Below are 108,328 nucleotides of genomic sequence, written 5' to 3' on the forward strand. Positions count from 1 at the left end.
AGGGTAACTAATTTAGATGGAATTTATGTCATGTCAGTTATAAACATTGCCAGCTTTATAATTTTTTTATCACTAAAAAGGTTGGTTAGTTTGAGTGCTAATATACAGACCTTAGAAAAACCTAATAAAACATATCACAGAAATATTCAAATCCACACAGAGAAATTTAATGGAGAACCAATTTCAGCATTGCAGTATAAGAATAGAGAGGAACAGCCTAAGGTTTTCAAACAAACAACCTTAATATACTCAGTAACCTGACAGGAATTGCCAAATTCTAGAGGCTCTGTAAGAGCTGAATGGACTCCTATGCCAACACTAGATTTAAGAAGATTCAAGGAAGTAATAGTCTCATATGTCACGCATTCACCTTTTGTGAAACAAATGTTAAACTTGTGGTAAGTTTGTAATTGAATTATCCCTAAAGACTGAATAGAGTTCGTTAAAGCTGTTTTAGAGCCTGGTCCACAATTATAATAGAGTACCTGGTTCAGAGAAGAGACTAAGACTATTAAACAATGGAGGAAAGCTAGAGGTATGGAAACAGATCTCTGTGAGTTCGAGACCAGCCTGGGCAGGACAGGCTCCAAAGCTACAGAGAAACCCCATCTCGAAAAACTAAAAAACAAAAATAAACTAATAAGTGCTTTTCATTTTATAAGATATAACTTGTCAAAAGAGAATCTCCCCAAAATTATGGTTGGGAAAGTGTTTTGTTTTTGTCTTTTCAGAGAATAAAGGTATTCAGTTAAGAAATCTACAGATCACTGGGCAAATAAGACATATGAAGAAAAAGGACAAATTATCCAGAAAAAAAAAAGTCTCAAGAAAAAGTGTTAACTAGCATGTTGGTATATAACATTTTTAACAGGATAAAAATTTGTAAATCTTCCCAAATGTTTGTTTCTGATATTCTCTACAGACATATAATACAAATGGTCTTTCTGTAGTCCCAGTCCAGTTAAAAATGAAAGCTGGCTTTGGAATTGGAGTGTGGCCCTTTCCTTCTCTAAAGTCAAGCATGCTTATTAAAGTGAAATCCAAAATCTCTGTCTCATGTCAGAAGAGTCACCTACTATGGGACAGAAGAAAAATATTTAAGAACTATTTTATTACCATTAATCTCATAATCCTTTGGTTTTATATTGACTCTTTAACAGCTTTCCTTAAAGTATAAATTTTATAAGATTAATACATACATACATACATACATATATTCTAAACTTTTTGTCATGATTTATTGGTGATATAGAGTACTAACTAATTCTAGAAAGTGGTTTCATCTATCTTCCTGTATATGACTTTGGGCTTAAGTTCTCTATCAGTTTTCTGCAGTGAACCATGAGCATGCCTAACAGCAAATTTGAAATCTCCAAAGGCAGATGGGGCCCCACAAAGACAATTCCTCCAGGACTATGATAACACCATTAAAACTGAAAATCACCATCTAAAGGTCAGTTTTGGACTACAAACTGCTCAAAACAATTTTGAGGTGGCTAACTGAGATGATCCAGTCTAACGGACTACTCTAGCCAGGACTTAAGACAAGCCCTGCACTTTCCCATTACACAGAGACCAGACAATAAACGATACAGCCACCTCTTCCAAGACTTGACAATTAATCCAAATGTTTCTTTTCAGGATCCCCTAAAGATACTGTTGCCCCCAGACAGCAGGATGTAAATTTAAAAATATGATGCCCACATTCCCAAGAGGTGGGGTGGGTGATTTTTGGTCTTTCAATGGGTTATGGATATTTGTCATTGTTTAGAGGGGTTAGTACAAGTTGTTATTGGCAATGGTTAGGATTAGCTAAACAAAGGAATGGTTAGCTAAACAAAGGAAATTAGATTCAAGGCTCTTGTTTTGAAAAGAAAGAAGGGGGAGGGGGCTGGAGAGATGGCTCAGAGGTTAAGAGCACTGCCTGCTCTTCCAAAGGTCCTGAGTTCAATTCCCAGCAACCACATGGTGGCTCACAACCATCTGTAATGAGGTCTGGTGCCCTCTTCTGGCCTGCAGGCATACACACAGACAGAATATTGTATACATAATAAATAAATTTAAAAAAAAAAAAAAAAAATTTAAAAAAAAAAAAAAAAAAAAAAAAAAAAAAAAAAGAAAGAAGGGGGATATAGACATGATAGGATAAAAGGATAGATTATTAAATCTACTCTGAAAAGAAAAAGGGAAGATATAGATATGATAAGATAAAAAGGTAGATTAGTAAATCTACTTTTAAAAAGCAACTATCAGTTTTAAATGTTTTATATTGGATTTTTGTATATTTTATGTAAATTTTGTATATTGATACAAATTTGAGATTAATTTTGTTAGAAAATACTGTACATATATTTCTATTCTTGTTCAAGGTATTGTATTTATACAACTCTTTTAACAATGTAATGCAAATTAATAGTTCTTGCAAATTATTAATATTAACTATTTAGGATAATAAGTAAATGCAGGTGAGTAGTTAATCACTTTTTATAATTGAACTTGTAGTCACATTAAGTATGTTTTCAAGGTCAAACAAAGATATATTTTAGATCGATCATCTTCAAACACTTCAGAGGTCAACAAAATGTGGCATTAACATGTTTTAATAACATAGGCCCTTTTATTTATACCAATGAGACATGTCTGCTCCTGGCATCACCAATCTACTTCAGAGAAGATAATGGACATCAAAGAAACTCCACATGGAATTTACTTTCTTTGTGGAAAAAGTAAGCCCTTGGGCAAGAAAATGTCCTTGCCTTGACTGCTGACAGTATGCTGTCCTAATGGGACGAGCAGGACACAAAAGAGAGTGAATGTCAAACCTTATGAAGACAAGGCAGGACACTCTTTCAAAAACCCTGCTTCATAGAAAAGTCTGTCTGTAGTGATGAGGCGAGGAGGCCTGCTTTTCATCCCACCTGGCTCCCACATGGCTAGCTTAGCCCCGGAAATAATAACACAGAAACTGTATTCATTTAAACACTGCCTGGCCCATTATATCTAGCCTCTTCTTGGCTAACTCTCACATCTTGTTTTAACCCATATCTAGTAATCTGTGTATCACCATGGGGTCATGGATTACCGGGAAGATTCTAACCTACATCCATCTGGGGCTGGAGCTTCATGGCGTCTGCCTGACTCTGCTTTCTTCCTCCCAGCATTCTGTTCTGTCTACTCCACCCACCTAAGGGCTGGCCTATCAAAAGGCCAAGGCAGTTTCTTTATTTGACCAATGAAAGTAACAAATAGACAGATGACCCTCTTACATCATCTGTCAAATATTCTAGGCCTGTAGGCTGAAGATGTATGCCCCAATGTTGTAGAGGAACTTGGGGTGACTATCCAGGCAGCCAGCTGTTTCTATCAATTCTCACATATTTTTGAAATTTGCTTACTTGCACTTCTTGCTTACTCAGTTAATATTATTTCCTTCTTGGGTCTCTGAGGGAGTTGAAGACTAGATAGCTATAATTTTCTTGTTTACTAGATGCAGAAAGCAAGTTATGATAGAAAATAAATTAGGTAGACAATTTTAGGCTCACTAAAATAGGATAGATAATGGAATATTTCCTCTGAATTTGTCAAATTCAAATGGACTAAATATTGTTTATGTGTTTATTCCCTATATATTATATATAGTTATTATACTTATTGTATATAGTTTTTATTATATTAGTTATAGCTTTCTTTTTATTTTAGAAAAAAGGGAAATATAGTGGTATATTATTTGTCTTTTAATAAAAAAAAAGCTTGCTTGAAGATCAGAGGACAAAGTAGCCATACTAGTCAGCCATACAAGCTAGAGAGTGGTGGCACACACCTTTAATTCCAGTACTCAGGTGACAGAGCTGGGTGTATCTCTGTGTGTTCAAGGTCACCCTGGGCCACACAAGATTGAATCTGCCTACAAGAGAAACAGAACTCACACAAAGGTGATCCCAGCACTTGGGATCACATGCCTTTAATCCCCATACTAGGGAAGTGGAAACAGGAATGATATGGCTGGGCAGAAGAGAGGAATATAAAGGGGAAGAGACAGGAACTCAGTGGAGTATGGTGTCTAAGGTTGGAATATATTGCAAGATTGCCCCTTTCTTTGTCTGAGTCTTGGTAGAGGTAAGATCTTTCTAGTGGCTTGGCTGCTTTGCTTTTCTGATCTTCAATTTGAACCTCAATATCTGTTTCTGGGTTTTTATTATTCGTGCTACAGGGCCCAGTGAACGAACTCAAGTTACCAGGCTTGGTGGCAAGCTCCTTTACTGTGAGTCATCTTGCCAGCCCCCAAGAAGATTTTAAAAATATCTTCTTCCTAGACTTGGCACTCTTAAGGTTTGTCAATCTAGTAGTATATTCCACAGCCTACTTTCGCTATGTTTGGATGATCTTGGTGACAAATAGGATACTTTCCTAAATATTTCTGCTAGAGATGTGGACATCTATAGTAAATGATGGAATTGGCCAAATTTCTATAGGGACTGAAATCAGGCTTGGCCAAGAAATATGGTATTAGGTAATGAAGTTAAACAATAAGTTCTTTGTTCTATGAAAAGAGAAGCACTTCATTTCACTACCTAGCACCCTAACAAATACGTAACAAACATGAACTTGAACTTTATGAAATAATATTCGCAGCTACCTTAAAATATTATTTTTCTATTCTGAAAATACCCTGAGGTGGCTAAGTGAAACTAGTGTGCTTACTTGAACTCCCGTTGAGACCTTTAGACACCATTGAAATAGCTCATTAAACCTCTCTCCCCCCACAAGAAAGAATCCTCAAGAGGTTTCTTTGCAATACCTTCATTTTACAAATTATGTTATTGCTTTTTGTGTATTTGTCTGCCCTTTGCTGTCCTGGGCTCTTCTTATTCTGTTTATATTTGGGTTTTTTGCTTGTTCTCGTTAAAATTTGGATTGTTGTATTTAGTATGGTTATTTTATTCGTGTATGTGTAAGTGCAGGTGGGCATGTGCCACACATGGTATTCAGAGGACAACTTTTAGAAGTCAGTTCAGTCATTCCATCATGCTGTTGTTTTGTTTTGTTTTAAAGGCAAACATCTCTCACAAGTCAGGGTGGTCTTGAACTTGAGATATAGAAAAAGATGACCTTGAACTCTTGATCCTCCTGACTCTACTTCCCTCCAACCCCCAGTGCTAAGATTACAGATAGGCACCATTATGCCTGGAGTGAGGACTCCTTATTCTCAATCAAGGCATAACCAGTGCCCACTAATGAGAGGTGTAGGCCGCCTCGACGGGTTACTCTGTCTAGGGTTTGTAACCCGCCTGGCTGGCCAGTTATTCCAGGGTCACGGAGAGGCACCACCTGAAAGGCAAGGGCTGATGAGAGGCAGGAGGCTAAGCTTATTTTGTCAAAGCCTCCGTTTATTAGGGTCATGGTTACAGCTTATATAGCCCCTGAATAGCTTGGGGGGCTGGGGCACGGGATCTTGCCACGTGGTCCACAGGGTCTGAGAGGTTACGATGGGTCGGGTCACGATTCCTTGGTCGGGCAGTCACAAGGTGACACACCTAGTTGCCTAGATAGTTTGGAATGTGAGGCAGGTTCCGCTAGCAGATAACTCTATTAACAGTTAATTTGGGTGTGGGATAGGCTTGGTCAATAAGACTATTCTCAATACAATTGAGAAGTAGAGCTCTCTGCAAAAACTCCTCACGGAGGTGCTTCCTGTAAATTTTGGGGGGACACGGCTCCTGACAGAGAGGTGCTCAGTGAATGTTCAATTGAATGAAAATTCAGTGCTGCTACCAACTCTATCCTAGACCTATGACTGCCTAAGATACATCACTGCCAGAAAGAATCCAAGAAGTCACAAGAAAAGGTTATCCTTAGGGAACTGATGTCTGGCCTTCATATGAACAGATTTAGAAAACACAATATCAGTGAATTGTACTTACCCAAGGGATCTTGATCTTCTCTCTCTCTCTCTCTCTCTCTCTCTCTCTCTCTCTCTCTCTCCCTTCCATCCCTCCTTCATATGTGTGAGGGTGTATACAAGTATACATACATGTATATATGCGTTTATAGACCAGAAGGCAACCTTGGGGTGCCATTCCTCCTCAGGCACCATCATCTTGTATTTTGAGTCAGGGTCTCTCATTAGAAGCTGGGAGTCCACTGATAAGGCTAAGGCTAGACTAGGCTGTCTGGCCAGCAAGCTCCAAGGATTCGCCAGTCTCTTTGTCCTATCACTGGGTTTGCAGATGTGCTGTAAAGCCTGGCTTTATTTATTTAGATTTAATTTACATGTGTGAGTGTTTTGCCCTCATGTATGTATGTGTACTATATGAGTGCCTGGTGTCCTTGAAGATCAAAAGAGAGTATCAGATCTCCTGGAACTGAAGTTATGGATGGTTGTGAGCTGGCAACCCAACCCAAGTCCTCTGCAACAACAGGACATGGAGAATAGAGAAGCCTGGCTGTTCATATGGACGCTGGGGATCAAACTCAGGTCCTTGTGCTTGTGTGTTTGTGTGTTTGCACAGCAAGCACTTTCCCAACTGAGCTATATCTCTTCAGTTCCTCCTCCCTCCCTCTCTTCCTCTTCCTCCTCATTTTTTGAGACAGGGTCTTACTGTGAAAACCATACTGCCCTCAATCTTAGAGCAATGCTCTTACTTCTGCATCCAGAGTGCTAGGACTAAAAGTATGAATCATCATACCTGGGTACAAGGGATCCCCCCCTGGTGTGGGACAATTCTATATTCTGTCAATTATATATATATTTTTTTGGTTTTTCGATATTTTAAATAAATGCTGATTGGCTGGGAGCCAGGCAGGAAGTATAGGCAGAAAACCAGACAGGAAATAGAGGCAGGGCAAAGGGTCAGGAGTATTCTGGGAAGGAGGAAGCCCATTCTGCCTGCCCGAGTCCTTCCCAGATCACTAAAGAAGCAGGATGTGACCTGACCCGCTGAAAAAGGTACTGAGCCATGTGGCTAACATAGGTAAGAATAATGGGTTAATATAAGATATAAGGGTTAATAAGAAGCCTGAGCTAATAGGCCAATCAGTTTATAAATTATGTAGACCTCTGTGTAATTTCTTTAGGGGTTACTGGCTGTGGGAACTGGGCAGGACAGAAACCCCAACAAGCAGGCCCTTGTGTTACACCCCCCTCTTCTTTCCACAGCAAGTATGAGCACTTTCTCTGTGCTTGGCATTTGTGGACATTGAGGGCACATGCATCCCATGGCCCATCCTTGCCCTCACTACCACAGGAAGTCCAGAATTCATAACAGGAGCACTTGTGACACTCTGCCTGGGGCTGGTGCTTCCTGGAAGGGAAATTCAAGTTACTCCTTTTCTCTAGGCAGATACACATTACCCAAACACTCATGTCAGACATAAAAAGTGAAAAAAAAAAAAGAAAGAAAAAAACCCCCACAGTTTCTTATTAGCCACAGAATAGAACTATATCAGCCTACACAGCTAGCCTGATGCAATTTGATGAGAAGTTCAAAAGGAGGTAGGTAGGGTGGTGCATGGCTTTAACACCAGCGCATGGGAGGCTGAGACAAATTGATCTCTACAAGTTTGAGGCCACCTTGATCTACATATCTAGTTCCAGGACAGACAACCAGGACTGTACAGTGAAATCCTGTCTTTAAAAAAAGAAAAGACAAAGCCAAATGATAAGTGTACTTTTTATGTGTGTGTGTCTGTGTCTGTTTGTTAGTATGACCCTTGGAGGTCAAAAGAGGGTGTCTAATGCCCTGGAGCTGCACTCACAGGTAACTGTGAGCTGCAGGGGTCGGGTGGGGTGGTTTCTAGAAACCTAACCAGTCCTCTACAAGAGCAGCAAGCGCTCTTAACTACTGAGCCATCTCTCCAGCTCCGACCCCCAAAGAAAAACAAAACAAAGTCTTCAGAAAAAATGGAGCCACATAAAGGTCATAGCTGCAGTCCTCAGTAAGCCTAGAGAGACCCTGTAATTCCGAGGAGCCATTGGCTCCTGTGGCCTTGGCCCTATTGTCAAGCAAATTTACAGACTTGGTGCTTAAAAAGAAATACTTCCTGTTTAGCGAAGGTGAAAACAATGTAGACAATGTGGGTGGAGGAGTACCCCTTAAAGCTGGGTGTGGTGGCACACACCTTTAATTTCACTAGCACTCAGTAGGCAAAGGTAGGCAGATCCCTGTGAGTTTGAGGCCTGTGTGGTCTGCAACGGGAGTTCCAAGACAGAGCTACGTAGAGAAAACCTGTCTCAAAACAAACAAACGATTTAAAAATAAAGACCTGAAGCAATATTTTAGGCCTGTAATTTGAGCTGTCAGTAGACTAGATTTGCTTGCAGTCCAAAGCCAGCCTTAGCCACATAAGTGAAAAAAACAGAGGCCATGAATTTGAAGGAGAGTGAATGACAAGGAATATATGGGAGGGTTTGGAAGGAGGAAAGACAAGAGAGAAATGTAATTAAATTATAATCTCAATGGGATGGACAGATGGTTCAGCAGTTCAGAGCAGTGGTCGCTCTTCCAGAGGACCAGGGTTCAATTCCCAACACCCACATGCCACATCACAACTGTCTGTTACTCCAATTCCAAAGGATCTGCAAAACACCACTGCACATGAAATAAAAAAATCATAATCTCAAAAATAAAAAAGGAGGAGCTGGGTGGCGAACACTTTTAATCCCAGCATTTAGAAGGCAGAAGCAGGTGGATGTCTGTGAGTTTGCGGTCAGCTTAGTCTACAGAGTAAGTTACAGGACAGCTAGGGCAACATAGAGAAACCTTGACTCAAAAAAAAAAAAAAAAAACAAAAAACAAAAAACCAACAAACAACAAATCAAGTCAAGTGGGAGGTGAACCTGACAGAAGCTATATTTCCCTGAAGCTTTAAAGGTTGCATATTTATTTCTGCTACAGTATATTCTCTTTTTTTTTTTTTGCCAGGTCTCGAGAAGTTACTTTATAATATAATTTTTGCTACAGTATAATTCTTTTTTTTTTTTTTTTTTGATTTTTCGAGACAGGGTTTCTCTGTGGTTTTGGTTCCTGTCCTGGAACTAGCTCTTGTAGACCAGGCTGGCCTCGAACTCACAGAGATCCGCCTGCCTCTGCCTCCCGAGTGCTGGAATTAAAGGCGTGCGCCACCACCGCCTGGCTACAGTGTAATTCTTTGTTCAGTGTGTGTGTGTGTGTGTGTGTGTGTGTTTGTGGTTCTCTCTCTCTCTCTCTCTCTCTCTCTCTCTCTCTCTCTCTATGTATGTATGTGTTTGAGACGGGGTCTCACTGTTGTAGACCTAGTTGGCCTGGAATTTGCTATGTAGCTATCCATTAGACCAGGCTAGCCTTTAATGCACCACCATGCTTGGCCCGGAAGTAACTAGGTAGCCAAGGATGAGCCTAAATCTGATTCTACCTTTGCCTCCTAAATGCTGGGATTACAGGCATTTGTCATCATGCCTAGTTGACACACTCAATACCTAAAATAAGAAATAAAAATATTATTAAATCTCACCACTCAGGAAAAAATATTAACATATCGAGGAGTAACTTTCTTTTCTTTTTTTTCTGTTTGTGTTTTTTGTTTTTTGAGACAGGGTCTCTCTATGTAGTCCTGTCTGTTCTGAAGCTCACTATGTATACCAGGCTGCCCTAGAACTCACAGAGATCTGCCTATTCCTCCTGGCTCGCTGGGATTAAAGTTGTGTGTCACCACGTCAGGCTTATTTTTTGTTTGTTTATTTATTTATTTGGTTTTTCAAGACAAGGTTTTGTAATAGCTCTGTGTAATAGCTCTGGCTGTCCTGGAACTTGCTCTGTAACCAGGCTGACCTTGAACTCACAGAGACTGCCTTTGCCTCTCAAAGGCGTGCCCAATCACTGCTCAACCATTTCTTTTGCTTCTCAAGACAGGGTCCAACTATGCAGTCCTGGCTGGCCTGGAACTCACTATGTAGGCCAGACTAGTCTCGAACTCACAGAGATGCACCTGCCTCTGTTTCCTGAGTGCTGGTCCTAAAGGCTTGCACCACCATGCCAGGCTGTGTATTTTTCTGACATCTGTTATAAATAAATTAAAATGCTGTTCTGTATTAATGAGATCTTTTTTTCCTAAGTCAAAACATGTTTGTAATTTAATAGTTATTGATTACTGGTTATTCTATTATACTATATTTTAATTATTATACTATAACTTATCTACAGTGCATTTTGTCACTCAAAGCTATGGAGTACTACTAATCTATTCTAAGTCTTGCTCAGACAGTTTTCCTTGTAGAAGATGAGAGATGGTATATAGAGTCTGGCTGTCAGTTCTTGTCATTCACCATCTGTGTCTTGAACAATGCTTTTGTTTCGAAATCTAAAACGTGGACTAAGGTATCTGAATAATGGTACTTCCCCAAATTAAAAATAATAACTAAGCCGGGCGGTGGTGGCGCAGGCCTTTAATCCCAGCACTCGGGAGGCAGAGGCAGGCGGATCTCTGGGAGTTCGAGGCCAGCCTGGGCTACAAAGGGAGTTCCAGGACAGGCTCCAAAGCTAGAGAAACCCTGTCTCGAAACCCCCCCCAAAAAATTAACATTAAGAATTTTCTCAATCGAACTGAGTTGTACTGTTGTTCAGAGGTTGGTTAAGTGCTAGTGCAGAATACATGAGACCCTTGGTTTGATCACAAGTACCATAAAACAAACAAACAAAAAAAGAAAAAGCAATGGAAACCCCTAAACAAACATCAATAACAAATCCATCACTGCTTTGCCCTAAGAATTTGCTAAACTGAAGTTTCCTAAGTTATTAAATCTTGGCTCCTGCTATCATTGTTTTGTGTTCAATTGTAGGAAAAGTATATTTGCACAGATTTTTATAAAGAATTATTTTTTAAAGCATTTGGATTTCACGATGGTCTGTGACTTCTAGATGCTAGGCTACTGAAGGTCTGGTTCTATCAGATAAGAACAGGGACTATTTCTGTGGGAGGACCTTCTCCATCATGTCAAGGAAAATAAGGGTTTCAGTAAACCAAGTTCACTGACATTTTTAACTAGTAAAATGTATGGTGGAGAAAGCAAGAAACATTCCACACGAATTAATCTTGGACTCAGTGTGGAGAACTGTGCTGGAAGTCAGAGCAGTTCAGCCAAGGTGAACAGGCCTCCAGCCCAAAGGAACTCTGGACAGTTAACCCGTGGTGAGAACTCTGGTAGAAAAACTGTACTTTGGGCAAGTGTCCAATGTCTCAAATTCTGAGATTACACGTCCCACCTCGAAAACAGCAAAGTTAGAGTCCTTTATTCACAAATCATTTCTAAAGAAGAGCAACAAAAGCAGAAACACAAAAAAATGTCTCTGGTTCTATTCTTTCTCAAACTCTGGAGTATTTTAAAACTTTTCTTGTAGGTTAATAGTGACTACCTTCCGGTACCGCGACATTGTCCCTCAAAAACTACAAGCCCCAGTAGGCTGTACACGCGGAGCAGCGGGTACTTTTCCCCAGGACGCCCCTATCCAGATCCCTGGCTGAACGCTGTTGCCGCATAGCCTTCTGGATCTTGTAGTCTACTCCCTTTTCCTGTCCGCGCAGACTCGAGCGGCCTCTGTCTGCCCTTCGGCCCTAACCGAAGCCCAGCCCAGAATTCGACGTTCCCCACCCCCATCAAGTTGCCTTCTCTCTGGAGCCAACCTCCTCCGGTCACGTGGAGAACTCTCACTATGCGATTGGCTGGGGTGTGAAGGGGGCGGGGCCGAAGCCCCTGCGAGGTTCCGTGCCCCTGGTCCAGCCGCTTGTTTGGCTGCTGCCGTCACCTCATGGCGACTCCGGTTGAGGAGGCAGCGCGGGGAAGAGACGGCGGTACTGAGGAGGCTGTTGAGGGCGAACGGGAAGAGCGGCCACGCAGTCCCAGGCAGAAGGTCAGTGGAGGGGATGCCTTAGTTGGGGTTGGGTCGCGGGAATGATTGGGTTAGCTTTTTCGGGGTTTACCTCTTCACTTACCCCCCTTTACCTTTAGCCGCGGGACGAACATCCGGCCCCTTTCCCTCAGAGGGGTGACGATAGTTGGGAGCAGGTGCGGGTGTGAGACTAAAATGGATCGGGTGGGAAAGGACTACAGTTGGGACTTGGGGGCACTCGGCGGTAGGGGATTGAGGGAGGGCAGGATAGACCCGGGGCAAGGAGGGCGAAGGGGTGCTAGGCTGGGGCGCTTCAGGTATGACAGCCACGTGCGGCCGGTGCTGCCCCGGAGCGTCAGGTGTTCTCTCAGCCCGTGTGGTCACTGTGCGCTGGGACTCCCCTGCCCATGGAGGCGGTGGGGTGGGGTGGGGGAGGCTCCCCGGGGTCCAGGATTGCCCTCTCGGCCACCAGCAGGTGCGTAGGGCGCGCTGCGGGGTGCTCCCCGGCCTCGGAGCTGAGGCTGTTGCGCAGTAAGATAACAGCGCGGGAGCTGGGGCTGCGCTTCGCCCCTTCCCCCCTCCCCCCCCAACTTTACCTCCCCCCGCCAGTGCGCGGGCGGCTACGCAGGGGACGCTGCGGGGCTCCCAAGACCCACAGCCGGGGCTTGGTCTCTGGGCATCACCGACTTGCCTTGCGTGTGAGGCTGAGGATGAGAAGGTGATGCTGGGGAAAGAGCATCATCGTCTGGTAGCAGTCTCCTCATTCCTGCTACTACCCTCTCTTTCTTTTCTTTCTTTTTAATTTGCTAAGTGGAAACTTGAGTGCCTCCTGGGCTTGGGTTTTGGTCTTTTCTTAATCTAGGAGAAGAGCTGGACCGTTTGTTCCCCCTTGCCTTACTTGACTCGTGTCAAGGAGTTTTCAGTGTCTCCCTGGATACAGGAAAATCGAGATCTCTTTCAGAATGGGAGAATTCCACTTGTTCTGGAGCTCAGTGGGTGGAGTTTTGACAACGATTGCACAACGAATAGGGTACAGGGCTTTCGGGCCCCAGGAACTGAGAACTGGGGTGTATGGTACTGGAAAGGTGGAAATCCCATCCTTTTTCTTTGCAGGAGAACATACCGAAACCGCTCAACTTGTTGGACACCCTGCTTGACCACTGAGGGCTATTTAATATTACTTAATTATGTATTTGACTAATCTTAAAAACCACTCCTGTATGAAGTTACGAAATAATATTTTTCTAATGCGATTCATGAACTTCAAAAGGGAGAACAAAGGTCTGGTTTACATTTGAGCAATGTCAAGAATTGGCTTTTGGGGGCATGTCCTTTTCTCCCTCACTTTTTTGGTTAAAATGGATTCTCACCCTGTAGCAGGCTGACCCCAATTGACTATGTACCCCAGGCTTGTCTTGGACTTGAGACAATCCTCTTCTCTTGCCTCGGTTTCCTGAGTGCTGAGATTACAGCTGTGAGCCACCACTCTGGCCTTTGGTGCTTTTCTCTCTAAGTTCAAGTATTTTCATGCTATTCTGCCTCTCATAAAAAAAGGATCTGCTGCTTGAAGGACTGGAAAAGAAGCTGTGGCCCAACATTTCTTTTGGGATTCAACACTGTCACTTTGGACATTTATTCCCTGAGGGTGGGGAGCCAATCTCAGTGTTTGATTTCATAGGTTCCCCAGGGGAGAGCTCTGATAAAAAGCCACTGCAATTGAGGACATAAGTTCCCTTTTATGCCACTGGAATAAGGACAAAAAGTCATTGAATTAGGAAGTAAGGTTTAATCAACTAGTATTTTCAACTATGAGGATAAGAGGTAATGACTCTCTGAATCCAGAACGCTGGTTAATAGCTGATATATGAATGGTCTTATATGTTTATTGTCTTATTTTTACTTTGTATATCTTTGCTCATGCTTTTCTGGGAATCTTTCTTTTGTTTTCTTTTCTTTTTTTGGGGGGGGGGGGTTTCGAGACAGGGTTTCTCTGTGGTTTTGGAGCCTGTCCTGGAACTAGCTCTTGTAGACCAGGCTGGTCTCGAACTCACAGAGATCCGCCTGCCTCTTTTCTTTTGTTTTCTATCTGACTATAAAATGGAATAGAAATTAACATTATTTTTGAATTTTCAGTTCAAAATTGGATGAACATCTTGTGTCTGTAAAATTAATTTTTAGTTGCTCACTTATGATCTTCAATTTATTGATTCTAGGTTAGTAACCTGAGAAAAACTCCTTTTTTCTAACTTACCCTCTATACTTTTGTTTTTCAGGAATCAGAAATAATATTACACAAATTCAGTTGTTTTTAAAATACTGGAGGAATTGAAAAACATGACTTGTTATCATTTGGTTATATTATAGGACCTGAAATGAAGAAAACTGGAGATGGGCTCTGTTGGTTCCTGGTTCAAATCATCTGCGTAGTCACTGATTTTTCTTTTTTCTTTTTTTTTTTTTTTTTTTGGTTTTTCAAGACAGGGTTTCTCTGTGGCTTTGGAGCCTGTCCTGGAACTAGCTCTTGTAGACCAGGCTGGTCTCGAACTCACAGAGATCCGCCTGCCTCTGCCTCCCAAGTGCTGGGATTAAAGGCGTGCGCCACCACCGCCCGGCAGTCACTGATTTTTCTGAGGCAGTGGCTGACCTCTCAAGTACTATACAAGTGGCATTACTACACCCACTTTTAAAAAAGAGACAGAATCTTGCCACGTTCATCTGGGTGGCCTTGAACTCTTGGACTCAAGTGCCTAGTCACTCTTAACCTGCTCAGTTAATTATAACATGGTTTCATAACTATATTCCTTTGAGTGGGCTCTTGGGGTGACTTATTCTAAAGGTAACATTGCAGTATATGTCTACGTGTCATTTAAGGAATTGTCTTAAAACTGCTGGTATTATAGACACTAACCATGTTACTATCTTATTTTTTTAATACTAGGGATTGAGTAGTGGAGATTACAGTCTGTACCACTGGGACCAACTACAATTTGTTAAAGTTAAATAAAGTTTTAAATTTCTCTTTTTCAGTTATACTAGCCAGATTTCAAGTATTCCAGTAAAAGTATTTCAGTAATTAATATGGCTATGGTGCAGTTTCCGGGTTTTTTGTTTGTTTTATTACTTTTTTTCTTTTGGTTCCCTCTCTTCCCCCCAACAAGGTTTCACTGTAGCTTTGGAGCCTGTCCTGGAACTAGCTCTTGCAGACCAGGCTGGTCTTGAACTCACAGAGATCCACCTTTCTCTCCCTCCTGAATGCTGGGATTAAAGGCGTGCGCCACCACCACCCGGCTGTTTTCTTAGTTTTTTAAAGCCAGAGTTTTACTGTATATCCTATGTTAACCTGGAACTCATTATGTAGCCCATGGTAGCCTCAAATTTGCAGTTGTCCTTTTGCCTCAATTTTACTAGTACTGGAATTACAGGTGTGAGCCACTACACCTGGCTCCAAGATATTGTCATCATTGTGTAAAGTTCTGTTATACATCATTGATCTAAGAAACTAGGTATACATTATTAAATATTACAGGCATTTCTTAAGTTTACTCATATTCCTATTTCATAAAGTTGATCATAAAAAATATCAAGACACTTAAGCGGTTTATAAACTTACAGAAAAATTGAGCAGAAAGTAGAGTTCTCCTATTTCTGCTCACACATATCCCATCCCCTTATTTAGATGTTGCAGCAATGTGTTACAATTTGTTACAATTGTTCAAGCAACATAGATACATTATTACTGACTAAGCCCATAGTTTACATGGTTCAATGATGTTCTACAATGTATAAATTTTGACAAGTATATAATAACATATATCCAGAGTAGCCTGTGCTTCACCTAGTCATTCTTCCCAGCTGATTTTTTTTCTTTTAGTTGGATGATATTTATTTAGGTGTGTGTGTCAGTCATATTATATGTGTGGTGGTCAGAAGACATTTACCACAGGGATGCCTAGGAATCAAACTTGGGTTGGCAGCAAGTGCCTTATCCACTAAACTATTTTGCCAGTTTCTGGTGTGTTGTTTTTTGAGATAGTATTTCATTGTGAAGCCCAGGCTGCCCTCAAATATACTGATCCTCCTACCTTAGCCTTCTGAATGCTGAGATTACAGGCATGTGCCACCATGCTATGTCAACTTGTCACTGTATGTGTGTATTTATTGCAAGACAGGGACTCACTGTGTAGCCTAGAGTGTGCTACCAAACTGGTCAATTAACTGTCTCCATAGTTTCGTCTTTTCTGAATGTTTCAGTGTTTTTGTTTTTATCAGAAGTTTTGCCTTTGGGAATGTTAAAAGATGATTTGACTTGGGACAAGAGAGATGCTTCAGCCATTAAGAGCACAACTGCTTTTGTTAGAGAGAGGACCAGAGTTTAATTCCTAGCACCCATATCGGGTGGTTTACAACTGCTGATAACTCCAGTTTCAGGAAACTAATGCCTCGGGCCTCCATGGACACCTGCACATACCCACACACATACACATAAACCCTGTCTCGAAAAATCAAAAAAATAAAAAAGTAAAAATAAAAATATTTACAATTTTTAACTATTACTAAACTTGTTTTTAGATCTGTAAATCCTTTTAAAGACAAAAAGTATATGATACTTGGATTCACCTTACCAAAACCTTACATTTATGTAGTGTCGTGTCATTTTATAGCACGTTTGCAAATACATTAACTCAGATGCTGTAGAGAAGGTTGGGCAGCTACCATTGCTCTCATTTACTGATGACACACTGCTAGGTAAGGTCAGGTGATTTGCCCAAGGGATAAAGCTAAGTTTGGAACCCAGTGCCCTTTCATCTATACTATGGTAATAAGTAGTATAGTAGTGGGTAAATAGTATAGGTTCTAGAGTCAAGACTCTTGGCTCTCTGCCACTTAATAACCTTGTAACCCTGGGCACATTTCTCAGGCTACAAGCCTCAGTTGCATCGCCCGGAAAGTGGGAATGCTGCTGTGCACACCATATTAGGATTATTGTGAGGAATGACTTGATGTGACAGTGGACGTAGTGTAGGGCATATAAAATTTTATATGATTTAGAAGGAATAATATATGGAAGATCAGATTCTCTTGCTTTTAGGGTGCTATTAATTTTGTAATCCACCTTCTAGGCTTTGTATTTTCTTCCCTTCCCAGAATCTCTGTGGTAAAGCAGTGAGAGTTGGGCATGAGTATATATAGTTCAGGAAGGAATCATTTTTATTAATTTTGATTTTTTTTCTCCATTTGTGAAGTTGAACTTCACTTTTCTGGCAAAGATATTAATAAGTAAAGTGATCTAGTTACATTATTTTAGCTATTGCTAAGGTTTCATTAAAAACATTATTAATTGTATGCATGTGTGTAGGTATGTGCATGAGAATGTGGGGGCTAGTAGAGGGCATTGAATTCTCTGGAGCTGGAGTTACAGGCAGTTGTGAGAATCCTGACATGGTGCTGAGATCGGAACACAGATTTTTCTGCAAGAGCAGCAAGTTCTCATAGCTGTTGAACCATTTCTCTGACCCCTAAGCTTTCATGTTTTTAATGGGAGACCTATTAAAAAACCTAGGTCTACAGGAGAAGCTACAATGGGAACATATAGATAAAGGCAGTACTTCCTTTTAGTAATCTTCACATTTTCATATTATAATGAATGCAATATTCATTTGTGTTTCTTTCTTCCCTTTTTTTTCGCTTTGAGACAAGGTCCCACTGTGTATTCCCTCCAGGTTGCTCTCAAACTTGTGATCCCCCAATCTTAGCTGCCAGAATACTGGGATTGCAGTTGTACACTACCATACCTGACTGGAAGGTAGCTTATATGTCATTTTGTGTATCATTTATTAGCCTTGACTGGAGAAATTTTATGTAGGAAACATAAAATCTACGTGAAATAGAATATATATATATTTGCTTTTGTATGGTCACCTTTTTCCATTTCTAGGGATAGAACACAGGGTCTTTGCATACTAGTTAAATGCTCTACCACTGGACCCATATCTCTCAGCCCCTTTTGGATTCTTTACAAGATTCATTAAAATAGATTTTTTTCAAGTAGGTAGTACTCAAATTTTATATATTTTTTTAATTTTTTTTTTGATTTTTCAAGACAGGGGTTTCTCTGTTTAGCTCTGGCTGTCCTGGAACTAGCTCTTTTAGATCAGGTTGGCCTCAGACTCACAGAGATCCACCTCCCTCTGCCTTCTGAGTTCTGGGATTAAAGGCTTGCGCCACCACCACCTGTTTTCAAATTTTATATTTAAAAAAACCGAATTTTATATTTTTCAGAGAGTTAAATTTCAAAGGAAAGAATTTGATCAAAATTTACTGATTTCATATACTATTAGATATATTGAATGTTCATACATTTTAATATCTGAGCTCTGCAAAGTAGGTGGTATCACTTTTTAAAAAAAATCTCTTTATTTGATATATAATCTTTAATATTAGCAATTCATATTCTCATTTATATTTTGTCTTAACTGAATTTTGTTCAAATATTTTTCCTTTCATTTTATTTTTAAATTTTTATATATTTCATCATTAAAAAATCTTGCAAGTGAAAAAAATCAATAACTAAAATGACCAAATCCAAGTGAACTTCTTTTTTTTTATATTTATTTATTTATTTATTATATATGCAATATTCTGTCTGTGTATATGCCTGAAGGCCAGAAGAGGGCACCAGACCCCATTACAGATGGTTGTGAGCCACCAATGTGGTTGCTGGGAATTGAACTCGGGACCTTTGGAAGAGCAGGCAATGCTCTTAACCTCTGAGCTATCACTCCAGCCCTCCAAGTGAACTTCTATACAATCAGAATAGGCATTTGGAACAGAAGCTGTGGAGCTTCATGCTAAATTGTGTACTTATCCACCACCAAAACCAAAAAGCCCCCAACAGAATTAGAACTAGAAAAACAATTAGCTTTATAGCCTCTTTCTTAACTCATGTCCATTACCTGCATTCAGTCCATTTTTATATTTAGCCTTTCTTGTTTTTGTTTCTTCATGTACATTTATTTACGTATGATTGGCTACATTCTTCATATGAGAGAACATACGTTTTTTTTTTCTTTCTGAGAGTGTGCGAACTTAATGTACTTTTTAAATTAATTTATTTTCATGATTTCTGTTCTGATATTTGTTTTTCAAAATAAAGTTTCTATATAGCTTTAGCTGTCCTGGAACTTGCTATGAATACTTGACCTGACCTCTGGCTGACCTTGAACTCAGAGAGACCCATGTGCTTTCTGTAAATTTTTTAACTTCATTTTTCTTTAGAGCTAGGTTGCATTCCATTCTTTTATATATACCAAGTTTTTGTTCCAGTCATCTGTTGTCTTCACTACTAGGTTGATACCAAGTTTTTTGCTATAGTGAATAAAGCAGCAATAAACATGGTGGGTGCAAATAATCTACAAATTGATTTCCACAGTGACAGTATTAATTTTTACCCCACAGCATTTACTATCTACTCACAACTGACCTGGGAGTGGTGGCGTATGCAGAGGCATGCAGATCTCTCAGTTGCAGACCAGCCTGTCTACATAGTGAGTTCCAGGACAGCCAGAACTGCATAGTAAGACCCTGTCTCAAAAAATAAAACACAAAAATATACTCACACTTGGATTATACACATACATACATACTTATACATGCACACATATATGTGTATATGAGACTATATCTATATATACCTATATACATACATACACACCCGCACACACACATATATATGAGACAGTATATTTTAACGATTCAGTTTATTTCCTTGTTGAAATTCTGTTTCTCCTTGCAACTACTTAAATTTTATTAGGTGTGAGAAAGGTACATGAAATGATCAGTGTTGTACTATGTTGTCGAAATAATTTTTTTTTTGAGACAGAGTTCCTCTGTGTAGCTTTGGAGCCTGTCCTGGAACTTGCTCTGTAGACCAGCTGGCCTCGAACTCACAGAGATACGCCTGCTTCTGCCTCCTGAGTGTTGGGATTAAAGGTGTGTACCACCACTGCCTGACCCATCAAAATAATTTTTACTAGAATTTATTGGGTTTTTTGTTTGTTTGTTTTGGGACAGGGTTTTTCTGTGTAGTCTTGGTTCTGGAACTCACTGTAGACCAGGCTAGCCTCGAACTCTCAGAGATCTTCCTGCCTCTGGCTCCCAAGTGCTGAGATTAGAGGCATATGCCACCACTTCCCAGCTAAATTTATTGTTTTGAGTGTTGATTTCTATGTTGTGTTTTCAAAAGTTCTACAAAATAACCTTTATTATCCCCTCTGTGATTAATAATTACTTGTAACATTTAAATATTTTCATCTATTTTCTTTATTCATTGAAAAGTCAAAGTAGAATGGTGAGAAAGATAGGCAGTAGTTTAGAAACACTTTTTCTGACCCCTACCATGGCACCTTCTCCCTTTTGTTGAAACAGAGTCCGACAGTAACCCAGGCTATCGGTAAACTCAGTATGTACCCTGGTTGACCTTAATTTTGTGGCACTCCCGCTTTAGCTTCCCAAGTGCTGTGATTATAGGGGTGAGTGTCTACACTCTGTTAACAAGCACATTTCTCTAAGTATTTATTGGACTGAAGTATAGGCCATGTTAAAAGTGAAAATGTATGTCCAGGCAGTGGTGACACACAGGCAGGCAGATCTCTGCGAGTTCAAGGTCAGCCTGGTCTATAGTGCTAGTTCCAGGACAGCCAAAGCTACACAAAACGAAACCCTGACTTGAAAAACAAACAAACAAAAAAGTTAATATATGTTTTTTAAAAACTTATTGTGTGTATATAGTATGTGTGCAAGTAATTTTTGCCATGACATGAATGTGGATATCATAGGACAGACAGTTTGTAGAGTTGGTTCTCTCCACTTTTATAAATATTCCAGGCATCTAACTCAGATTGTTAGGCTTTGAGGCAAGTGCCTATACCCACTGGACCATCCCACAAGCCTCACATATGTTTTGTAGAATATATCCTTTATTCTAAAAAAAGTTATTATTACTGGGAGGGAGGGTCTCACTATGTAGGCCAGCCTCAAACTCACAGAGATCCACTTGCCTTTGCCTCTTGAGTGCTGGGATTAAAGGTGTGCATCACCATGCCCAGCTTAATTTATTTATTTTCTTATTAAGTAATTTATTTTATGTGTACATGTGTCCAGTGCTCTCAGAGGCCAGAAGTGGGCATCAGACCCCTGTAACTGGAATTAATATTTATGAGCTGCCTTGTGGGTGCTAGGAATCAAATCTCGGTCCTCTGTGAGAGCAACCAGTGCTCTTAAAAAGTTCTGCTGTGGAATAGGAATGTATATTCATTATATGTGATTTTACAACTAATAGAAGGAAGGTATTGTATACTCACACCATACAGGTAAGGAAATTGAGAATCTGACCTCCTTATGGCCACATAAACAGAGGTGAGTGATATATTTAGAACTTGGGCTTTTTGTGCTCAACAGTCCTTGTTTATATTCCATGTAACTTGGTGGTCTTCCCAACCTATTTTGAGAGAGTCTTACGGAAGTCAGGCTACTGTCAACCTTGCTGTATAGCAGAAGATGGCCTTATTAAACTCCTGATATTCCTACATTTATCTCCCATCTGCCAAGATTTCAAGTATTGCCATGCCTGACTCTTGTGCTTAACACATTTTTTTGAAGATTTAAAAAAAAAAGTTGGGCCGGGCGGTGGTGGCGCACGCCTTTAATCCCAGCACTTGGGAGGCAGAGGCAGGCAGATCTCTGTGAGTTCGAGACTAGCCTGGTCTACAAGAGCTAGTTCCAGGACAGGCTCCAAAACCACAGAGAAACCCTGTCTCGAAAAACCAAAAAAAAAAAAAAAAAAAGTTGGCTGGAGACACAAATAAAATGCAATAAAATGACCCCCCCCCCAAAAAAAAGAAAAATTGCTCTTTTTTTAGTTTGGAAAAGCAGCTGCTTTTTATTTTATTTTAAAGGAGGATCATTTGAGTCCAGCAATTTGGCAATTTGAGAACAACCTTTATAAGGTAGCAAGACTGTCAAGAGAGGGCAGAGTGAGAAACTGAAGAAATGTCATTTGTATGATTACAAGACTGCCTTTCTGTCTTTCCCTTACATTGGTGCTCCTTGGCTCATTCTAAAGAAGCTAGCTAGCTATCTTGTTTTAAGAGGCTGACGGAAAGACCTATATGGCAGACAACCAAAGAAGGCCTTTAGCCAACAGCTCATGAGGAACTGAGGCCTCAATGCAATAACACATACAGAATTGAACCCCAGCAACAACCATGAGAGTGAGCTAGGAAGTGAATCTTTCCCAGGGAAGGCTTGAGATAATTTCAACCTATTGGACCCTGTCAAGGACCCCATCAAGCCATACCCAGATTGCCAAACTATGAAAACTAGATCATAAGTATTTCAAACTAATAAAGTTTTGTGGTGATATGAACACAGAAGTAGACAGCTGGCACAAAATCAGTTACCTTTCTAAATGAATTTTCTTTAATTTTAATTTTTCTGGCATAATTTATAATATGGTAAATATTATTAGATATAGCTAATAGCAACAAAAGTTTCTTGGAATTCTCAATCACCTACCGCCTCCTCCTCCCTAGTACTGGGATTACAGGTATGCTACAGAATGTCTTATTCTTTGTGTTATTTACACTCATGTAGTCATCCAGTACTGGAAGTTTGCCTTATTTATTTATTTTTTTCTATTTGATTAACCTTGGAGAGCTAGTATGAAATCTACCTAATTTTTTTTTTGGCAAAGTTGTTCAAATTATTTTGGAGACTTACTGGGTTTTTTTCAAAAAGCGAATTCAAAGTAATTTTGCATGTGAGAGAGAGTCAGTGACTCTGTGTGTGTGTGTTTGTGTGTGTGTGCCACAGTACACATATGGAGGTCAGAGGACAACTTAGAAGACTTGGTTCTCCCACCACGTGTGTTCGAAGGACCATCAAACTCAAGTTGTTAGGCTTGGCAACAAGTGCCTTTACCCACTGTGCTATGTCACTGATCCTCAAATCTTATTTTGAATAATGTTGTTCTTTTGTATGGATTGTAATTATTTTTTTAGTCAGTTTTTAGATTGTTTCCATATTTTCAGTGTACAAAACAGTGGTTTGGTTAATAACCTTTTGTATTCAAGTGAGAATGCCTGGATAGTAAATCAAGCAGAATTGCTAGGTGAAAGTGAATATGTATTCAAATGTTGATACAAACCCCAAAACTACTAGTTTAAATCTTTTGATATTATATGATTGGCCTATTTAGGCACACTGGGGTTTCTTGTTTTTTTTTTTTTTTTGGATTTTTGAGACAGGGTTTCTCTGTGGCTTTGGAGTGTTGTTTTATTTTTTAATCTTTAAAATTTGGTAGGTAACAGCTGGGTAACAGTGCCAACACCTTTAATCCCAGAGGCAAGCAGACCTCTGAGTTTGAGGACATCCTGCTCTACAGAGCATTCCAGGATAGCCTGGCCTACACAAATAAACCCTGTCTTGAAAAACAAATATTGGTAGGTAAAAGATGATGCATTTTTTTGGGGGGGGTGCATTTTGAGATAGGGTTTTGATTTCTCTGTGTAGCTCTGACTGCCCTGGAATTCACTTTGTAGACCAAGCTGGTCTTAAACTCACAGAGATCCACCTGCCTCAGCCTAAATATGTGTACCACCACTGTCCCACTGTTTAGAATTTAAATTGAAAAAAAAGAATATATTATTACATATGCATGTGGGAATATGGATGCATGTGTGGTGATCAGAGAATTTTTGGGAGTTGGTTCTCTTACCATGGGTTCTAGGGATTGAACTCAGGTTTTTAGGCTTATGCAGCAAGTACTTTTAGCCATTGATAGATCTTGCGGACCCATTGATTGGCATTTTAAAGTTTTCTCTATTTTTGTGTATTTGTGTGTGTGCCTCTGTGAGTTTATGTGTTTGTTGTAGGAACTCTTGGAGGCCAGTAGAAGACATCTGGAACTGGATTAAAGTTAGTTGTGAGCCACCATGTAAGTGCTGGGAACCTCACCCATGTCTTCTGCAAGAACAGCAAGTACTTGGAACCATTGAGCCATCTCTCCAGTCCAGCTAACATTTGTATTCATATTTCTTTTATTATGAGTGAGGTTAAAAATATTTTCTCTATTGGGTATCTTCAGTTCTTTAATTGTGATATATCTATTCACAAACCCTTGAAAATTAGGGCTTCCTGTGCCTTTTGGGTTAGTTTGAATTTTTCTGTTACCATCTAGTTACTTAATTCTACTCAGACATACCCACACCTCCTGTTGTTTGTGGTTTTCACTTTTTATGTTTCAGTTTTGGTTTACCTACAGGTGTGAAAGTATCACTTTGCCTTAGTTCCCCCATCCCACTCCCTCCCAATACGGTTTAGGATATGTCCCAAATCATTTGTTTTCTTTGCCAATTTTGAAGTAACACCATTTTTAATGTTCGTGTGGTCTATATGTGAAAATAGTGTTATATAATTAGAAATTCTCAAATAAGTATTTCATGACTGAAATAGAAATTGTCACCTGTCATGAGTTTATATTTTGAGACATGAAGAACTTTTTTTAAAAACAGATTTGAAAAGACATGAAGAACTTTATCACTTTTTTGTGTGTCCAGAAGAAGTTAACATCAGATAGATATTGTCTGTGGTAACTCTCCAAACCTTATTTATGTATTTTGAGATATTTTCTCTCTTTGTAGCTCTGGCTGTTCTGGAATTCACTGTAGACCAGGCTGGCCTCAAACACCCAAGTGTTGGGATTAAAGGTGTGTGCTATTATAACTAGCCTGAATCTTATTTTTTGAGACAGGGTCTCTTATTGAATCTGGAGCTCATCAATTTGACGAAACCATCTGGCTAGTGAGCTTTTAGAGATCTGCTATTCCCTATAGACCCTTACTTCTAATGCTGGGGTTACAGATGCACACCCTTGTTCTTGTTTTTATGTGGATGCTGGGGATCTGAACTTGGGTTTTCATACTCTTGCAGCAGGTACTTTACTGATTGAAACACTTCCCTAGTTCCTAATTTGTTCTTCTGAATCTAGGCCTAAGCCAGGTATGGTGGTGCATGATAGAAATCCCAACATGTTGAAACCTGAGGCAAGAGGATTGCAACAAATTTAAGGCCAGTCTGGGATATATAGTGTAACCTTGTCTCAAAAGACAAAAGCTGCCAAAACAAACAAAAATTCACATAAAAATTATATATATATACCAAAATCTAATATGTACTAGTACACAGTAATTATCATTTGCTCTGTTAAAGGTAAAAACCTTTTCATTTCATTTGGTTCTTCCGTCCCAACACAGAAAAACATGCCACTGTTTAAGGAAACATTGAGGCTGGGTGTGGTGGTGCATACATAGCTGTAATACCAGTACTCAGGAAGCAGAGGCTGGTTGATCTCTGTGAATTCAAGGCCCGAAAGGGCTGCATAGTGAGACCCTGCTCCCCAAATGGAGACAATGAGTTGAATTATACACTTATTTTATTTTTACTAGTATTTGGGTAGTTTTTTTTTTCTTCTGGGATATAGTGGTATGTTTGTTTGGCTCTGAGGAAGACAGGTACACATGTAGAGGCTGGTGGATTCCCTAAAATTAGAGTTGTAGGTGGTTGTGAGCCTTCATGTGGGTGCAGAGAATGGAACTTGGGACCTCTGGAAGAGCAGCCAGTGCTCTTAACTGCTAAGCCATCTTTCCAGCCCTCTAATTTTTTTTTTTTTTTTTTTTTTTTTTTGGTTTTTCGAGACAGGGTTTCTCTGTGGTTTTGGAGCCTGTCCTGGAACTAGCTCTTGTAGACCAGGCTGGTCTCGAACTCACAGAGATCCGCCTGCCTCTGCCTCCCGAGTGCTGGGATTAAAGGTGTGCGCCACCACCGCCCGGCGCCCTCTAATTTTTTTGAGACAGATGTCTCAGTATACAGTTCTGAGTAGCTGGGAATTAACTCTGTAATGCAGTCTGGGCTACTCGGACTCAAAGAGTTTGCTTCCTCAACCTCCCAAATGCTGGGATTATAGGTATAAACTACCATATCTAGATGTTTTGTTTGTTTTTAACATTTATTAATTTCTTATGTGTTCATGTATGTAGATGAGCATATGCCATGGAACACAAATGGAGGTCAGAAAACTTGGGAGAATTGGTTCTTCTACCTTGTGGATTCAGGAAATTAAACTCTGGTTGTCACTTGATGGCAAGCGTCTTTACCTGATCTTACCAGCCTTTCCCTGGTATTTTGAGATAGGATCTTGCTATATAATACGTAGACCTGATTGACCTCAAACTTGTTACAGTTGGCCTGCTTAAGCCTCGCAAGTGGTTGATTATAGGTGTATACTATAATGTTGTGCAAAAATAAAAATAATAACCATTTTATTGTGCATATATATATATATATATTCATTCATGAGCACACAAATAGTGCGCATATAAAATATAGGGCATGCTGAGTGGTGGTGCATGCTTTTAATCCCAGCACTCAGGAGGCAGAGGCAGGTGGATCTCTCTGAGTTAGAGGCCAACCTAGTCTATAGAACAAGTTCCAGGACAGCCAGAGCTACACAGAGAAACCCTGTGTCAAAAAATATGTGTGTGTGTGCGCGCGCGCATGCATGTATGTATGTACGTGTACTGTTTTTTGGATTTTTTAAATTTTGGTATTAGAATTTAAACCTAGGTCCTGGCACATGCTAAGCAAGTGCTCTTACCACTAAGCTGTTTCATACCTGCTGTTTGATTTTTTTTTTTAAAAATACTATTATTGTTGCTTTTTGTTTGTTTAGAGTCAGGGACTCTTTGTATAGCCATGCTAGATGATGTTGATCCTTTTGATCCTCCTGCCTTGGCCTCGCAAGTGCTGACATTACAAATGTGTGCCACCATGACCAATTTTTCCTTGTTTATACGTAGACTGTGGTAGGATGGCTAGGACACTGTACAGAGATGTTTGTATAGAAGTAGATAGAGGATAATTATAAAGCAGTCAGTTGTTTAGGTTACCAGCATGGATTAAGAACCTTAAATTACTAGGGTTCAAATCTTCGCCCTGCAATATACAGTGACCTTTGATCATACACTTTGCCATGCCACAATTTGTTTATCTGTGCAAGAAAGTGATAAAACTTTCATCGTGACCTTGTGTAAATGAAGTTAGTTAATAATAGGAAGTGCTTGTTATGGTCCCTGGCTATAGTAGTCACTGTGTTAGCTGCTCCAGATAGTGTGAAAGAAAATATACCTTAGAATGCTTATGAAATAGTAATAAAGCAAGTTTCTTTTTTGTTTTATTTTAAAGATAGGCTCTTATGTATCTAAGATTGACTTTGAAATTCTGATTATCCTGCCTTCACCTCCAAAGTGTTGAGTTGTAGGCATGCACTGCACCATCATGCCAGGTTTAAAATGCTGCTGGTGGGCTGGAGAAATGGCTCAGAGGTTAAGAGTACTGACTGCTCTTCTGGAGGTCCTGAGTTCAATTCCCAGCAAACACATGGTGGCTCACAACCATCTGTAATGAGATCTGGTGCCCTCTTCTGGTCTGTAGGCATACATGGAGGCTGAACACTGTATATATAATAAATCTTTAAAAAATAAAAAAAAAATAAAAAAAAGTAAAATGCTGCTGGTAACTGAACCCAGGGCTTTATACAAATTTAGCTACATCCCAGCTTCCAGAGTAAGGCATTTTATTGACTACATTATGCAGAATACACTTGAAGAAACAAGGACTGGAAAATCATTCACATATTGGCCTAAAACTTTGCTTTATATTTAACAAATAGTCCAGTATAGAACTTGAAGTACACTAGTAAAAATGGAGAGTAGAAAAATAGATTTTCTGTTTTAGTGATATTTGTTGACTTCAACCTTAGCTGGAACTAGGCTTATTTAAAACCAGAAAGTTTTTATAGAGCCAAAGTAAGCCTTTCATTAACAAATATGAAAAATTCTATAATACTACTGCATCAAAAGTAGTTAATAGGAGAGAAGGGAGAAGTAAGTAATCTTGCCTTGTTTAAAGATAAAACAGTAATAATGGCACTTCCTTTGATATTCAGAGGTAGAAATAGTTACAAATATTGAAAAATTAGTGAGTAGTGGTGGCACACACCTTTAATCCTAGCACTTGGGAGGCAGAGGCAGGTAGATCTTTGAATCCGAGGCCTGGTCTACAGGGCAAGTTCCAGGACGAGACTACACAGAGAAACCCTGCCTCAAAAAAACTGAAAACAATTGAAAAATGGAAAGTTTTAAATACATAGGGAATGACCGTGTCTTAGGTTTTCTGTTGCTGTGAAGAGACACCATAACCATGGCAACTTTTATAAATGAAAACATTTATTTGGGGTGGTTTGCTTACAGTTTCAGAGATTTAGTCCATTATCATCATGGTAGGGAGCAAGATGGCGTACAGGTAGACATGATGCTGGAGAAGTAGCTGAAAGTCCTATATCTTGCAGGTAACAGGAAGTCAACTGAGACAGTGGGTGGTATCCTGAGCATAGGAAACCTCAAAACCACCCCTACAGTGACATACTTCCTCCAACAAGGCCATACCGACTCCAACAAAGTCACACTTAACAATAGTGCCACTTCCTGAGAGATTATGGGGGCCAATTACATTCAAACGACCACAGCATAAAATTAGAAGGAAAACATGAGATGTGATGGTGCACTGTGTACCATCTTTATACTGAATGCCACTGGCAATTTTGAGTTGGGTGATTGTTTTTGGCATTTAAAAAAAGTCCTTATTTGTATTATTGTGTTTGTGTATGTGCATGTGAATGTGTCATGGTGTGTGGAAGGTCGGAAGATAATTTTGTGGAGTTCTTTTTCTACTTGTGGTTTTATGTGGGTTCAGAGATAGCATTCAGGTTGTGAGGCTTGTGCAACAAGCACTTTTTACTTTCTGAGCTATCTTTGCTGGGTCTTTTTTGGTCTTTCTTCAGTCATTTTATATTATTTTATGTTTTGAGACAGGTCTCACCATGTCACCTGGGCTGGCCTGGGACTTGCTGTGTAGACCATGCTAACCTCAAACTCCTAGAGATCTGTCTTCTCTTAGATTATAGGTGTGTGATACTATACACTGCTTTTCTTAAATTTTTAAATTGTCTTTTCCATATATGCTAAGTGTAACTATATACTATTAATCTGAAAACAGCAATAATGTTTTGTGTGTTTTATATATATATACACATATGTGCACGTTTGCGTACATGCATGTGCTGAGGCAAGAGGCCAGTGTTGGTTGTCTTCCTCAATCACTCAAGGTCCTACGATTCTTGTGTTTCTCCCTCCCCAAAGCTGAAATTACAGGCAGATTTTTTTAAGTAGGAATGTGTGTGTGTGTGTAGACCAGAGGACAGAGTTGTTCTTTTTTGTTTTTGTCTTTCTTTTTTCATGACAGGGTTTCTCTGTATAGCCCTGGCTGTCCTGGAACTCACTCTGTAGACCAGACAGGCCTTGAGCTCACAGAGATCCACCTGCCTCTGTGTGCCTACCCCCAGAGTGCTGGGATTAAAGGTGTATGCCACCACTGCCTGGTGACTGATATGTTCTGTTGTTTCAATCATCTGCCATCTATTCCTTTGAGATGGGGTTTCTTACTCAACCTGCAGATAAAACTGGCGGCCAGCTAGCCCCAGTGATTCTCCCGTCTCCACTCTCCACAGCTTGGGAATTACTGGTGTGTCCATGCCTGGCTTTTTTACATGGCTGCTGGGTTTCTACCTTAGGTCCTCATGTTTTGAGCAAGACCTTTTTACCCACTGAGCCATCTCCCCAACCTTTCAGTATAACTTAAATTTATGTATTAATTTAGTTTCCAAGGTTTTGAGATAAGGCCTTTCTCTGTAGACCAGACTAACCTAGACCCTGCTTTATAGACCAACTTGGCCTAGGATTTGTAGCAATCCTTCTGCCTTTGCCTTCTGTGTGCTGGGATTACAGATTTGTACCACTACATCAGACAGGAACAACTTAGAAATTTTTTAATTAGTTCTATTTATTTTAGTGTTTCTGTGTGTGGGCATAGAAAATGTGTGGACAACTCTTTCAGGACTCAGTCCTTTCCTTCTATATGGGACCTGAGGATTGAACTTTGGGAAGCTTCTGATTATTTCACACCGGCCCAGAAATAATTTTTAATTCAATCTCTTTGACATTTTGAAATAGGCAAAATTGTGCCTTTTCTCCAAATTGAGGCAATAAAAAAATCAGAAATGGGTAAAAATGTTTACCAGTTATATCTGATAAGGGATTTATATCTAGTTAAAGTAACAAGTAACTAGATTACAAAATGGGCAAAATATATGAATAAATTTTTTTTTCCAAAGAAGGTATACAAATGCCTAATAAGCAGAAGATAGATACCAAACATATTCAATCCTCAGAAAAGTGCAAACCCAAATCATAGTTGGTTACTATCACAGCACTCTTGATGGGCACAATTAAAAAGACAGATCATGAGCCTTGGCAAGTATGTGGAGGCATTAGAAACCTTATGCATGGCTGGTGAACTCAAATGTTACAGTGGGCTTGGGGAAACAGTTCAGTTCCTCAAAAGGTTAAGTGGGATGGCTATGGATCTAGCAGCTTTTCTGGTTATATACTCTGCAGTAAGTGCATGTTCACAAAAACATACATTAGTTTCTATAGCAGAATTGGTCATAATAACCAAAAATTGAAAATAATTTAAATACCCGTCAGTTAGCAAATTGATAAATAAAATGTGGTTTGTGTCTGCAGTGAAGTAATATTCAATCATTAGGAGTGAATTACTAATAGGTACTGCAGCATAGAATACATGTTAAGTGAAAGAAGTCAGGAAGGGCTACAGACTTGAATTCCATTTGTAGAAAACATTCAAAATAGACAAAAATATATAGAGAAAGTGTATAGGGAAAGTTACCTAGGCCTGGAGTTAGTGTGGAAGATGAAAGGCTAATAGCTAAAAAGTACAAAGAATTTCTGTTATTGTTGCTGTTTGTTTGCTTTTGGTCTTTAAGAAAGCATCTCTTGCTGGACATGGTGGTGTAGGCTTTTAATCCCAGCATTCAGGAGGCAGAGGCAGGCAGATCTCTGAGTGCGAGGCCATTTTGGTCTACAGAGTGATTTCCAAGACAGCCAGAGCTGCTACATAGGAAAAGCCTGTGTCAAAAAAACAAAAACAAAAAAGCATCTCTTATAGCCCAGGATGGCCTTGAATTCTTGTCCTTCTACCTCCACTTTCCTAATACTGAGATGATATACACACCACCACAATCACACTGGACTCAAGGTTTCTTTTTTTTCTTTTTTTTTTTTAAATATTTATTTGTTATGTATACAATAGTCTATCTGTGTGTATGCCTGCAGGCCAGAAGAGGGCACCAGACCTTATTAGAGATGGTTGTGAGCCACCATGTGGTTGCTGGGAATTGAACTCAGGACCTTTGGAAGAGCAGGCAATGCTCTTAACCGCTGAGCCATCTCTCCAGCCCCGACTCAAGGTTTCTTAAAGTGACAAAAGACTACCTTGCCTACCTGTAACAGATTAAAAAAATAATTATAATATCACAGCTTTCTTTTAAAGGCACTTTGAATTGTGTTGTTCCCATAGAAACTCAGTCTCTACTCAGTTGTAATCTCTGGGAGGAGATAGAGGAGTTAGCAAAAAGATAGGGACTTCTCAGAGCAAACCTCTGACTCAAGGTCTTACTTCTTTGAACTTCTCTAAAGTTCCATCTTTATCATTTAGGGTATGGTGTTCAATACATTCTGTAAATGGAGACTGCTTGCTTATTTCCCTGCCACCCAGACCTGAGTAATCAATCACACAGAAACTATATTAATTACAACACTGTTTGGCCAACAGCTCAGGCATATTTCTAGCTAGCTCTTATGTCTTAAATCAACCCATTTCTATGATTTTGTATTTTACCACAAGGCTTGTGTTTTATTACCTCTTGCTTCTTGTGCAGCTACATGGCATCTTTCTGATTTCACCTACTCTATATATCTCTGTTCATATTTCCCGCCTGGCTTTGCACTGCTAAGCCATTGGCCAAAACAGCTTTATTCATTAATCAATAAAAGCAACATATATACAGAAGGACATCCCACATCCCTTCAAATTTCTCTCACTCTCAGCAACTTTCTCTGCTTTCTCAGAGCTTTTGCTCCTGAGCACTGTGCACCTCTTCCTCTTCAACCAGTTGTATTCTGTGGTGCAAGGAAGCTATGTCAGCCTGTCTGTTCATAGGTACACATTTCTCCCTTTACTTCCTCTGGAGGCACTTGTATCCTGCATCATGGCCTTGCTGCTGTGAACCCTGGATCCAGTGCTACATCTCAACCCTGGTACTCACTAGCTGCTTCTCAAACTCAGATTCCTGCCTCCTTCAATATTGTAGCTGCTTTTCATAGGAACTGATTTTTATTACTTTAGGAATAAATATTTGTTTTGTTCCTTATAACTCTTTAAGTAAACTGAGCATGGTAGCACACATCTTTAATCTGTGAGTTCAAGGCCAACCTGTACATAGTAAGTTCCAGGACAGGCTACGTAGTGAGACTCTGACTCAATAGAAATAAAATAAATAAGTAGTATGTATGTAAATTGTAATTTGTATGTATTTTCTTTACTAGAGATTGAACTCTTGGTCTTAGGCATCCTACTATTGAGCTATATCTCTAGCCCCTAAATTGCAACGTGTGTGTGTGTGTTTAGTTTTTTTTTTTCAAGACAGGATTACTCTAGCTTTGGAGCCTGTCCTAGAACTCAGTAGATCAGGCTGGCCTTGAACTCAGAGATCTGTGTGCCTCTCTCCTGAATACTGGATTAAAGGCGTATACCACCACTGCCTGGCTAGTTTTAAAACTAGTATAGTATACAAGGCATTAAAAATCATTTAAAAAATTTTTGTCATTTATTTATTTATCAAAGCCAGGTCTTACCATGTAACTCATGTAAACCAGGCTTGTTTTGAACTCACAGCTGCAGTCTCCAGTGTATTGGTATTAAAAGCAAGTACCACCATACCCAGCATCCTTGTATAATTTTTTTTTTTTTTTGGTTTTTTGAGACAGGGTTTTTCTGTGGTTTTGGAGCCTGTCCTGGAACTAGCTCTTGTAGACCAGGCTGGTCTCGAACTCACAGAGATCCGCCTGCCTCTGCCTCCCGAGTGCTGGGATTAAAGGCGTGCGCCACCACCGCCCGGCCCCTTGTATAATTTTTTAACAAACTTTGAAGTAATATTTGTCTGTATTCAGAGAAGTACACAGATTATGAATGCTTGGATTTAATAAATTTTTAAGAGGACAACATCCGTGTTATCACATCTTTATACCCAAATGTTCTAGAAGCCCAACCAGTGCCTCATTTCTAGTACAATCTATTTACCTATCTTCTTTTTATATATAAATTGTTTCCTTCAGTTAAGTATTCTGTGATGCCTTCCTCTTAATGTTAGGTCTATGAAAGCCGTGCTGTTGTATTTGCAGTAGTTCATTCTCATTACTCAATAGTCTCAACATACTGCACTTGGTCAATTCTGTTGAATTGATTTTGTTTTAGAACTGTTCCAAGTAGTGCTGCTTTAAGCATATTTGGCCTTTCAGTGCACCTATGTAACACTTGGGTGAAATCCTAGTAGTGGAATTAAGTGGGTTAGAAGCTATCCATATTGCCAAAGAATTGCAGTGCCAATTTGTTCTCCAGAAAGCACAGTGTCACTGGCCTATAATTTTAGCACTTGGTACATGGTATCTGGAGTTCACAAAGTCATTTTTTTGGAGAAACTTTCAATTCTAGGCTTGGACTACTCATGACCCTGTCTTAAAAAGATGCAAATAACCTCCCCAAAGCATTGATTTATATCAATTGTATAGTAATTTATTTATATCAATCCTAGATTATGAAAGATAGATATTCATTGCCTTAATATCTTTATTCCCTTCTACCTTGATTCTTCAATTATTTTTAGCTCTTCAGTTGGATATGTTGCAGTTTGAAATATTTTATTTTAATTATGTATATAAATGTGTGTATAGCTATGTGTATGTGTGGACACTGTTCCTATAGGCTGGAGATGATGGATCTCTCTGAAGCTAGAGTCATAGACAGGTATGGGCTGCTGGGAACCAAACTTAGGTCCTTCAGAAGAAAAGTATACACTTTAACCACTGAGCTCTCTCTCCAGCCCTAGTATGTCACAATTGGAAACAACAGGTGGTTTAGTGGGTTAAGGCAATTGCCACCAAGCCTGAAAACAAAAGTTCAATCCCTGGGACCCAGAGGTGGAAGGAGAGAACCAACTCCTACAAGTTGTCCTCTAATAACTTGACATATATATTATGGCATGCTTACATGCATGCACACACCAAAATAAATAAGTATATTAAAAGACTTAAAAATCAGATTCCTGCTCTATCATTAGTTGTTTTTATCATCTTTGCTCAGGCTCAAAATTTTCCTAAGTGTCTGACTCCCATTAATGGTGTTTTGTTTTGAGCCAGGGTTTTACTTTGTAGCTTGGACTGGTCCAGAACTCATTATACTTTTCAGGCTGGTCTTGAATTTTCTTCAGTCTTCCTGTTTTAACCTTTTATTTGTTTTTACTTTTTTTTTCATTTAAAACAAATTTTAGGTGGCTCGGGAGATGGCTCAGTGGTTAAGAGCATTGACTGTTTTTCCAGAGGACCTGAGTTCAATTCCCAGCAACCACATGGTGGCTCACAACCATCTGTAATGAGATCTGGCGCCCTCTTCTGACCTGCAGGCATACATGGAGGCAGAATGTTGTATATATAATAAATAAATAAAATCTTAAAAAAAAAACAAATTTTATGTCCAATATATTTTGACTATTTTTTTCCTTCCCTCAAATTCTTCCCAGGTCTGCTTCTGCTGTAACATTTTAAGTGCTGGGATTATAGGTGTGAACTACCAAGCTGAGCGGCCATAATTTGAAAAAAGTATTGTTGGTTTTGTTATAGTTGTTTGTTTTCTTTTTTGCTGCTGGTTTTTAAACCCAGGGCCATGCACATGTTAGGTAATCAATCATCCTTCCACTGAGCCACACTCCTAATTCCATTAATTTTTCAAAGTATCTTTTCTCTTCTTGTAAGAGAACTGTATTAGATACCTTGTATCTCAGTTGTTTTCAGATAGGAAAAAAAAACCCTCTTTTCAACCAGAAGGGAAATGTAGAGTTTACAGTTGTGAGATATCATGTGACCAAATAATATTAACAAATAGGATAAAGAGAAGACAAGTAAATAGAGTTAGCCCAGTGTGGTGATACTTACCTATAATCTCAAAATTCAGGCAGCCAGGAGGCAGAAGAATATCAAGTTCTAGGCCAATCTGAGCTATGTATAGCAAGACCCTGTCTTGAACAAAAATATTACAAAATAAAATAAGGTAAAAAATAATGATTCAAGGGAGAAGAAAACCATAGTAAATGCTTTTCTGGTTTGTTTTTGTATGCATGCCTTCTATATTCGTGATAGGGAGAGCCTTTTAACATACCAGTCTCAATTTCTATGGTATAACATGAGAGAAGTTTATTACTTACTCACCCAATAGTCTAATTTGTGTTTTCTTTGCAGATGGAGTATCTTTCCTGTATATATATGGAATTTGGGCCAGGCTGCTTTTGTCGTCTGGCCCTGCCATCTTATAGCACCTTGGTGACCTCTGTATTCAAGCAGAGTGGGAAAGAGATGGAGATGGAGGACAAAGAACATGTCCTTCTGTGGATAAAAATCTGGTTGCTGAAATGACACAGTCATAGCCTCAGCTACCTTCTGAGAACAAAATCTTGTTGCTGAAGTGACAGTCACAGCCTTGACTGAAATAGGAGTTTCACTTAGCTGTCAAGGGGCTGGGAAATGGAGTGTGCTTCTACTGGGTGCTGGCACTTGTCCCTTGGTACCTACCACTGGGTACTTTGGGAGTTAGTTTTTGGTAGATAGCCACCTAGCTAGCTAACTGTACCGTCATCTTTTAAGATAACAGCAGGATAGATAACGTTCATCAACTTGGGACAATTTACTGTTTAAAAGATAGTAATTATTTTAAATAGTGAATTTTTTTATAGGGAAATAAGTTTAAATTTATTACTAACTGGCATTTTTGCCTCCTTTGGTAGCATATAGTTATGCTTTGTTTTAGCTTTATCTTTTGGAAGTGCTCTGGATGAGACCCAGGGGCTCGTGAAGCAAAGTACTGCTACTGCAGAGCTATACCCCATCTCTGTTTTAACTTTAATAACCTTATGTTTAACAGTTTAGATCATGTCTCAGTGAAGCTTAAAAGCTACCTTATTTACATTCACAAGTCACTAAGTAAAAAAGCTGTCAAGCTATGGCATGCCATTGGTTATAGATAATTGATTACATTTAACTCTATCTTTTCTCCCCTTCCCTCTAGTTTGAGATTGGTACAATGGAAGAAGCTGGAATTTGTGGGTTAGGAGTGAAAGCAGACATGTTGTGTAACTCTCAAGCAAATGATATTCTTCAACACGAAGAGTCCAGTTGTGGTGGCACAACTAAGACACATTCACTGGAAGGAGATGAAGGCAGTGACTTTATAACAAAGAACAGGAATTTGGTGAGCTCAGCATTCTGTGCACAGGAATCAAGAGAAGAAATTCCTGGACAAGAAGCTCGAACAGGTCCTCCTGATGGTCAGCAAGATTCAGAGTGCAGCAAAAACAAAGAGAAGACCTTAGGTAATAAACTCTAGTCAATAGTTCAATGTTGTTTTCATCTAGTGCTCATTTTATTCACATTGTGAAATGGCTCAGTGCGTAAAAGTACTTGCTGCTAAGCCTGGGAACATGAGTCTGATCCCCGGGACCCACTTTGTCGAAGGAGAGCAGGATTGCTACACATTTCTTCTGTGGCATGCCTGTGTGCATGCACTCTCTCCCCCTCTCTCCCTCTACACACATACACGCACGCACACACACAGAGTATATGAATTTAAAATAAACACCTGTTGCTCAGGTGAGTCAGCTTGTCTGCTGTAGCTCTATGTACAGGAGGTGGAAAGAACAATAGGAAGCTTAGTTCTCTCTATATAATCAAGAATTCTAAAAACATTTTGACGACAGAATGACAATTGACTTATTTGCATCTTTATTAGGCTGATCAAAGATTGGACATAAAATTTTATAGATAGTATGTTAACTGTACTGCAGAAAATGAGCTCACCAAGTTTCAAAACTTTTTTTCTTCTATATAGCTTGTATTTCAGATCAAGCATGTGATTATGCTTAATTTTTATATCTTTTTTTTTTTTTTTGAGACAAGGTCTTCTATAGTTCAGGGTGACTTCAAAATTCTTTTTGGTTTTTTTGTTTTGTTTTGTTTTGTTTTTTTTCCTCCCAAGACAGAGTTTCTATGTGTAGCCCATCCTGGAACTCACTCTGTAGACCAGGCTGGCCTCGAACTTTGAGATCCACCTGCCTCTGCCACCTGTGTGCTGGGATTAAAGGTACATACCACCACCACCTAGCCAACCTCAAACTTCTTATGTAACTGAAGCTGACCTTTTAACTTCTGATCCTCTTGACTTAGCTCTCAAGTTCATCAAGGCATGCATGCCTGGCCATACCATTAAACTGTGTGTTGTATGTTGTGTCATTCTCCCTCACAGCGAGGATTGAACCTGTGACCTCATTCATGCTAGGCGAGGACTCTACCACTGTGCTAGATCACCATTTTGTGATGTGCTGAATCTCATGAAGAAAACTGAAATCTCCTTTGAGTCTCAACCCTCAGCTTTTTTTAATTAACTAATTAATTAATTTTGGTTTTTCGAGACAGGGTTTCTCTGTGGCTTTGGAGCCTGTCCTGGAACTAGTTCTTGTAGACCAGGCTGGCCTGGAACTCACAGAGATCCGTCTGCCTCTGCCTCCCGAGTGCTGGGATTAAAGGCGTGCGCCACCACTGCCCGGCTGTCGGGTCTAATTTTCAAAGGCTTGTTTTTTGTTTTGAGACAGGGTCTTCTTTTAGAGCCCTGACTGACCTGAAATCACTAAGTAGACTATGCTGGCCTTGAACTCACCTGGGATTAAAGGTGTTTGCCACTGCACCCAGCTCTCTGGGTCTTGTCTATATATCAAAATACTTTTCTTTTTGGAAGGGGTTTTCTTTTTTCTTTTGAGACAAGTTCTCATATGTAGCCCAGGCTGGACTTGAACTCGGTGTGTAGTCAAAGAGGACCCTAGCCTCCTAAACATTTTGACTTCACTTCCCAAGTTAGATTATCAGTGTGTACCACCATGGCTTGCTTGGGTTACCTTTCTTATTAACGTAATCTCCTGCTACTCTTTAAAATGTAAAAAGTTGCCAGGCAGTAATGGCACATGCCTTTAATCCCAGTACTTGGGGGGTGTTTCTCACAGTTCGAGGCCAGTCTGGTCTACAGAGTGAATTCTAGGACAGGCTCCAAAGCTACACAGAGAAACCCTGTCTTGAAAAATGAAAAAAAAAATGTAAAAAGTTAAGGAATATGAAAAATAGTTTTTGAGACAGAGTTTCTCTGTAGCTTTGGAGCCTGTCCTGGAGCCAGCTCTTGTAAGCCAGGCTGGCCTCAAGCTCACAGATCAGCCTGCCTCTGCCTCCCGAGTGCTGGGATTAAAGGCGTGCGCCACCACCGCCCGGCTGAAAAATTTTTTAATTCCCTAAAAATGATACATTTCCTAAATCAGTAGCCAGGGCTAGAGGTAGATGGAGGAACAAGAAGTGACTGCTGTTGGGTATGGTTTGCTTTGGGTGTTAATGAACACTACCCAGTTGGATAGCTGTGACAATTAGTTGTGCAACCCTGTAAATATACTAAATTGTGTACTTTTTGTTTACTCTAAATGGTGTATTTTAAAAGTGAATTTTATGTAGGGGAATGGTACATACCTATCATCCCAGCTACTTTAGAGGCTGAGGCAGGAGGATTGTTTGCGCCTAGGAGTTCAAGGTCAAACTGTAACATATCTCTAAAAACAAAAAAGTTAAAATAAATGAAAACTAAATTATAGTATCCAAATTCTGTTTTGTAAACAAAAGATTCCTAACATTGCAAAACAAAACAAAACCCCTTGCGTTTAAGAATTCTCAATGTTCTTTTATGGTTTGTTTCTTTTTCTTTTTTTGAGACAGGGTTTTCTTGTATAGCCTTGGCTGTCCTGGAACTCTGTAGACCAGGCTGGTCCCAAACTCAGAGATCTGCCTGCCTCTGCCTCGCAACTGCTGGGATTAAAGTTATGCGCCACCACTGCCAGGTTTTCTCATAATGTTCTTATTGAAATGAGTCTTGAGTTTTACTAATAAAATTTCATGTGGCTAGAAGTTTCCTCCTTTGGGAGGTGGAAGACAGTGTCTTATTCTGTTGGCCTGAAATCTTGGGCTACAGGGGTCTTTCATAGGCTTAAGTCATCACTGTACTCACATTTAAAAGTATTCAATTTTGAAGTCATTCTGCTGTTTTATTTCTGTAGCAATCTATATACCAGAGCCATTAAGGCATATACATTGATAAGATAGCTCGGGTGTAAGAGTGAACTTTTTTAAAACGAAAATGGTGCCAGGCAGTGGTAGTGCAGGCCTTTAATCCTAGCACTCAGGAGGCAGAGACAGGCAGATCTCTCTTAGTTCAAGGCCAGCCTAATCTACAAAGAGAGTTCCAGGACAGCCAGAGCTTTTTATTACACAGAAACCCTGACTCAAAAAAAAAAAAAAAAAACAAACAAACAACAACAACAACAAAAAAAAAAAAAAGGAAAGGAGGGAGGGAGGGAGAAAGAGAGAACAATATCCTGGGGCTGGAGAAATGGCTCATTGCTATTGCAGAGGACCCAGGTTTGGTTCCCAGCACCCAAATAATGGCTTACAACCATCTATAACTCCAGTTCCAGGAAATCAGACACCTTGTAGGCACTAAGCATACACAAGGTGTACATACATGTAGGCAACACACACACACACACAAAATAAAATAAATGGTATTTGTCATCCAGTTTAAGAAAATCCAGAGGCAGAGGCAGGTGGATCTCTGTTAGTTCAAGACCAGCCTGGTCTACAGAGAAAGTTCCAGGACAGGCTCCAAAGCTACACAGAGAAACCCTGTTTCCAAAAAAAATAAATAAATAAAAAATAAAAAAAGTAAAAAGGCTTAATTAGCAGTGTTATTGAGTCTAGACATTTGGCATGGGGATGAATGAAGAATAGAGGAGGGAGAGTCCATTAACTTGGAATGTAAAAGTAGCTCCTTTCCTTGATGAAAAGCAAACCTAGGACATAAGTGGTAACCAATTGCTCTTCCACTTACCTATATATCCTAAATAGTTTGATTTGGTTTTGGTTTTTTGATACAGGGTTTCACTCTATGGCCCAGGATGGTCTTGAACTTGAGAATCCTCTTGCATGCCACAATTAGCAGTTTGAACCAACATGACCAGCTCAAAATAGCTTTCAGTATTGAGCTGGCAAATACTATATTCCTATTTGTAGGTATAAATTATTTTGTTCTTTACTTTGTAGCTTGGACTGGTCCAGAACTCATTATTTTGTTCTGAGATTAGAACATGGGAAGTGTTAGTAGAATTCACAGGTTAGATTTGATCGTATTATTCAGGATTTCCTTCTTATCTTGTTAATTATTAGGAAAAGAAGTTTTATTGCTGATGCAAGCACTAAACACCCTTTCAACCCCAGAGGAGAAGTTGGCAGCTCTTTGTAAGAAATATGCTGATCTCGTGAGTATTCAGTCACAACTGCAAGGGGCATAAAAATATAACAGAATATATGTGTATGCTTGATAGGCTTTTTAAAATATATTTTTGATGTATCTTAAAATGTAAAATATTTTATGGAAAAATTGGAAGAGAATCTGATTTCTTGAGGCCTTTTTTTGTTGGTTTTATGATTTTATTTTGTTTTATTTATTTTTTGGTTTTTAGAGACGAGTTCTTGCTATGTAGTATTGGCAGGCCTGGAACTTGCTATGTAGACTGGATTGGTATTAACTCATATTTGTCAGCCTACCTCTGCCTTTTCTGCATTGGTATTAAAGGTATGTGCCATCACACCGAGCGACTTTTTCTAGCACATAGAGAAGACCAAAAGCTGCGGTATAGACAGACCTTTTCCTTTCCTTTGTCTTTGACGGTTTGGTTTTTTTTTTAATTAATTTATTTATTATATGTACAATATTCTGTCTGTGTGTATGCCTGCTGACCAGAAGAGGGCACCAGACCTCATTACAGATGGTTGTAGCCACCATGTGGTTGCTGGGAATTGAACTCAGGACCTTTGGAAGAGCAGGCAATGCTCTTAACCACTGAGCCATCTCTCCAGCCCTGAGGGTCTGGTTTTATTGTGCATGCTAGTCTTCAGCTTCTGGGCTCAGATGATCCTGCCTCAGTCTTCTGAGTAGTTGAAACTACAAGCATATGCTGGCTGGCACAGATTTCCTAAAACTCAGTGTTACTACTATTTTGTGTGTGTGTGTGTGTGTGTGTGTGTATGTGTGTGTGTTGCATGCGTGTAATTCCAGGACTTGAGAGGTAGAGGCAGGAGGATTAGGAATTCAGTGTCATAGGGAGTATGAGGCTAGACTGGAATACATACATAAGACCTACTCAAAAAAATTTTTTTAAAATAGCATTGGTCGTTCTGGAACCTGATATATAGACTAAGCTGACCTTAGACTCCTCCTTTTATAACCTAGATGTTGAGATAACAAGTGGTAAAACACTCTCTTTCTTGTGTGAGATACAAATGTACCAATGGTCACTGGAAGGACATTGGGTCTTTCCATTTTATTGTCTTGAGATAGGGTCTTTTACTGAAGCTGCTAGTGATCCTCTTGACACACATATACCTTCTCCAAATAACACAGGGTTATAACTGTCTACTTTTTATATGTGTACTGGGGGTTTGAACTAAGATACTTGCACAAAAAGCACTCTTACCCCACTGAGTACTTTTGGGATGAGTTTCTCACAACATGAAAAGCATTATCAAACATGTACAAGCTAGGCTCAGCAGTTCAGAATGTTTACTGCTCTAGCAGATGACGTGGGTTGGATTTTTAGCACCCATATAGTCCCTCACAATTTCCTGGAACTCCAATTTAGTCAGTTCCAGGAGGTCTGATACCTCTTCTGAGTCTGGTGGGTTCCTGCATGCATGTGGTGCACATACATACACTTGGGCGGGCATGCATACATACACAGAAAATTAGATATTTTTTAAGAATTTACACAAATTGTTTGGGTGTGGTGATACACCCTTGTAATTCCAGCACTTGGGAGGCTGAGGCCAGAGCATTGCTGTGAGTTTGAGGCCAACCTAGGCTATACCTTAAAAGATGGCATTACTAACCTGGAACATTTCCAACAGAGTAAGACTTAATACAAGAATATCTGAAGCAGGCTTAGGGATTAAGAGCCCCTAGCTGCTTGTCCAAAAGATTTAGGGTTAGAGTCCACATGGCAGCTAACAACCTGCTATAATTCCAGTTCCAGGGAATCTGATGCCCTCTTCTGGCCTTTGTAGGTACTACATAAATATTGTATATGTGCAGCAAAATGCCCATACACATAACATTTTACTAAGTATATCTGAAAGGACGCCTAGGACTAAGGATGTATAGCTCAGTGGTAGGGCATTTGTCTTACTTGTCCAAGGTCTTATTCAGTCCTTAGCACAGTAAAATAAAAAATGAAAAAAAAATGAATACCTACAAATATGAAAGGAAACAACAAAAGAACAGTGGAAAGCAAGGAAGAAGATAACAAAGAGGTATGACATAAAACTAGAAAACCAAGATACAAAGATAACTTAGCCTAATGGGCCATAAAGACATGTAGATGTGTTAACTTCATATAGTGGTCAGAGAGGAAGACCACAATGAAATGCCATTTCCCTCTCTCCCTTTCTTTTCAAGACAGACTTTCACTATTTATCCCTGGCTGGCCTAGAATTCAACAGAGATCTACCTGTGTTTGTCATTGCCTCCTGAATGGTTGAATTAAAGGAATGTGCTATCATGCCTGATCCATTTTATGTTTCTAACATGGGAAAAATTAAGACATATAATCTTCATATGACGTAAAGAGAATAGATTTGCATGGTCTCTTGTCTCTTTTCCTACTTGTTTAAGAAATTGTTGTTAATTACTTATTTATGTGTGTTTGCACATTTGTGCACAGAAGCCAGAAGAGGGTTTCAGACCCCTGGAGCTAGGATTATATTATAGGCAGTTTTGACCTTCCTTACATGGGTGTTGGCAATAGAACTAGGATCTTCTGCAAGAGCAATATGTACTCTTAACCACTGAGCCACCTCTCCAGCCCCTGCATGATCTTTTTTTTTTTTTTTTTTTTTTTCGAGACAGGGTTTCTCTGTGGTTTTGGAGCCTGTCCTGGAACTAGCTCTGTAGACCAGGCTGGTCTCGAACTCACAGAGATCCGCCTGCCTCTGCCTCCTGAGTGCTGGGATTAAAGGCGTGCACCACCACCGCCTGTCTGCATGATCTTTTGTACAGTGCTGTTGGGTATACAGATTTGCCAGCCACTCTGAAAACACAGTTTAATAATGCCATATGAATTCAACATCTAGAAGCCAGCACCCTGGAAATTTCATATATACACACACACATATATATATATACATATACATGAATGAAACACACACACACACACAATGACAATATATTATGTAGCTAGTGGGCTAAATCCAACCAAAGCCTGTTTTTTTCTGAACTGTCCACAAGAAAGAATAAGTTTTCAGTCTGTTTAAAGAATACATGATGGCTGGAGTAGTGTTGCATACTTTTAATCCCAGCACTCTGCAGGCAGCTGGACCTCTAAGTTTGAGGCCAGCTTGGGGTATATACATAGTGATACCCTGCTCAAAAAGAGCATACATGAAGCGGGGTGGTGATGGCATACACCTTTAATCCCAGCTCTTGGGATGCAGAGGCAGGCAGATCTTTGTGAGTTCAAGGCCAACCTGGTCTACAAAGCGAGTTCCAAGACAGCCATGACTGTTACATAGAGAAACCCTGTCTTGAAAAAAAATTGTGTGTGTGTGTATACACATGAATACATACACACACACACACACACACACACACACACACACACATATATATGAATACATGATAAGCTTTGGAAATTGGAAGTGGCTTGTCATTGGCATTCAGCAGTTTTTATGACTGCCTACACCATGTACCTATTTAACCAGAATGGAGCATGTCTGCACTATACACATGTACTGCAAGAAGAAATCAGGATCTCAGAAGAAGAGGAATAAGGAATATAAGCATATGTGTGGGATGCACTTCTCTGTTGACTCATTTGTCAGTAACATGTCCCTCCTAGACATGGAACATGGCTTTCTGGCTTTCAAAACTAGCTAGCTGTTAGAATCTCCATTACTATGAAGTTGCCATAAATGCTGCTGACTTGGATATGGGCTCCATCTGAGCTGTGCTGCACCATGTCTACAGTGTGCTGTATGTGGAGTTGGTCCTGAACAATCCTCTATGCCTGCTGGGACTAACTGCCAAGTGAGCTTTCATTCCTGGCTAAATTCTTTTTTCTGCTCTTTGCCCTTCTCTGTTGGAGTCAGCTGAAACACCTACATCACCCCCAGAAGAATCTGTGAATGCCTGAGTCCTTCTTGACTTGTGGCATTATGTCTCCCCAAATTTTCAACCTGAAGGTCCTCACTTCCTGCCTGTAAGTCATTAGAATGAAACCTACAGGAATCCTTTCCAGTTTTATCCCCACCTGACCATGAGAGAAGTGTAGATTTTTTTTAACATGGCAGGGTCTGTGGCCCACAATGCCCCTAACAATCCCTGATCAGTAGGTACATGCCAACAGTATTGTTGAGTTGTAGCAATATAATCCGGAATGTGGCGTCCCAGAATCACCATGTGGTTGCTTAGTGTAAATTAATGGAAATTATTAAAGAAAGCAAAAATATCAGTTCCTCAGTCAACAATGAAAAAAAAGTGTTTTTGCTTTTTTAAAATTTTATTTAGGACTACACAGATGAAATAACATAAAAAGGACAAAAAGGATTAGTGAACACAGGGTTGTGATGGTCCTAGAGTAGAGGTGGTTGACAGTAGTTCAATCTGACTCTTCAGCCTCTGAAATTATATTGCCATGCTTAGTCCATAGTAGGGCAACTTTACATATTATATAAAACCAGCAATTCTTCCTGGAGGAATTTCTGTAAAAGTGTTAATATCAGTAAGCAGATAGTTTGGTAGGAGTTTTTGGTTAGCTGGTTTGGTCTTTTACAGACGTAGTTTTATTTGTCCCAGGGTATTCTGGAACTCATGTTGGCAAGGATGTTCTTGAACTCCTGATCTCCTTGCCCCCATTACCCTCCCAAGTATTGGGATTGCAGGCATGAGCCACTATATCTTTCTACAAGGTTTAGTGCATTTTGAAAAGCCACAAGATGGCACTCTTGTTCTTTATGACTCTGCATCAATTTCTTCAAAGATGTTCAGGAAGGCTGGTAAGGCTGCCATCTTATCTGTTGGTGTGGATGTCACCTTGAAAGGGATTCATTTTATTCAAACCTAAAATTGTAGCAATTCTTACAGAGAACCCTGAGTGCTGCTTAGTTAAAAAGTTCTAAATTTAGTTCAGTAATGTGTGGATATTTTAGGGAAAAAAAGTTCAGTATTGATTCATAAAACACCAGCTTTTATGTGTATGTGTGTGTTTATGTGTGAGAGAAAGAGTGCTGATACCTGAGTGCCATAATGTGCATGTAGAGGTCTGAGGACAACTTTCCCTAATGAGTTCCAAGGATTGAACCCAAACCATAAGGTTTGCGTGGCAAGCCTCCTCCCAACCCCAGCGACTTTATTGTGCCGATACAACATCAGCTTTTTTTATAATAAAAATAAAGACAAAAAGTACAATAATCCTGTTTTTTTTTTGTTTTGGTTTTTGGTTTTTGGTTTTTTTGCTTTTTCGAGACAGGGTTTCTCTGTGGTTTTGGAGCCTGTCCTGGAACTAGCTCTTGTAGACCAGGCTGGTCTCGAACTCACAGAGATCCGCCTGCCTCTACCTCCCAAGTACTGGGATTAAAGGCATGCGCCACCACCGCCCGGCCTCCTGTTTTTTTTTTTTTTAATTAAATTTTTTTACTTTATGTATATGGGTATTTTGTCTGCATGTATGTCTGTGTACCGTGCATGTACCTGGTGCTCTTGGAGACCAGAAGAGGGTCTCAGATCCCCGGGAATAAAGTTACAGACAATTGTAAGCTACCTGTATATCCTAGAAATTGAAGCCAGGGAGTTACAGATGGTTAAGAGCATCGTGTAGGTTCTACGAATTTCACCCAGGTCTTCTAGAATAGTAGCCAGTGCTCTTAATAACCACCGAGCCACCTTGCCAGTCCCAATAATCCCTCTTTGATTTCAGCAAATCTTAATAGATAGGAGTCTATAGACAAAGAGCTACCCAAGAAGCAGAAACTCAAGAGACGCTAGCTTTGCCAACTAAGTTACGAACCCAGAACATGAAACTTCTGGACAAGAAATAGATCACTTCATAGGATTATATTTGGAAACTAAGGAGCCTAAATTGCCTGTGAATCACTGATTTGAAACCAGAAAGATCTGTAATTAGTCTCTGAAGTCCGTCAAAGGTAACAAACAAAGGTCCGCAGGTCAATGTGGAAAGTTTCAAGATTCCAATTCCCACCACATTCTGTACTCTCGGGCAATTCTTGGGATGATATAGTTATATAAAATTTGGATAATAAAGTGGAACTTGAATATTGAAAGGTTGTTCTGAAGATGAAGTATATCTAAATGGCTGAAGAAAGATTAAGGTCATTTTTGTCTACACTAAATTGCTTACCTTCCTTACAACTAGAACAGAGAGACATTGGTAGTGTCACATAGCATGAAACAGTTTGAATAAAATTATATGATGCAGTATTACCCCCCCTCCTTCATGCCCTATGATTGGGTGATGCTAGGGATGGAACCCTGCCCCAGTATTACATGTGGGAGGCAAGTGCTCTTCACTGAGCGAGCTATAACTTAAGCTCTCAGTATTTTGCACACACTGAATGCATTATCTGAGGAGTCCAGAAGAGGGGATCAGATCTCCTGGAATTAGAGTTATAGACTGTACTGGGAACTGAACTCTTTAGATCCTTTGCAAGAGAAGCAGCAAGCACTCTTAACCATGAAGCCATCTCTTCAGTCCAATAGTTGGCTTCTTTTGTATTTAAAGGCTCATATTGTAGCCCAGGCTGTGCTGGTACTCATTATGTACCCCTAGGCTGGCCTTGAAATCATGGCGATCCTCCTACCTCTGCCTCCCTGAGTGCTGGGCAATGAACTTTTTTTGTTTTAAATTAAAATGTCGTGTGTGTGTGGTGTGTGTGTGTGCACGCCCGTGCCCATGGGGGTCAGGAGAGTGTGATGGATCCCTTGAAGCTCTCCAGCTTATAGGCAACCATGAGCCACTTAATGTGGTTGCTGGAACCTGAACTGGTCCCCTGGAAGATCAGTAAGTTCTCCTAACTGCCTAGCCACCCCTCCAGCCCTAGCTCTTAGTTGAGTTTGGTGGCACATGCCTATAATCTCAGGTTGAGGCAGGAGGATTGAGGGTTGTAGGCCAACCTGGGCTACATAATGAGTCTAAAAAAGAAAATTGCATAGTAAGTCTAAAAAGAAAATTGATTCTTTAGCATTCACTGAGGTACTGAGGGGCTTTTGATATGCTTCCTGAATGTAAAGTACTTGATAATTTTAGCTGGAGGAGAGCAGAAATGTTCAGAAACAAATGAAGATTATGCAGAAGAAGCAAGCCCAGATCGTGAAAGAGAAAGTTCACCTGCAGAGTGAACACAGCAAGGCCATCTTGGCAAGAAGCAAACTGGAGTCTCTTTGCAGGGAACTTCAGCGTCACAATAAGACCTTAAAGGTTAGTTCTTATTTATTTTTTTCTATTTTACAGAAATAATGTTCTCAACTGATTTTACAAGAGGTCATCTTGTATCTATTTGAAATCTGAAATCTGTGCCTACCCAGAGATGAGATATGAGCCTTTCTGGTTTGCTTGGGCTGATGCTTCGTATGAGACAATATAATGTGAGACTGATAGAATAACATTGTGTGTTAAATGTGGGTTTCCTGTTTAAACAAAAAGGAATTCCCTCATTCCCTCATATTTTGGTCACAGAGAATAAGTAAACATTGCAACCCCCACTCTCTAGCTTCCTTTTTAAAAGGTTTTATTTATGTGTATGGTGTTTTGCCTGCATGTATGTGTGTACCATGTGCATGGCTAGTGCTGGAAGAGGACAAAAGAGGGTGTTGGATATGCTGTAACTGAAGTAAGTTACTGATAGTTATTAGCCACTATCTGCTGGGTGCTGGGAACTGAATGAACATGGTTCTCTGCAAAAGCAGCAGTGCTCTTAACCGCTGACCTATCTCTCCAGCCTACCCACCCCCCTTTTGAAACCATGGTTTAGGAAGCCCAGAGTTGCTGTAGAAAACTAAAGTAGTTGCCATGAAACGAGAAACTGGTAAATTTAGTATCGGTATTTTGAGAAAGGAGCACTGCTGAACACTAGGTGGATGTCAGGGCTGAACTGCCCAACATTTCATGGCCATTCCCAGGTACTGAGTACTTTTGGCAGTTGCACGGAGATCTTGGCAGATTATACAGGAAGAGTGAGCAGATACCCAAAGATGACTTGGTATGCATGGAGGAAGAGAGAAAAAAGAGCCATGAAAAGGATCTGCCTCAGCCGGGCGGTGGTGGCGCACGCCTTTAATCCCAGCACTCGGGAGGCAGAGGCAGGTGGATCTCTGTGAGTTTGAGACCAGCCTGGTCTACAAGTTCCAGGACAGGCTCCAAAACCACAGAGAAACCCTGTCTCGAAAAACCAAAAAAAAAAAAAAAAAAAAAAAATGAAAAATGAAAAGGATCCGCCTCTTAACATTGTAGCTGGCCTGTTCTTACATACAACAGAGTGGGATTTTGAGCTGGAACTCTGAGCAAACGCCCCATTTCTTAACTACATCCCAGGGACCTAGAAACAATAGCACTTAGGACATGGATTTTTCACCAGATAGGAATTAACATTTGCTTCCTTTTAAGATTTTATTGGGGTGGGGAGGTGTGCACACACACGCTCACAGTGAGAACCTGAATCTCTTGGAGTTATAGGTGGTTGTGAGCCACCTGATATGGATGCTGGGGACTGGACTTGTGTTCTGTATGAGAGCAGTAAGTGCTCTTAACCCCTGAGCCATCTCTTCAGTCTTTTGATCTTTTGTATTTATTTTACTTAAAAGATTTATTTATGTGTATGAGATTTTTGCCTGCATGTATACCTGTGTACCAGTAGATAGCTGGTGGCTATGATCAGAAGCAGGCATCAGAAATGGGAATTACCCTGAACTGGAAGTTATGGATGGGTGCTGGGAATCAAACCAAGGTCCTCTTAACCACTGAGCTAACTCTCCAGCCCTGAACCTTTAAATAAGATACCTCTTAATGAGATACTTGGGCTAACAGTGTACGCCTGTAATCACAGCTACTTAGAAGACTGAGGCCAGAAGTAAGGCAAATTTAAGACCTGTTAGGCTACAGAACAAGTTCAAGGCCATCCTGGGCAACTTAATGAGATCTTGTTTCAAAATGAAAACTAAAAATTGGACTGGGGATATAGCCTACTCACTTGCCGAGTATGCTCAAAGCCCTTGTTTCAATCCTTTTAACTTACTTCCACTACCCCCAAATTAAAAGTTAGGCATTTTTCCCTATAATTAGTTGTTTTGAATGGTATAGTAAAATTTACATTTGAAGGTAAGCTTTTTTAAAAAAAGGATATCATTGGTCTCTTGATCTCTTAAGAGAGGTGTGGCCTAGAAAGTAAACTGAAGGAGGGTTGTCTGCTCAGACTCATCTAAGTTGATTTCTTGTGTGGTTATCAAGCCTGTTCCAGTAGACAGTCAATTGATATAACTGGGACTCTATATCTCATCACTCTGTATGTCTTTTTTTCCTTGTTTTTTTCAAGACTAGATTTCTCTGTATAACAGTCCTGGCTGTCCTGGAACTTGCTCTGTAGACCAGGCTGGCCTCGAACTCAGAGAAAGTTTCTGATTCTAAGTAAGGAGGACAAATTGTACTTTAGAAGCAATGTTTCAGGGCAGTCACAGCAGCTTTTCTTCCTCTCCACATGCTAGGCAAATACTTTTTTTTACCAGGCTGCATTTCTAACCTTTTTTATTTTTGGTGTGTGTGTCCATTTGTGTGTTGGGGGGTAGTAGAGTAAGTTTGCATGTGGAATCCCTCCAGAGCTAGGATTACAGGCACAGGCTGCCGTGCCCTACTTTTTATGTGGGTGCTGGAGATTTGAACTCAGTTCCTAGGCTTGGGCAGCAGGTACTTTACCAACTGAACTATTTCCCCTACCCTCTCATTTGAGACAGGGTCTCACTAAATTGCCCAAATTGTTCTTTAATTCACTCTTTAAGCCCTGGCAGGCTTTGAACTTCTCAGCCTTGAGTAGCTGAGTTCACGGGCCTGGCAACAGCAGCTTCTTTGAGCATTTTGTTCATGGGTGTACTATTAACAAAAATTCCTTTGGGTATTAGGAGGAAAATATGCAGCAGGCAAGAGAGGAAGAAGAGCGACGTAAAGAAGCAACAGCACATTTCCAGATTACTCTAAATGAAATACAAGCCCAGCTGGAACAGCATGACATACATAATGCCAAACTCCGACAGGAGAACATCGAACTGGGAGAGAAGCTGAAGAAGCTCATTGAGCAGTATGCATTGAGGGAAGAGGTAATACCATTCAATTGCTTTCCACAGCTTCTCCCTATTAGTAGTAACTTCTGTTTACTTTAAAAGTATTGTTACAGGATGTTTTAGAATTCTTCGTGTATAGTATAAGGTGGGTTTATTGACTAGGTAAAGGATCAAACCATTGCATAACCAGAAAGATTAAATAAGAGTCTATCTGCATGAATAGGCAAGACAATTTCCAGTTTTGTTAAATACTAGTTCCATGAAGTACTAGAAGATGGCAATTTTCACATTATTTTCTTATCTGGACTAATAATAATGAATGAATGCTTGGCCCCGGAATACCCTGCATCTCAAGACATTTGTGATAATCTATAGCCATTTCATTACATCTGTGTCTCAGGTTTATGTTTGTTTTTGATTTTTTTCCTGTTGATATTGGGTTTTGCTTATTGCCCTGGGTGGCTTCCAATTCATGGGCTTAACTATATTTTCCTGTTTGAACAGCCCAGCCCAGCCTTTACATTTAAAAAAGTATTCTTTCTTTTAATGGGGTTTCTCTGTGTAACAGCGCTATCTGTTCTTGAACTAGCTCTGTAAACCAGGCTGGCCTCAACCTCAGAGATCTACCTGCCTCTGCCTTCTGAGCCATGGGATTAAAGGCGTGCGCCAACATTGCCTAGCAACAACTAATTTTTTAGGTTTTTGCATTGCTAGTGGTCAAATCCAAGGCCTTGGCCATACTTGCCCAAGGTGGGTGCTTTCTGTTCCTAACGTAGCTACCCTCAACCCTATTTTTTATTTATCTTTTAGTGCTGGGATCAATCCCATGAACCTTATGTATGCTAAGTATGTTTCATCATTGAACTTATATCCCGGACCTGTCTTTTGTTTTTGTTGTTTATTTTAGGTATGGTCTTTTTCTGTGGCCCAGGCTGACTTGAAACTCCCTATATTCCTGCCTGGCCTGGAACTCATGGCACATGTCTTTGCTTTCTGATTGCTAAGATTACAGGTGTCCTGTGTTTTTTTTTCCAAGACAGTGTCTCACTATGGTCTTGAATAGGTTTTGAGTTTTCAACAGTCTATTTTTAATTTTTCATGTTTGTCTTTGTCTGGATGTGGGTTTGTGTACATGAGTGCAGTGGCCACAGAGGCCAGAAGAGGACTGGATCCCTTGGAACTGAAATTATAGGTGACAGTGAGCTGCCCAAGGTGGGTGCTGGTAACCAAAATCGGAGCAGCACTTGTATTTGCTGAGTCATGTCCCTACTTCCTATGGCTTGAACTCATTAAAAATTTGTAAAAATTATTTTATGTGTATGGGTGTTCTGTTTGCACATGTATCTGTGCACATAAGGAGGCCAGAAGAGTGTCAGATCCCCTGAAACTGGAGTTATAGTTGGTTGTAAGCATCCATGCGAGTGCTGGGATTCAAACTCAGATTCTCTGCAAGAACAGCCTTAAAATTCTTAAATTCATAGATATTTCAGTATATAACTCAGAAAGCTCTTTTTGGCCATATAATTTTCACATCTAAAAAGTGAAGTTAGCATCTGCTTGTCTTTTTAAAATTTGTATGTGTGTGGGTGCCCGAAGAGGTCATAAGAGGGTATTGGATTCCCTGGAGTTGGAATTACAGGCATTTGTGAGCTGCCCATCATATGTACTGGAAAACAAACTTTGGTCCTCTACAAGAGCAACAGCAAGAAGAGCAGCAAGAACGCTTAAGCATTCCTACTTTCCTGTTATTAAAAAATCTGAATTAAAATCCAAATAAAGTTTGTCTACTTCACTAGATTATGTCTCATCTCCAAAATACAGATTTCCTTGGTCTGCTTTTATTATTGAAGAGCTTATTAAATAAAGTTTTGTGGGTTTGTTGTCATTCAGGTTAAGATTTACTATTAAAATATTAAAGCCCTAATTTTCTTTTTGGTTTCCTCTGTAATCCTGGCTATCCTGGAGCTTGCTATGTAGACCAGGCTGACCTCAAATTCACAAAGATCCTCCCACTGGGATTAAAGAAGTGTGCCTCCAGGACAAATCCTAATTTTCTTACAATGATTCTTTTAATTTTTTTAATGGACTGTTTCTTCATTAGAGAATCATGTGTTTGTTCAAATTCATAAATGAAAATATAATCTGCCGTTTTAATACCTAGGCTATCTTATCACCAACTAGTATTCTTCCTGTCACATATCATACTATAACTGGAAAAATCCCAATTCTGCAGTTCCGAGGTGGCATATTCTGATGTCTGGTAAGGCACCAAACACCTTCTTTGGTTTGACTCAGCAAACAGATTCTGGCACTGAGATTTAGCAGGACAGAAACTTACCTAATTGATAAATTTGCCTTAGTTTGGCTTTGACTTATCATGCTGCCTTCAACTGAGGAATTTAACAAAATTTAACGGGTAGAGAAAAAAGGAACGGACAGAAAAGGTGTGTGTATGTGTGTGTCTTGATGTTTAGTTTCTCAGTACACAGCAGAAACAAGAATTTCAAAGCTTGTAGTGGTGGTGCCTAGCTCCAACAGCGCAATGTTCTTGCAGGTGGTGTCAAACATTGTTACAGATGTAGGGATGGAAGACCTAGATTATTAGCTATGTGGGTTTTACAGGAAAGCAGGCCAAGCAGTGTTTTAACATCTTATATTTCCTCCCCATTGTGTTCTCCCTTCATGAAGTGATGAAAGGAATTCTTTTTTCATAGCACATTGATAAAGTATTCAAACACAAGGAATTGCAACAACAGCTTGTGGATGCCAAACTTCAGCAAACGACACAGCTGATAAAAGAAGCTGATGAAAAACATCAAAGAGAAAGAGAGTTTGTAAGTTCTGTTCCTAAAGAAAAGAAAAAAGGTATTGCCAGTATTTTAACTAAAACATTTAATGTCACCCAAGGGGTATGATAGTTAATTATTCGTTCTAGAAAGCTTTTGGCTACTTCTGTTCAGAGACCCACTTGCCTGTCTTCCGAGTGTCTCCCACTGCCAGGTGGTGGTGGCGCATGCCTTTAATCCCAGCACTCAGAAGACAGAGGCGGGTAGATCTCTGGGAGTTCGAGGCCAGTCTGGTCTACAGAGCTAGTTCTAGAACAGCAGAGCTACCCAGAGAAACCCCGTCTTAAAAAGAAAAAAAGAAAAAAAAAAGAAAAAGAAAAGTAAAATAGAGAGTAAAGATAGGCACCACCATACCTTGCCCTAGTTTTGTTTTTTAACAAGTTGACACTATGATCGGTGTAACTATTTTGAGTTTATTGAGTTCGGGTCTTATTGTAGCCTTGGCAGAAGATGAACTTGAACTCATGAACCACCACACCCAATTTATGATTTTGCTAAGGACTGAACCCCAGGGCTTGTGGATATACGGCAAGCGCTCTATCAACCGAAGCATCATCCTTCACCAGTTTTTTTCTTGTTGTTTTTTTATGCTTAGAATCCTGTTATCTAATTTCATTGCTTTTCACCATAGCCTTCTACCCAGTCTTATCTTGCTCCTCAGGTAGCACAAGTTTTCTCAGCCATTTGAGGTATTTAGCACATTATTTTTACCTAAAATACCCCCCTTAAACCTGAATTTTGTAAATTGTTTTAGGCCTCCACAGTACCTTTACCTTTTTCTAATTAAGAAGTAAAAGATGCCTTTCTGCTTCTGTAAGCATTGCTAAGAAGCATAATAATGGAAGGTGAGTGTAGACGGCAACTGAAAGAAGGTATTCCATTTTTAGGGTAGTCATTCTTGCTAAAACAGTGAACAAAAGGGTGCGGTAGAATTGGATCATTATTCAATATTATATTCACAGTTGTAATTGCTATTAGTACTTTTGCAAGAATGTTTCTGTTTTCTAGTTACTAAAAGAAGCAACAGAATCCAGGCACAAATATGAACAAATGAAACAGCAAGAAGTACAACTAAAACAGCAGGTAACTTGATAGTTCGGGATAGCGAATTTTAAGAAAAATCATTCATTTAATAAGTACGTTCAATCTTCTCTAAGGTGGTGTTGCTTGTTCCCAGAAAAGGAAGCAATCACATATATCTCTTGGAAGTCTCTTTTCATTTAGGGTAACCTTCCAAATTTGAGTGTCCCTGGTTTATAGTACTAAAAGACTTATGTCTTAGTAGGCTCCCACTCCTAAATCTCAGCCCAGCTGGGATAAAATTAGTTATCCATCTTTCATGGCTTTCATTTGTGTTACCTCATTTCTCACTAAAGGAAACTGACAAACTTCCAGATCCAAAGAATGTTATAAAAATTCACATACCTTAACATACCAATTTAGCACCAAAACGGTTTTAAAACTACTTGTAACCATACTTTCACTTGTAGGTAGCTTTGTGAAATGCTTTTAGCCAAGGCTTTCTCTCCTTTTCATTCCAGATTCTGTAGGTGTTGTTACAATGTTTGGAATAATAGTGTGTACTATTCATCTCTTTTCTTGAGGAGATGGTCCAAGACAGACTTCTGTCTTAATAGGTGAAATTAGGTGTTTGTAATTATAATCTACCCCCTTTTAGCTAAATATTATTGAAATAATGATCAAGTTTAGTGCAAGGCTCTTTAAATAATACTCCAGATACATTAAGCCTGGCTTCAGTCTGTTTTTTCTTCTTTTTTTGGTTTTTTGAGACAGGGTTTCCCTGTCTAACAGCCCTGGCCATCCTGGAACTAGCTCTTGTAGACCAGGCTGGCCTTGAACTCACAGAGATCCACCTGTCTCTGCTGGGATTAAAGGTTTACGCCACGACCCCTGGGCGGCATCAATCCTTATAAGCACCTCTTCTGGATACTATTTTTTGAGTCGGGTAGGACATCTTACAATATTGGTGAGATAAACTTCTTACAAAGCGATTCTAACTTTTTTGAGACAGGGTTTCTCTGTGTAACAGCTCTGGCTGTCATGGAACGTGCTCTGTAAACCAGGCTGGTCTCTCATCTGCCTGCCTCTCAAATACTGGGATTAAAGGCATGCATTACCACAACCTCGCAAAGCTAGCCTAATTTAAGAGTACAAATTTTAATATTTTTTACCATAAGTTATGATCATGCCAGAACACTGTTAGGAAATTCAAATCCCATTACTGCTCTGTCCTATACATTCAGGTGTACGAATGGAGATGAGTATCAATGTGGATGAGATATAAAGTCCATGTTCTGCAGATGTTGATAAACTGACCTGTGCCATGTTTCCTTTGCTGTCAACTATCCTTTTCAAGAGTTGATCTCATTTGCTGCTTTTACTGTGGTATTTCATAGTAGTTACCTTGGCCCACTGTTTTGTGATTAGCCATGTTAAGTCCAAGTGTAATGATAGTTACCGTCTATTCACTACTGTGGGCCAACATTGAACTCTCTAAAGAGACAGCCATGGTATAGGTGCGGTGGTGGCGCATACCTTTAATCCCAGCACTTGGGAGTACGAGGCCAGCCTGGTCTACAGAGCTACTTTCAGGACAGCTAGGGCTGTTACACAGAGAAACCCTGTGTCAAAGAGAGAGACAGACAGACTTCCTTTGGATGTCCCATCATCAAAACAGGCTTCACTGAAACTACTGGAGTGTCTTAATTCCAAGTGCATTAAGAGCTCTTGACTCAACTTGAGCACCACTGTTGTCCCTGACTTCAGGCTGTCAGTCTCGGATGTTAGGGTGGAACACACCTCCACTAGCTTTTGCTCAATCCTCAGCATTCTATTGCAGTTCCTATTTTCCTACACTTTTATGCAGACACTCCTTGTTGCCTGTCTCCTAGTGATCACTTCTAGCCTAAGAACTTGTCTGCTGCTGCTTCCCCCACAGCAGCACCTGCTCCAAGTGCTTCCCATATGGTACACCCACCTATAACTGTGGGCGGACTGCCTTCCATCATATCCCATCTCAACTTCCCACATTTTGTTAGATGTTATCTATAATATTCCTCATCACTGGTTACATTGTCTTCTGATGTCTAAGATTAAGAATCTTATGTGCACGAATGCTTTGCCTGTGTGTGTGTATGTAATATATGTATATGCCCAGTGTAGAGTCACAAGAGGGAATTACAAATATTGTGAACCTCCATGCAGGCACTGGGAACCAAAGCCCACGTCCTCTGCAAGAACACCAAGCACTCTTTCCATCCTGCCCCTCTACTTATGTGTATTTTGTGATCTCAGGAGAGGGAATAGAATCTCTTCCTCTGGACTTGTTTCCTTGTAATAACATTAGACTATCTCTGAACGGTTCCCTCCTGGATCTTAAAGCTTTTCCTTTCTTTTGACACGATGTCCTTTCCTCTCTGGAGGTTTTCTCTAAAGGAGAATAAAGGGTGGGCTAGCTTATGTTTGATATATGTGTGCGTGTGTGCGTGTTTGATACATATTATTACATCAAATTCCTTGAACTTAAAAGAAAAAATGGTGCTTCTTACTTTTTATTCTTTCCTTAATCATCTGAATATCCCCAACCACCATTCTGCCTGCGCTCAGGAGATATTCTTGATACTAAGCAGAAACATGGTATTTTAATTTTCACAGGTTGGGGCATAGCTCAAAGGTTTGCAGGGGCATGAAATTTCTGACTGCCACACCCAATGCATTTTAATTAATGGGGTTATAATTAATGCTAATATTCCTGCATTTTAAATATATGTTAATAGCAATAACCTCCCAAGTACTAGATCTCTGTGAGTTATTAGAATTTCAGGCATCTGACTGCTATTCAGAGATTGGGTGTTTGCTCTTCTGTCATTTATAACAAATACCATCATGTAGTTAAGTTTATGAGTTTGAATTGTTCACCTGGAACTCAGAATAACCAACTTTTTATTTTGTTCTGTAGCTTTCTCTTTATATGGATAAATTTGAAGAATTCCAGACTACCATGGCAAAAAGCAATGAACTTTTTACAACCTTCAGGCAGGAAATGGAAAAGGTATTTGTATGTTTTTTAGTAGACTGAAATATAAAAGGGATATTTTGAGCTCTTTATTACTACTTGGAGTGAGTTTATATTGTTATGATACTGTCTTTTATGTATCTTTCCAATTAGAGGGCTATATTTAGTCACTTTCTTTAGTGTGCCCCCAAGTAGCTTATCTTTATACTTTTAAGATTTTTCCTTACTTGCAGTAAAATCCTTTTTTGTTTTTTAGTTTTTAAAGACAGGTTTTCTCTGTGTAACAGCCTGGCTCTCCTGGAATTTGCCCCATAGACCAGGATGGCCCTTGAGATCTGCCTGCCTCTGCTTCCCAAGGACTGGAATTAAAGACTTGCACCACCAATTCTCAGCTAACTTCATTATTAGAAATAGGCCTTTTCAGTCACGTAACAGGCTTACTTCTAATCATTTCAAAAAAATTCCTTTTCTTGGCTACATTAAAAGTAGACCAGACTGGCATAATTTGACATGACCTTGAATATTTAATGCTCTATAAGCTTAGCCCACCACACCCCATGTTTTATGTTTTAGGAGTTTCACTATGATTTCTAGGTTGGTTTTAACCTTTAAAACTCAAGCAGCTCTCTTGCTTCAATCCTCAGTCTCTCAGCCCAGGTAACTGCCGCTATAGGTACATATCACATCAGACTATAATGGAGAATTTTTAAAAGTAGTGTTCAAAAGTATTATAATAGTGTACACTATTATTCCACTGAATTTTAGAGTGTTGGTTGATGTTCCAGAGCACCCATGTTGGGTGGTTCACAACCATCTGTAACTCCAAGTGATCTCATGCTATCCCTATTCTGCTGTCTGGGCATTTTGCTCATGTGCATATACCCCCCAGGCACATGAATACACACATGGCTCTGTGGTTAATAGTGCCTGTCATTCCTTCCTCTAGAGGGCTCAGTTCAGTTTCAGCACTCAAGTCAAGTCAATCATAAATTACTGGTAACTCCAGCTCCTGGAAATCCAATGTCCTCTTCTGGTCTGCATGGGCACCTACAGCCACGTGCACATAGATATACACATAAATAAAATATAAATCTTTAAAAAGCGTGATTGTAAACAAGTTGTTCTGGCTTTGTGCCCCCCATTTACTCTGTGTGTATACGTGCATGTGCAATGACACATGTGTGAGGGTCAGATGACTAATTCTGTGAGTAGGGTCTCTCCTTACACCTTGTAGGTTCCAGGGATCAAACAGGTCCATCATGCTTGGTGGCAAACACCTTCTTACTGGCCCTTTAAAAGAATAAAAAGACCCACTAAATTCAGATAGTGTTTGGCTCATTAAACATGTGCTCAATTACCAGGAGCTAAATAGTACTCAGATTACCACCTTCAAGTATTTTTAGACCTAGTAATCTGGAGACTTCCATGAGCAGGTAATTTGTTCTGCCTACCAGTCCTTTGAGTTGATAATCCGATCGAGGGGTAATTGTTAGGCACAGTAAGTATTAGCTGAATTCCAGCACATGCTCACTGTTGAAGTGGAACACAGTTCAAGACAGGGATTCCCCAAATTTGCTATCCTTGTGGAAGATCCTGTGGGATGGAAAAATACAGATCACTGTGGGTCAGTACTCAACCCAGTTCTTCCATGAGCTCTTTCCACCACCTTTGTCCTAATTTGTGTTAGCTACCAGTAGAAAGCATCTGGTCTGCCTTGTTCTGTTTCCCTTAATAGCACCTGAGGCTCAGTGTTCTGACTTGAAAATCACAGCTGGAATACTGAGAATGTGACCAATTGATAAGCGTAGATAAATCTCATTCTCAACTTTTCTTGTAGCAGAGGCTTAAGAATTTTCCTTTGCCAGGCGGTGGTGGCACACGCCTTTAATACCAGCACTCGGGAGGCAGAGGCAGGCGGATCTCTGTGAGTTCGAGACCAGCCTGGTCTACAGAACTAGTTCCAGGACAGGCTCCAAAAAACCACAGAGAAACCCTGTCGGGGGGGGGGGGAATTTTCCTTTGCCCAGGCATATTACATGCCTTTAGTCCTATCAATCCAGAGGCATAGGCAATCAGAGTCCAGCCCAGTCAATGCTACACACACACCCCAAAAATGTTCCTATGATTCTTTTGGGTCTACTTTATTATCTTTAGCAAAATTCAAGGTAGAATGAATTATGAAGATAACTAAAACATAACTTTAATTTGTATTAATTAAATTCCACCGCTTCTAATTCACAAATGATTGATTCTTGTAACAGCTCAGTGAGGCAAAGGCAGAGAGGGAAGCAATGTTAAAGCTTTTTTGATAGGACAGCTGGTAGGATAAGAAATGGAATTAAGGGGCTGGAGAGATGGCTCAGTGGTTAAGAGCATTGCCTGCTCTTCCAAAGGTCCTGAGTTCAATTCCCAGCAACCAAAATGTGGCTCGCAACCATCTGTAATGAGGTCTGGTGCCCTCTTCTGGCCTGCAGACAGACATACACATAGACAGAGTATTGTATACATAATAAATAAATAAATAAATATTTAAAAAAAAAGAAATGGAATTAAATTAAGCCCAGGAGAGATGGCTCAGTTAAGCTTACTTGTTCTTGCAGAGTATGCGAGTTCAGTTCCCAGCATCCACACGGTGGCTGGCTTACAACCATCCATAACTCCAGTTCTAGGAGATCTGATGCCTTCTTTTCACTTCCTGAGAGCACCAGGCACATGTTGTGCAGACATACATGCAGTCTAAACAGTCACATATATGAGGAAAATTTAACTGGTAATTTAGGATTTTAAAGTTGAATTATGTTCATTCACAGATGACAAAGAAAATTAAAAAACTGGAAAAAGAGACAATGGTATGGCGCACCAAATGGGAAAACAATAATAAAGCACTTCTCCAGATGGCTGAAGAGGTAAGATGGTTCCCTGAGATTAGGATGTGTCATTACTTATGCGCAGGGTACGATAGTTACTGAGTAGACTGATGCCTTTCGTCGTAGTTGCATAGTGGTAGAGTCCTGAATGATCAAACATTTTATTTATTGCCCAGCTAATACAAGCATCCTCTGAGACAATATTTTCTCAAACTTGAATTTATAATAATTCTTGCTATAAAATGCCAGGATTACTAGGTCCCAGCCAAAGGTGCTGACTGTCTAAGTTAGGTCAAGCACTTGTAAGAATGGCTAAAAGATGACTGGGCTTGGCGGTGCACACCTTACCAGCACTCAGGAGTCAGAGACAGGAGGATTTCTACGAGTTTGAGGCCAGTCAAAGCTACATGGTGAGACCTTATCTTGAGAGACTAAAACAAAATCAACTGAGAGGTGCTGATGCATTGTCCAGGCCTAGGGAAGCTCATTCGTTGGACTTCCTAGTATGACTACCAGCAAACACCCCGAATGCCTTTCTACCTGAAAAAAAAAAAAATACTTTTTGGCCATGTTCCAAGTGAAAATGTATTGCTTGCAGTCACTACACATCATAAATTTGACAGGACTGCACAATGTTAGAGCATATGTGTATAAGAATCTTATTCTGCCAGGCAGTGATGACACCTGCCTTTAATCCCAACACTTGGGAGGCAAGTACATCAAAGCCAGCCTGGTCTACAGAGTCAGTTCCAGGACAGCCAGGGCTAAAGAGAAATCATGTGTGAAAAACAAATTATTGTTCTAAGTAATCCTAGTTTTGCAAGTCTTTGATAACTACCTTCAATTTCTTTAAAGTTAATGTGACATTTCAAGTTAAGGGGATTTCATCTACTTTTAAGAAACAGAATCTAAAGCCATTATTATTAAATAGCACAAGCCGGGAGGGCGGTGGTGGCGCACGCCTTCAATCCCAGCACTTGGGAGGCAGAGGCAGGCGGATCTTTGTGAGTTCGAGACCAGCCTGGTCTACAAGATCTAGTTCCAGGACAGGCTCCAAAACCACAGAGAAACCCTGTCTCGAAAAACCAAAAATAGATAGATAGATAGATAGATAGATAGATAGATAGATAGATAGATAGATAGATAGATAGATAGATAGATAGATAGATAGATAGCACAGACAATCAAGGCATGAAAACTTAAGAGTATTAGGTTTCTAAACTAGACATATATAATAAACAATACCAGGTAGTTACCAATGTGGTTCAGTGCAGTTATTTTTGTTTAAAAACAACACCTAATTTATATTTAATGAGGTTATGGAACTGTCGACTGGTTTTGTTTTTCATTTGACAAAAAAAAAAAACCAACAGAAAACTGTCCGTGATAAAGAGTACAAGGCCTTTCAAATAAAACTGGAACGGTTAGAGAAGCTGTGCAGGGCTCTTCAGACAGAGAGAAATGAGCTCAACGAGAAGGTCGAAGTCCTGAAAGAGCAGGTCTCTATCAAAGCAGCAGATGGGGACTTGGTGGCACCTGCGATGCAGCCCTGTGCTACCCTGGATTCATTCAAGGAGATGAACACTTCAAGAAGAGCCCTGGGAATGCACTTGGAGGCTAGGGCCAAAGCCAAGTCAGTGAGTGAGAGAAGAAGTGCTGCACAAAAGCCCTCATCTTCAGGTTCTGCGCAAGGCATTGAGTCAGTTGACTAGGGTGAAATGTGATCACTGTATTGAGAGATATATTTTGTGTATAACTTCCTCTGTTAGTAGTAACTATTGGTTTTGTGGTGAAAATTTTCTTACTTTTTCTACCATATCTGTATTTTCTTAGAACTACTGGACTTATGTGGTACAGGAGGCTGCTTAGCAGTTTGGAATAGTTTTAATCTATAAATTTCCTTCACCTATGTTGCACATCTGCCTCATTTTCCCCTTTGTTGGAGTGCATGTTTTCATTGCTTTGTCCTCTCTCTTTCTGCTCCTTGCACCTAATTTTCCCAACTAAAATATCATTCAAGACAGGGCCATTAAAGGAACTATGTTCTCATGATGGTTCCTTGATGTGAAAACAATTTTAATTTAAGCATTTTGGCCCCTTAATACAAAGGAAAATACCAAGATGATTACCTTTGCTTAATAGCCTATTTAAAGGGGGAACATGTAAAAAACAAGCTTAGCATTTTTCATTCAAATTAGCTTTTCTTGATTTACTTGACAAATTGAGATGACCACATAACCTTGAAGTTCTGACAGAACATATATAAAGATGTTACTTGTGAACAAAATAGGCAAAGTATTGAATGAACAGACAATGTTTCTGTGACTAAAAGTAGTCATATTGTGCTGATTTGGGGATAGAATGTACCACATGTGAAATTAATTTGGACTGCCTGATGATTACTGTAGTAGATGGTGGTGGTTTATGTACATGTTCTCCATTTCCCACAAAAAGCTTATTCTTTGAAAACTGCTCTTCCTTGCAGTGCTTTCTGAGTTTAGAACAAGAATAAATTCCTATTAAGCTTTTTTTCAGTCCCTACAAGTTCCATCAGCAAAGCACTTTGTTTCCAGAAAGAAAATTTAAATTACGAATCAGCACTAACTAAAACATTTAGTTTCCAAAGTAAAAAAACACTGGAACCAGCATTTTTTTTTTATCTTGGGAAGACTTTGGCAGATTGTTTACATAGTCAAAATGAACTCTAACTTATATAAGCTTTCTGGTTCATTTCTCTTTTCTTAGATGTTGTCATTTAAAACAAACCAGTATTAATGTTTCTATACTTTAAATTGGGGAATTTCAAAACTAAGCAAAACATGTCTTAGTTCTTTTTGTTTTCTCAGTGTTGAATGTGGCTCAGCCATGCAAACTACTAGAAGGTCTTTATTATTTTGGTATAATTTGCAATGAAATGCTTTATAAAGTAATTTTTCAAAAGGTTCAAGTAACACACACCACATTCTATTCAGCAAATCTTTCAGACTGACACTTGTTGAATTGCTTACTGGACTGAATAAACTCCATTTCTCTTTGCTAAAAGTTTTATCTGTAAACTCCTGTGACATTCATGGTCTGAACTGGATTCAAAGAATTTGAAAACTGTCCAAAAATAGAAAACAGTCCCAGGAATAGAGTATCTTTTTAAAACTATTCCACATTGGTCATGTAATCAAGGGGTCAGACAGTAGAAGAAATTCATAAAGTTGATTATTATTGTCAGTTCATCAGAAACAAGAACAATCCCTTCCAATAGCCTCATAAATATTCTCCCACCTTCAGCTAGTAGAAATACTGGATCATTTCCCCTGAAGGTATATCAGAAATATAATCTACTTTGAAATTATTGCTAATGATCACATTTCATAAGTCTGCTGGATACACAGCTCTTAACATTTTATTAAGCCACGTGTGTAGCCTGCCACATTTTTTGTGGTGCTTGTCCTGTGTGGAAGACTGTAAATCTTGAACCTGTTGCATATTTTCAAGGGCTTTATAAAGCAATGTGACTAACAGTCCTGGCCTGCTGCTTTTGGCTTACGTGCATTTTTAGCTAGATGTTTGGAGGACAGGGATTCTGTCTGGTAATGTATTCAGAATCTTTCCTCCTCCCATTCCTCTGTGTATAAAAACAAATGGGACCTCAGAGAAGGATACCCTCCCTTAAAGTGATCACCTCACCAGCCCAGTGTTGTGGCTTTGTAGCACGCCCTGTATCTACCATAATCTAGAACACTGTAATGCTACTAGGCTGGCCCAGAAAAGGTTTAAATGTTGAATTCACTTACTGCATTTGGTGCACTACCATGCAATCTTGATGTATATTTATAGTGGCAATAGACCCCAAAATGTAGCGAAAACTTGGGTCTTGGGTATCAGGCCATTTCATCCTCAGACTTGTAGAAGTACATTTCCTGGTCTTGAGACCAATATTTTTTAGTTATGTATGCAACTGCCTTTATTACACACCTGGTTATCACAATTCAATTCTCAGGTGTTGCAGAAAAATCTACCTCTTTCAGACTGTAGATGGAAATAACTGTGAAAAAATGATGCAGATATCTTCTAGTTTGTGCTAAACACACTGCTTTATTTTTACAGCCCACGTCTTTCATGAGGATATGAATTGTTAAGAGGCAGTCTTGTTTTGCTTTTCAAATACATTTTGTAGAGATTTTTCACTAACGTGAATCTGATTTTATCTACTCGATTCTGTATAGATTAAGTAAATATGTATGATGAATTTAACAGCTTTCGTGTATTCTTTGGTTGCCCATGTGGCCTTGATTGCGTACAAATCCAAAGGAATAATTTTACCTATTTCTTCTGGAGGAGATATGTATGGGAGCGTGCACATACATCCACCCATTCCCAGCTTCTAAAAGAACAAAACAAACTTTATTTTAAAACTTTATTTCTGCAAAGCCAATCAAGAAGTGTTGAAAGGAAAAAGTGTAAAAGTTATCTTGCATATTTGGGGACTTCAGCAAGCACTTAAAAGTTTGCGAAAATGAGGACTTAAAACAATTGAATCAAAGGCAATACCCAGCAACATGTATTTTAAAACAATAATGTCCTTTCTTAAGCAACATTCCTTTTTTTTCCCCCTAATAGCTACAATATGATACAATACGCAACAGCTCACTTGAAAGTGCTAGAATCAGAGGGTAAAGAACGCCATAAGCCATCCCACTTACATTTCCTACTATACAATGCCTTTTCTGGCGCAATACATTCAATAGAAACACCTCATACTTTGGGTTTAAGATCCTTGTCCCTCCAGTTCCGATGTAGTGACATCTGACTCTTCATCATTGTAAATATTTTCAGCCTGGAGATAACCAAATAAATTCACAGGTAAAAACAGAATTTATATCTGTGAATATACATTTTAAAATTTACTGTCAATTTGCTTTAGTGTTCAGTAAGTACCCTTTAAGTTATTTGTCAATATATAAGTTCCCTAGACAAACTTAGTCACCCACACACTATTACTATTTAATCACTGTTCAGAAAAGGCATTTTCTAAATTTTTTTCCAAGGGAGCAGTGGTTAACTCAGAAAAGTCAGATATTTAGTGTTCCTCATTAGAAAACTCTCAACATCTTTGAACACCTTAACATTTTCCTCCCATATTCTTGTGACTGCACTGATACCAGAGACCAGAACAATCAATGTCAAGGCTCCCGCTGACAGTTCATGACAAATGTGAAGCAGATGTTGTGCATGTTTACTTATATGAATGTGTGGATAAAATGGTATGTTGTTAAAATGGAAAAGGTTTAGGAATTTTAACTATTACTACTCTGTGAAGGTGTGGCAGTAAGAAGACAACTTTGTGGAGTTGGTTCTCTCCTTCCACTTTTACTTCAGGGAATGATATTATTAGGTCATATGGTTTGGGAAGGAAGTGCTTTACCCCCTGAGCCATTTTCCAGGCTCAGAAAAGGTTTCTTTAAACTGTTCCCATACTATACCTAAACAATAAAAGATTTCTATTACATTCTACCACCAGTGAAACAGTTTTACAAGAGTTATGAAAAAAATATTTCAACTCACCATCTGCCATATCTGCATGATGTTATCTTCAGACACTGAGCAAATGACCCAAGGTTCATTGGGGTTCCAGCTGAAGTCTGAAATCTTGGCAGTGTGTCCTCCATGAATAAACTTATAAAAAAAAAAAAACACGAAAGTCTTGATTTCATATCCTTTCCTATTGTAAAACTTTCAAGACTTTAAAATAGTTTCTAGAAGCCTTCTTAGGCTGCCCCACAATTTAGAGTTAGAGTGACATGGCCTCTGTAATTGATTCACACCCCCAGTATTCTAAAAAATTCCAAACTTTCAGAAAAAGGACTAGAATACTACAGTGAATACCTAATAGTATTTTGCTATGTTTTAGTCACACATGTGCCCACACATTCAAACAGCTCAAGCAAGTTATTCATATCTTAAGTAGCAGATAGGACATTTCATCCCTAAGTTCTCTGGCCTCTGCCTATAATAAAAACATTTTCCTGTAACCAAGCATTTCCAACATGTATGATCATGTACTCTTTTATGGGCCTAACCAAGGAAATTTCCTGGTTGTTCTCTAGCCCTCTTTAACAGTAGCCACTCTTCCTCTCCTTTCTTAAAAAAAATACTAAGACTCTTAAGATCCAAACTGCAGCAATGAACTTTCCCAAGAAATACCCAAGGAGGGATCTTATTTTCTACAAGAGATTACCTCTTAAGAAGGCAATGTGCCAGGTCAGGCGGTGATGGTGCACACCTTTAATCCCAGCACACGGGAGGCAGAGGCAGATCTGAATTTAAGGCCAGCCTGGTCTACAGAGCAAGTTCCAGGACAGTCAGGGCTGTTACACAGAGAAAGTATGTATCGAAAAAAAACAGAACAAAAAAGGCCACTGTGCCCAATATACTTCATATTAGGACTTAGAGGAATCGCTTCATCAGAAGAACAAAAAGTTTGACCCATTCCTGAGATAAACTAATGAGAAATATAGTATGCATCTGATATTTAACCTAATACATACCAGGAGCTCTGGAGGCCCATCTTCTGCATCTTCTGCAGATTGTTCTTCTCCAATTTTACTATTAAGAGAATAAAACATTCATCATCAAAAAGTTTTCCATGAAGTTTTATCTACCCATCCATTATAAAAGTATTTCTCAGGCTGGAGAGATGGCTCAGTGGTTAAGAGCACTGGCTTATCTTCCAGAGGTCCTGAGTTCAATTCCCAGCAATCGCATGGTGGCTCACAACCATCTGTTGCCCTCTTCTGGTGTGCGGGCAGGCATGAAGGCAGAATGTTGTATATATAATAAATCTTTTTTAAAAAAGTATTTCTCTATGAGAATTACTTAGGACAGTGGTTCTTAACCTCAGGGTTCAGAGGGGTCTCCTAAGACCACCGGAAAGCAGATATTTACATTATGACAATAGCAAAATTATAGTTATCAAATAGCAGCAAAAATAATTTTATGATTGGGGTCCACAACATACAGGTTGAGAAAGTTGAGAACCACTGACTTAGGATTATTTTTCTATTGTAGTATTGTGGTTTATTGCCTGGAAATGAGCTGGAGCCATTCATAATTAAAGTTGCAGAATGGAGAAATGTTGCTCATAATAAACATTAGCTTAAAATTCCTTCAATATTTTAACTGTGGTAATGATGCATCACAATTCATACATATACAAAAGTAATGTACAGCCTCTATATTCTTTTGGCCTTTTGCATTCTAGCCATCATATATGTCTAACAATATAGCAGCTTTTGGCTATGCAATGTATAAGACAAAGAATGGTATGTCATGAATTTGGGGCGGGATAGGCTTGAGCCCAGGGTCCCACACATGGTAGACAAAAAAAAAAAAAAATCTTCTTTTTGAGTTAGCCCCTCAAATTAAATTTTCTTTGTTGGTTTGAGACAGGGTCAGATTATGTAGTTCCAAGACGGCTTTGAACTTGTGGTTGTCTATTGCAGCCTCTGGCCTGAGCATAGTAGTGGAAGCCTATGATCATCGCACTTGGAAGAGGAAGGCAGGAATATCAGGAGTTTGAGGCCAGTCTGGGCTACACAAGACCCCAACACACACAAACACAATTAATTCTGCTCATATGCTATGTGATTCCAATGAGATATAGTCAATATTTTAATGACTGTGGTGCTAGAGACTGAACCCATTGCCTTTTATATGCTAGCTATCTCACTGAACTACATCATTCCTAGTCATGTGCAGCAAAAAGGTGTTTTAATTAGCAAAACACATATATCAAAGTTTCAAACTTGAGCAGCAACAAAATTCAGGGCTGCAGGTGACTCAGTAGTTAAGAGCACTTATTGATCTGGGTAGTGGTGGCGCATGCCTTTATCCCAGCACTCGGGAGGCAGAGGCAGGCAGATCTGAGTTTGAGGCCAGCCTGGTCTATAGAGCGAGTTCCAATACAGGTTCCAAAGCTACAGAGAGACCCTGTCTCAAAAAACCAAAATAATAATAATAATAATAAATAATAGTAATGAATTCAAACAATAAAAACACTTGCTGCCCATGCAGAACAAGAGTTTACTTCCAAGGACCTACATAGTGATGGTTTACAACTATCCAAAATTCTTGTTACAGGGGAACTGATGCTGTTTTACTGCTTTCTGTGGGCACCTGGCATGCATGTGCTGCACATACACACACAGAGGCACAATACTCATGAGCAATTTCTTATTTGCTGATTTACTTTTATATTACAGAACAAAAACTCTTAGGTAGTTAAGCTTATTGAAGCTGGACTAGCAAATGGCTTTCCTGGTTTGAGTTCTATTATGTAATCTGTCAGATTAGCACATTTGTGCAGTACCTCATCACAAGATCCTCCATTACCTTAAATCCCACACATTCAGGCGGCGATCAGTACCACTTGAAGCCAGAATAGTTTCATTATGTGGAGACCAGTGAACCTAGCAATAGATATTTCAAAAACTTATTTAAAGAGTTCTCTGTTCCTTTGTTTGTAGCTATCATTCTAAACCCTATTTCCCCACTTCACATTCTATGTCCATTTCAGGCCCAAGGCTTTCAAGTGACCCCTAACCACCACCCTGATGGTTCTTAACCCAATGCTTTGTGCTTCCTCTACCACTTACCTCCATCTCCTATCTCTTAGAGGACCTTGCCCCCCAGCCTGCACCCAAAAAAGTCAAATTCTCTAGTACCAAAGAACTCAGGTAGAAACTTAAGAAAACCTTTTCAGGCCCATAACCATTTATGAAACTTTTAAAACTATTCAGTGTGTCCTAACCCATAATCCTCTATTCTAAAGCCCTGTATAAGACCTTTTTTGCTAGTGGAGCCACCACAGTGTCACTCTTAAACTGAAGAACATACATTTCAAACTGACTCTGTTCTTGAAATTTTTCTTCTACTTCTGGATGGGGGGCGGGGCTTCTCAAAAACAATGGCAGCAACAAAAATCCATTATCCCGATAGTTTTACATATAGTAAAACCAAGAGGAAACTTTGACAAGAACTTAATGTCCAATAACCCACCAAATCAAAGAAAAAAATTGCCAGGTAGTGATAGCATACACCTTTAATCCCAGCACTAGGAAAGCAGAGGCAATCAGAGCTATGAGTTCAAGGTAAGCTTCATCTACAGAATGAGTTCCATGATACCCAAATTTACAGAGAGAAACCCTATCTTAGGGAAAAAAAAAAAAAACACTAAAAAAGTCACTATAACCTGACAAAAAGACATCAAAGAACTGGGCTGGCAAGACAGATTAATGAATAAAAGTGCTTATCACACACACACACACACAAAAACCCCTGGGCTGGAGAGATGGCTCAGAAGTTAAGAGCACTGGCTGCTCTTCCAAAGGTTCTGAGTTCAATTTCCAGCATCCACATGGTGGCTCACAACCATCCAAGATGAGATCTGGCGCCCTCTTCTGGCCTGCAGGCATATAGAACACTGTATACACAATAAATAAATCTTAAAAAAATTCCTGAAAATTTGAGTTCACCAACCAGATCCCATAGTAGTAGGAGAAAACTGACTTCTCTGAAGCTATCTTGACCCCCACAACATGTATATGCCCATATAAATGCACAAAATTATAAATAAAAAAATTTTAAGAATACCCTTAAAATTTTCAAAAAGAATGTCACATACCTGAAAAATTTCATCCTTATGCGATTCAAAGGTATGGAGTTTTAGTTTTAGATTGCGCAGGTCCCATAAAGCCACAGTCTATAGAGAAGAAACCAAATGAAAATGACTTCTATAATACATAAAGTACAAAATAACAGGGCTTGGTAAACACTATAAAGGAGGGGGAGGACCATGAAACCTTATCCGCAGAGCCAGTTGCTAGAATAAACTCGCTGTAGGGATTGAATGAGAGGCAGTTGACCTCAGCAGTGTGTGCATCCACCAAATGGCTTGGCTTAGAAGTAGTATTGGATCTGGTGTCCCATCTGAAACACAAGGCATACAACACTTATAGCTCCCAAATGCTTGATTCAGGAGAGGCTTATTCCTTTCTGCACAAGCTCTGATGTGCTCACCCATTCACAAGTACACAAACCATACACATCTGGCAATTTAGATTTTGACTACTAAATGACATATTTTAAACCTCCAGAAAACAACTAGAGCAATTATTTCTAGGTCCTTTTTATTGGATTTCTAATCTTAATTGCCTATTTTAGGTATACAAAAAACAGACTACAGAATAATGTAATAATTAGCCTTGTCAAATTTCAGTATATTGTTCTCGTGTCAGTAGTTACTTATGAACAAAGTGTTCAATGATTTTAATGCAGCTCTATAGCCACCCATCATGGTTCCACTGAACCTTCCATCTTACATCATAAGTTTCTGATCATCAGCAACAGATCCAAACAAGGACTCATGCAGCAGATGCCAGGCCACATCCTCTACAACAGCTGAGTGGCCAGTAAAGATAGCTTTAGCATCCACAATTTTGCCTTCCTTTGGTCCTGCATTTATATCCCACAGGCAGACAGTCTAAGGGAGAAGGAAAAAGAACTAAAGTTATAAAATTGTCAGATTTAAAAGTTAGCATCTTATTTAACCAAACAGAGAATTGCTACTGTGATTTATTGTCAACCAGAACTAAATGGTAAGATCCTAATGTTGAAGACAATATGGCCTATGGTTATAGGATAGAGACATCAAACTGGAACTGAGCCAGAAGCTTTTACTACTTGTTGGCTAGCCTTCCACCTCCACCCTGGTTCCAGAAGGGTAAAAGTCATTAACAATCTTATTCAGCTCTGAATTCTGCATACCAAGGCAAGATGTACATACTGGTGCAATAGTGGCAAGATTGTTACAGAAGTGACTAACCACTTTATTTTATTTGTATGTGAGAGGCCCACTCCACAGGAAGGAAATATTGCACTGTAAACCTGTCAAAGTTTATGGTTTAGGAGGCCATAGGCCACAGTGGGTTAGCTACAGCTGCTGTTAGCAGGACTTAGCAAGGAGTAACTGCTTAACGTCTGTGGAATTTCATTTGGGGACTAATGAAAATAGTCTAATATTAGTAACAATGAATACACAACTTTTGAACAAAATAAAACCTGTTGAGTTTTACACTTAAATAATAAATATAAAAAGTTAATCTGCCAGTCTTCTTTTAAACAATGGTACCCCTCCAATCTTCAAAGAGCTTTGTGATATCCTAAGACTCTAACAGAGTAGTCTGCAGCCATTGTCTTAAAACCTAGAAAAATGTTAACACAACAATGTATGGCATTATCTTAGAAAATTTTGCATCTATACAGAGATCCTTTAGCTTAGATCTGTCTATGACTCTTTTACTCTTAATATAAGATATGGCAGATTAAGAAAAGCATGGTTCTTACATGGTCATCAGATGCACTCAGGAGATGTCCACTCAAATTAGAATTCCAAGAAAGACCATAGCCTTCCTTTTGGTGACCTCTTAATCTAAGATCAGGATTACATTCTCCACTTGGATCTAAGAGAAATAAAGAAAACAAATTAACCACTAAGTTATCTGTTTATCAGACTTGGTAAGAGCCAAGTTTCAGACTCCTTCACTCAGTGAGCCACGTAACAATTCTATAAGAATAAGGAGCACATCTAACCTACAACTGCTTTGACTGATTTTGGAAATTTTAATATCACCAACATAAAAATGTTGAAAACTACATCTATCCCATAAATCAGTGTATTAGCAACCCCATATTCTCACCCAAAGGCAATTTTTAGAAATATATCTAACATAGGAGATCTTGCCAGTCATTTAGTCCTTGCATATCTGTGGGGTAGCCTGAAACCATCCATGAATGACCCTTGGCCAATCTCTCAGAATGTGACATGCTCAGAGCAGTGAAGGCATGCTGGAGCAATTTGTTGTAGGACTGTCTATCAAAAGGATTCATCTAATTTCACTGTTGAAGCTGTTGGTTTTCATTACCATGAATGTACATGGAGTCTGTGACCAGATTTCCATTAGAAACTCCAGACCCTGGGACTTAAACAGGCTTCTCTGGACAGTCACTTAGCACTTATTCCTGTGGTTTTCTGCTATGGAAAAAGTGTGTCCCATTTAACCCTAAAAAGTACTCAGAACCCTGTCTTGAAAAACCAAAAAAAAAAAAAAAAAAAGTACTCAGAAGCCTGTTTATGTTCTCTAGAGACTTATCTACTGCCTATCTACCTGACTAATGCTCTTTTTTTTTCTGCGTTTGCTCTGGATCCTTTGCTGTAATAAACCACATCTGCAAGTAACCTGCTGTAAGATTCTTCTGGTGAATTACACAAACTTGTAGATTGTTATAGGATTCCCCAATTTGTAAACCTAAATATTAAGACAGTATACTATTTAGTTTGTTTATTTATTTATGTATAGGTGTTTAGTCTGTTTGTACGTCTATGTCACATACATATGTGGTGCCCAGAAGCCAAAAGATGTTGGAGCCACTAGAACTAGAGTTACAGAGGCTGTAAGGTGCTATGTGGGTGCTGAGAATCAAACCCAGATTCTCTGTTAGAGAAACCAGAGTTCCTAACTGCTGCTGAGTCATCTCTTCAGTCTCCATAGTGTAGTACTTGAAATGATTTTTAAAATATTACCATACTGAATAAAAAAGATGTTAATTTAAGTAATGGCCTGGCTTTATTATTACATACCTGGTTTAGCAGGGTGTTTTGTATAGTCAAAAACCAATACATCAGAAGATGGTGTTTTTGTGGCAATGATGTGAGGATTCTGCGGCATATAACGAGCACGGTTTACTTCTCCTTCATGATTAATTTTAATTTCACATTCAATTTTTCCTGTTACGGAACCAAAGCCACCAAATTCTAGAGTGCGGAAACAAACAAAACATACAGTCAGAATTAAAACTCATAAGTCGCATAATTCAATCAATCCAACAGTTTTTACTGACAAAATAGAACACAAATTGAGGAGAAAAAGAAAATCTCCAAAATATAGGCTTCCTGCCACATGAAATTTATTCTCAAAGCCCATTTGCACTATACTGATATCTACCTCATAGAAGTTAATATAGTTCTACCATGGATTAAATTTTTAAAACAAACTAGTCTTTCAGTTGTTAAGATGTGATCACTGACAAAAATCTCACCTTCTGTACCACTGCATATAGTTTTTTTCTCATTTTAAATTGCTGAGTAATACTTTAAAACATACCATAATGTGTTTAACCAATTTACTATGATCCAAATTTTTAAATCCTGTAAATGTTATTGTGAAAACTTGACATACATGCTGCATGAATAGTTCTTTAAAGTTACATTGCTAAGCCTAAAGCTAACAGCATAAAATTTTAATATACATGCTTTGAAGGAATATTTTCTTGGTCATCAATATCGGAATGTGCAGGATACCCACCTCCCTTGTCACTGTCACAATGGGAAGCATCAAACTGTGCATCATCATTGGGAATATGAACTCGAGCAACCACCAGATGATTCTGCTCATCAGATGTATGAGTGCCCAGCACTAGCCAATGAAGGGCATAATCCTTTCCTTCTGGTCTGTTTAGGAGAAAAAAAAGTCACACCAACTCTATACAAATTTTTCAGTTACTAACAAATTCAGTCTGTTTTCCTCAAAATACATTAAAATTTCTTTAAGAAATATATAGAGGCCGGGCAGTGGTGGCGCACGCCTTTAATCCCAGCACTCGGGAGGCAGAGGCAGGCGGATCTCTGTGAGTTCGAGACCAGCCTGGTCTACAAGAGCTAGTTCCAGGACAGGCTCCAAAACCACAGAGAAACCCTGTCTCGAAAAACCAAAAAAAAAAAAGAAATATATAGAGGACCAACTATAAACCTGCTTCCCATCTAGTTACCAGTTTTATTATCCTCATACTTTCAAATATATGAAAATGTTCTTTATGAAGAGGGTTTGTTTTTTTTCTCCCCCCACTGAAAAGTTATCTTCCTTGGCCTCAATTACCATCATAAATGCTACCTTTCCTAGAGCAGCACTCTGAAGACAGATCGACTCCTCAAACACATCAACATCTACATCATAGTCCATATACACATATATTCCAGCTTCCTACTCAAATTATACCTTCAGCCCCCTAGATACATTTTAACATAGCTGACATTTAATAAGCTAGATGTTTCTTTTTCCCAGTAAGAGACAATGAGGTAAAATAGAATGAGTAAAGTGTTAATTCAGGAAAAATGTGTTTATATCCTGGTTCAAACTAGAACTAGCTATATACAACTGTTTAAAGCACAATCTCCCTCTGGTCTCATTTTCTTCACCTAAAAATTAGCCTAAGTGCAAATGGCAAGATATAAAACCACTTATTTGTGTTTATGATGCCTATGCGATGAAAATTCTCAATGTTACTGTTTTTGTTACCTTGTTCTAGGGAAACTGACCTTGAAGCTGAAAAACTTCCCAATGCCTCTTGGACCTTGATCCAAACAGTGATTTTTGTGTTGCTACATATCAACAATGCTTTCCCATTTGTCTTATCTAGAACAGCAATTTTTAACCATGTACCATGGTCCCACATAGAAGCAGGGCTCTAGGCCCCAACACCATTCAAGTTAGGCCGTTTATCTATTTATTCCTAAATTTCACTTCTACAAAGGTATCAGTGACTTTTAATAACAAAAGGTTTGGAGGTTATGTCTACACGTTATTTAGTAGTAAGTTACAAAATTAAGTTCCAACAAGGTAAAGTTTGGCTTATGGTAAAACATACGCAACGCCTGAACAGAATAGGTAGCCATAGCTAAGCAGTAGTTAGTTACTTTGGGGGTTAAGTTTTAGTTGATGCACACACAGTAAGCCAAAAATGCGGAGATAGGCATGTACACACTTATTTTTACTCAGCAAAAATAGCAGATAATTTAGGCTATAGAGCTGGGTGGTCTACATCTATAATCTCAATTATTCAGGCTGCTGAGACAGGATGATCACAAACTGAGGCCTATAGGACCATGTAATGAGTTCAAAGGTAAGTGTGCATAACTAAACAAAGACCCTGATTCAAAGCAAAAAGATTTAGCTTGGTAGTACAGTATTTGATTCCTATGCATGAAACTCTAGGTTCAATTTCTAGTGTTCGGGTGGGTAGTAAAATAATGTGCTTTAGGAAATCTTGGGACAAATTAAAACCTTTACAGGGAAGTAACTTAAAATGAAAATGATCTTAAATATATCTCATAAGGGAATTATTTTGGAAAAGAAAACAACAAAAAGTGACTATTTAAGTGGGGTTAAAGAAGAAAACGAAGACCAGTAGGTAAATTAAAGCAGGTAGATAGACAGCTTTGTTTATTGTACAATCTTTCTAAGAGGCTAAACTAGAGGAATCTTAAAATTTTTCTCTTGAATCAAATGCAAATATTTCAGTTTTAACATGACTTGATTATTACATAGGGATTTTTTCCCCTTTTATCTCCATCTTTAAAAACACAACCTACTTTCCTAAACTTACATTATTTTCCTCAATATTGGATAAACTCAAAGGCACTGATAAAACTATCTATGCTGGGTGTGGTGGTGCACACCTTTAATCCCAAAACTCCAAGGCTGAGGCAGATCTCTGGGAATTTGAGGACCCATTCACTGGTCTACATAATGAGGTTCAGGGCAGCCAAAGCCACACAGTGAGACCCTTTCTCAAGTTTAAAATGTGCTCTATTACAAGGCTGTTTTTTGCAGCACTGTTTGTAGCAGCAAGAGTGAAAACAACCTAAACATTTATCAACAAGGAAACAAAGACATAAACTGTATTCATAAATAAAATTGTGTGGTATCCTTATAAAGAATGGGTGTTAGCATAGTGATAGAAGAGTCTCCAATATATTTTTGATTTTTGAGAGGGCGTCTGTGTAGACCAGGATGTCCCCAAACTCAGAGATCTTCCTGTCTCTGCCTCCCAAGTACTGGGATTAAAGTTGTGCACCACCAAGATTGGCTTTCCAATACATTCTTTAATAAAAACAACTTGCTACCATACAAAATAAATCCCAGGAAGTGAAAGGTAGAGGTCACCCATTCTTCATGGTAAGTTTGAGGGTTCGATGGTCTCAAAAAGAAAAAAAAAGATAACAAAGCCAGGTCTTGTTAACCTAGCTACTCAAAAGCGAGGTGGCAGAAGGATTCTACTTTCAAGGCCACCCCCAACTACTGAGACTATATTTCAAAATGAAAACCACATGCATTTTTTTTTAAGTCTAAGAATAATGCTTGGTGGTAGAGTGCTTGACTAGTAATCTCCAGGCCCTGGATTCAATCTTCAAGACCAAAAGAAAACAAAAACACAAAACCAAAACACAAAAACAACAAAGGATAATGTACTTCTATAGTCTGTAAAGATGGGCAAGAAATTGAAAACAGCTGCCTCTGTTAGGGAAGGGGCAATTAGAAGTATGTAACATGGAAGGGGATCTACTTTGAACATTATATATTTATGTACGCATTGCTACTTAAGAATTTTTTTAACAAAGGACAAGAATATAATTCAGTGGTAAAGTGCTTGCCTTAAATGTTGCTAGATTCAATCCTAAGTTTATAAACACTTTTTTTTTCTTTTTTTGGTTTTTCAAGACAGGGTTTCTCTGTGGCTTTGGAACCTGTCCTGGAACTAGCTCTTGTAGACCAGGCTGGTCTTGAACTCACAGAGATCCTCCTGCCTCTGCCTCCCGAGTGCTGGGATTAAAGGCGTGCGCCACCACAGTCCGGTTATAAACACTTTTTAAAAAGCTAAATCGGGGCTGGAGAGATGGCTCAGTGGTTAAGAGCATTGCCTGCTCTTCCAAAGGTTCTGAGTTCAATTCCCAGCAACCATATGGTGGCTCACAACCATCTGTAATGAGGTCTGGTGCCCTCTTCTGGCCTGCAGACATACACACAGACAGAATATTGTATACATAATAAATAAAAATAAATAAATTTGAAAAAAATAAAAATAAAAAGCTAAATCATTTGGGCTAGTCAAAGTAATTATTAGAAAGCATGTTGAATATAGGCAGAAGGACACATGAGGTAAAATGGGGTCTTGTTACTCAAAGAAGACAGGCATTTTGTAAAAATCAGCCAGTATTTCCACCACTGTATATGGTGATACAGTACAAGTCAGTTCATACCCTCAAAATAAAATCCCACAAAGCAGCACACAGCAGCCCTCAAAATTCAACAATTCATGTGCCTTTCATTTTCTTATAATTTTCAAGCCTTTGAACACCCCACAATTTGATCTCACAAATTCTTTCTACACAAATAACACTTTAAAGTCAGACCATGGTGGTGCATGCTTTTAATTCCAACCCTTGAGAAACAGAGGCAGGCGGCACTCTGAGTGGGGTCAGCTTAATCTACATAGCAAGTTCTAGGCCAGCACTACCTAGTGAAACCATTTCAAAAAAATCTTTTTCTTTTCTTTTTTTTTTTTTTTGGTTTTTCGAGACAGGGTTTCTCTGTGGCTTTGGAGCCTGTCCTGGAACTAGTTCTTGTAGACCAGGCTGGTCTCGAACTCACAGAGATCCGCCTGCCTCTGCCTCCCGAGTGCTGGGATTAAAGGAGTGCGCCACCACTGTCCGGCTAAAAATCTTTTTCTTGGTGCTAGAGAGATGGCTCAGTGATTAAGAGCACTGACTGCTCTTCTAGAGGACCCAGGTTCAATTCCCAGCACCCACATAACAGCTGACAACTGTCTCAATTAAAAATAGTGTAAAATTATTTTTAGGCTATATATAGATTTGGGTCCCATCCTCAAGATAACTCATTAAGTATATGCAAATAAAACTCTCCCAAATGCAGATTCTGGTCCTAAACACTTCATAAGGAATATTCAGTGTATATTATTTTTTAAAACTTTTAAGTAAAATGCATCATAGGTAACATTAAGCAGTGTTTACTGGGTATGATGGTACAAGTCTTTAATCTCAGCACTCTAGAGACAGACAGGCAGTTTTAGGCCAGTCAGGGCTACATAGTGAGACCATGTCTAAAGAAAAAAAAAAGCTTGGGGCTGGAGAGATGGCTAGAGGTTAAGAGCACTGATTGCTCTTCCAAAGGTCCTGAGTTCAATTCCCAGCAACCAGTAATGAGATCTGGCACCCTCTTCTGGCATGCAAGCATACATGGATGGAATGTTGTATACACATAAATCTTAAAAAAAAAAATAGAAAAAAAGAAAAAAAAAGCTTTTGCTGAAGTCCAAATAAAGAGGTATTTCAACCTGTAAAATTATTTCTGAACACCAGGCGGTGTTGCTACAAGCCTTTAATCCTAGCACTCTGGAAGCAGAGGAAGGTGGATCTCTGTGAATCTGAGGCCAGCCTGGTCTATAGAGCAAGTTCCAGAACAGCCAGGGCTGTTACACAGAGAAGCCCTGTCTCAAAAAAAAAATGCCTCCAGGGGCTGGAGAGATGACTCAGAGGTTAAGAGCATTGCCTGCTCTTCCAAAGGTCCTGAGTTCAATTCCCAGCAACCACATGGTGGCTCGCAACCATCTATAATGAGGTCTGGTGCCCTCTTCTGGCCTGCAGGTATGCACACAGACGGAATATCATATACACAATAAATAAATATTTAAAAAAATGTCTAAATAGGCCAGGCACACTTTTAATCCCAGCATTATGGAAGCAGAGGCAGGAATATCTAGTTCTTCTAGACTAGTCTATCTATACAGTGAGTTTCAGGCCAGCCAGGGCAACATAGTAAGACCCTGTCTTTAAAATAAATAAATTAAAAACAGGATGAGGTAGGAGAATCAACATCAGTCATCACGTAACTGTGTTTTTACTCTACACAAGACACTTAAAATACAAGACTATATTTAATTCCCCCAAATGTACGTAAGCTGATACTAACATCTTCAGTTATGTGTAGATGAGACAACTAAGGTAGATGAGTCTAAACAACCTGCCTTAGCACACAAAGCTAATAAGCAGAGTCAAGATTCAAACCCAAGTCTCTGACCTTAAAGTCCCCATTCTTTTCTATTATGCTGTAGTTAAGTAAAAAAGGTTTAAGAAGAACCTTTAATTGCCAATAATTAAGTCCTGATTAAGAGGAAGACAAAAAAGAAAAATGCAACACAATTCCAAAGAAACTGGATACTTTTGTATATAGGCTCATGATTTTTTGTTGTTTTTAATTTTTTTTAAGATTTATTTGATTTTAAGCATACGAATGTTTTGTTTTGTTTGTTTTTCTGAGACAGGGTTTCTCTATGTAACAGCCCTATCTGTCCTGGAACAACCTCTGTAGAGCAGGCTAGCCTCTCAGAGATCCGTCTGCCTCTGCCTCCTGAGTACTGAGATTAAAGGTGTGCATCACCACCACCTGGCACATAGGAATATTTTGACTACATATATTTCTGGTCATCATATGCATGCCTCAGACCTGCATTAAGTCAGAAAAGGACATCAGATCCCTGGAACCTGAATTACAGAAGGTTATGAGATACCAGGTAGGTGCTGGGAATCAAACCCAGGTATTCTTTAAGAACAGCCAGTGCTCTTAGCCGCAGAACCATCTCTCTGGCCCTTTGTTTTGTTTTGGGTTTTTTTTTTGGAAACCGAGTCTTACAATGTAGCTCAGGCAGGCTTATAATTTGGAATTACAGCCATGTGTCACCACACCCACTTCAATCTACTTTTTATACTATTTACTCATTTACTTATTGTGTGGATGTGTATCTCTGTAACAGTGTGCATGTGAAGATCAGAGGACAACTTGCAGGAATCAATTCTATCATGTGAGTTCTGGAGACTGAATGCAGGTCCTCGGGCATAGAGGCAAGTACCATTATGCTGAGCAACACTAACAGTCCTCAGTCTATTTTAGAATCTGCTCAAAAACAGCTCAGCCACAAAGCACTTGCCTACCATGCTAAGGCCCTGGGTTTGACTAACCCACAGCGCTGAAAAAAAAATTAATGCCTATAAGTCCCCATTATTTAGCCATTCCCAACTCTTCCCACATCTGTACATTTAGACTTTTTAAAAAAAATTTTATTATTTTTTAAATATTTGTTTATTTATTATGTATACAATATTCTATCTGTGTGTATGCCTGCAGGCCAGACCCCATTACAGATGGCTGTGAGCCACCATGTGGTTGCTGGGAATTGAACTCATGTCCTTTGGAAGAGCAGGCAATGCTCTTAACTGCTGAGCCATCTCTCCAGCCCCTGTACATTTAGATTTTAAAATGAACTTTTAGTATTAAAAAAACTTGCAAATAAAAAGCACCACAGATTTATGAGACAGTAAGCCCCCATTTGTTAATTCAATGTTCATGTATGGAATGTAGCCATTACAAGTAACTTTACTTCAAATTAGCTTCCTTTTGCAACTGGTCACAAAATCTTTCTTGTATATCAGTTTTATTTAATCCTAATTATAGACTCTTAACACAGAAACTCAATATACTTTAAGGTATGTGGCCATATTACTATGGAAAAGGTACATGCCTATATAAGAAAGGTTATCTAATGCAGGCGGTGCCTTGATTCTGGAGTCAACCGGTTTGGGTTGGTTGAGCCCGGGTTTGTAAGTCAGGCAATCACCAGTAGTGTACACTTGAGCATAGTATTTTACTTGTCAGCCCTTTTCCTCTTTGGCAAATCTAGAATGATAAAATGTACCTCTATCATATTTCGTTATGAGGCTTAAACTCCTCAGATTTGCCAGGTCCTCGTCTGAGTGCTCAGTAAATATCAGCAATTATGCCAGAGAAATTTTACAAATATTTGAGACAAGCACTTAAGAATCTCAACCTAAATTCCATACGGAAAAAAAATGACAACCGTTTCTTTCATCACCTATTGCCAAATTCGTTTCTCCTTTGCTAGATTTTATGTGTGTATGTGTGTGTTTGTTTTAAGCATCAAATAAATGTTTCAGTTACCAAAAATCCATCAAGCTTTTGCTATGTATATAATCTTTCCTCTCGAGTATGAAAACATCGTACTGGTCTAATACAACCCATGGAATGCCAAAATATTGAGCATTTCTTATAAACACCAGTAGTCTCACAACAGTCTCTCCCTTCAATACCACATTTCTATGCCAGAAATAATCTCAGAAATCTTAAGTTTTGAACATAAAAACCACTTGCCACTGTATGTAAAATCAGAAAAAAGAGAGAAAGAGAGAGAGCAGTTAAATCTAAGCAAAAATAAAAGTTGCCAGAAACCCTTACTTAGTCACTTCAGGAAGCCACTGAACGGTAAGACTGGGCCACTGAAGAGCATGGGTCATAACCAGGTCATACAGAAACGGTGTATTCTTCTTCCAGATTTTATATTCTTCGTTGATGACACGCTCCTCCACAGTATCTTCAAACACTGAAATTTGGAGAAAGCCCACAATTAAGTGGCTGCGAAGGATCGAAGTCAAAATACGGATACGGATACTGGAGGTCACCTCGAAATGGCCACACCTTATCTATTCTTTCCTTTTACCTATAATGTGCAGCACACGAACTGCTCTTCCAAAAAGTGAAGAGAATACTAACACCAGGAAGCTTCCCCCCCCACTTTCAAGATCAGTATCTTCTGCGTTCAACAAACTGGGTCATTAATTGATCTAACATCGAGAATTTCAGCCTTTTATAGCTGTTCGCACCTGTTCGAAGATGACCTGTATATAAAGGGGCGCCACGACCCACTCGAATAGACAGATCCACGTGCAACAGAACCCCACAGGCCTGCTTCCTCCATCTCCGCTCCAGAGGAGGCCCCAGCTCCCACCCTGCCAGCATCGGCAGCCATAGTCCGGCGGGCTCCAGAGCCTCCCCACCCCCCTCCCAACACGGACGAGGGCCGCGACCCCGAGATGGACTGCGAACATGCGCACGGAAGGATTGGCGGCCATCGGCGGCGTCCGCCCGCGCCGCCCCCCCACCCCGAGCCAAGGGCGCGGGAGGGACCTAGGCCGCGGAGGGGGCGGCGTGGGGGAGGGGGCCTAGCCCTCGGCCCCGCGGCCAGCTCCGGAAGTCCTCACAGCCCTCCGCCGAGCCAGCAGGCCCCGTCCCGAGCGGGCCCCCTCCAGGCGCGCGCCCAGCCTCGCATCCAGCCCCGCCCCCTGTTCCTCACGCCAATTCGCGCCTTTAGCCGGCGCGTGCCGCGGCCTCGCGCGCCCGCCCGTCGCCCCGCAGGGCCTCCTTACTCTCTTTACTCGCCATCTTGCGTCGCGGTCGTTCGCCCCCCTTTGCCGCCTCGGACTTGTCTCGGTAGCCAAGAGCAGCCCGGATCGCAGGCGCTCTTGCCTTTCCCAAGCACGTCACGCGCTCCTAGCTCGGGTGGTGTGAGCTCGGTCGGGCTGCCTAGGTGCTCTCCCCAGACGCCGCGTCCTTCTCTCCGGCCTCCTCCCCGCTTGCGGGTACCGAGGTCTGAGACGCTCTTCTCTCTCTTTCTCTCTCTCTCTCTCTCTCTCTCCAAACTTGGAACGAGACTTTTCAACCCGCGCCTTTCAGCCCGCCCAGGCAGCTGAGCGCAGGCGCATCCGCCCTGGGAAACCGGAGAGGCGGTGGGGAGGCGGGCCTGGGAGCCAACGGCTCCACCGCTCGGACCAATCACGGGCGGCGGGCGGGCTTTCCGCGGCTTCGGGGGGCGGTCTTCTCCCGAGTGGGTGGGACGGGCCGCGGCAGGAAGTTAGCAAGGCGCAGGCGCGAGGCGTTGCTCGGGCTCCCAGGGCTGGCTGCGGGGGCGGATGGGGCCGCGCGGGGGTGGGGCGGATGGGAGCACGGTGTGCTGGCTGCGCGGGGGCTGCGAGCCTCAGGGCCAAGGAGCCCTGGGGCCCGCGGGGCGTGGTTGCTGGAAGCGGCAGCAGCGGCGGGGGTGCGAGGGGGGTGGGGAAGCTGCTGCCGCTTTAGCAAAGCACAATCTCAGAGCTAGCGAGGAAAATGGTTTCCTAGTCTCGAGAGATTACAGTGCCCGCAAAGTCTCCCAGATAATCACGGACACGCAGTTTGCACCCCTCAAAGGGGCGCACCCAGCCGTTTCGAGACCCCAGTTGAGCACGGCAATGTTTGTCATAAACGAAAGGGACCTTTAGCGGGGACTGTGTTTCCTGCCTTAAACGGGGCCGGCCTTTTAAACTAAATATGAAGCCTGCCATAGCGCAGGCCTCCAGTCCGCCCGTGGCCTAACGCTGACTTAAGATTACTTTTTGTTTGTTCGCCTATTTGCGTCCTTAACATACTGGTTTGTTGGCTTCGCGCTGCAGGGGATTTGGGGCCTGCCCAGGCTTTCCTAGCTCAGCTCCTGCCTAGGCCCCTGCTGAGTCATTCTCGTTCCCCGAAGGGGTCCCATATTGACCCCGCTGCTGGCTGCCTGCTCAGGGGAGAGCTGGGCTGGCCTAATCTAGGTCCGCATACCTGAGCTCTGCTTTGCTGTCAAGCTTTACTGCCCGAAGGCGGGCGGGGGGGGGGAGCGGGCGCGGGCGTTGCAGAGAAAGCCACATGCTCTCCAAAGGGGACTGGAGAGTAGAAAATTAGGGCCAGAGCAGAGGGGCCCCGGCGCCTACGCTTAAAGGGAACGCAGTCCTACATCTCGTCGCAGAGGCTCTCCTTGCAGAAACACCCCCGGAACATTTGTTCCCTTGATAGCTTTCCAAGTGCCTTCATGCTTAAACGCAACCGTGTGCAGATGCCGCGGTGATGCCCTCTTTTCTGATCGGGAAACAAACTCAGACGCTACTCTAGTATGTGGCAGAAACAGTCATATTCCCTTATATAGAAATTTACTGCCTTGGGTCTCTGTTTTCCTATGTGGTACAATTCATTATTATAACGCCCTCCCTCCATGTCAGCTCCAAGAATCTTGTCGGTGACTAACGATGAGGGGGTGGTTGGAGAGGGGGCGGGTTAGAAGGGTGTTAGAGCATGTGTCCTCCGTGTTCTAGAACACTGGTGGTCAAACCTTTTCTTTAAAAAGGGGCCAGTCTTCCGTGTTGTAGCACAATAGCCATAGAAAATATGAATAAATATGGCCATCTTCCAGTAAAACTATAGGCACTGAAATTTGAACTTGATGTATTTTTCACAGGTCACAAGATATTCTCTTTTATTTCAAACACTTGGAAATGGAAAAATCATTTTCTGCTTCGGGGCCATACAAAAGTCAGTGGTGGGTGAGATTTAGTTAACCGACTGTAGTTTCTCCACCTCGTTCTGAATAATTGTGTCCTAGAGCTCTGCTTCAATGGGAACTTCATGTACTCGGAGGAGACTTGGGAGGTGACTTTCCTGTCTCTCTTTAATATAATTTACTCATTCTGATAGATAGTTAGGATTTCCAAAATAAACGTTTAAAGGACTGGAAGAGCCTGATTCGGTGCTATGCCTGTAATCCCAGCACATGGAGGTTGGAGATAGGGGGACATTGTTTAAAAGCCAGCCTGGAAAGCCTAGGAATCTTGTCTCAAAAAACATGACGAAAAATGTGTGTGTGTGTGTGTGGTGTGTGTGTGTGTGTGGAGAGAGAGAGAGACAGAGAGACAGAGAGAGACAGAGAGAGAGTGTGTCCTGGAGAGATCTGACCCAGCCAGGCCCTTGCACATGGCAGGCAAGTGTAATCCCGAGCTTCCCAGCTAACTAAATTCTTTATACTGTTTATCTTACGTGAGAAGGAAGCGTGGAACAGATATCTCGGGAATTCTGGAATTATTCACACACTATCCTACACTTACTCTGAGAGTATCATGTAACCATGTTTCATTAACTTTGGAATCTGTTTATTTATTTTTTCTTTTTTTGAGATGAGCTCTCTGTAGAACAGTTTGTCCACAAACTTACTTTGTAGTCAAGGCTGGCCTTGAACTCCTGAATCTGCTCCCCAAATGCTGTAATTACAAGCGTGCATTGCCATTTCCTGTTTTAATTTTTTTGTTGTTGTTTTTATTAAATTTAATTTCTTTTTCTCATGGGGTGCTTTTTTCCCCATAAAATTATAGCACCAGTTTCCTCTTTGTTCAGTTTCATTTTGCCTGTCTCCCCAACCTGTCTCCCCAAACTCTTAGCTGTGCTCTCAGTCTGCCTTGGCACTTTTTTTCTGTGGTTATCTGCTTGTTTGTCCTGTGCACGGTTAATTCCTACTGGAAAATAAAGCACAAATAGCTTGATGCATGCGACACGGATTACCTTAACTAAGGCCTCTTTAAGGGGCTTTGACAAGGTCCAGTGGATAAGAGTACTTGCTCTGCCAGAAGAGGACCTTGAGTTAGGGTCCCCAGCACTCAGCAGAACATGACTTCACTTGCCCTGTCACCCTAATGTGGGGTGGGGGAAGTACAGAAACAGATAAATCCTGGGAGCTCGCTAGCCAGCCAGCCAGCCAGTCCAGCCAAGCTTCAGGCTCAGTGAGAGATCCTGTCTCAAAAAACAAACCGGAAAGCAAGAGGACAGTGAGGTCCTCCTCTGGCCTTTGCATGCAGATTTGTGCACGAATGCACACATATGGTTAGGGACCAGTCCTAGTAATCAAAGTTGCCATAGCATTCGCTCCCATTTCCTTCAAGCTTGACCGACAGTAAATTGTGTAGCCTGGTGCATGTGCATCGTGTGTATGAACTGAAGCAAGTGAGACGAAACAAGTGCTGCCCCTTTGATATTGTGAGGCACTCAGATGTTTTATTTCAGTTTTGAAAAAGGCAACTCACCTTCTAAATAGAGTTCATCACTGCCTTGCGTCATTGAGTCAGAACTCGACAGTTGGAAGACATTCCCGTAGGTTTTGAACCTTTAACTGTTCCTGATCAGCCTTTATAAAATAGCAACATACACTAATGTGTCTCCATGGGCAATTGTTTTCTAACCACTTTAGTGTTTTGTTTGTTTTTTCTCTTCCTCGCTACCTGAAAATGTTGGCTCATGTTGGTCCTCTGCACCGGACCATAAATTTGAGATCTTTGTTCTGTTACACCGTAGCACCTGGAGGAGAATTTACTAGGTGAAGAAGGTGAGGCAAAGGGGACGTAAGTTTTTTGCTCAGGTTGCAATTATGGCTCTTTTTTTAAAAATGTTTTATTTATTATGTATACAATATTCTGTCTGTGTGTATGTCTGCAGGCCAGAAGAGGACACCAGACCTCATTACAGATGGTTGTGAGCCACCATGTGGTTGCCGGGAATTGAACTCAGGACCTTTGGAAGAGCAGGCAGTGCTCTAAACCACTGAGCCATCTCTCCAGCCCCAGCAATTATGGCTCTTGAGTGTAGGACTTGCAATTTGGATTTATTCAGTCTTACATTGAGCCAACATGTATGTTAAAATGAAGTACTTACTGAAATTGTACGAGAGCAATAATACCAGATCGTAGCTTGAGAGTGATTGTTTATCAACGACACTCCTCACTAGCTGAGGGCATACTTATTAGCTAGTCAGAAATTATTTTGGAATCCCTACTGTGTGCCAAATAGTGCTGCAGGAATTGGAGACACGTGGCTGAAAAAGAAACAATGAGATCTCACTTTTTTCCTCTCCCCCTCCCCCCCTTTTTTTGAGGCAGGGTTTCTTTGTGTAGCCTTAGGCTGTCCTGGAACCAGCTCTGTAGAGCAGGTTGGCCTGCCTCTGCCTCCCAGGTGCTGGGAATAGAGGCGCCGGCCAGCACCACCTGGGGAGATCTCACTCTTTGTTCTGTTCCTTATTGTTTGTTTTTCCTGGGACTCTAACTCTGCAGTGGAGCCACTACTTAGCACAGGAAAGGCTCTAGGCTTTATCTCCAGGACTGCAAAACAATAGCAAAAAAAAAAAAAAACCAAACTCCTTTACTGAAAAGCCTACAGATTATGCAAACAAAAGGAAAGTATTAAAGAACACCTATTTTAATTCAAACTAAATTGTTTCCTTTGGGTTGAAGAGTTGACTCAGTGGTTAAGAGCTAGGACTGCTCTTCCAGAGGATCCAGCTTTGATTCCCAGCATCAACCTAGTGTGTGGCTCACAGCTGTAACTCCAGCTCCTGGGAATCCGGCCTCCAAAAGCACCAGACAGGCTTCTGCTGCAAAACACCCACACACAGAAAAATGTTTTAAACTTTCTAAAGCATTTGTTAAAAAACAGTGTTCAAACTGGGAGGCAGAGGCAGGCAGATCTCTGTGAGTTCCAAGCCAGCCTGGCCCTCATATTGAATTCCAGGATGCCAGGATTGCAGAGTGAGACCACGTCTTGAAACAAACAAAAGGAACTCTCCCAAATCAGTTTTCATGTAACTTTAGCAGCAAATGAAAAATACTAATATACCAAGTACTGCTGTCTTTTTGTTCTCAGATGAAGATTTTTTTTTTTAATTCATTCATTCAGGATTTTTTTTGGCAGTACTACGGATTGAACTCTTGGTCTCACACATATTAGGCAGGCACTCTACCATTGAACTACATTTATAGCCTTGGTTGATGATTATTTTATCCTTCATATATTGTCCTATTTTAAAATTTTCTCCAGTGTACCCACCAGGCTTTTGTAAGCGGGGGAAAAATAAATGCCATGTCCTTTGGAAAAACTATAGAAGGGAATGGCTGAGGAGCAAGACAGACGAGAAGAGTTATCTTTGTGTGGCAGAACTGCAAGTGATTATCTTAAATACTGTTTAAGGTAATTATGCAGGAGAGTTGAAGGAAAATGATTACAATTGAAAATACACTGCTTGTTTGAACTTTACACTCTTGCATTCACTGGTAGGATATTAGTTACAGTAATTGTCTTTATGCATACATGCATTAATAGTTAACTTCTGTGGGCCTTCCCTCTGACTTCTAAAAGGCCAGCTTATCCTTTTGTGCTGCCTGTTAGTGGTGAGCAACACAGAGCTTCACATTGGTTCATTGGTGACAGCAAATAAAGGAAATGACCTAGACTAGAATTACTGGGGCTTAGACTTAGAATCATTGGGGCGTAGTGAATAAATATTTGCCAAACGAAAAATAATGAATATGAAACTCCTCCTGGATTTGTTCCATCCAGTAAGCAGTGATAAGAAGGTATCACATGAGAAACGGTTTTGGGTTTTTGTTTTCATTTCATTTTCTTTTATTTTTTAGATAGATCTTTCTATGTAGCCCTTGCTAGCCTGGATCTCATTTAGACCAGGCTAGCCTCAAACTTGTCACTCTTTCAGTCTCACTTCCCTTTGTGGGATTACAGTCATTTACCACCATGCCCAACCACAACACCATTCATTCACTCACTCACTCATTCATTCAGGCAAAGTCTCACTATAGCTCAAGCTGGCCTTTGAGCTGTGATTCTCCCTTCCCAACCTCCTGAGGGCTGCTGGGATTACAAGCCTGCTTTACCACTCCCAGTGAAAACTTTATTTCCTTTTTCTTTTAATTGACAAATGATAATTGCATATATTGTTGGGCTTAATGTGATGTTTTGAAATTTTCATATTGTGGAATAATTAAGTCAAACCAATTAACAAATCTGTTGCATCAGATACCTTTTTGTGATTAAAACATTAAAAAATCTATTCTTTTTAGCAATTTTGAAATATACAATGACTTGCTGTAGTTTCGTCAACTTTCTGTACCATAGATTACTGCCATTTATCCCTCCTGTTTAACTGTAGAATGTTTTAAAATATCTCTGAACTTTCTAATGTTAGCAGATTGTATACAACACATTCTTTTTCCCAGTGCTGTACCTTGAACCCAAAGCCTGGCACATGGCAGGCAAGTGCTCTAGCAGTGAGCTACCTCTTCAACAAAAGGCATTCTTATTTACAGCTGAAGGCCTCTTCCAAAATTCACTGAAGTGGAAGCTTCTTTTCTTTACCAGCCACCATCCAGCTCTCCTACATGATCTATTTCCCTTAGGTGAACCAGTCTCCACACTGGAGGGTTGTCTATCGGGATGTCCAGCTGTCCACCAACCAAGGGGCAGGCAACTGACCCCAGCAGGCCGCACCCTTCCTGGAATGTTTGTGCTGTAAATGTGAGCAGAAGGAAGGCCCTCCAGGAAGTGGGCCCCTCTTTCCAGCTCTCTGGTATGGCTCTGTGTCCCACCCTTTCCAGACGAACCCTTTCAATTCTGTGAGCTGCTCAGCTCCTTCCAGAGATTCCTTTTCCTGAACTTAGCCCGAGTCCCTGTTCTGTTGCTTATTGACAGAGGGCTCTGGTATTTGCCTAGACTTGTTTCTTTTTGAATTCCATCCACCACCGACCATCCCGCATAACGCTAGTTAAAGATGTAGATAAGATACGGGGGAGGGGAGTTGCAGGTAGGCATGGTGGTTGTGCTGGCTTATGTCAGCTTCACAGAAGCTAGAGCACTAGAAAAGAGGGAACTTCAGTCAAAAAAAAGTGCCTCAGCCGGGCGATGGTGGCGCACGCCTTTAATCCCAGCACTCGGGACGCAGAGGCAGGTGGATCTCTGTGAGTTCGAGACCAGCCTGGTCTACAGAGCTAGTTCCAGGACAGGCTCCAAAGCCACAGAGAAACCCTGTCTCGAAAAAAAAAAAGTGCCTCTATAAGATCAGGCTGCCCACAAGCGTATAAAACATTTTCTTATAGTGATTGATGGGGGAGGGCCCAGCCCATTGTGAGTGAGACCACCCCTGGGCTGGTGGTCCTGGGTTCTTCAAGAAAGCAGGGTGAGCAAGCCATGAGGTGCAAGCCAGTAAGCAGCACCCCCTCCATGGCCTCTACATCAGCTCCAGCCTCCAGATTCCTGTCCTGTTTGAGTTCCTACCCTGACTTCCTTCAAAGATGGACTAGGATATGAAAATATAAGCCTAATAAACCCTTTCCTCTCTAATTGCATCACAGCAATAGTAACCCTAACTAAGAAAGTGATGCGAACCTGTTATCCCAGAGCTTGGGAGGTGGAGGCAGGAGGATCAGGAGTTTAAGGTCATCCTTAGCTACATAACGAGTTTGAAGCCAGCCTGGGCTACATAAGACACTGTGTCAAAAAGTCATTTTAAATTAGAAATCTGCAAATTTTGTTTGTAATTGTGTAAAACAGTTAACATTCTGGAAAAACAAAAACTATGTGGTGCCAATTCCATTTAGACATTTGGGTACATAGCCTTCTAATAAAGGCTCAAAATAGGAACAGAAAGGTAACCTAGTTATTTGCCAGCACGTCCAAGTCCCTAGGACTGATATTAAGTTCAGGAAGCAGTCACCTTGCATGGCTGCTTGCTGCAAGGCCTCATTGGAGGCCCGCTCATAGTCATACCTCAGCTGTCTGCAGCAACTAATACTCAGCTCAGGCTGGGAGCACAGAAGGCTGGGGGGTGCTGCTAGCTCTGTGGAGCCATGGCAGGGAGATGCTTGGAAAGTTGAAAGAAGGCAGAGGCTTGGCCTATTGAGAACCTGTCAATCAGGAGTTCTTTTTCCTTCTTTCCAATATCCCAACAAAACCATGCATCTAATGAGAAGACAATCTGCATGGAGTTTCGAAAAAACAATTTGTGGCTCCCACATCTCTGAAGAGAATAAAAATGGTTATCTGGGAGTGGACAGGAGGGAGGCAAATAACCACCACAAAAACTCACCTCATTTTTAGAAGGATCAGTAACAGTTTTTGAAAATAGAATTCCCCAGTTAATTGGAAATTTTCAATATACTCTTGGATGAACGTAAATTAGATTATTATTGGACTCTGCTGAAAGACCCAAGGGCAAAAATTCGGAACCCATCCATTCTCTAGCCTTTTGCGATGACCTGTGGACACATCAGTTGGAGAATTTGTCTCTCTATGCATATGTATGAGGTGCAGGAGGTGCAGTAAGATTGTTCTGTTTATCACAAAGAGGAAACCGGCGTTGATGTAAAGGTATCATAGTCATTAAAAGGTCTGTGATTGTAAGGTCATTTACAAATTCCCATTGAAAATTGCTTTTCAAAATATATTAGAAAAGGTCTGTAATGTAGTGTGAAAAAGGTTCTGCATTTGATTCCTAGAGACAAAATTGAGCTGCTGGAAGAAAAGCCAGAAAAATTCATTATGATCATTGAAAAAATTATGTTGGAATGTCTTAAGGGAACTTATGCATACTTTGAATGCATAGGTCTGTCAAGCTAACAGATTTTATTTGGAAAATCTGCAAAGTTACTGAAAAGCTGAGATTAATCAATAGAAGGTTAATTTTTGTGTGCTTTTCTTTTTAAATTTACTTTTTTGTTTTTTTTGTTTTTTGTTTTTTGTTTTTTTCGAGACAGGGTTTCTCTGTGGTTTTGGAGCCTGTCCTGGAACTAGCTCTTGTAGACCAGGCTGGTCTCGAACTGACAGAGATCCGCCTGCCTCTGCCTCCCAAGTACTGGGATTAAAGGCGTGCGCAACCACCGCCCGGCCTTAAATTTACTTTTATATGCATAGATGTTTTGCCTGCATGAGTATCTGTGTACTATGTGTATGCCTGGTGTCCTTGGAGCCTAGAAGAGGGAGTCGGATCTCCTGGAACCAGAGTTACAGAAGGTGGTAGCTGCCCTGTGGGTCTTCTGGAAGAGCAGCCAGTGATATTAACGACTGAGCCATCCTCCAACCCTGACATTTTCTTTCTACTTCTTCTCTCTCTTTTTCTCCCTCTCTCTGTGTTTCTTTTCTTTTTCTTCTTTCTTTCTTTCTTTCTTTCTTTCTTTCTTTCTTTCTTTCTTTCTTTCTTTCTTTCTTTTTCTTTTCTTTTTCTTTTTTTCTTTTTCTTTTTTTTTTTTTGATTCAGGGTCTCTCTAACACTGGTTGTCCTGGAACTCTTTATGTAGAGCAGACCAGGCTGGCCTTAAACTCACAGAGACTCCCCTGCCTCTGCCGCCTTCCAAATACTGAGATTAAAGGCATGTACCACTATACCCAGCTGGTTGTCCTTTTTTTGTTTTACAGGGGAAAATTATTGTATTAGCAACAAAACATTTGATGAAAAACATATCTATAGAGTCTGTGAGACAGCTTGTTGCCCGAGCATTGTGACCTGAGCTTGATCCTGGAACCCATGGTAGAAGCAGAGATCCAACTCTTGAAAGTTGCCCTCTGACTTCCACACACACATACCATGACATGCGCATGTTAGCACCCGTGCACAAACACTCAACAATAATAAATAATAAAATTAAAGACAAAAGAAAAAAGAAAGAATAAAGCAGAGCATGTTCTCTTTAAAATGGTTTAATAAAACACTGATCGACCAGTAGCCAGGCAGGAAGTATAGGCAGTGTGACCAGACTAAGGATGATGGGAAGGAGAAGGGTGGAGTCAGGAGTCCCCAGCCAGTCACAGAGAAAGCAGGAGATGAACGTGTCATGCTGATAAAGGTACCACCACATGGCAGAGCATAAATAATGAATATGGGTTAACTTAAAATGTTAGTAAACTAGCTAGTAATAAGCCTGAACATTTTTAAATTTTAAAAAATTTTATCTATGAATATTCATAGTAGTTTTATTTGTAATAGCCCCAAATTGAAATCAGCTCATCCTTTAAAGTTTAAATAGATAAACTAACTGTGAGACATGCTCACCATGTATGCTACTCAACAATAAAAAGGAGAAATCTGTCCTAGAGATATGGCTCAGTTGTTAGAATGCTTGCCTATTGAAATCTGAATCAGATAAGTATGTTTTCTTTTTTTTTTTTTCTTTTGGTTTTTCAAGACAGGGTTTCTCTGTGGCTTTGGTTCCTGTCCTGGAACTAGCTCTGTAGACCAGGCTGGTCTCGAACTCACAGAGATCCGCCTGCCTCTGCCTCCTGAGTGCTGGGATTAAAGGCGTGCGCCACCATTGCCTGGCGATAAGTATGTTTTCTAAGTTATCAATAGCCTAGCTGTGCACACACCTTTTATCCAAGGACTGGGAAGACAGAGGGAGGTGAATCTCTCTGAGTTCAAGGCCAGCCTGGTCTACAAAGTGAGCTCCAGGACAGCCAGGGCTACATTGAGAAACCCTGTCTCAAAACACAAAAACAAAAGAAAACAAGACAAAAATAACCTAGCAGTGCTACAATTCCGTAGGTGTTTTTGTTGTTATTTTAGGGTATTGCTTACCTTTGTAGAAAACTGGGGGATGCTGTCTCTCCCTCCAATAGTTCAGTTTTTTTTTTGAGACAGAGTTTCTCTGTATAACAGAACTCACAGAGATCTCACAGATCTCGAACTCATAGAGATCCACCTGTCTTTGTCTCCTGAGTGCTGGGATTTAAGGCATGTGCTTAAGGCTCAGCTTTCTGCAATAGTTCTTAGAATGACATGTGAAACTACGGTCACCTCAAGCATTGTCATTAGAAGGTAGGAGGAAAATTGGTGTGCAGGACTGGGTGTGGAGACCAGCGGTAGGCCACTTGCTTTAAGCTCAGCACCATGTACAGCACTGGTACTCAGGAGGCTGAAATTCAAGGAATACCGGAGTCTCCAAAAGCCAGGCCAGTCTGAGCAACGTATGAAGATGACAGCTTTTTTACAAAAAAGGTAAAGATGTGGAACTGGAGAGATGGCTCAGCAGTTAAGAGCATCTGCTGTTTCAGAGGACCTAGGTTGGATTTCCAGCACACACGGCAGCTCACAACAATCTTGTAAACTCCAGTGCTGGATGGCACCTGGCACTCGCGGTGCACGTATATACATACATGCAAAATACTTATACACATAAATTAATTCCGAAAAGCTAAATTTGGAATGAGTTACAACTAACATTTATTGAGGACCTTCATTGCTCCATGTATTGATTACTTTGTGAATGTATGTTTGTATGTGTTCTGTGAAAAATTACCTAGCAAAGATAGCTTAAGGAAGGAAGGGTTCACTTTGGTCCCTAGTTTGAGGGTACAGTCCATCACAGCAGGGAAGGCATGGCAGCAGGATTTTGAACTGGCTGGCCACATTGCCTCTGTAGTAAGAAACCAGAGTGGTGAGTGTTGATGCTCCATTCTCTTTCTCCTTTTATTTTTATTTATTTAAAAAAATTAAATTATGCCCTGGAAAGCTGGCTCAGCAGTTAAGAGCCCATGTTGCTCTTGCAAATGACCTGTGTTGATTTCCTGTCCCCCTCTTGGGGCCTCCCAAGCATCTGTAGCTCTTATTTCAGGGGCGCTGACATGCTCTTCTGATTCCCTCAGGCGCCAGGTACATGGCAGGCTTAAAGACATGCAGTCAAAACACTGAGACACTCATACACATAAAACAAATGAATATAAAACCATTCTGAGAGCTGTGCATTATTCAAACACACTGGGCAGTGTGTAGCACTGGGCACAAAGGAACGGTTGAGAGAATGCCTTCTGTGCTTAACTTCAGAGCCTTGTGAACATGTCTGATATTTTCCAGTAACTGAAATAAAGAGCATTAAAATATACAAAAACTTCATTACATTTTATTTATTTATTTGTGTGTGTGCATGCACGCATGTGCTAGCATGCACAGGTCAGTGCAAGAGTCAGCTCTCCTTCTATCGTGTGGGTCCTGGGAATTATACTCAGGCGGCCAGGCCTGGCAGTAAGATGCTTTACTCTCTGAGTCTTCTCATTGGCCCTTCAATCATTGTCATTCCTAACTGATACTATTACCAACAAACCCGTGGTACAGGTGAGGACACCGAAGCTCAGAGAGATTAAACAACTCAGCCATGATGTCACAGCTCGTCAGTGACACGCTAAATCCACACTCCTCCAGAGATCCTTGCCTTAAACGCTGAACTATAGGCAGCTTGTCAACAGAAAAAACTGGCAGGAAAACACCTGGATGTGTTGCCAAGAACTCCCACCTTCTCAGAAACAAGGCAAAGCAAAACCAAACCAAAATACTTGTGGGACCCAGGAAGAAGATAGAAAGTTTGAGACCAGCCTGGGATTAGTAAGACCTGTCTCAAAACAAAACAAAACAAAACAAAACAAAAGACGCTGTTAAGAGAATGAGCAGGCAGGCTACAGCCCAGGACAAAACAATTTGCTAAACAGCACTGAATAAAGGACGGAAACAACACTGAAAACACAACCCTTGGAAACAGCAGTTTAATAATGGGCCAAGGGTCTAAACAAAGACATCTCGGGGGCAAGTAATTTTCCGGAACGCTACCCCACATCATGAGCAATTACAGAATTCCAAATTTTGTGTGTCTGCAGTGTGTGTGTGTGTGCATGTGCACATTCTTGTTCACATACGTGGGTGTGCTCATGCTGGAGCCCCTGAATGTGGAAGTCAGAGGCCAACCGTGGGTGTCGGTCCTTACCCTCCACCTTGTGTGACACTGGGTCTCTTGGTTTTCCATTCTATGTGCCAGGCTAGCTGACTCCCCTCGCTTCAGGGGTTATCCTGTTTCCCACTCCCATCACCCAGGAGTGCTGGGATTTATATGCAAACGCTAGCTAATGGTGTTACCTGAGTTCTGGGAGTTCAAACTCAGGTCCTCATGTTCTCAGGTCAAGGGCCTTACTCCTGAGCCAGCCCTACATACCTACTGAAAAACTACAGGCCGTAAACATATCAGAGCTGAACTGGATGGTGTATACCTGTGATCCCAGCACTGGGGACGGTTAGGGCAAGAGGAACTAGATTTCATCATTAGCCATGGCTACATAGCAAGATCATGATTAAATAAATAAATAAGAAACAGATCAATGCTTGCCAGAAATCCAGGGAAAAGGGGGGAGGGCGGAATAGATGAGGCATGGAAGGCTAGGGAAGGCAGTGAAAGTATTCTGCATAATATTGTAATTAATGGTGAATACGTGTCATGCATTTGTCAAATGTTGTATAATACACAACCCAAAGATTGAGTCTCAATACAGTGAATAGGCTTTAGTTAATGTAACCTGACTGGCTCATTGGTTATAACCACTTTATGTATCATCTAAATGCAAGCTTAACAAGAGAATAATTGAATTAGTAGAGATTAACATATAAATTAACATGAGTACTATTGGTGAGACAAGGAACAATAGAGCCTCTTCCATTTAACTTGTTCTGTAAACCTAAAACTTCCACCCCCATTAAAGGCTATTCAAAATGTTCAAAAATCATCTTTCTAGAGTGGGTACTTAAACCTGACCTGATCTCAGGTTGGCCTGGAACTCAAAGAGATCCTCTTGTCGCAGACCTCTCTGAGTGCTAGAATTATAAGCATGCCTGGCTGAATTTGTGTGTGTCTGTGTATCTGTGTGTGTGTTTGTGAATTTGCTCAAGCTTGTATTCTGGGACTTTGTGTATGCCTGGCAAGCACGCAAGCACTTTACCACTGGGCTTCTTTCTCAACTGAGGTTTTTTTTTTTTTTTTTTTTTTCAATCTCTGTGTTTCTGAAAGTTTTCCCTTTGTTATGTTTCTCCTTGTCTTGTGGCCTTGGGTCATTACTTTGTAGATCAGCTGAGCTGGTATCGCTTGGCTGTGGCTGTTCCGTCAATGATAGGCTCACGGAAAAGATTGGAAACATTTCCTTTACAGAGTGTTTTTGTTTTATTTAAGGGAGAAAGGGCTTATTGAAGTTCATAGTTTGGTACAGTCCCTCATAGTGGGAACAATATGGCAGTGGAGTGGCTCTCAGTTATGGTGGCTAGAGTATGAGGCTGCTTGGTCAAATCGAGAGAGGTCAGGGGGAATGCTGATACTGAGTGAGTCCCCTGCCCACCCCCACCCCTTGGTTCTGTGTTACCACCATGGTATTACTCCCAGTGAGGATGAGTCTCCCTACCTCAGTTAAACCTTTCTGGAAATATCCTTTATGAAGTCTTTTCTGATAACTTTGTTTTATTTTGTTTTCCAAGACAGAATTTCTCTGTGTAACCCTGGCTGTCCTGTAACTCACTCTTTAGACCCGGTTGGTCTCGAACTCACAGAGATCCACCAGCCTCTGCCTCCTGAGTGCTGGGGTTAAAGGTGTCCATCACCACCACCACCACCCAGTTTCTGATAACATTTTTCTTCGAATTTTCTTTTTTTTTTCTTTTTCTTTTTTGATTTTTCGAGACAGGGTTTCTCTGTAGCTTTTTGGTTCCTGTCCTGGAACTAGCTCTTGTAGACCAGGCTGGCCTCGAACTCCCAGAGATCCGCCTGCCTCTACCTCCTGAGTGCTGGGATTAAAGGTGTGCGCCACCACCGCCCGGCTTTTCTTTGAATTTCAAGCTGACTTTTCTTCGGAGAGTTGGCAATCTAAGAAGACAATGAATTAACCTGAGAAGTCTGTCTTCTGTCTTATTGTCAGCAAGTAGATTGTACGGGGAGGAAGTGGGGTAGGGAGCAAGGGCAGGCAATTAATCATTCCCAAACTCAGTTTTGTCCCTCTGGTGAGGTTGTCAGTCACGTCAGCCACGTAGCTGAAACTTGTGCTTCTTTCCTTATCAACCCTTTTAGTCTTCCCCCAGGTTCTTGAAAGTTCAGTTTCTGCTGTTAGCACCCTTGCTGAGCTGGGGGAGGAGACAGCTCAGAACAAACAAACCATTAGCAGTGTGGACTGCTAAACTAAGTAATAACATGTAGGGGCTGATTCCTTCTACAATATGGAGTACAAATATGTCTTTATAGTAGAGAATATAACAGTGTTCTCATTCATCCTGTCCCCTATCAAAGGGAAAAAAGATATTGGAATTCAGAGGGCAACTGAATTTTGGGGAGTACCCTCTACGATCTGTAGGGACCTGGTGCACTCGGTGACAGGTAGGCTCCCTGGGATGAAGGGAGCAAAAGCCAGGTTGTGGAGGCAAGAAAGGGAAGCAAGGCGCTTTGAGCAGGATGCATTGTGCCGGCTCACTGGAGAATGTTGCAGGAACTGTGGGTCTTGGGTAGCCAGGGAATGGCCTGACAGATAGGTGACCAGAGCAGTAATGTATGAACCCTGAGATGTGATGGTGGAAGAGAAGTCTAACAGTTAGTTCACCAAGGATGGAACACAGCATAGCAAAAACAGTTTTTAAAAGGCAAGATCTCACTATGTAGCCATGGCTGACCTGGAACTCTCTTTGTAGACCAGGCTGGCCTCTGCCTCTCACTCAAGTGCTGAGATTAAAGGCAAACTCCATCATACCTGGCGGTAAGAGGGCACTTTTATTTTTTTTTATATTTTTTATTTTATTTTTATTTTTTTGTTTCTTCGAAATAAGGTTCCTTCTCTGTAGCTTTGGCGTCTGTCCTGGAACTAACTCTTGTAGACCAGGCTGGCCTCGAACTCACAAGATTCGCCTGCCTCTGCCTCCAGAGGGCTAGGATTAAAGGTGTGCGTCACCATCACCTGGCTAAAAGGGCACTTTTAATTCATTCATTCCCACAAATGCCAATGTCACAAAGCTAAGCAGACTAGAGAGGGAGATGAAGAGGGGTGGGGCAGGGAGAATGAGAGTAAGAACAACTGTGTAAACACCATAGGCTACACCCAAGAAAGACTTAAAAGCCACTATTGAGCCAGGCGGTGGTGGTGCACGCCTTTAACCCCAGCACTCAGGAGGCAGAGGCAGGTGGATCTCTGTGACCTCGAGGACAGCCTGGTCTACAGAGCTAGTTCCAGGACAATTAAGACTATTACATAGAGAAACCCTGTCTCGAAAACAAAAACAAAAACAAAAAAAACAAACAAAGACAAAAAGAAAGGAAGGAAGGAAGAAAGCACAATGCTTTTCTACATTTACAGTTTAAGCCTTAGGTCTGCGCTACAGCCATTCCTGACGGTTCTGAATCTAGTTCTTGTATACCTCTTCAGTCAGTCTCATTCATTGAACATTGTCACTGAACATTTACGACTGTCAGAAATTGAGCATGTATAAGACCCTGGGATCAGGCCTCAGCATTCCTCAAAACCAAATCATTATTGTTGCCTATAAGGAAGACAAGATACAGTAATTTATAATGTTGTACCTCCCCTCAGTAAGAAGTTAACATAGCTTAATTTATACAACCTTGACATATAATGGTATTTTTTGTGTGTTCTGATAAATAAATCTTGCCTGAAGATCAGAATGCAAAGCAGCCACACTAGTCAGCCATATAGGCCAGGCAGTGGTGACACACACCTTTAATCCCAGCAGCTGCACTAGTTTGCCATAGAGCCTGGGCAGTAGTGGTGCATGCCTTTAATCCCATCACTAGAGAAGAATATAAAACTCAGTCTCATTCTGAGAATTCCTGGAAGCGGGATTGCCATTTCAGTCTGAGGTAGAGGTAAGAGCTAGTGGCTGGCTATTTTGCTTTTCTGACCTTCAGCTTGAATCCAAATATCTGTCTCTGAGCTTTTATTACTCATGCAACAACCTTTCATATCAAGATTATTAAAAAAATAAATAGTCTAAATCTGGCAGTGGTGGTGCATGCCTTTAATCCCAGCACTTAGAAAGCAGAGGCAGGCAGATGCCTGTGAGTTCACGGCCAGCTTGGTTTACAGAGTGACTTCCAGAACAGCCTAGGCTACACTGAGAAACTTTGTCTCGAAAAACTAAAAAATGTAAAAATAAAAAATAAACAGTCTTAACTGGATGCCTCTTCTGAAGTTTTTCTTTTTCTTTTTTCCATGACAGGGTTTCTCTGTGTCCTGGAGCTCACTCTGTAGACCAGACTGGCCTTGAACTCACAGAGATCTGCTTTTCTCTTCTTGAGTCATTCTTATGACAAAAAGAAAAACTCTAACCATATTAAGCCTCACTTGTGTAGAAAATCCATATGGCTATAGTCTCTGAAGCCTCGAGGAACTCATTGCTGTGTATTGATGTCGAGAGAATACCTCCAGGGGGTATGTGGCTAATCCTATTGGGAAAGGACCCTATACAGTTCTTGTCAATGAGTGACTTATGATGTGGGATTCTCCTTTGTATGCTATGAATATGTTTTATTACCATTGGTTAATAAAGAAGATGCTTTGGCCTATGGCAGGGCAGAATATAGCCAGGCTGGAAGAGATATATATAGAGAGAGTAGGTGGAGTCAAAGAGATGCCATGTAGCTGCTGAAGGAGGCAAAGGCCATGTAGCTGCCCAAGAAGCAAGAGGTAACAAACCCTGAGCCTCATGGTAAAATATAAAATCATAGAAATGGGTTAATTTAAGATATAAGAGCTAGCTAGGAATATGCCTGAGCCATTGGACAAACAGTGTTGTAATTAATATAGTTTCTTTTCTTTTCTTTTTTTTTTTTGGTTTTTTCGAGACAGGGTTTCTCTGTGGTTTTGGTTCCTGTCCTGGAACTAGCTCTGTAAACCAGGCTGGTCTCGAACTCACAGAGATCCGCCTGCCTCTGCCTCCCGAGTGCTGGGATTAAAGGCGTGCGCCACCATCGCCCGGCTTAATTAATATGGTTTCTGTGTGGTTATTCAAGTCTAGGTGGCTGGGAAACTAAAGCGCAGTCTCCGTTTACAGACTTACCCTCATTTGCAGAATCTACAACTTGCTAATTCTTGAGACCAATATCACTATGGATTGTCATCTTGGATAATATATGATGTTGGGGACTCATCAATATGCTGTCAGGTTTTCCTACCCTAGAATCCTGACAAGCACCAAGCACACACTCATACCTTTGGGCCAAATCAGTATTCCAGAGAAAGGCTGACCTCTTATTGCCCTAAAAATGTCCAGAGGCTAGCAAAAACTCTCAATATAATTCAACCCCCAAATCATCAAAGCAAACTCTAGACCTGTCATTATCCACTTCCCTATTGAAGGAACTCAGGGTACCAATAGAAAAAAAGATTAATGGCAATGGGTTCTTGATCCTATCGCACGTAATGGCTTTGTGGGAGCCCAGGTAGTTTGGATGCTCACCTTAATAGACCTGGATGGAGGTGGGTGGTCCTTGGACCTCCCACATGGCAGAGAAACCTGCTTGCTCTTTGGGCTGAGGAGGAAGGAAGACTTGATTGGGGGAGGGGGAGGGAATGGGAAGTGGTGGCAGGGAAGAGGCAGAAATCTTTAATAATTAAATTAATTAATTAATAAAAAAATCAGCAAGAAAAAAATAAAAAAAATAAAAAAATAAAAAAAGAAAAAAAAAAAAGAAAAAAAGATTAAGTCTTTTGGATGCAGAAAGTATATCAATTCAACCAGCCTCTATAATCAAGGCTAAATAGAGATTTGTGGTACTTAACTATGAGACACCAATTCAAACCCCCTCTCCACAACTCTGATTGGCGTTAAGGATAAAATACAAGAGAGAGAGAGAGAGAGAGAGAGAGAGAGAGAGAGAGAGAGAGAGAGAGAGAGAGAGAGAGAGAGAGAGTTCTAAACAACGTGAAAAATAATTTTCACACAGAAACTTTCAAATTTACTTTTGTTTTTCTTCTCATACCAATTTTAAACATTTATTTATTTATTTATTTTGCATGGGGAGGAGGTGTTTATATGCCACAGCTTTCATGTGGAGGTCAGAGGAAAGCTTGTGGGAGTCAGTTCTCCTTCCACCATGTGGATTCTGAGGATCTAACTCAGGTTGTCAGGTTTGGTAGCAAGTGCCTTTACCCAATGAACCATCTTACCAGCTCTACAATTTTTTATAATATGATGTGGCTGTTTATGCCAAGGAGCTGGTGTCATATTTTGTTTTTTATTTGTATGTGTGTACACATATTTATGTGTGTGTTGTTTGTGTGCAAGTGAATGCATCTGGAGACCAGAAGACAATATCCAGTGTCTTTCTCAGTTGCTCCCTGTCCTGTCTTAATTGTTGAGACAAGGTCTCTCACTAAACATGGCACTCACTGAATCGGCTAGTCTAACTGGCCAGCAAGATCCTGGCATTCTCCTGTCCGCTCTGGGATTACAAGCATTATCATGCCCAACTTGCGATGTGAGTGTTGAGAATCCAAACTCAGGACCTTATTGTGTTCACAGCAAGCACATTGCCCACTGAGGCATCTCCCCAGGCCACAGTGCCATGTTTTCTAAAACTTATGCTTTGTTAAAAATGAAAGCAGTGAAAAATCGGGCACAACAGGAGTGTACAATTACAGGGTATAAGTTACATAAATTGTAGATTATTCATGGGATGTACTATAAAACCGTTAAAAATGATTATGTTGGGTCTGGCTCAGTGATTCTCAACTAGAGGCAGTTTAACAATGTTTGACAACATTTTTGGTGGATAGAGGCAAGGGATGTTAACTATCTTTCAACACTCAAGGCAGCACCTCAAGTATTAATGATGCTGAGACTAGGAAAACCCAATATTCCTATGTGGTTATATCAATGTGGAAGTTTTGTTTTGTTTCTTATAAAGATTCACCTTTTTGCCAAGCAGTGGTGGTACGCGCCTTTAATCCCAGCACTTGGGAGGCAGAGGCAAGAGGATCTCTGTGAGTTTTAGGCCAGCCTGGTCTACAGAGTGAGTTCCAGGATAGGCTTCAAAGCTACACAAAGAAACACTGCCTCGGGGGGAAAAATAAAGAATCTTGTTTGTTTGATTTTAGTTTTTGTTGTTATTGGTCTTTTTTTTTTTTGACACAGGGTCTTTATGTGTTGCCCTGGCTATCCTGGAACTCACTATATAGGCCAAGCTGGTCACAAACTCAGGGTACTCTGTCTCCCTCAGCATTAGTGTTGGAATTAAAACCGTGTGTTATTATTTATCTGTTTTCAAGCCAGGATTTCAGTTACCCAGGTTGGCCTTGAATTTTTCATCCTTGAAAGCTGTTTTTTACCTTTGTGTAGTGTTAGGAATGCAACCTTGTATATAAATGGCAAATGTTCCATTAATGCATAATATTCCTGGCCCTGCTTTGTTTGAGACTAAGTCTCATTATGAAACTCTAGCGCTTGGAGGTGAAGCAGGAGGACCAGGAGTTCAGAGTACTTCTCAACTACATGGGAAATTTATTCATTATGTAGCTCAGGCTAGCCTTGACCTCTTGATCCTCCTGGTTCAGCCACCAAGCGCTGGTTATTACAAATGTGGACACCACACCCACCTGGAAGCCCTTTATTATAGCTGGGATACATACAAGATTCTTTTTGGTATCTAAGCAACCGGAGAGTCTTGTGTCCTGTGATTGTTGATAAATCCTTCTTGAATTATTTTGCATAAGAGAAATTGTGAGCATTGTAGCTGTTGAAATAGAAAGCTGTTCACAATATGTTTAACTGGGGGGAAAAGCCAGTTAGAAAATAATATGAATAACGAGGTGTATTGATTGACAAAACCAGGAATTCCATCATTCATGAAGCTGAGGAAGGAGCATTACAAGTCCTGGGCCATCCGGGGTTACTTCAAAATATAGACAAAGCAAGAAGCTGGAGAGATGGTTCGGTTTTAAGAGCCCTGCTCTGGCCCTTTACAGAGTTTTTAACCTCTGTCCTCAAATAAGAAGATCTTCCATTTCCTTATACCTACAGGCACTTTATGACTCATCAGGTTAGGATTGAGGAAGGGTAGTGGTTAAGAGAGAATTCAGTTTGACTTCTCTGGACTGCAGTGATACTGGGATACTGCAGATACTATCTCAAAAGATTAGTGAAAATTATACCCTGTTGTGGAAGGGCACAGACTCATGGGTCCCCTCCCTGAGGACAGCTGGGGGGCATTTTCTTTCTCCTGTACACAACTCCACTGAGGTAAAAGGACAGGCTGGTAGAAGAGGCCAGCTGGAAAGAGGAGGCTTATCAGTGGGAGTGGGGGAGGGCAAGAGAAGGTAATGGGAGTGAATGGGATCAGAATACATTATATACACGTGTGGAAACATCATGGCGAGACCCAGTACTGGACTGGATTGCTCAGTGGTTAATATTAGGTATCCCTCTTTTTTTTTTTAAGATTTATTTATTTATTATATATACAGTGTGCACATCAGAAGAGGGCACCAGACCCCATTACAGATGGCTGTGAGCCACCATGTGGTTGCTGGGAATTGAACTCAGGACCTCTGGAAGAGCAGCCAGTGCTCTTAACCTCTGAGCCATCTCTCCAGCCCCCTAGGTATCCCTCTTGAAGAGGACCAGAGTTCAGTTCTCCGCACCCTAGTTGGGTGGCTCGCAACTGTCTGTAACTCCAGCTCCAGGAGGTCTGATCCCCTTTTCTGGACTCTGCAGGCACCACCCTCACACGTGCACATAACCTCGCATGTACACCTGATTAGAAATAAAAAAAGAGATGTTTAAAAAATAACAAGCAAGCAAAACCATGCACCCTAAAAAGGTATTGGTGATTTACATATTCCATTAAGTCCCCATTGTAACCTGAGTCAAGGTTTCATGCAGTCCAGGGTGGCCACAAATTCTCCCATGTAGTTGAGCATGACCCCGAACTCCTGACCCTGTTGTCTTTACCCCACAAATTTTGGGGTTACAGATGTACAACACCATTTCTATACTGTACTGTCAAGCCCAGGACCTTGTGTGTGCTGGGTAGGCACTCTCTAAGCGAGCCTCAGCACCAACACCTGCACCTACTTTCCCTGTGAGTGCTGGGATCCAGACTCAGGTCTCCCTGCTTTGCTTGGTAAACGCTTTACCAATCCAGTCATCTCCCTGGCCCCTGTACCGTTTTCAAAACTATAATTGTGTTTATTCATTTATATTTTCATGTGTATTCACATATGTTCATGTATGTGAGAGAGGGCCTGCATGCATGTGTGGAAGTTAATGTCACGACTGGATTTTACACGCATGCTGGTGATCAAACTTGGGTCTTCATGTTTAAGGAACAAACACATTACTGACTGAGCCATCTTCCCAGCCACATTGTATTGGTTTTTTATTAAAGGGCTTTTGTTTTTTGAGACAAGTTTTCTCTGTGTAACCCTGGCTGTCCTGGAACTTGCTATTTAGACCAGGATGGCCTTGAATTTACAGAGGTCAGCCTGCTTTTGCCTCCCATATGTTGGGATTAAAGGGATGCAACACTATGCCTGGTTAGATTTTTTAAAAAGGTGTATATGTATTTTGTCTGCATGTATGTCTGTTTACCATGTCCATGTCTGGTACCCAAGGGATCATAAGTTACAGATGTTTGTGAGCAGCGATGTAGTTGTAGTTATTGGGATCAAACCAAGGTTCCCTGGAGGAGCAGCCAGACTTCTTAACTACTGAGCCAACTCTCCAGTCTCCTGTATTGTATTTTCAAGACAGGGTCTTGTCACAACTAAGACTGACACGGACCTCCCTAAGTAGCCCAGGGTGGATTTGAACTCCTCGTTCTTGCACCCCTGCCTCCAGAGTTCTGGGTTTACAGGCATGTGCCACCACACATGGTTTGTGTGGTCTCTTTTAAGTGAGTGAATTGGTTCTATTAGATTGTGAATACTAAAAGCTAGTCATTTGTACATTTTTTTTTACAGGCTTTAAAGCTGACCTCTATTTTTTTTTTTTAAAGTTACTGTGTTCATTACAGGAAACAAAAGCACAAGAAGAAATAACCTCTCGTTTTAAAGTCAATATGAGCGTCATAGGAAATAAGCCCAAGAAATGAAAAGCCATCCGCTTGTACATTTTTTTTTTTAAAGATTTATTTATTTATTATGTATACAATATTCTGTGTGTATGCCTTCAGGCCAGAAGAGGGCACCAGACCCCCTTACAGATGGTTGTAAGCCACCATGTGGTTGCTGGGAATTGAACTCAGGACCTTTGGAAGAGCAGGCAATACTCTTAACCTCTGAGCCATCTCTCCAGCCCCCCGCTTGTACATTTTAAATGGGTGAATTGTATAGTCTGAATTATATAGCTCAGAAAGCTAAGGAAAAAAAAAGGACAGAAACACTATCTGTGCCCTGGAATGTAGCGAGCTCAGATAAATCTGGAATGCTAGCAGTTCAGCTTGTACCTGGTTTACAAAAACATTCATTGTGACCTTCCCCTTCCCCATTTGATGGATTGCAGCTGCAATCAGAGCGCTATGACTGGGCACTTTCTCTCCGACAGAGCCGATGTACTGAGCACAGTACACACGTGTTCCACGGAGGAGATGGCTGTGTGACCGGTTCAACCTAGCTGTTGCACTGAGCAAACCTGCATGGGGGGGCAGAGGGCGGGGGGGGCGTTTGGAAAGGCCTGAAAGCTGCACCTGGTCAAGGGTCCAGTCCCTAGGAGGTGGCAGTTTTTCAACCAAGTTCACGTATTGCTTCATGTCTTTTAAAAGGCTAAGTAAACTAGCTTCAGGAGATGGGGGTGGGTACCACTCTATGTAGCATTTTTCTTCTTGCTTTGAGACCAGGGTCTCACTATTTAGAAAGTGCTGACTTTGAACTCTTACAACGATCTGCCTGTCTCTGCCTCTCTAGTGCTGGGACTAAAGGCACGTGGCATCATGCCCTGCTGCAATGTAGGATTATATTTAGTTATATTAGTTATGCGATTCTCCTTGGCTGATGGGATTATGGGTGATCTTTATTTGTATTTCTGCGTTTTCAGGCTTGTGTGTGTATTGACAGCGTAGTCAGGAAAAAAAACCTCTACAAAGAAGGCTGGCACCTCTCATTCTCACCAACACCAGGGGATCATTATCGAAGTTGGCGTCTCTGGCAGAGTAGCCAGCGCCTCCCCCAGACACCCTAACCTCCTACTCCCTGCTTGCCGTGAAGCGAGTCCTTGGTTACCACAGCTTTCAGGCTCTGACTACTCCAGGGGGAAGCCCCGCCCAGCACCACTGCCCTCCATGGTTTTATTGCGGCAAGCGGGCAAACAGGCTTTGTACAGGGAGTCAGGAAGTGGGACATAAATTTTTGGGATATTAAGATATCGGGAGAAACAAGCTTAGATGCCAGCTGTTTAAGGAAGTGATGAGACCGGCCAGGTGGCCAGCACCCCAGAAACAGGAGTCTCCTTTATCCAGGAGAGGTGGAGTTTCAGTTTAGCCCTACCATTGGCCCACACCGTGAGCCTCCGGGTTCTTGTGTGTTGCTAGGTTCCACTGACAGAGCCCTGCCATGTTCTTCCAGTAATCGTGTTTCTCCCTCCGCAGTTTTAAGTTTCATGCTCTAGCGACTGAGCTAGCGGGGACGCTGGTATTCCACACTGAAACAGCCGTGTGGTACCATCATTTGTTTAAAAGAAAAGTGTCACATCTACGTAGATAGTTCAGAAAATGCTGAGATTTAGGGAGGATGTGATTTCGTGGTCAACAAACAGGTTTCCTTTAGTGAGTCACCAGAGCATTCGATTGCACCCACGTCATTGTTACTATTCTTTCTCTCATGATCAGATTTTAAAATGTCGACGTTATCCTGTTTTTTAAGTGCTGCTTCACTGAGCTCAGAACGGGCAGACCAATTCCCAACTCCAGCCACAGGAGGGCGCACACATATATTAACGAATGAGGGTTGGCATTACATGTTGGGGTGTCTTGAGTTGAAAAAGAAAGCTTGGGCACCGTTATGCTATTAATATGGGGAGTAGCATTACCCAAACGACCTTTCTATGGCGACGGAAGTGTTGTGCATCTGTATGACCACATAGCGTCATTAATGACACGTGACTCTTAAGCCCTTGAAATTTGGTTCCTACAACTGAGGAAATGAAATTTTGAGACAGGGTCTCATTTAGCCCAGCCTGGCGTTGAATTCTATATGTATCTGAGGATGATCTTGAACTTCTAATCCTCTTACTTCTATCTGGGACGTGCCATCATGCCAGTCTGACAAAGGTGTGTGTGTGTTTGTGTGTGTGTGTGTCTGTTGACACATATGAGTGAAAGTGAGACTCTTGTGCATGGGTGTGTAGAGGCCAGATGTGGATACCAGATGTCTTCCTTTATTGTTCTCCACATTATGTTTGAGACAGGCCTTTCACTGAACCTTGGTTTTCACCGATTGGCTAGGCTAGGTGGACCCCCGGACTTCCTGACTCTGCCTCCCTGCTCTGAGATTATAGGTGTGCTACCATGCCCCGCTTTATATGTGGGTATTGGAGATCTCAATTCTGATCTCTCTTGCTTGTACAACAAGTAAGATCCACTGAGCCATCTCCCTAGCCTTAGAAATTAATTTTAAAGTTTAGTTAGTGTAATTATACCTTTAGCCACAAGGACTAGTGAGCATACTGGGTTCAACCAAC

The 108,328-nt window shown here is 40.6% G+C and overlaps 2 protein-coding genes across 2 annotated transcripts; one reads left to right on the forward strand and one right to left on the reverse strand.

Moving 5' to 3' along the window:
• The first annotated feature begins 11,748 nt into the window (after window positions 1–11,748).
• On the forward strand, window positions 11,749–64,681 carry Txlng (taxilin gamma). The gene is made up of 10 exons (XM_057759059.1): window positions 11,749–11,882; window positions 36,285–36,588; window positions 40,523–40,614; window positions 47,671–47,841; window positions 50,532–50,726; window positions 53,405–53,524; window positions 54,545–54,619; window positions 57,516–57,608; window positions 60,383–60,478; window positions 61,813–64,681. The coding sequence occupies exons 1-10, from the start codon at window positions 11,781–11,783 to the stop codon at window positions 62,149–62,151; spliced, it is 1,587 nt and encodes a 528-aa protein (XP_057615042.1). The 5' UTR covers window positions 11,749–11,780; the 3' UTR covers window positions 62,152–64,681.
• Rbbp7 (RB binding protein 7, chromatin remodeling factor) lies at window positions 64,592–82,222 on the reverse strand. The gene is given in 13 exon segments (XM_057759061.1): window positions 64,592–65,270; window positions 65,999–66,109; window positions 66,982–67,039; window positions 68,825–68,901; window positions 70,116–70,193; window positions 70,294–70,420; window positions 70,813–70,973; window positions 71,837–71,952; window positions 73,131–73,304; window positions 73,855–74,000; window positions 81,652–81,796; window positions 82,077–82,170; window positions 82,172–82,222. Coding segments are annotated over 13 exon segments (1,407 nt in total). The 3' UTR covers window positions 64,592–65,201.
• Between the last annotated feature and the right edge of the window lie 26,106 nt (window positions 82,223–108,328).

Source organism: Chionomys nivalis, chromosome X (assembly GCF_950005125.1).
Source record: "Chionomys nivalis chromosome X, mChiNiv1.1, whole genome shotgun sequence".
Taxonomy (NCBI): Eukaryota; Metazoa; Chordata; class Mammalia; order Rodentia; family Cricetidae; genus Chionomys; species Chionomys nivalis.

Bases quoted from the DNA above. Each gene is read 5' to 3' on its own strand.
- Txlng (XM_057759059.1), top strand. From the start codon at position 11,781: ATGGCGACTCCGGTTGAGGAGGCAGCGCGGGGAAGAGACGGCGGTACT. The intron at 11,883-36,284 runs GTCAGTGGAGGG...CCTTCCCTCTAG, and splicing joins CACGCAGTCCCAGGCAGAAG to TTTGAGATTGGTACAATGGA. The intron at 60,479-61,812 runs GTAAGATGGTTC...AAAAACCAACAG, and splicing joins TTCTCCAGATGGCTGAAGAG to AAAACTGTCCGTGATAAAGA.